Raw genomic sequence first — 133804 nt, forward strand, 5'->3', positions numbered from 1 at the left:
GCCCGAATTGAAGCCTTGAACCAGATTCAAGAAGGAAAGATTGCTGTTGCCCGAGCTTATAACAAAAGGGTGAAGTTAAAGTCTTTCAAGGAAGGAGATTTAGCGTGGAAAGCGGTCCTCCCGCTAGGCGCTCAGCTGCGTGGCTTCGGGAAATGGAGCCCGACATGGGAAGGTCCTTTTATTATTAGTCGGGTTTTGAACAAATGAGGATATTATCTAGCAGACCTCGAAGGCAATGAGCAGAAACACTCTATTAATGCAAAATTCTTGAAGAAATATTGTCCTACATTATGGGATGTTAGGGATTGCTATATCGAAGAGGGAGCAGAGTGAGACGGACCTTAGAAATTCACATACGGTATTTTGTTCATCCAAACATTTAAAGAAGGCAGAGATGCAGAAATAGATAAAAATACTTATTTCATGTCGACAAATTGATGAGATTACAAGATACCAAATCTTATGTATTACATTTGATCCTCTCTGAAAGTGTTGGTGTCTTCAACTGGTTTCCCGCTATCTTCTTGGTTGAAACCCAATCAGGTGATCGGGTTGTGCGGCCAACATGAGCTTGGTAGAGGACCCTCCCACAAGATCTTCACCATGTATGATGATGAAGCCCGACTTATCACCACAAGTTGTGGGAAGATCAGTCATCAAGAGGAGACCGCCTGACCAAGGGTGTTGGAGGTAGAGGGGTGATCGACCAAAGGTGTTGGAGGTAGCAATCATCAGGTGAAAACTTTCTTTTTTCTCACGAAAGGGGAGTTTCAGGAAACTCCACTCAAAACCTGAGGAACCCATTTCTCAGTGGGGAGACGGAAGGATTCAAGGTGGATGAAGGGTGAAGACCAAAATGAAGAAGAGGTGATGATTTGAAAAGGGTTTCCAAAGCCAGAATTTATAGAGAACCAGAAGGCAGTTTAAAGGTCGCAAGAAGCTCAAATGGCACGCATGTTGTTATTCATTTAATGTTGGCGCTTGGGATCCCAACCTTAACATCAATTGAAGGGGGCACTATTTGGGATAAAATCTGAACTTTGGGCCAGAGAGAAAGTCGGCCCAAACCCAAGGCCCAGAGGAAAACTTAGGAGGCAGGAAAGAGGCTTTCGGCTGGGCACAAGTTACAAAGGCCACCTACTTACCTGCTCAAAGACCACAGGGGGTAGGCTATTCAGTCACTACACAGCCCAATAAAGTACTTTATTGGTGGCATTCATGTAAAAAAGCTAGTGAGTCATCACCAAACCGCATTCGGGCACCGCTATTGCTACAGGAACCCAAGCTGAAGTCGTCTATAAAAGGAGGAAGAGAAGACAGAATTAAAGACACTCAAACAAACAAACAAAAGCCAAAACTCTGCTCAAGCCAGATTTGCCTTCAACGAAGCTGTAGTCAGCACAAGCCTTCATCCCATTCGGGATAAACCTTCCCAAACCCCTGTAATAGCTCTGCTACCTTGTTCATGGTGGTATCGATTCATTTTGTATCCTCTTCTCCCCCGTCAACCCCTCTAAAAGCTTTCAGACCTCTGACAGAGCCACAAAGATAGATTTTGTAAGAAGTTCAGCCTTGGCCGATAAGGTTCAAACTTACCCGACTATCTTTGCTCTGTCTTTGTCTTTTCTTTCTTTTAAAAGCACAATAACATGTTATATATTCCCAGTTATATACAAGTTATTTCTAGCAAAGTCATAATGAAAATGAGTCTTCAGCACTTGAATCCGATCTGAATCGCGTCAGAGTTCAAATCAGATCTAAGTCTTAAGCCCGCGGGCATGTAATTTAAAGATCAGTTTAAAAGTCCTTGGCCTCAAGGCATAAAAAAGAACTCTATGTGGACTCAACCCATCCACGACAATCCTTGATAAGCGAGAAGTCCGAAGTTACTTGGGGCGCAAGTAATCAATCTATTTCTCCGTTTTGTTGCTATTATATCTTGATTCGTAGAAAAGGCTTAAGCATGGAGTGAATTCTGATAGAAAGCCTCAAGGCCTACACCTAAGGCCCCACGAAGGCATCTATTTAGCTTCATTTCATGTTGCGGTCTAGTTGGTCCGAGTATAAGGATTAACTCTGATGGGAAGCCTCAAGGCCTATACCTAAGGCCCTACAAAGGCACTCATTTGGGTTCGTCCTACCTCTTGGATTCAGATAATTAAAGGTATAATAGTGATAAAACTCTGGCAACCATAAAAGACCAAATATGATACATCCAAGCGCTGGTTTAGTTTGACAGGAAGCCTCAAGGCCTATACCTAAGGCCCCACAAAGGCACCTGTTATATCTAACTTGGTTTCTCGGGCGTATACATATTCAATCAAAGCTTAACACCTATTCAACATCTGCCATACTGAAGATGGCAGTGGCACGCCTGAGCACGACAAAGTTAATCTTGATTGTGAGCCTTAAGGCCTACACCTAAGGCCCCACAAAGGCACCCTTTCAAATTAACTCTGTCCTTCTCTTTCAGAACTGCCCGACGAGCCTTGCCCGAAGTGTGTCTTGCCCGACCAAGATCTGCCCGACAAAGGCTTGCCCGAGCGAGCCCGAGAAGAAAGCAGAAGTACGACAGATACCCTCAACCGACGCCATTCTCCCAGGGGAGCTGTGTGCTCGTCCGCCAGGAGATTCCTGCGACGAACAAGCCTACTGCGAAGCATCTTCTGTTTAGTTTGGATAAACAGCACTGCGATGAGGCCGACTGGTTATCTATCCAAGTCTCGGTTGAGAAGGATTTTCAAATCCTTATTGGCAGAGGTCATCTCATCAGCCTTCTCGGCGAAGTGAGGTGTTACCAGATTACTATGCACCCTGAGAGCCGAATTTGATATTGAACTTCGCAGAACTAGCAGCCTTGTCTTCAGGCTCTAGAACCCGAAGGTCGAGACGTCTTCCTTCCTCGGCCGCAGTCGCGAGATTTAGAAGTTAGCAGTGCGCTCATTGCAACATCAACAAATTTTACTCACCGACTGAGCTCGGTGGTCGAGTTGGCACGCCCGCACATAACCGAATGACATAGTTAACTTATTAATTACTCAGCCAGCGCGCCAGGTAGGCTTGGTAGTTTTTAGGATCAATAATATGTCAACGAAGTGCAGGAAAGTTAAATAGCTCTTGGACGGTCGAGAACCTGTAGCCAAGGAGAAAATGATGAGCTGGTTAAGAAAGCCAGAAATCACTTCACCAATTAGGTTTCTGTGTCTGTTGAGTAGTCCGTTCGTTCTCCTAGCTCTCATCAAGCTTTTTCACAATATATGGTGGATTCCTTCTCGCATACAGAAGCTGATGGCTTTGCAGGGGATCAAAGGTCCTTCTTACAAACTTGTTCATGTAAACACCAAAGAAATCTCCAGCATGAAACAAGAATCTATGAGCAGGCCCAAGAGTTTCTCACATGACATGGTTTCTCAAGTTCACCCTCACATTCACTCCTGGACCAAGATATATGGTAACAAATTAATTACTCTAGATACTATTAATTAAAGGGCTAATTACACTTAGTTCCCCGTGGTTCAGTACCATAACAGGATCAAACGGTTAATTTTTGCATGCAACGTGCAGGGAACGTTTTTCTTCAATGGTATGGTTCAAGCTCAGTTGATTGTAAAGGAACCTGAGTTATGCAAAGAGATACTGAATAACAAACATGGAGCTTTTGTAAAACAAAAGGCTCAAGGGATGGTAAAGAGGCTATCGGGAGATGGCCTCCCAAGATCGAAGGGTGCAAAATGGTTAAAAATGCGCAAGCTGGCCAACCATGCCTTCCATGGAGAGAGCCTGAAAGTAATTTCTTATAGAAACTGTTGTGTCTGAATACTTTTGAAAGGGTAAAAAACAAATTAAACATGCTATAAATTGAAAACTTTCTTAATTTTCATGAGAGTATGACTCCAGCAATAATAGCAAGTGCTGAGACGATGCTAGAGAAATGGAAAAGTCACGAAGGCAAAGAGATTGAGGTGTTTGAAGAATTTACGTTGTTGACATCAGAAGTAATTGCTAGGACTGCATTTGGGAGCAACTACTTAGAAGGGAAGAATATTTTTGAGATGTTGAGGAAATTAGGCGACTTAATATCCATAAATCATCTCAAACTCCGGTTTCCTTGGATGAGGTTAATTTATACGTTTTTCCTTTTAACTGAATTACAAATTTCAGAAGCATTATTCTCTTATATATATATATACATATATGTATGTATGTATGTATGTATATTGATCATATACAGACAGTGTTAGAACTAGCTATAAATGTATAATTAGCTTTAACTTTTGAATCTCTTAGCAGAATATATCTATGATGGTTACTTAATTAGAATCAACATTGCAGTACGTTCTCCCCAACCCGCGATGATATCGAATCAGAGAAGCTTGAGAAAGGAATACGCCAGAGCATAATAGAGATCGCTATTAAGCGAGAAGAACAGGCACGACTGACCGGAGAATTTGGGACTGATTTTCTAGGGTTACTTGTAAAGGCTCACCATGACACCGATGATAAGCTGAGGATTTCGGAGGATGAAGTGTTGGACGAGTACAAAGCATTTTACCTTGCTGGAGAAGTAACAACAAAAAGTTTGCTCACTTGGACTATCTTTCTTCTCGGACTTCATACAGATAGGCAAGACATAGCAAGGAGGGAGGTCTTTGAATTGTTCGGAAAACAAATTCCGAATCATGATGCTCTTGGCAAACTGAAAACTGTAAGATTAATTAATATCATCTCATCGATGAATGAAATAATGTCTCGTGATGCATGCTTAGCTTGTTGATCTATTTAAGTTTTAATTTTGTGATATTCAATTATATGCAGATGAGCATGATCATCGATGAGTCTCTGAGGTTATATCCACCTATTGCTCGTATTGTAAGGAACGTGGATAGGGACGTTAAGCTGGGAAAGCTCAAAGTGCCTGCAAGTGTTGAAGTTATCGTTCCAAATCTAGCACTTCATCATGACCCTGAATTATGGGGAGAAGATGTACAGCTTTTCAAGCCAGACGGTTCTCAGAAGGAGTTGCTAAAGCTACTAAAAATAACATAGCTGCATTCTTACCCTTTGGACTGGGACCTCGAATTTGTGTAGGCATGGACCTTGCGACCACTCAAACAAAGATTGTTCTGTCGATGATTCTGAAGCGCTACCACTTCACTCTTTCCCCGGGTTATGTGCACTCGCGCTGTCATAAGCTTACAGTTTGTCCACAACATGGAGTTGAAGTAATCCTACAACCACTGTGAAGCGTGATCAAACTATTTAAGAGATGGATACTAAGTTGCCAATAAATCTTATTACCACGTGAAACACGACTTCATTATTGACGGAATGTGGCTTCTCAATAATTCGCTACGGGCCGATTTACAAAACTTTACGCTTATGATCAGAGATTCAGAATCATTCATATTATAAATGATTTTGTAAAGATCCTTTAGTGCCATTTCATGCCAGGCAGCCGGCAAGAAGCCATCGGACTCTTCAATCCGAGCCCCATAAAATTGAACGTATTACAAGACAGCATGACAAAATCTGGTCCATAAATACTTCAAATACACAAATTCGTTATTTTCTGTACGTCTACATATAGCAAAATATGCTCAAGATATACACTGAAAAAACAAAGTCTGAACGAGATGTGCCCTTCACCAAAGGCATCAAGTAAAACAACCAGTCACCCCGAAATATTCCAGAGATATAGACTATACAATCTCAAACACTACATCTTCATTCTACCGGGAATTCATCCAAACGACAAAATTCACAACACTTTGTAAACAATAAGATCACACAGCGCAAAGTACCCAGGTCTATGCTATTGTTGCTTATAGTAGCCACCCTGTTGAGGAGGGCGGTATTGACCTGGAATGGTGTAAGGAGGTCGAGGGTGCGATCCAGGTTGTTGTGCATGGGCATTGTAGTATGGGCCACGCCACCCTGGATAAGCAGGTTGACCATAGTCATGGTTTGCAGGTGGCTGTTGCTGGGTCTGTGGAGGTGGGTATGGACTACCAGCTTGAGGAGGTGGGTATGGACTACCAGCTTGAGGAGGTGGGTATGGACTACCAGCTTGAGGAGGTGCGTATGGACTAGTAGGTTGTGGTGGCACATGGTAAGGAGATGGCATCTGCTGCGTTGAGCTATAGGGGGGAGGGTGAGTGTATCCAGCAATTGCTGGCTGCTCAGGAGGATGGTAGTATGGTGGGGTTTGAGGACGAGGATCTGTTGGCTGTTGTGAACCAGGTTGTCCCACAGAACGATAGTTGTTGTCGTACGCACCTGTGGTTTTCGTATCCTGGAAACTGAGGCCTGCCATTTTTTTGTGAACATCTTCAATCATTTCCTTGCACTGAATGTTTCTAGTCATCACAAAGTCATTGCACTGCTGCTTTACATTCGTTATTGCATCCTGTCGAAGACGGACAAATCAATCAACCACCAGAACACGAAGTCATGGAAATTTCAAACACAACTAGGTGAAGATTGATAGCATGCTGTCAGAGCAGACACCAGAAGAGATCCAACTATAACAAAGAAAATAGTGATCTCAAATAGCTATAAACTAAAGTGCACATTATTCAAAATTACCTGAAGAGTAACATAGAACTTTAAGCCCTCATTTATGTTCTCCTTAATTTCGCGGAACTTTGCTATGGCAGCTTGAATCTGCTTGTAACATTTCTCACGAGATGCTGGAACAAAATGAGAAGGAAACAAACAGGAAAAAGATAAGAATACACTCCACCTTAATTATAATATGCAAACAGATAGCATGACAGAAGCAAGGAAATAGATTCCATGTCGTAAGATAATCAGAGGACTTCCCTACAAACATATTCAATATATAACAATGAAAACAGCCAACAGAGAAAAAGGCACTTGAAATAATAGATTGTGAGATATCATCATGGCCAGCAGAACGGGTAAGAGCAAATAAAAACTTGAGAAACAACATTTAATAAACATGTAAAACACCCATGTTACACATGGGTCAGAATAAGCAATATTCCAGATTGTTTGCAGGCATAAATCTGTCTTTTATCCAACGAAGTGAACAGGGGACAACGTTTCTAAATTGCCATATATTCATTTACTAGTTAATATGATAATCAGTTACGGGGTCAATAACATGATTGAGATCTCATTCTGGACATTTTAGATTACACCATCTCTCTTCCCATGGTAAAGGAAACAATTTTTTCCAGATTGAGATATAAGTGAACTCCAAAAGGTAGACGTGCACCCTCACCCAACCCACAGGCCCAAGCATTTAACAAGGTCATCAAGGGTAGAATAATACAACCAATGAACATCTACGACTAAATAATGCATCAATAGGTGTTACCTTAAAGCATACAAACCATTTAAAGCATAAAAGACCTACCTTTATAATCTTCTAGATTGAAGATTGCAGCAAACTCAGCATTTTGGGCCTGCAGATGACAAACACACATTTTGATCATGAGATATTTGAGAGCTTAAATTCATTTCCATTTATTTAGGAATATTATACAAGGAAAGGAATTTTCAAAACCCATAGCAAATACTACAGATGAATGTACAAAACATGAAATGACAGACAGCTCCTTGGTAAGCAAATGATAATATGGCAAGTGGCAACTGACTTGATTTGACAAAGGCATTTCATTTCTTTTCACAAAAAAGAATAATAGGGTAGTACCACTATAGCATATATTTTCTCATCAGACCTCTTCCAAGATGAAAAAGAGAATTAAGCCACAGAGTCTGCCACACCGCATATTATTTAACCTTATCCCTCTACCCACAATATATCCAATTTGGTCTTTTGAAAGTTACCAATAAGTAGAACAAAAATGTGCAAAACGAAAGGTGTTGATTCCATCAGAATGTTTTCTATTCAGTTATATCTTAAACCACAATATACTGAATTGGTCTTTGCTAAGTTAAAAATAAGTAGCACAAAAATGTACAAAACCAAAGGTTTTGATATGACAAGAATATCGTCCAGTCAATCTAGTTGCATATTAAAATGATAGGTACTGCTCAATGTACGACATTACCAATTGCACACTCAAAACAGATGTGGGAAAAAAATGAAGAAATATGCATAAAGAAAGTCCAACAACAATAAAAAGGAAACAGACCTGGATTTGCTGCAATAATTGTTCTTGTGCCTCAATATTATGGGCAATGTCTTCACTTATGAGATCATACTTAGATATCTCCTTCCTGAAAAGATCCTCATAGGAGCCAGTTGATGTCATCAACTTAGGGAGTATATCATCCTGAGGCCACATAAAAATAATAAGCACACAAAGCACTAAACTAAAGAACGAAGGCATCATTAACAATTGACAAAGCTCATCATGAAGTGTTGCTTGAACAAAAAAATATTCTCAAAAAGTTGCATCCAACAATTAAATAATCAACACACCTTTCTTTTCATCTCTTTAAGCATGTCTTCAAGACCAGCTCGTTGAGCACCAAGGGTTTCCAGTTGCCTCTGCATTGAGCATAGACAGTTAAAAATGTAAAAGTAACAAAACTAGCAATGACCAAACCACTCATGTTAGAAGTTTAGAAAAGAAGTTTAATCTTTTCTCCGGTAAAATGCAACAGGAAAACTATGTATGAGTTTATATAAATATGTGTTTGTGTGTGTTTTATTGTTTTTTTCTTTTTCTTTTTTTTTGTAGGGGGGGGGGGGTGTGGGGCTTCATATGAGTAATCAAATTCACACACACACGAAACATATAAAAAAATTGATACAGCGTTATGCCTACATTCAGATAAATATGAGATGAACCACTGCACAGTCATGGGATTATAATCGTTTTTATTCAAATCTTATACTGATCCAAAAGCAGTACATCACTTGCATCAACAAAGACAAATTTCACCACAATCAGACCTTAAGAAGAGAAAAGGCGTATCATAAGACATAAATCCATAAAAACAGACAGGAATAACATATGAGTTATTCATGTAACCCTTATACAGAGGATGTAAAAAGGGGTAAAACAGTTACCAAGCTCTGCTTCAGGGCCCCCAAAATAGCATCTTCATTGGCATCCAAAGACATTATTGGCCTAGCCAGAGTTGGGAGGGCAGATTCAATCTGCGAGAAGAAAGAACATAAAACCATTTAGAAAGGCGTGAAACCGACACACATGAGATAAATAATTCAAATATACTAAGCCTGATTAATTTATGAACTTTCAGAGAGAGGGAGAGGAGGAAGAGAATCAGGAGAAATAAGGAGTGTGTCAATATGAAAAACTAAACATATTATAATGAGAGAAGAGAAGAATAAATCGATGAAATCAATTGTTGGTAGATTGGGATGTATTATTAACATCGGTTAAGAAACAAGGACAAATGAAAAACAAAGACACTTCTGCCTATCGAATGGACAAAAGTTCCATGTGCAATATAAATTTTATTAAAATGAACAATAATACAAAAGTCAAAATGAAATAAATGAATTAAGACGTATAAGAAGGCACTTGAGAAACTTGAACAAGAATTCCAAGAGAATTACCGGACGACGATCAAGGATGGACATGAGAGCTGAATGTTCTCTGACCGAGCGCTCAATTCGAGCATCACTATCTGCAGCTTGCTTCATGTTCCCTGCAAACCTATTTAGCCTATCCTGTAAGTTCTTTGTCAAAGTACTTGACTGCGGCCTCGTCCACCGGGTTCCAAATTGGCTTCTAAATTGAGCATCTTCTCTGGCCTCTTTCTGCAAGAGTTCCTCAATCTGTACCAGAATTTCCTGGTTTACCCTTTTCAAATCCTTAAGCTGCTGTAACTCAGCTTCCAAACCAGCAGGGCCTCCACATATCTGCACTGCCTCCACATCTTCTTTAAGATCTGTAGGAAGAGTAAAATTCCCTTCCAATGCAAGAATAGACTCCGGAAGGTCCATTTCCTTGAGCCTTACTCTGGTCAGTTCACTGGCTTGTTGTAATTTTTCTGCTTGTGTTCTGATAATGTCATCAACCATTTCAGTGTACCTGGAAAGAGCTTTTGCACTACTGTCTGGAACAAGACTAGCAAACATCTTCTCCTTGCTCGCATCCAGGACCTCACTCATTGCCAAAGGCTTCACCATGGAAAATGCTGGAAGAGGTGGTAAGGAACCAGGGGAAGGAACCCTCATGAGATAAACTCTATCATTCTCCTTTACAGCCCTCTCCAGGTTACGGTTCAAATGGACATCTAACTTACTAATTGCGTCCAGAATCTGTGCAGCAGCCCCTTTTGTGTTTTTCTTAGCCTCAGACAAAGCACTAATCCCACTCTTTAACCGTGCAATTTCTTCTGCAATCTCTTCTTTCTCATGGAGCTCTAGACCATACCTATAGCAAGTTTCTGCATAAAAGAGAGCTGCCTTTAACTGCATGTGTGATATCCAGCCCCTGTCAAAATGCTGGTTCAAGGGCAGAGCATTACATGTCGCTAAAGCTTCCTCGTAATACAGCCCAACCTGTAACCACATCCGTCTCAAATCAATTCACAACAAAACCAAGTGAGTCACCAAAACTGGTATGGAATCATTATTTCTCTACCATTTAGGATTCAAGGGAAACCCAAAAAACACAGTAGACCAGAGGCAACTAAATGTGCAATTCCGTGAGTATTAATATAGTCTTTTGTGCAATATAGTTTATATGGTATTTGTTGAAAGTCGGGTAAAATCCCCGACTCGCGAACAGAATACCGAAAGCAATCACTTTACTCAAACACACCCACAGCTGCAATTCAATCAATCAAGCAATATGAAGTTCTAGCTACACTATTAACACCCAATATGTAATCAATCAAACAAGCAAAATACAACCCTCACCTGCCTCGAGATCTTGGCACAAACACCTGGCGTGCTCCCTTTGGCAATAGTATTCTCAAAGACGCACTCTTGGGCCTGCGCCAGCATCAGCCTCTCCAGCATCCCAGCGCACTCCACCGACAAATCCACCGTCGTCGAGCTCCCAATCGACGCCTTGGTCGCCGCATTGTCCCGCAGAAACGCGAACGCCCCAGCCGCCGCAATGAACGCGTGCGACGCCTGCCGGCGACCGTCGACGGTAGCGCGATCGTAGGAGAGCCCAATCTGACTGTACACGGCGCCCAAATTGAACAAAACGGCAGCCTTTTCCAGGTGGATGTTCTGCTGGGAAGCCTTCTGCTTGTTCTTGAAAGCGTCGTGCCAGACGAAGGTGACGGTGTTGATGTGATCCTTGTCCGGCGAGATGGGGAAGCGGGTCTCGACGAGGCAGAGGGCTTTGAAGTAATTTTGAAGGAGGTCGCGGCGGGTGGTGAGCGACGGGTCGGGTTGGCGCTCGACGTCGGAGCGGAGCTGTTTGACGGTTTGGAGGTCGTCTTCTAGGTTCTGGGCTTCGCGCTCGGAGTAGTTGAAGGCTATGTAGTTGCGGAGAGGGCGGTAGAGGTCGATTTGGGTCGTCTTCTTTTCGAAGATGGCGAGCATGACATTAGTAGCGGTGCCGGAGGCGGAAGACGCCATTTTTGGGGGGTTTTGGGTTTGATCGGAATCGAATCGATGAATTCAAAGATAAAATTGAAGAAGAAGAGAGAGTTGAGAGTTTTAACGAGTGAAATTGACCAATCAATCTGCCTTGTACGGAGTGGTTTTTCTTTTCCTTCCTCACAAAGCAAACGAGAAAAAAACAAATTTCCTTGAAATTTAAGATTATTAAGTAATTTTAAAATGACGGAAATTTAAATGATAAAATTTTATTTTATAGAATTTATGAATTTTCTTATTTGAGTAACCTAAAAGAATAATGGAATTGAATACGGAATTTGTTGTTTTTAAACTTTCAATCATAAAAATTGGAAAATGACACATATTTACATAGAATTTAAACTTGGGAACCGGAGGTGCCAAATTCCAAGTTTTTTTTTCCATGCGGAAATTTTAAATTTCTATATTTATGAATCCAAACAAGTGAATTGGTGTATGTCAATTTATAAATTATGTCTTTAATTCAAAGTCCAAGTTTATTTATCTCATCCAAATATAGTGTTATTTTCTCGTTGGAATATATTTAAAATAAAATTTCAGTGTTTTACTCATAATGATATTTCAAATTGGCATAACTCTTAACTTTGATCGAGTTTATTCACAATCAATCATTTTGATCATTTAACAAAATTTCTACATAAAAACAAAAATGATTAATGGTGACAAACTCAGAACCACTTTTATTTGATTTCAAATCTCAAGAACTAAAATAAAGAGTTATGCTAATATTAGAGAACATTTAAAAAAAAACTCTAAAAAATTTTACCAAAATAAATTACCTTCCTTTTATTTCAGCAATTTAGATATTAAAATTAAATTTCATTTTATTTGCTAAAAAATATAGGAACAGACTTTCTCTATAAAAAAAAATTGGGGAATTTTCCCCAGTAAGAAAGAGGGGGCATTATAGTCCTTTCACCCGAGTAATTAGAGTGGGTGTGCCCTGTGCCGTGTGCCGTGTTCCGTGTACGTCCCCCTCTATTTATGCACCCACCAACTAACAGCCCTCAACGCGTAGACGTTTCTGGAAGGCCAAAAGTCAAGCCCTAGCTCTCTCTATCCCCCCCCCCTTCTCTCTCTCTCTCCTGAGTCGACCAATTCGATCTTCCTCTCCCTCTCTCTCTCTCGCTTCTTACTGGTACGTAACTGCTGCTAATCCTGTTAACTCGTTCAATTATTGTCAATTTAGGGTTTTCCTTTGTTTCATTGACTGCTTTGAACTGTTATTTATCGTAAAATTTGGGGTTTTGATCCTAAAGTTTCTGTCTTTGAATGTTCAGCGGGTCTCTGGGTTTGATATTATGTGCTTAAACTGATATTCTAATTAATTAATGATGAGGGGATTTATTATATGTATGTTCATTCGGAGTTTTTGTTTGGTTACCGAGAAAATGAAGATAACTTTAGTTATAGAAAGTAAATTGCGTGCTCGTAAATATTTTAATTCATTGTGATGCAAAGAATTGAATTTTTTATTTGGGTTTTTTGATATCTGACAAAAAAGCATTACCTTGCACTTGCAGGCTTGTTTGGAAGGAGAGTTGTAGCTTTGAGCTGTTTGAGGCTGGACTTTTGGTCTGTAGAGCTGTGGTTTGCTCCAGATAAGGTAAGAAATCCGAATTGAATTGCCAGATTTTTGTTCCGTTTCTTTATTGATGTGAGAATTTTCATACTTCATGTTGCGGATATTCTTCTTGGCTGAATGGATTTGCATTCTTTTGTTTTGGTTGTAAACTTTTGTTGTTTTAGCTTCTTAGTCGGGGGAACGATTGTCAGATACTTGGTGGCTAATGAGTTACAGATTAGCCTAGTATAGGACTGATTTGGAATGTTTAGTTTACGGGGCTTAAAACAACAGATCGTAAGGCGTGTGGAAGGAAGAGGGCAGATATGACCGGCTTGTGATACCTGGAACTTTGTAGGGAAAGAGAATATTATGATTAGGGTTCTGTTTTGTAAACTCGTAAGGTGATCTTAAATATCTGATTGATGTGTATTTAGTATTTGTCTTCTGTATATGCGATGCTAAGATAAAAATGTTAAGGCACTAACATTTTTGTTTCTCTTCTTTGAGATGCACTTCCGGTCATCATCGTACCAACATGCAGATATTGTGCTGGTTTTTATATCTAAATGGACACCAGGAGGTTCATGCAGCTGGTTGAGGAGAAAAAGAAAAGAGCTTTGGAGAAGAAAGAAGCCCCGTTGAAATGGGAGCAGAAACTAGAAGCTGCTGCTAAGGCAAAAGCTGATGCCGAAGCCAAAGAGAAGAAGCTGAAATCTTCAAAGCATAAGAGAAGATCTGCGTCGGAGTCTGATAGCGATAGCGACACTGACAGAAGTAATGGGAGAAGAAAGTCAAATAAAAGAACTCACAAGAAGCACAAGAAGCGAACTCACTCCGATGCAAGTGACAGCGAAATGAGGAAGGAGAAGAAATCCAAGCGAAAGCCAAGGAAACATTCCTCAGGCTCGAGTGATGATAGCAGTGATGAGTATGAGAGTGATTACGAAGAAGAAAGGAAGAGGAAGAAGAGAAGCCACAAAAAGCACAGGCATCATGATTCTAGATCAGATTCGGGTCCCGATTCTTCCAGTGACGATGATAGTGATACGGTGAAGAGAAGTCATTCAAGGCACCACAAACACCACCCCAGGTCAGACTCAGAATCATCTGGTTCTTATAGTGATGAGGACGAGAGAAGAATCCGAAGGGGTCATGCTAAGCACCACAAACGCCAGAGACATTTGAGATCTGTTTCCCCTGAGTCAAGTTATGAGGATGGTGAGGTTAGAAGGAAAAGGCACGCAAGACACCATAAACGTCATAGGCAATCACGATCGCATAGTGTTGATTCAAGATCATCAGATTCTGATTCCCACAAGCGCGGCAAAAGGAGCAGATCTCTGGGAAAGTCATCAGATGACAACTGCGACGAGGCTGATAAACAGTTGAAGCACAAGAGGAGTGGTCACCATAGCCATCATCATCACAAGCATCGTCACCACCACTCAGAAGAGGAAAAAGATCACCATCCTCGGGGTTCAGGTGAGCCCAACGGAAAGCAGACAGAAGATGTTAGAGCAAATGCAACCGATAATAACAGTTAGTAGACGTCCCTTTAATTTGCGGTTATTGCTTTCACTGGATTGGACTTCATATACTTTCCGTCAATTTTTGACTGCAGAGAGGGAACCTCCCTTAACTACTGCATTCTCGGTTACCTGCATCTGTACTTGTACTTGCGACATAAATTCAGTTGCCTTTCCCTTGATTAACTTGTTCCGTTTACGAATTAGGTTTTGGTGCAAGATTTTCTGGACGCCAACGAGACTGATCTCAAACCAAATTTAACATACAAAATTGCATAAGATGCTTACAAGTCAGAATCTCCCAAAATTGTTTTTATTTTCCTTTTTCCAAGCTGGGAAAATTTATCCTCAGCCGTGGGGAACAAATCGGTAGTGTCACTCAATAACGATACAACAATTTTACTATGATAGGTTAGTTAGAAATTCTTCAGTATGTTTTCAGTTGATACACCGTCTGCTACAAGAATTGAGGTAACCTCCTGCAAAGAAAAACAATTCAAAATGTTACCTCCGCGTAGAAGTATGATCGTTAGCATTCAATATTTACCACACGGACAGACATCACAACTAAATGACGCAGCATTTATTTGAAACACGAGACCCCTCACTCGCTGGGGTTAGTCTTTTTATCCAACATTTCTCTTTGGACTAGGATTCTCTCCCCTCCTCTTTATGTGTAATTGACCAAGGTACAAAAATTCACTAGGTGATTGATGCAGTATGCCTAACTCAGATAAAGGCAGGCCGTTTTGGGTAGGTGGAAACAACCTAACCCTACTCGTTATAACGCAACTTACAAACACCAAGGACATCAACCATTAGAGCTATCCCAATCCAGGTAGGTGGAAAATTGAACACATAGCAACCAGGCCATTTAATATCATAAACAGGGACTATTACGGCCCGGAAGATGAACCTTTATTGGGTAAAGAAACAATAGACAAGAAAATTAGCAGATGCCAAGAGAACTTGATAAGTTTTAAATGATAGCAATAAGCGACATTCGATAAGCAAAATATCATGGAAATGTCAACAGAGGTATGTTAATAGAGTTAGTATTCCATCTTAAGCATTGGCTTCGTATGGATGTAGTGAAGGTTAACAATCCCACAGAAACTAAGGACAAGATTGGTTTCAAATCAACAGATTCTTCTAAGCAGATGATATATAGTAAGATTGAGGACAAACTCATATTTTTTTTTTCTTTGTTAAAACGCGTCACGCAAGTAAGAATACGTCACCCTTTTCACACAAAAAAAGGTGTCACATACGTTCATTAATAGATAGTGACCTCAACATCATCTACTGCAGAAACCTTCCCCTTAAGTAAAATGGCTTGGTCCAAGACCATTAAAGCGTGCCGCATTTTCAGATTTCTTTACCACTTGCACCTAGAAGTTAGAACCCTAGAGCAAAATTCTTATTGAAGAGGAACCCTAGAGGCCAAATAAAATTTGCCTCGGGGGGGGGGGAAGACTACATTTGGTGGTGTTGCAACAAATTATTTACACCTAAACTGTGGGTTCAACTAGTAAACAAGGCAATGGTAGCACCTTGTCTGGTGCAGATCAAGACTCAAGAACGGTTCTTGTCTGACTTCAAAGTTATATATTCACAGAACAATATCTATCTTCAAGCCCATGTTCGACTTTGAAATATAACGATAATAACGATAACAAATGTAACAAAAGCAAACTAAGAAATGTGAACGAGAACAGTAAGGATACCTCAGTCATTTGCTTCTGCCCGCATAACACAGCAGCTGTGGAGAGAGGATTATAAATTTGCTTGGCTCTGGAAAAAGCAGCCTGAAAATGTATAACCAGAGAAAGCATTAATTCCGTGCTTAGAAGCGGAACCACTATGAATGTGCATGGGGTGAAGGTCTACCTGCACATAACCACTTTGTCCCGTCCAACCGCCATGGGGTTGTGATAATACCGGCACAATCTCAACACCTGAAGATTCCCAGTCCTTAAATCTATCCTGTAAGACATTACAGGTAATCACAGTCGTAAATTGAATTGGGGAAATTAAAATAAATAAATAAATAAACAGAATTTCATGGTTTATAAGTACCTGATACGCCATTCTGTCAAGGTTTCTAGCGCCATAAAATAGCTTCACGGCGGATCTCTCATCGGCGCTAAACCCCGATTCGATCAGAGACCGGATTGGACTGCACATATTCAAGAGCTGTGTCATGCCAAATTGCTTTTAAAAACTCGAAGAATCCAAGTCCAATGCATCTGAAATCAAATAAATTCCATTTTTTTTTTTTTTTTTGCTAACCTGATTCCAGATCCTGTGGCGAATATGAGAACCGTAGGGTAATTCTCCGGCGGTTCGATCCGATCAATGTCGAAGCCTTTCCCCATAACCTGGCTGAGCTCCACCACGTCCCCTCTCTTGAGCCTGCACAGAAGCTCCGCGGTGGACCCTGCCACGCTCTTCACCAAAAACTCAAACACGCCTTTTGCGGACGCCAACGATGGCGGCGACGCGATGGCCAGAAACGAGGGCTTCGATTCGTCAGGGACGCGAAGCTGGAGGTACTGGCCGGCTCGCGTGTGGGACGAGGCGAGGTCGGGGGCGTCGGACAGGTCGACGCGGACGTGGAAGAGCGACTCTGCTGCCGGTTCTATCAAGGAGAGAGGGGCCGGGGTCCAGAGCGCGGTGTCTTGGCGTACGGCGGCCGCAACGCTGGCGAAGCGGTGGCGGCGAAGTTTTAGGTGGTGGGGGTTGAGGCGGCGTAGGATAGACATGGGAGGGAGGGAGGAGCTAAGGTGCGCATGGGAGCGGAGGGGCACCGATGCGGGTTGGAAGATTGCAAGTGACATGGCTGTGGGATTCGGGTGTGCGAGGATTTTATGGTGTGGCCGGGTCCGTACAATGCCGGCGCCAAAGCTGGTGAGGAATCAAGAGTCAACCGTCTGGAAGACTCGAGGAAGGGATCGAGGAGGTTAGACTGGTAATTGGGAGAGATTTTTCAGTGCGAGCCTAACACGAAGTAATACATCACGTGCTATTATATAAATGGTAAAAAAGTTAACCACTTAAAAAATAAAATAAAATTTTCCACCACTCATGGTATTTCCGTTACAATTAAAAATTTCTCGATAATTGGATAGTCCTAAGTCCACGTGGCATGATTTAATGAATTGCTAATTATTTATTTTGTTCTTTTCAATTCTAGGTCGAGAAGGGAAGTGATTTTCGCAGATCCTAAAATTCATCAAGTTTGTGTCTTTGAGCTGCGCTTAAACGCACGATAATCTTTCATTTGAAAGCATTTCACAAACGAACAAGAATGAACAAGTGCGAGCACAAAGACATACATTATGAAGACGTGCAAATTCGACTTTCAAGTAATCAACACGAAAGACGGGGTTTATAACTTAAACAATCATAGTTGCATCGAAATTCAAATGTTTTAAATTTGAAAAGGAACAAAAATAAAAAACAATATACACGCGTCGTCCTCTTGCTTTTCCTTCCCCTTATTGAACAAGAAGAAAAAAAAGGGGGTAGGCTCATTGGCGCCATTTCTCTCTCACACCCTGCTGCAAAATGCTTGAATCTGAAACGGGAAATGCTCATACAGTTTTGCCTCAAAAATGAAAATCCTGTTTGCTTGGCAATGCCAGCGGCATCTAAATTATTTCGGGTTTTCGCAGTTATCAAGATAAAACAACAGAAAAGATGATTAAGCAGCAGACTCCTTGGAAATCTTCTCTGCCTTGGCAACGACCTCCTCAATACCTCCAACCATGTAGAACGACTGTTCTGGAAGGTCATCGTACTTTCCGTCCAACACTCCCTGTCGAAACAAAATTACAAAAAACAAATATATGAATTTTGAGCCCACAAGAGTCCTTGTATCATTAGTCTAAAACCACTGTTTTTAAGCGTTGGTATTACTTGTGTGTTATGACTTATGAAAAGACATAGGAAGAACTAAATTGAAGATAGAAGCATTCGTGTAAGCAAATTCCCCACTTCGAATTGATCACGAATGGAACCAAAAGAACTAAGAATATATCACTTTTTCTAGACATGATTAAAAGGATTATCCAGATAACAAATTATTTTGATAAACAACCGTCTATTGTCATGGTGAATTTCATTAACCTTACCTACTCTTTCAGGTTAATTTTCACGTTAATAATACTCAAGCATTTAGCTCGTAAAATTCATGGTTTCAAAAAATTGGACAAAAACTAGCACACATTTTCGGAATCAGATATATATGCTTCAGGCTATGAGGTAATTGAGATGATAATATGGAGACATCTAGACTGGAGAGAGTGAAGGATAGAAAGAGGGATACCTGGAAGGAGGTAATGCTTTCTTTCAACTCCACGTATTTTCCAGGGGCACCAGTGAAAACTTCTGCAACATGGAACGGCTGGCTCAAGAACCGTGAGATCTTACGAGCACGGGCAACAGTCAACTTATCATCTTCACTAAGCTCATCCATCCCCAAAATAGCAATAATATCTTGCAAATTCTTGTAGTTCTGAAGAACCTTCTGGACACCACGAGCAGTGTTGTAGTGTTCCTCACCCAAAATATGAGGGGAGAGCATACGAGACGTTGAATCAAGAGGATCCACAGCAGGGTAGATACCAAGCTCAGAGATCTGTTAAATTCAAAACGTCACCAAAGTTAGTAAAAGATGGCATCACAAGATTGCTTTACTATTAGTCCATATAGACGCAACATACCTGTCGTGACAGCACAGTTGTGGCATCCAAGTGAGCAAAGGTAGTGGCAGGAGCAGGATCTGTCAAGTCATCAGCAGGCACATAAATTGCTTGGACAGAAGTGATGGAACCCTTCTTGGTAGTTGTGATACGCTCCTGAAGACCTCCAAGATCAGTAGCTAAAGTAGGTTGGTATCCAACAGCAGATGGGATACGACCAAGCAAAGCAGACACCTCTGAGTTTGCCTGCAGGATGGATCAGAGAAAAACATAGATCATTAATAATATGCAACTCTAATCTCTGATGACATATAATCTTCAATAGTTCCCAAACAAGAATTCTTACTTGGGTAAATCGGAAAATGTTGTCAATAAATAGAAGCACATCTTGCCCTTCAGCATCACGGAAGTGTTCAGCTACAGTGAGCCCAGTCAAACCAACACGAGCACGAGCACCAGGGGGCTCATTCATTTGGCCGTACACTAGAGCACATTTGCTGTCAGCCTGACAAAAACAAAAAAGGAGAATAGCAAATAAGGAACAACCTCCAGAAAACAGTAACAGTAACAAATGCATATAAATGGGGTGGTGTGCGAATGCAGTCTCTACCTGCTTTTCACCTAGCTTAATGACACCACTCTCAATCATTTCCCTGTACAAGTCATTACCCTCGCGGGTACGTTCTCCAACACCAGCAAACACAGAGAAACCACCTGACCCAAGAAACAAGTATATGTAAACCAACGGGAAAAACAACAAACGAGTTCATTAACATGCAGCTCTTTTAAAAAAAAAAAAAAAAACTGACCGTGAGCCTTAGCAACGTTGTTGATAAGTTCCATAATAAGCACAGTTTTTCCAACACCGGCACCACCGAACAACCCAATCTTTCCTCCTCTTTGGTAGGGAGCAAGAAGGTCGACAACCTGTATATGAAGCAGATAACATAAGTATACTAAACATACACAGCACCACATATAATCCAAAGGCAGTGGAGAAGCAAAGCAATAAGAGGATCGAATTCTATTACATTAGATATGACAGTAAAGGTTCATGCTAATACCTTGATTCCAGTACAAAGGATCTGCTGCTCAGTTGCTTGCTCAACAAAGGCAGGAGCTTCTCTGTGAATGGGCAGAAAGTGATCGGTGCCTGTTGGAGCGTTCATACAGAAATTGTCAGAAGGCTTGAGTGCAATGCATTAACATATTGCAACAGAATATGCACACAACACCATGAAGTGATTATTTATTTTAAGGTTTATAAATTTCTTACTGATATCGCCTCTATGGTCAATGGGCTCTCCAATGACGTTCATGATACGACCAAGGGTAGCCCTTCCAACAGGAACCTAAAAATAGCAAATAAAAACCAAAATCCAAGTCAGAATCCAAGGAAAATGTAAACACTATAATCAACACCAAAACAATAAGCACATTAACAACACCAAAACAGAATGCTAAATGATAAAAACTAAAATGGATAAATAGGAAAACTCCAACGAAAATATCACAATTTGTCCACATAAAATCTGAAGAAAATCTAGTAGTTGAGGACGCGTGTAATTCTAATGGCTAACACTGAATGCACTACTTGAAGTTTTGAACCCTGAAAGGTACCTGAGTAATGATCAAAGCTTTAAACAGCAGAATCCCTAAGTGTAAATCAATCAACGACAATTACACTACAAAAATGTGTACCATAAATCAACCAACAGTAGTAACACCCAGATCTGAAAACCCCAACGCCAATTCACAAATCAATCAAAACCCATCTCAGTTCTATCAATACAATCACCAAAGTCAACACTTTACCATCGAACACTAAAACCCTAACACTTCTCATCAAATCAGGAAGCCCAGACCGGATAACAAGAAAATATAGCTTACAGTGATCGGAGAACCCGTGTTGAGCACGCGCTGTCCTCTCACAAGCCCCTCAGTCCCATCCATAGCAATGGTCCTGACCATGCTCTCACCCAAGTGCTGAGCCACCTCGAGCACCAATCGGATCGAGTTGTCCAGCACCTCAAGCGCGGTCAAGATCGGGGGAAGCCCCTCCTCGAACCTCACATCGACGACGGCTCCGATCACCTGGCACACCTGCCCGATCGAGCCCTTCCCGGTGAATTCGTCGGTGATTTTTCCCTTCCCGGAATCCTTGCTCTTCGGAGACGCTGAAACCGTCTGGGGCTCGGCGGCGGCGGCGGTCGCGTACTGAGCGACGCGGTTGAGGAGATAGCCGCAGGGAGAAGCGGATCGGGAAGATGGAGATGGGGATGCGACCCTCGGGTTAGGCGTTGAGATCGAAGATTTGGACGGCGCCCGGCGGACGGAGGACCGGGCGAGAGAGGATAAAAGCCTTCGCGAGGCCATTTTGTTGGGGATTCAGATGGAGAAAGCAGAGAGAGAGTGTGGAAGAAAAGACTAGGGTTTGTTGAGTCGAGGTGCCAATGCTATATGTACAGACCGCTCAGCCCCAAAATTGGAATATCATTTTTTTTTTTTTTCAATTTTGTTTTTCGTTAACTTTTGACCTTTTCGGCAATTCTCCGCAAGGATGGGTGGTGGAGAGGCTAAAGGATCGTTGCCAAACACTCCCTAATGTTTCACTTTTTTTTTTTTTTTCTTCTTTTTTTTTGGTAAATTGTAGCAATACTCTCTTAACTTTAACTCAATTAGAACAATGGTATTTTAACTAAAAATTCATTACCATTAGTCTCTCAGCTCATCAAAATATGCAGCTATGATCCCTCAACTAAAAATTCATTATCATTGGTCCCTCAACTTTAATCCAACTAGAGAAATTGTCCCTCAACTTTAACCCAATTCGAGCAATGATCCATCAAATTTAACTCAATTATAGTAATGGTCATTCCAACATAATTCGTTTTGACAAAATTCTAACGAAGTTGACGAAAATGACAATAGCTACACATTTTGATGTGTTAGGAGACCCTAATTGTAGCAATGATCATTTCAACATAACTCATTTTGACAAAATTTTGACGAAGTTGATGAAAATGACTATGGCTACACATTTTGATAAGTTGAGGAACCAATGGTAATGAATTTTTAGTTAAGGAACCATTGCTCAAATTTGATTAAAGTTGAGGGACCATTGCTACAATTTACTCCTATTTTTAGTATTTAATTTATTAATTTTATTAATCTTATGAGCTTTGTGTGCCCTCTCATACGGTGATTCCACATTTCCAATAAACTAGGTAACAAACAAGAAGTCAAAACATGTTTTTAGATTTGCAACTTAGTATTATGGTCTAGTGGTATTCATATTCACCTATAAGTGAGAGGTATTAGGTTTTTCGCCAAAGGCGAATTTGAACCACATTATTACTAGCCCATTTAGAGGTTAAGCTCACATCCTCCCTTTAGGGTAAATAATATCGTTTGTTAAAAAAATAAAATGTTTTTAGATTTTCCTTGACACAATTGTTTTCTCTCATTTGAAAAATAATATTGAAGAAAAAGTGAATATTAAGTTGAAATATGAAAAGTCGAAATAACGTAATTTGAACTATAAAAGTTAACCGATTAGTTTTTAGTCTAGTGATATTTGTCTTCTTAATATTAAAACAAGTCACAAGTTCGAAATTTAATGTAATTACAATAGTAATGCAGTTTAATAGCAATTTCACCATTTTTAATTTAAGGTCATACATGAGTAAGAGTCGAGAGACTAAATTTTAGCAATGCTCCTTAAACTCTGGACATTGCGTCTACTTTGTCCAGTGAACATTCAATTTTATTTTAAGCCCTCAAAATTTTGTAAGTTGTGCTTATATCCGCGTGATCGATTTTGTCACAGCTTAATTTCCTAATGTGCAATGCACATAACCAACTATTAGAGTATTTTATGTCAATAAATATTATGAGCTCATTTGGAAATACTTTTAAAATAATTGAAAGCGTTTTTGGAACCAATCTTTAGTAAAAAATGCAAATAAATCATTGAAAAGCTAAAGTTTTCAGGAACCACTTTAAGTGCTTTTAGAACTCCAAAACATATTCTCTAAAAGTTATTTCAGTCATTTTAAAAGCACTTATATCCTCATGTTCAATTTTATCACAATTTAATTTCCTGACGTGCTATACACATAACTATTAAGTCATTTTATGTCAACAAATAATATATATTTGCAAAAATAATTGACCAATACTTGAAATTTTGTTAATTTGAGCTGTAAGAAAAAATTACGAGAAATTGAAACTTAACAAAGATATAATGAGCTTAAAAGATTATATTACACAAAATTAAACCTCAATTTGACAGAATAGTTGACAAATCTAAGGACGGAGAGACAATATTCAGAACAAGGTTAATTAATTTTAATTTAGAATAGATGAGCTATAATTCAATGTTAATGCTAAATTTTCCCCTCATATTTGAGCCGGTCCATGTATAGAGTATAGGTCCAAATAATTTTACCCGATAAATCCAAATTCAACTTGGACCGATACTCGATACGTGGTCCACACGACCCACTGGTGGATTTGGGCTCGTAGTCAGGTAAAAAGCTTAACGGGCCGGGTAAACTGAGGCCCGAACAATGACCCCACATCCCAAATTCCGAATCGGCAAAAATCCTGACAAAGTTGAAAACTCCCGCCAAAGTCCTGTGCCAATTTTCCCGCCAAAGTCCTGTACTAAAGTATGTTTACTGGAAAATGCGAAATGCCAATTCTCAATTCTTCACATCTCACAATCTCCGCCTCCTCCTTCTTTCCCTTCTCCTCCTTCCGCCGCCAGGCCCCCGGCTCATCGCCATCGCCCAAAATCCGTCATAGGGTCGTTTAATTTTGGATTTAGGATATCCAATCGACGGCTAGGATTGGTCCATTCAAGGAAGCAACGGAGTCTTAATTCGCTCCGAGAATATGAGTGCCGTCAACCTTACGAACGTCGCCGTTTTGGACAATCCGGCCGCTTTCCTCAGCCCTTTTCAGTTTGAAATCTCGTACGAGTGCTTGACTCCCCTCAAAGACGGTAATTTTATCGAACCCATGATTCTTCAGTTTAATTTTTTTAATGCATTAGCTGAATTTATAGGAAATTTTATTGGGTTTTGTTTTGCTTGAGATTTAGCTAGGGTTCTTAACATAATTTGCCCAAATTAAAGGACTGACCGAAAAGTAGACCTGAAGTTAGTAGATCTAACCCATAGATTAGTGATTATAATCATTAATTTACTGATTAATTACCCTAATTTTATTTGCAACGTCACTGATTTTGGCATGTGATACTATCCAATTTATTACAGACTTGGAATGGAAGCTGATATATGTGGGATCTGCTGAAGACGAAACTTATGACCAAATGTTGGAGAGTGTGCTTGTTGGTCCTGTCAATGTTGGCAACTACCGTTTCGTCTTTCAGGTAATTACCTCGATTCCTTGTTCCGAGTTCTTGAGTTTGTTTCGGGATCCAAAATCGATGTGAAACCAAATCCTTTCTGTTTATGTGTGTGCGTGTACATGTCTTGGTCTCATGGCAGGCAGACCCTCCAGATCCATCAAAAATACGCGAGGAAGATATCATCGGTGTCACGGTACTGCTATTGACATGTTCTTATCTGGGGCAGGAGTTTGTTAGAGTGGGGTACTATGTGAACAATGATTATGATGATGAGCAGCTGAGGGAGGAACCTCCCTCTAAGGTGTTGGTTGATAGGGTTCAGAGAAACATTTTAGCGGACAAGCCGAGGGTCACAAAGTTCCCTATTAATTTTCATCCCGAGAACGGTGAGAACGCGGAGCAGCAGCCCCCACATTCACCTGATCACGTAACTGAAACAAAGCAGCCCCTTCCTTCTCCCGATTGTGCAGCTGGAGAAAACATCAAGGGAGAAGAACCACCCGCCTCACCTGTACCATCTGTCTGTGTGCAGTAGTAAAGTTGAATTGGCTTCATGATCTCCACGTTGCTACGAGAAATTTGGGTCCGGCGAGCATTTCAGTTGACATAACTATGCTAAATTTTAAACAACCCCAATTTTTTGAAACAAATTGTACCATATACACCAGTGTTATTGCATGTTTTGTGTCACCATTTTATTTTTGGTGTGATAACATGTGGTGCATGGAGGCTAAACGATTTCTATGTGTCTCGTATGATTGTCTTGTAATCGAAACTCAAGAGTTTCGAAATTCAGATTTGTAGTGCAGTTCTACACATTGTGTTCTTTGGATGTTAAATAGGAAAATCAAATGCAATTATTTCAAGTCCAGGAATCCACGAAACAAGAAAAACTTGTGTAGGGCTTCGCTTGTCATTGGACTTTGCTGAGTGTCATTACAACTCCACAAATGAAGTTCTTTCCTTTCTAACTGGTTTTCTAATTGTTTTTTTTCTTTCATGACAATACATTTCCATCGAAAACAGAAGAAAATAGTTGTTTTGATCTGCCTCGTAAAATTACCTATGTCGCACTGTCGATGGCTGGCTTGGTATTCCGAACACAATTGGCAGCCTTCGCTGCCTGAAATGGGGATCTGTATTAAACACGGACAAAATGTATTAGCACGGTGAAACGAAGGGAGTGTCCTGAACTTACCCCTTTATTCCAATCAGTGCGCAAGTTTACCACCACAAGTGCTGTTAGTTGAACAACAAGTCCACAAATGATTCCCATCCAAGGCCCTATACACACAAATTTAAACTTAAATGGCTGATCAAATTCTAAAAGACGCTAGACACTAGTCGGACGGCGGGCTGGAACCTAGCACCTAGGTATATTTAAGTAAATATGTTATATTTTGATTAAATAAATGTCTGTTTATACTTCAAATATATATAATTACATCATAAATTATAAAATAGAATGATGTATATTATGAAGCATTGAAACATAATGAAAACATGAGGAACAAGCATATAATGTGTGTTCATTTAAGTATTCAACAAGTCTCTTACAATTTATTAAAAAAAAATAATGCAAAATGAAAGTTATCTATTTTATGTCTAAGTGAGTCTCAACCTAGACGGATGTCTAGGTGGGTCTGGACGAGCTAAGCATGTGTCAAGGCGGTCTAGGCGTCATTTCTAAATTTTCAAATGTCTAGGTATTAATCGGACCGATGACCACCTACTTAGGTGCTAGGCAAGAATTTTTAGAACAGTGCTGACTAGTGGCCCATGAGGCAAAATAAATTGATAGTCAACGTTTTTCTTTTTTTTTTCTTTAATGTCTAGGCCCACAGATTTTGGGCGTTTTAGCTATGTGCTTTATTAATTTTTTTAATTGCCTTTGGTTTTGCCCAAAGGTTTAAGGTTGTATTTGATTAGCACTTTGGCACACCAATCATGGGGCCGATCGCTGATTATATAAAGCAATGCTAGTTGAGAAATGCTAAAGACTCTTCATAGACCATCTGTCACTTTTTAGAGTTTAACGTCAATTCTGATCTTAACATTATAAAATATTATGTTAAAAACATGAGATGACAGAGTCTATAAAAAGCCCTACTTTTGAGAGTCGCTTAGTGTTCTCGTGGTAGTTTAATTGGAGTCTGCTGCTGATAGTGCATATTTGCCGATTTCATTGTATGACAACAATGTAGAGTCAGATTTTTTTTTTTTCATAATTATTTTGAGCTCGTTTGGAACTAGTTCTATTTAAAAGTGCATTCCGTAAAGCCAATTTTTTTTTTTTTTTAGGCCGCGAAGTCATAATTTCAAGACTGCCAAGGCCAACTGATATCATATAAACCATTCAACTGATAACACAGATGTTTCTAGCTTTGGGTTCGGCAGAAGACGGATAATAGAACAACCATTTCGAAGTACGAATATTCGAAGCTGCAATTCGAAAGAGTATAGTTAGTGCTGATTCAAATAAAAAACATGATCCAACAGTTCTGCTGCATATATATGTATCCTCAAAGAAGAGAACAAGTCACATGGAGAAGAAGAAACTTACCATATTCTTACAGCTGATGGAATGGCAAGTTTGACAGGGGGATGATAATTGCGCGTAACTTGCCAACAACAAGAAGTTAACTCAATTCGAAATGCTAATTGCCAACGCCGCACCATTGTTTCCTAGTCCAAATTTAAAACACAGGGTCCAACAAACACTAATGTGAAGAAAAGCTCTGACTCCAGAGCTGATCATCATTGGAAACACATTGTTTTGCGTCTGTAAAAAATCTGTTGAGGCATTGGAGGAGGCTGAAGGCGAACAGAATTATCCACCTGTTGAAGGTTCCTGCTTCGGCGGACATCTCGTGGTTTTGGCCAGGAGCCATGAGAATGGTGCTTGTGTAAAACCAGATGAGAGCTAAGGGAATGCTTACTGCTAATAATGTTTACATTGCTCTTTGCATGTGGACTCCAAGCATGTGGTACTGTTTGGCTCCATAGGCTTGCCCAATTAGGGTTTCTAATGCACTTCCCATTCCCAACTGTGAGACATGTGTGATATTTTTTATTGAAATTGAATGAAAATTATCAAATTTAAAAAATGCGAGAAAATTTATTTAGAATAAGAATTACTTTATCAGTTTCATTCCTACCACAACTGATAATGTTAGTGAACAATATTTAGAGTTTGTTTGGAAGTGTTTGGAATAATTAATGTCGGTTTCAGATAATTAAAAGCGTTTCTGATCATGTTTAACATAAAAATTTAAAGTGCTCGTATGTTTTAAATGTACCATGAATCACTTATATTTTCATCAAGTATTTTGTAGTGCTTTCTACATAAACACTTGAAAATTATCAGCAGAAGTGTTTTTTTTTTTTTAGAAATATTTTTAAACGGGCCCTTAAAAATAAAAGTATTGAAAGAAACTTGTTGTGTATTATCATCCTAAACATAATGGCTTACATAAATTTCCGTCAACCATCTAATTAGAGTTTCATAAGTTTCCGTCAACCAATTAGACAAAAAGCAGGACAAAGTATGAACAAGTGGTGCGGAAGAGAAACCCAACTGACCAAATACTATGAATCCAGTGACATTAGCAAAGGAAGTGGCCATGGATCCTGGAAAGAGCCAACTCTCCAAGATATTGGCCGACAAACATGACTGATGTGACTTGTAAGCTTTACTGCAACAGGCTTACTTCAATATTCACAGGCCCTGCCAGCCATGGCTGCAATTTTGCTTCTTCAATAACATCCCCACCTCTACAAATTGTTTTCTGAGATGATATTTGCTTCATCATCAAATTCTTGATGGTTTGGAATTAGAGGACTTCTTTCACAAAAATTATCAACTTTGCCACTTGAATCCTATTGTATTTGTTTATAGATAATCACAGGAGAATCCATCCAGAAATAATAAAAAATAGAGAAAATATCAAACAATACATAAAATATGAGGTACAATACGATAGAACAACTTCCAAAACTTTTATCGTCACTTGTTAATTTATCTGTCATAATATGTCATTTTTATTGGTGAATGACGATTGGCCCACAGAAGCAGCATTTTTAAAATTGCTGTTTTTTCAAGTTTGGTAAAAACATGATTTCTGGATATGCCAAACTTTTAAAAGCAAGATGAGTGATACAGAAATAATTTGTCAACATTGATGTAATTTATCGACATATGCTTGATATACGTTACATCAAATATTAGTAGGGACAAAAAATATCCGTATTAAACATTCAAATGGTCCTCAAAAGACATTTACATGTATATTTTCCGGACACAATGGCCGTCGGACCACTTCATCCCTACTTCCATCGCCCCCACTGCCCCCAACCCCCGACCCTCCACCCCCACCACTGCAAGTCTGCCATAAACACACCAAACATAAAAAGCAATTCAACGTTCATAACATCCCGAGAAAAATGAACCAATCCGACGTTATCAGTCTTTTATCAGAACAAAAAGTAACATTTTTTTTCAAAACTGGTTTCAACCACAATGAACATAGTAATGCAGACAGCCCCTGTCTCGAATTGAGAACGCGAAAGCAATGTTCCTACGATGGCAGCGTCCTATACGTGCGTCATTGATTTCCGGCGTCGTTTTCTAGTCGTCTGGTTCTCCAGTTACCGCCGCTGTCAAGAGCCATTCGTGACTGCTGCCTGCCTGCTCTTTTTCAATGCGGCGTAAATTTAAATCTGGGTCCAAAAAAATCAACATGATTAGGTCTAGTATTATCTTTTCTCCACTTTGATTTCTTTTGTGCTCATTTTATATTTTTTTAAATATTAGAGAGAAATTAAAATTTTCTAACTTCATGCATCTTTTAATTTTAAAAAATCAGCTTAATATCTTCTAATAAAAAATTAATATTCAAACATAAATCCATCTGCAAAACATACGACTTAAGTAACACATTTTTTTAAGGGAGATAACTGGTGGCAAGCCACAGTTATCCACCTCTTCAAGGGGCCAGGAAGACTTACAACCTTTCCGGGGGCCTCACAACCCTTCCAGGGGTCGAGAAGATTCATAGAGACATTTTAGCCTTCCTCTGGCCACAAGTCTAGCTTCCACACCAGCATCGACTTTCAGACCTGAGACCTCCAGTTTTTAGTTTTAAGGAAACCTCGTAATCCGTCATTTACCATTGGGCCACCAGGTCGTGGTTAAGTAACATATATTTGAATCTATATTATATTTGTAAGCAAGATATGAATGGGGTTTAGAGCAAGAAATAACAAAAAGAAAAATAAATAAGAAATAATAATTAAAGAGATAATTAGGAAGAAATTTAATTTTTTGTGTGCTTCTTAAAAAACACTGCTTATGCTGTTATGTGAGAATAAAGTCGTGTTTGGTAACTTTTTTATGTAAAAGTGTTTTAACCAAAAAAAACTGTGTCTGAGTGTTTGAGGGTGTACTTGTCATTTCAAAATTTTATTAAATGAGCACCGATTGCTTTGGAAAAAAAACATTTTTTTAGAAGCTAGACCATGCTTATGCTTTTTTAATGTCATTGACAACAATTTTTATAAAACACACTTTTTTTTTTTGTTTTACTAAACATATTTGATGTTCTAGATTTTTAATAAACTTTTTTTTTTTTAAACACCACCATCTCAAACCAGCTCTAAAACTTATTAGTATAGAGATAATTATTGATAATAAAATAATACTAAATTCAATGGATAGACTAAATTTAATAAACTGAACTATTCATAATATATTATGTAAAAAAGTAGACATATATCAAGTTCGTTTTTGTGTGTAATATCTTCTTCTTCTTCTTTTTTGTTGTATTTAAACCCTAATCTTTGCCTCTTTGGTGGCCAAGCAAATAAGATAAGGATTCACAAAACCACTCTGTTTTTCCTGCTGTCATATTGGCTGTATATACGCAGAGTCATATAAAAATGTGAACTTTTGGTCAATTTCCGTGAAATCTCATAACTTTCTCCCTCCGTCTTCTACGTTCCAATCCAAACCTCCAAAGTCAAAACGTCTCACCGGCTAGTGAGGCAGGCGGCCCCCGACGATCCAGCTCCACGCTTCCGCTGCAGACTCCGCCATGGAAGAGAGCTTGCTGTTACCGAAATACGGAGAAGAAAGAAGAAGTAACACTAGTATTCTGACGTGGAGTTCTTTCTTCGAAGAAGTGAAGAGGTTGGGATGCATAGCGGGTCCCATGGTTGCCGTGGTTTTATCTCAGTACTTGTTGCAGGTCATTTCGATGATGATGGTCGGCCACCTGGGCGAGCTCGCTCTCTCCAGCACCGCTATCGCCATCTCCCTCTCCGGCGTCACCGGCTTCAGTCTTTTCGTAAGTCTTTCTTTCTTCCTTTGTATCTTTTGGAATTAACGTCCAACTGTTTTTGTTGCTTATGAATCAAGATTGCATTGTTTTCCAAACTGCGTTATTCTAAAGGTCGTACCCAGTGCACAAGACTCCCGCTTTACGCAGGGTCTGGGAGAGGTGAATGTCGGCTAGCCTTATCCCCATTTATGGAGAGGCTGCTCCCAAGTCTCGAACCCGAGACCTACCGCTTATGGGCGAAGGCACTTGCCATCGCACCAAATGCGACCTCTCATTCCTCTTCGACGCCGGCGCCGCACGAGACCGACGACCTTGACGGTCGACGGCTCGCGACGGGCACGAGACTCGAACTCGGGTGCAGAAAGACTCGAACTCGGGTGCAGAAAGACCATAATCAACTGGCCTAACAGACGTCTGCCATATTCTACACCACCATTGTAGATTATCCTTCTTATTGCATGATTGTCCTTGAATTTTGGCTCTAATCTTTACCCAGTAGCATTTGCATCTGGCTAGTTTTTATCACTTGGTCTGATACTATCTGATGAATACTAATACGACACCCAAGACTGCATTTCGGATTCTATAACTACATAATCAAAGACGTGTTGAAATGAATAACGCACCGGGTATCAAAGAGACAAGAGACAGAGTCACAGAGCACGAAGAGACTTACCGGTTGGAGAAATTTTTTATTGTGACTGGAACACGAGTGGTACACCACGTGTTTTTATATAAGTGGTAGAAAATTTTAATATTTAAGTTATTAACTTTTTAACACAAATATATCACCATCTTGTGTTTCGATCATACTGAAAAATCTCTCCACCGGTTGACGTGTATGACGTTTTTGGCTGTAATATATTTGGTTTCTTTCGCTTTGGCCAAAGATTCCAGGTTTTATTGATTAATTAATCACAAGTGGTTCATTAGCACTTTGCCATCAATCATGGGGCCGGCTAATCATGGGTTATATAAATTAATGCGAGTGTTGCTGGGGCATCTTTTGCTAATATTCACCGGCACTGCAGGACAATAGTTGCACATTCATATTAATGTCTTCTCATAAATATTTTATCCACTAAAATGTTTCCTGTCTACTATGCTTGGACACGACGGCCTACCCTAGTATTCCCATGTCGTGTTGTATCTCCATAACTGTGTCCGTGTCCATGCATCGTAGTTTCTTGTATAAACATTGTCCACAAACCATGTAGAAGTTGAATCTGTGTGCACAGTCGGTTTGTAAAAACACTAAAGATGTGAGGATGCTATGATGTATATCATGAAACTACTTAAAGATAATCTTATAAGCACCAAATTGATGATGATTAAGTACGAATTTCGGCGTAGATGACAAGTTTCAGTGTATTAATGCAAGATTGAAACCATTAGCCGTGCATTGGTAAAGGGTTGATCATGTACTCGGTTTTATATAGATTTGTGTCTAATAACTAAGTGGATTTTGTAACTTGCTGTTTGAACAGTTGGGAATGGCCAGTGCGTTGGAGACTCTGTGTGGTCAAGCATATGGAGCAGAACAATATCAGAAACTTGGACTCCAAACTTACACTGCTATATTTTCTCTCAACTTGGTCTGCCTTCCTTTATCTTTGATATGGATTTATATGGAGAAGTTACTGATTTTCATGGGTCAAGACCCTGTAATTTCTCGTGAAGCCGGCAAGTTCACAATCTGGCTTCTTCCCGCACTTTTCGCTTATGCCACTCTTCAGCCACTCATTAGATACTTTCAGACACAAAGTTTAGTAATTCCTATGCTCATAAGCTCGTGTGCGACCCTTCTGTTCCATATTCCTCTGTGTTGGCTTCTAGTATTCAAGTCTGGACTGAACAACCTTGGAGGAGCATTAGCAATCAGTATTTCATATTGGGTGAATGTGATTCTACTTGCATTGTACATGAAGTTTTCTGATGCTTGTTCCAAAACCCGAGTTCCAATTTCTCTGGAGATCTTCCATGGAATCGGAGAGTTCTTCCGCTTTGCCATCCCTTCTGCAATAATGATATGGTAGTCAATTTCTTCCTTGCATTCTAGTCTCAAGAAGACGTTTTACTATGCTTGATTCTTACAATGTGTTCTTTCCAACGTCAATTCTTTTCTTTTTTATCCATTGATTTTCGTTGATGGTTGCAGCCTTGAGTGGTGGTCATTTGAGCTGCTTATTTTGCTGTCTGGACTTTTACCAAATCCGGCTCTTGAAACTTCAGTTCTCTCTGTATGGTATATATTCTGTATAATAAAAATCAGTTTGTCAATTTGATGACCATGTAGAAAATATGTGATTATTCTCAACTGATTGTTCTGGACAGTCTGCAGACGATTTCTACACTATATGCAATACCATATGGGTTTGGTGCTGCAGCAAGGTATGTTCATGCACATTTATACCGTCAGATTACATTTACACCATCAGCTTATCTTTTTCTTTCTTTGCTTATTGTGCAGTACTAGAGTTTCAAATGAACTAGGAGCTGGTAACCCACAAGGTGCTCGAATAGCTACTTTTGCTGCAATGTTTCTTGCAGTCGCAGAGACAAGTATAATAACCACGACCCTCTTTGCCTGCCGCAATGTATTTGGTTACACTTTTAGCAATGAGAAAGAAGTCATCGATTACGTCACAACCATGGCTCCTCTAGTTTGCCTGTCTGTTACCCTAGACAGTTTTCAAGGGGTCCTTTCGGGTTTATTTCTTTATCTTCTCCTGTTAGCAGTAAATATTTGAGTTCTTTCATGTTTCAGTCTAATGTTATGTGTTTTGTGAATGGTTAAATCAGGTATTGCTAGAGGAACTGGGTGGCAGCATATAGGGGCTTACATAAACCTCGGAGCGTTTTATCTTTGTGGGATTCCAGTTGCAGCCACATTGGCTTTCTGGGTACAACTGAGAGGAAGGGGCCTTTGGATTGGAATACAAGTCGGTGCTTTTGTGCAAACCATGATGCTCTCTTTAGTAACAAGTTGTACAAATTGGGAAAAGCAGGTCTGTTTCTCAACCTTAACTCTCTTTATAAAGTTAATCTTCTCCAGTTGCTTCGACTATTCCACTATTTTCTGTTTGGTTGCCAAGAATCTGGGAGGGAAGACGAAGAACATTTCGTATCTTATGACCACCATTCTAATCCATTCTCTTAAACTGTCTCAAGATGTGTTCTTTTTCTTCAAACTCCCCACTGCTTTGGTATTTCCTTGTTTCTTCTTGGCACTTAAACAGAGCACCTATCCAAAACTAATGGGAGTTGCCAGCCATCCGCAGACACAACGTTTGGTTAAACATGGCCTCCGAGAGGATTTTGATGTTGGTCTTTTGATGTTTCAGGCAAGTAAGGCAAGGGAGAGGATATTTGAGGGAAGGCCCCAACAAGTCAATGGCTTGTGTGAAAAGGCAGAGAGTAATGAGTTTTGACGAGCACAATTCTCTCTATCGCGGGATTAAGGAAGAAGTATTAGCTTGATCCATACTTTTGTCAACAATAGCGGTTAGACATTATTGGTATAGACAATAGACTTGTAATTATTCCTCTAGCTAGCCATCATTATTTTACTTTATAACTAGCCATCATTACTTTGCTTTATAGCTAGCCATCATTACTTTGATTTGCTTTCATTTTCTCCTTATTTTCCTCTTCGGTGTTTTCCTCATGTAATCATCATTTGGCTATGGTACTAGAAGGGGCAAACTATATTATTTGGACTTAACGGAATAATGCAGCAATAGATTGAGTCAAGTGCATCATGTAAGTAGAGACGAATCAACCCGAATGAAGAAAATTTGGTTATGGCACAAGCGATTAGGACATCCCTCATTTGGTTATCCTAAACTTTTATTCCCTGAACTTTCCCAATTCAAAGAATCTGATTTCCATTGTGAAATTTGTATTTTGGCCAAAAGTCATCGTGTTTCCTATCCATTAAGATTAAATAAAAGGTTTGTGCCATTCATGGTCGTTCATTCTGATGTTTGGGGTCCTACCAGAATTCTTACCACTTCTAGATTTAGATGGTTTGTGACATTTATAGATGACTGTACTAGAATGACCTGGGTGTTTCCAATGAAGCACAAGAGTGAAGTTCCTACCAAGTTCAATATTTTTCATCAATATGTTGCAACTCAGTTTGATAAGAAAATTCAGACACTCAGGTCTGATAATGGAGGAGAATATGTCAATCATGTTCTGCATAACTACTTGCAAGAGCATGGTATTGTTCATCAAACCACATGTGCCTATACATTTCAACAAAACAGTGTAGCAGAGAGGAAGAATCGACATCTCTTAGAAGTGGTTCGTGCATCTTTATATGGTGCCAATATGCATTATAAGTTTTGGGGGGAGGCACTGTGTTCTACAACATATCTCATAAATTGAACACCATCCAGTACTCTCCAATATCAAACACCATTCCAAACACTTAACCACCTTCTCACCATTCCATCTATCCCAAACTTAGAACCACGTGTCTTTGGTTGTGTGGCTTATGTACAGGTTTATCCACATCAACTGGGGAAGTTTGATCCATGTGCCATCTGGTGTGTATTCTTAGGTTATTCTGATACAAAAAAGGGATACAAATGTTTTCATCCTCCTACCCAAACTCTATACATCGCTGCAGATGTCCAGTTTCAAGAAGGAAAAACATATTTTTCAAAGGGAGACATTGAGTATCCCCTTCAGGAGGAGAATAGTATGTTTGAAGAGGATACCCAAGACATTAGCAACATTAAAATTGTTGCAGAAATTTCAGAAACTGAGATAAATGTTGATAAGTTGGCAGACGACTGTAATTAAACAATACATGCAGAAACAGAATCATCGACTCCAATATCAGACACAGAAGTACATCTAGCAACATTAAGTCCAGATGGCTTGAGATTGCCTTCTTCGATAGTACCACATGATCAATCAGCCCCTGAACACAATCAACAAGTAACTGATCAATCTAATTATATTGAGATCGTACCTGAGTCAAGTCAAATTGAGTCCACTAATTATCAACTTCCCTCTCGAAAATCTCGAGGGATTCCTAAACAGTTATATGATCCTGATCCTAGAGCCAAGGTTAAATACCCAATTGCTAACCATGTGTCCCTTTATAGGCTATCTACATCATGTGAGGCATTTGTAAATCAATTATTCACTGTATCTATTCCTTGTAGGGTAGAGGATGCTATGAAAGATCCTAGGTGGACTCGTGCAATGAATGAAGAAATGGAGGCACTCCAGAAAAATTTCACTGGGGAGTTAACTAACCTACCTAAGGGGAAGAAATCAGTTGGTTGCAGGTGGATATACACAGTAAAATTCAATGCAGATGTCACTATTGAGCGATACAAAGCAAGGTTAGTGGCAAAAGGCTACACGCAGACATATGTCATTGACTACGGAGAGACTTTTGCCCATGTAGCTAAGATAAGCACTATTCGTGTACTCTTATCCCTAGCAGCAAACCTTGATTGGCCTTTGCAACAATTCGATGTCAAAAATGCTTTCCTGCATGGATATTTAGAAGAAGAAGTTTATATGGAGCTTCCTCCAGGATGCAAGCTGGATCCCAATCAGACCAACAACGTTTGTAAACTAAAAAAGTCGTTGTATGATTTAAAGCAATCACCAAGAGCTTGGTTTGGGAGATTTACCAAATCGATGAAATTTTTTGGATACAAACAAAGTAACTCAGATCATACTCTTTTCTTAAAGCATAAGAAAGGTAAAATCACTGCTTTTATTGTATATGTAGATGACATGGTGGTTACAGGAAATGATCCAGAAGAGAAGGCAGCATTGCAAAAGTATCTAGCAAGTGAATTTGAGATGAAAGATCTCGGTGCTTTAAAGTATTTCTTAGGCATTGAGGTGGCTCGCTCACAATAAGGAATATTTCTATCACAACGGAAATATGTTCTTGATATTTTGACGGAAACTGGGATGCTAGCATGCAAACCAGCAAATACCCCAATTGAGCTGAATCACAAACTTGGTGAATATCCTGATCAGATACCTACCAACAAAGAGAGATATCAACGAATTGTGGGTAAGCTAATATATCTTGCACATACTAGACCAAATATAGCATATGCAGTCAGCATGGTAAGCCAGTTTATGCATGCACCAAGTGAAACACACATGGATGCTGTAAACCGTATCTTGAGGTATTTAAAGTCAGCTCCTGGGAAATGATTAATGTTTTCAAAACATGATCATTTAGACGTTAAAGGCTACACTGATGCTGATTGGGCTGGTGATGTAACTAATAGACGATCAACATCAGGATACTTTGTTATTGTTGGAGGAGGCGTAGTAAGAAACAAAAGGTTGTTGCTAGATCAAGTGCTGAAGCAGAATATCGGAGCATGGCACATGGAGTATGTGAACTGCTTTGGGTGAAGAATTTACTGATAGATTTGGGATTTAGGCCTAAGCATGCTATGCGTCTACATTGTGACAACAAGGCTGCAATTGACATTGCTCACAATCTGGTTCAACTTGATCAAACCAAACAAGTGGATGTGGATAGACATTTTATTAAAGAAAAAATTGAGGCAAGACTTATTGAAGTTCCATTCGTTAAATCTGAAGATCAATTAGCACACATGCTCACCGAAGCAGTCACAAGTTCAGTATTTCATAACTCACTAAGCAAGTTGGGCATCCATGACATCTATGCACCAACTTGAGGGGGAGTGTCAAAAATAGCTGCTAAACATTATTGGTATAGACAATAGATTTGTAATTATTCCTCTAACTAGTCATCTTTACTTTACTTTATAGCTAGTCATCATTACTTTACTTTATAGCTAGCTATCATTACTTTGCTTTGCTTTCCTTTTCTCCTTATTTTCCTCTTCGGTGTTTTCCTCATGTAATCATCATTTGGCTTGTCCACTTGTTAGTACTAGTTTTTGGCCCTCTATAAGAGAGGACTTCCCTCTTGTAAACAAAGAATAATGAAGTATATTTCAATTTTTGAGAACTTTTGACACCGAATTTTTTTGTAATAACACATTCGAATATGGTTGATACATATAGGCTTGTGGCATTCAATCTTGACTACGATAAAGTGAGATAGACGTTTTGAAATGTAACATGGTGTCCTGAATCTCTTGATAGCATTGCATTTGCTGCTCAAAATCTGTATCAGAATGTACACGGCAAGTCTATTGCAATATCTGGCAAGAAAGAGCAACTGAGTTGTGATGAATCAGCAATTTTATAAAATGCGTAAAGTTGACAAAAACTCTGTTGAGTTAGTTTTGTTTTGCAATTTATCCATAATAAATGATCCAATTCACATGCTTAATAGAAACATCACTTCTACTATATCAACCCATATTTCGAAAATTAACGTGTAGATTGAAATATCATAGGATCGAGTTGTAGAAATTGCCTCTTTGCAAAGTAAGAGTAAAGTTGCGTACGATAGACGTTCTCCTACCCTCGCAAAACAGAGAATTTTGTTGGCTCGGGTCGCCTTTTTTAACATAACAACTTTATTTTACTGTAAATAAGCCTTGTAATATTTACTCTGTTTTTCTTTATGTCACATTGGCTCTGCTTTTGTAGCCTAACAAATAAAGATTTTCCATAATTCCTCTGCTTTTATGCATACAATGCCTTTCTTTTATCTCACCAAAAAGGTAAACTTGCCATGTGCATTTACTCCTTAGAATCACCTCTATCAGTCCAAATTGGCCACTTCAGTATATTTTTTGTTGCTGATATAAGCGATATTCTACGCTAAATTCATCTAAATTGCAGGAGAAGAAATCAAACAACATGTGTTTTTTTAATTGTAAATATACCCTATAATCTTGCCTGTTTTGTAGCCCAGCAAATAAAGATTTATAATTGCTCTGTTTTTCTTGCTGTCGTATTTGCTATACACTTGGCAGTGATTCATAAGAAACAGGTAATAATGTCCCCATGAAAGGTCAAAACTTTCCAAATGCCCAACGTCCATAGGTTATTAGGCTTATTGGTTGATCATCAGGTCCTGAGGCGACCGCGGAGACTGAATTCCGCCTGAGTTCCGCCATGGAAGAGAGCTTGCTATTGCCAAAATACAGAGAAGAGCAACGAAGAAGCAGTAGAAATTCAAGTAGTAGTAGTAGTTGTCTAACATGGGTTTCTTTTTATGAAGAAGTAAAGAGGTTGGGATGCATAGCAGGACCAATGGTTGCTGTGGTTCTATCCCAGTACATGCTGCGGTTTATTTCAATGATAATGGTTGGTCACCTGGGTGAACTTGCTCTCTCCAGTTCCTCCATAGCCATCTCCCTCGCCGGCGCCACCGGCTTCAGTCTTTTTGTAAGTCTTTCTTCCTTCCATCTTCTTCTTGTTTTAATATCCACTGCTCTTTTTGATGTTTGGTTTTTGTTTGTGGAAATGCCCACAAACCTTCCACTCTTTTTGCAATGCAATATTCTAAGCTACTCTCGCCTATTTCTTATTGGTAAGGATTTTGAACTCAGGTCACTGTCACGACCATGGAAGAAAATATCGATAATATCGGAAATATCGGTAGTCCGAAAACACGGAAATATCGGTAAAATATCGATATCGATAAAAATTACATGGAAACCACGGAAATTGTAAGAAAAACTTGGAAATTTTAATTGAAACTTTGCAAGATGTTTATTTAGTCAATTATCTATTAGTTTATCACAAAAAATTGGAAGGAAATGCATTGCATGATGGATTTAACTGATTTAAATTGATTATATAGCGAGCTGGCAAACATTGTGAGTGTAAAAAATATGTAGTAATTAATGAAAAAAGTTTAAAGACACCACAATCATTATATATAATGAATTAGTACAATATTTTACACTTTATATATTGCATTTTTTTTTCTCTCAGATAACACACACAGACTGACACATAGCCTGGATATTTTGAAAGCAGGTTTGGATTTTTTTTTTCTTCTCTCGGATAACACACACACACACCCCACTTCTACACACACACACACACTTCAAAGTGCACCCCACTTCTACACACACACACGCACAGACACACTGTAACAACCCAACCCCAAATTTTTATATATTTTCGTGGTTCCCCAAATAATTATGAAATTATCGTTTTAGTCCCCTATCTTAACCAAATCTGGACCATTCATCTTGATTTCCAAATTCTCTCAAGCTACCACATGGCAGCACCCTAGCACCCTCACGTATCTCTCTCTCTCCCCACCCCGTGACCTCTTTCTCCTTCTTTCTTCTCTGCACTCACTCTCCCTCTCTCGAAGACCCTCTCTCTTTCACCCTTTGACCCACACCCGAGAGCACCCACGCACACCCTTCGTGGTACTCCGTCGACGGCATCGTCATCACCTTCTACACGCCGTCGTCTCTCTCTCTCTCTCTTTCTCTCTCTCCCGTTGCTGCGCAACTCGACGAAACCCCAAGAACCTCCGGCGAGTTCTTCATGGGTTATGGTTAGGTAAGCCTCGAACCTCTCTTTCCGTGTTGGTTTGTTGCTTGGATGTGATTATTGAGGTTATTCTGTCCTTTTTACCAAGGATTTAGCACGGAATCAGCCCGGGAATAGGCGCACCCATCTCCGGCGAGACCGTGGGTGTCGAGAGGTTTTCCGATCACCACGGGTCGTTTCACGGCAAATGGAAGGTATAAACGCACTCCTCTCGTCTCGTGCTTTTGTTTGATACCTAGATCGGGGTCTAGAACCCTTGTTTGTGGTCGGCCGGAGCTGTAGAAGCTCCGGCGTTCTTCTCCGAGTAGCACGGTTAAAAAAATATCGCGATATTTTTCCGAAAACCATTTGGATACCTATTTAAATATCCATTACCTGAAAAACCGATAATATCGGCGATATTTCGCCGATATTATCGATATTTTCTTCCATGGTCACGACTAACCGAACTAACCCATGTATGCAAGACGTCACCTTTGAAGCTCCCACCCACCATTGTAGATTATGGGCTTTGCCATCATAATTAACGCCTAATCACGAATTATATGAAGTAATGTGTGTTTAATTGGACTCTGCTACTGCAGATTAATTTGTCTTTCCATAACTCCTCTGTCCACTGAAATGTTTCATGTACAGAAAATTGTTCCCAAACCATGCTGGGATCAATGCTGTGAGTGTTGTATTTATATCATGGAACTTCTTAATGATAATCTTATAAACTACGAATGGAAGCGGACAATGATACGGGGATACGACCGACAAGGGGATAGGTCATATTAACGAGAAGAATTGTTGTATGACTACAAAGGAATACAACATGAGGATACGAGGGAATACCATCGTGTCCATGCATCTAGCTTACAACACAACTTACTGATAATAGAGTTCGAATTTTAGCACAGATGTAGTACTAATTGTTGGAAAATTTAATATTATTATTATTATATTAAATTTCTTAATTGAATGGAAATTATAAGTGATGCCTTTTGGTGGAAATATGTGTCTATCCTAATGAAAAGTTGCAACTTTTGACTCTTCATGAATAGTCACATGCTTTCCAAAGAGGTATCTCAAATTCTATAAATAGGGAAGTTCCCATAGTCACTTAACAACTTTTACACTTACATATTCAAACATATAGTGCACTATTGTTAAAGAGTTTTGTAATGTCCCATTGAGTTCATATGAGAGAGTTTTCAACACAATCGTGGTTCATTGGAGCCTTGTGATTTGGAGTGATACTATTACAAGGACGTGGTCATTGTATCCTGGGAGACAAGCATCGATCAACCATAAGCACCGTAGTGGGACGTAAACTTGTCTTAAGGACAGATTGTCCAAAACTTGCTTTGACTGTATTTTCAAGTTTTTGTAATCTATTATGTCAGGTTCATTTAACATTGGTTACGTACTCATGTGCATGCACTACATTATTTCTTGATTTTCTATGTGATAGCAATTGGACCATAATTTTTCCAGCACTAATATCGAAATAATGACGATTTTCGTAGCGTAGATGTTTATAATCTGTCTAATAATCTATATGAACAGTTGGGAATGGCAAGTGCACTGGAAACTTTATGTGGGCAAGCATATGGAGCAGAGCAATATCAGAAACTTGGACTTCAAACGTACACTGCTATATTTTCTCTCAACATGGTTTGTCTTCCTTTATCTTTGATATGGATATATATGGAGGAGATACTGATTCTCACCGGTCAAGACCCTGCGATTTCTCGCGAAGCCGGAAAATACATAATCTGGCTCATTCCTGGTCTATTTGCTTATGCAACTCTTCAACCGCTCATTCGATACTTTCAAACACAGAGTTTAGTAATGCCTCTGATCGTAACCTCTTTCGCCACCTTTTTATTCCATATTCCTCTCTGCTGGATTCTAATATTCAAGTCTGGATTAGAGCACCTTGGAGGAGCATTAGCAATCGGCATTTCCTATTGGTTGAATGTGATTTTTCTTTGGTTATACATGAAGTTTTCCCCTGCCTGTTCAAAAACTCGTGCTCCAATTTCGAAGGACATATTCCATGGAATCGGAGAATTCTTTCGCTTTGCCCTCCCTTCTGCAGTTATGCAATGGTAGCCAGTTTCTCCCTGTATTTTAGTTTCAAGAAAAGATTTCGATATGCTTAATTTCTTGGTCTTACAATTCTCCAAGTCCTTTGTCTTGGTTCTTGTTGATGGTTGTAGCCTTGAGGGGTGGTCATTCGAGCTGCTTATATTGCTGTCTGGACTTTTACCAAATCCGGCTCTTGAAACCTCAGTTCTGTCTGCATGGTAAGTTTTCTGTTTTTGTTGCATTTCAGATGCCAATCAGATATTCTAAGAACGATGCAGGAAAAAAAATCCAGTTTGATCTCCATTTAGAAAGCTTCTTGTTATTCTAATTGATTGGTTTGGACAGTCTTCTGGCGATTTCAACGATCTATGCAATACCCTATGCGTTTGGTGCTGCAGTAAGGTATGCTCAAACATTGAGCACTTAAGTCTCAACTCTTTAAGTTCCATCAAACTATACGTATTTGCGTGCTAAATCGCAATGCAGTTAAATTTGCATAAAAAGATCTCTAATAAGCAATAACTTATCTTTTTCTTTCCTTTGGTGTTGTACAGTACTAGAGTTTCAAATGAACTGGGAGCTGGTAACCCACAACGTGCTCGTATAGCTACTTTTGCTGCGATGCTTCTTGCAGTCGCAGAGACAAGTATAACAACCACGATCCTCTTTGCCTGCCGGAAAGTATTTGGTTACACTTTTAGCAACGAGAAAGAAGTCATCGATTACGTCACAATCATGGTTCCTCTAATTTGCCTTTCTGTCATACTAGACAGTATGCACGGGGTCCTTACAGGTCAGTTGCCTTATCTTCTGCCGATAGTATTACAGGATTAAGCATTGTTCTAAAGAATAACTTCATTCGTGTTTGGATCTAATGCTATATGTTTTTTGAACCGCTAAATCAGGTGTTGCTAGAGGAACTGGGTGGCAGCACATAGGGGCTTACATCAACCTTGGAGCATATTATCTTTGTGGAATCCCCGTTGCTATCGTGTTGGCTTTCTGGGCACAGCTAAGAGGAAGGGGCCTTTGGATTGGTATACAAGTTGGTGCTTTTGTGCAAGTCAGTCTGCTCGCTTTAGTAACATGTTGTACAAATTGGGAAAAGCAGGTTAAATCCTCGACCCTAACTCGATCTTCTCCGCATTCATTTCCAAAATTCTCTGTTTGGTTGCCAAGAAGTCGGGAGGAAAGATGAAGAACATTTTCTCTTACGAGTACAACGATATGTTCTTTTTGTTCAAACTCCCTACTTGAAAGCCAACCACAGACACAACATTTCATTAAGCACGACCTCCTTTTATGTGGTTTCGAGGATATTAAGGTTGGTCTTTTCAAGTTTCAGGCAAGTAAGGCAAGGGAGAGGATATTTGACAGGAGCCCCCCTGGAAGTTAATGCCTTGTGTGACAAGGCAGAGAGTAATAACACATTCGCATATCATTGATACATATAGGCTTGTGGCATTCAGTCTTGACTACGATCAAGTTGTATAGACGTTTTGAAATGCAACATGGTGTCCCGAGTCTCCTGATAGCATTGCATTTGCTACTCAAAATCTGTATGACAATGAACGCGGGCAACAAAGAGCAGCTGAGTTCTGATGACCCATTGTTTGTACCCAATTTTAATCTATCTGCCCACCCGTGCAATCGTGGCCGTTGAGTGAGACCCTCCGATAGCTTCGAGAGTAAATAAATGTTTTTGATAACTTCTTTAAGATTTTATCATTGGTTTTTATCATGATAATCATCTTGGAGTTTTTATTTAAAATGTTTTGACAGCAACAAAGTAAAGATGATAGAATCCTTCTCCCACGCAATCACGTTTTGATTTTATAAGCAGTGTGATTGCTTTCCAATTCCACAAATTCAAATGAGATGAAGGATTGTTAAGGTGAAGAAATTTTTCATTGTGATGGAAACACGGATGGTACATCACGTATTTTTATGTAAGTAATGATAAATTTTATTTTTTAAATTATTAACTTTTTAACCTACAAATTCCACCATTTGTATAGTGATACGTGGTGTATCACCTCGTGTGCCGATTACACTGAAAAATCTCTCGTTAAGGTGGGCACGTGTTTGGGATTTATGACTTTGCATGGCAGCATGGGGATTAGCTACCCTCCATGCAAATTATGCATGCACGGGGTGGTTGGTCAAAGCCTAAGATGCCAAAAAATAAAAAGAAGAGATAAAGAATGCAAATTATGCATGCACACCCCGGTTGGTCAAAGCCTAAGATGCCAAAAAATAAAAAGAAGAGATAAAGATGGAGTTTCATCCCCACCAAATGATGATGAGGGTGCCAAATCACAAGAGGGTTTTGAAATATCATGACTCTATCCTATTCTATTGCATGGTTTGAGTCGATCTGGTGCACGTGGCTTAAGTGGGTAATGCCAAGTGAGGATCATTTGTCACAATGAATATCTTGTATTCATTTTGTTCGCTGAGCAGACTCACCTCATAAATGTAAAGCTCCAGACAACATTCAAGGACCTTCGAGACAACACACAGATCTATCATGTGCAAACTCTTGAACACACAGATCTATCATGTGCAAACTTTTGCTTTATGTGAAACCCTCTCATCTTTGAGAAAAATACGGATCTTCCTAACTTCGTCAAGCAGACCCTGCAATTTGTAGAAATGGCTCTATACTTGACAATCGGCGACATCTTGTAATTTGTAGAAATAGCTCTGGAGCCGTAGAATCAAGTGATCAAGGAGTACCTTGCAATTTGTTGAAATAGCTCTACTCCAAGTTCGGTTAACTATTTATCCAAATCTCTATCAACAAAAGGTCCTTGCATCCTTGTTGGAAGAGGTCACTTCATTAGCTTTCTCAACTAAGTGAGGTGTTACCAGGTTATGTCATTCGGCACATTGAAAGCTGAATATTTATTGAACTTCATAGAAACTAGCAGTCTTGCCTTTAGGTTCTAGAACCCAAAGGTCGAGACAAGTTCCTTCCTCAGTCGCAGTTGTGAAAAACAGAAGTTAGCACCTCGTTCGACACCACCACCACTCATTTACTCATCGACTAAGCTCGAGCTCGGTCACCAAATTGACATGCTCCGCATTCAACCGAAAAACATAATTAGCTATTACCTATTCGGCCTGGAACGCTTGATAATTTTTAGGATAAACACTCATATATCGAAATTAACGCGCACATAAGCCCTATAGTATTTGCTCTGTTTTTCTTGCTGTCACATTGGCTCTGCTTTTGTAGCCTAACAAATAAAGATTTCCCATAACTTCTCTGCTTTTATGTATACAATGCCTTTCTCCTTATCTCTTCGTATCATGTGCACCAAAAATAGAGATTTTTGGCATGTCTACTTAGGTCATCTTCAACCGATCCGGCTAAAGGGTCATAAGGCTAAAAATAGCCCGTTTTGACCTAAAAATCATCTCCAACCGAGGGTTAGGCCAAAAGGCTTTTGGGCCCCATCCGGCCAAAAATAGGAGAACCGACCAATGGGCTGGCCAAGAGCAGCCAGCCTTATAACCCAACCCAAGCACATGCTACCTGACGTCAGGTTAAAGTTTTATTTTATTTTTTGATGAAATTTAAAAGAAAAAAAATCTAATTTTTTTTAATAAATACCTAAGTCATTTCTACCATATTTCTCACATCATTTTCACCATTCCATACTATATTACCTCATTTTATTTCAATTATTCACCAATTTTTCACATCCTTTTCATTTTATAAAGATAAGAAATCCGAAAGCTTATTAATTTAGCAACAAGTGGCACTCAAAATATGTCCGAAAATCTTATTTTAACATTGTAGTTCAATTCAATTAAAATAATAAATTATGTTTGGCCTTGGCCCTTTGGCCCCCTCGGTTGGAGATGATTTTTTGTCAAAGGGCTATGTTTGGCCTATGACCTTTTGGCTCTCTCGGTTGGAAATGGTATAAAATATGGCCAAACACTGTTCATTAAAATATATTTTGTTTTTCAGGGCTAAAGGGAGTCATTTGGCCTTCTTTCGGCCATCTCCAACCGAAAGAGGGCTAAATGGCCATGTTCAACCTATAGTCCTGCAATAAATTATATTTTAATGAACCGTGCTAGGCTGTATTTTATACCATCTCCAACCGAATGGGCCAAAAGGTCATAGGCCAAACATAGCAATTTGACAAAAAATCATCTCCAACCGAGGGGGCCAAAGGGTCATAGGCCAAACATAATTTATTTTTTTAATTAAATTAATATGGTTAATTAAATTAAACTACCATATTAAAATAAGGTTTTCGGACATATTTTGAGTGTCACTTGTTGCCAAATGAATAAGCCTCTGGATTTCTTATCGTTATATAATCTCAATAATTTTTTTGAATAGGATTTCGAGTGACACGTGTCGCTAACGTGAGTAACTCTTCAGATTTCTTATCTTTATGTAATCTCAATAATTTTTTTGATAGGATTTCGAGTGACACGTGTCGTTAGAGTGAGCAACTCTCCAGATTTCTTATCTTTATGTAATCTTAATAATTTTTCGGATAGGATTTCGAGTGTCACATGTCAAAATATAATTGGTTGTGCAAATTTTAGATAGGATACGTGAAACTTCTTATCTTCAACTTTTAATGTTGTAGGAATGATGTAGGTATTTATAGAAAAAAAAATAGATTTTTTTTTAAATTCGTCAAAAATAAAATTCCAACGATAAACTGACGGCATCAAGACGTTAGCTAACCATTGCTAATTGGAGTCATGCTGACGCTAGGTTGCTGTTAGCATTCAAATGGATTGAGCTGGAGGGCTTGACACTTTGGAGCTGGAAGGCTGGCAAAATGTCAAGCTTGACATTCTGGCACTAGAGGGCTGGCTGGAAATGGCCAGCCCACTGGCTTGGGGGTTTGGGTTTGGTGAGGCCCACGAGCCCTTTGGCTTAGCTTTCAATTAGAGATGGTTTTCGTGTCATTCCGAGCTATTTTTAGCCGTATGGCCTTTTGATCGGATCGGTTGGAGATAACCTTATTGATGGAAAGATATAGAGATGGGAAAAAGGATTTACACATGGTCTTTATAGATTTGGAAAAAGCGTATGATAGGGTCCCAAGAGACATTCTTTGGAGGATTTTAGAGAAGAAAGGAGTACGAGTAGCATATATCCAAGCTATAAAGGATATGTATGAAGGAGCAAAGACTGCCATAAGAACTCATGAAGGACAAACCGAAAGCTTTCCCATAACTGTAGGATTACATCAAGGCTCATCCTTAAGTCCTTACCTTTTTGCGTTGGTAATGGATGAGTTAACAAGACATATTCAAGATGATATTCCTTGGTGTATGCTTTTCGCAGACGATATAGTGTTGATAGATGAAACTCAGGAAGGGGTAAATGCAAAGCTTAACCTTTGGAGAGAAGTGTTGGAATCTAAAGGTCTTCGCCTAAGCCGATCAAAGACAGAATATATTGAGTGCAAGTTCAGTGCAAATGGAGGCCAAAACGAGTTAGGGGTGAGGATCGGAGATCAAGAAATACCAAAGAGCGACCGTTTTCGTTACCTAGGATCTATCTTGCAAAAGAACGGAGAATTAGATGGAGATCTCAACCATAGAATACAAGCTGGATGGATGAAGTGGAAGAGTGCATCCGGCGTGTTATGTGACCGCCGTATGCCACTGAAGCTCAAGGGAAAATTTTATAGGACGGCAATAAGGCCGGCGATGCTGTATGGCACAGAATGTTGGGCGGTGAAACATCAACACGTACACAAAATGGGTGTAGCGGAGATGAGGATGCTTCGTTGGATGTGTGGGCACACAAGAAAGGATAAGATTAGGAATGAGGATATCCGGGGTAAAGTAGGAGTAGCCGAAATTGAAGGAAAGATGAGAGAAAATCGGTTACGGTGGTTTGGACATGTGCAAAGAAGGCCTACTGACGCTCCGATTAGAAGATGCGACGATGGGACAGAGGTTCAGGGCCGAAGGGGTAGAGGAAGACCTAGGAAAACTTTGGAAGAGACTCTAAGAAAAGACTTAGAGTACTTGGATCTAACGAAGGACATGACACAGGATCGAGCACAATGGCGTTCTAAGATTCATATAGCCGATCCCACTCAGTGACTTGGATTTTCCAAGTCGCCAACCGAGAAGTTTTCCTCACTCGGAAAATTAAGGGAACACTACCCCAACCTACATGCTCCACTCAGAAAGCTTCAACATACAAGCTTCAACAAAAGAAAATTCAAAGAACTTAGCGAAGAAGGCTTTGGTGTATTTAACACAATACGTTGAAATGAAGGAAAGCTTATTTATTGATATCCCCGATAAGCTACAAATATGTACATATACATGAGTCAAAATAAACACACAAGAGGGAGCCTTCACAAAGGTTGCTTAGGAGAAGTCTCAGCAGTCGGTAGAGCCCCAGAAAGAGAAGGCACCGGAGGGGGATCATTTGGAGCCTCAGTACTGGACAGAACCCTAGAAGGAGGAGGCATCAGAGGTTGATCATTTGGAGCTTCATTACGCGGTACAGCCCCAGAAGACGAAGGCAATAAATGCCTTTGGAACAAACCTACAAATCTCTGATGATCAAGTAAAACCTGACCATCAGTTTCCTTCATCTGGTCAAGCTTCCTCTTCATGTTTGTAGCATAGTCATGTGCGAGCCGGTGCAACTGTTTATTCTCATGCTTGAGCCCTCTAATCTCCTGTTTGAGACTCATCACTTCAGCCGCCAATGATTCAACTTGGCGGGTTCGAGCAAATAGGCGTTGGGCCATATTAGACACAGAACCTGCACACTGAACACTGAGAGCCAGCGAATCCTTAACAGCTAACTCATCAGACCGTTTGGAAAGTAGTCTGTTATCTTTGGGAGTGAGAAGGTTCCTGGCCACCACCGCAGCGGTCATATCATTCTTCATCACGGAATCCCCAACGGTAAGAGGACCAGTAGGGGAGACGAATGATGGGCGCCATATGTTGTCTGGAGAAGGCGGGGCTGCCTCTTCAACAAGGTTCAAGTCAAAACGACGGTCGGAGGGGCCAGACATTTTCAAAGGTGTTGAAGAGAGAAGAGGTCGGACAAATCAAGATCTTAGAAGTGCAAGAATGAAGCTTCTACTGGTGAAGATTCAAGTGTGCTTTGGAACTTAATGCCAGCCCTTATAAAAATCTGCACTCGACGGAGCTTCAGAAATCGAAGAGGCGCCTGCTCAGAAATCGAAGAGGCGTTTGCTTTCTCAAAAGCTGGGCTGCTTAGAGATCACGAGGGTTGATCTCAGAAATCTAAGAGGCGTTTGCTTTCTCAAAAGTTGGGCTGCTCAAAGACCACGAAGGCTGGTCTCATAAATTGAAGAGGCGCTCGCTTTCTCAAAAGCTGGGCTCCCTAGAGACCACGAGGGCCGATCTCAGAAATCGAAGAGGTACCTACTTTTCCAGCCTTGTCAGCACCTGTCACACGCACACTCAGCTTTGCGGAAATTATGGGCATTCTGTCGAAGACTTCTGGGGAAGTAGAAAACACATGAATCTTACTGTTCAATCACCCACTTCCCACACGCAACAATAGCTCATGGGTACCACAGAAAACTTTGCCAAAGTTCTCTGCCAAAGTTGAGCACGTGAAGCTTGCAGCTCCCACTACATCGCTCTGACCAAGAAGGGTAAAAGAATAGCAAAGAAACATCACTAACAAAGTTTAGACCCATAAATTTTGAAGGTCTAGCTACCATATTATTACCCACAAGGGTAAAGGAACAGTACCACTGCTGGATAATTGGACAGTCCCTGTGTGTCAACCTCTGTGCTTCGTGGCAAGGTAGACTAGCAAACATGCCCAACCTTTACTCACATTCGAGAAAACTCTCCCAACAAGATTGCTTGCTCCAAAATCGAAGAGGCACCGTCCTCCGAATCTCGAGAGCCAAACTCCCAACATGACTACTTTCTTAAAAATCGAAGAGAGGGTAAAGGAACAGTACCATTGCTGGATAATTGAAAAGTCCCTGTGTGTCAACCTCTGTGCTTCGTGGCAAGGTAGACTAGCAAACATGCCCAACCTTTACTCACATTCGAGAAAACACTCCCAACAAGATTGCTTGCTCCAAAATCGAAGAGGCACCGCCCTCCGAATCTCGAGAGCCAGACTCCCAACATGATTAATTTCTCAAAAATCGAAGAGACACTGCTCCCCGAATCTTCGAGAGCCAGACCCCCAGCGTGACTGCTTTCTCAAAAATCGATGAGGCATCGTTCTTCGAATCAATCGAAGAGGCGCTCGCTTTCTCAAAAGCTGGGCTGCTCAGAGACCACGAGGGCCGATCTCAGAAATCGAAGAGGCACCTACTTTTCTAGCCTTGTCAGCACCTGTCACACGCACACTCAGCTTTGCAGAAATTATGGGCATTCTGTCGAAGACTTCTGGTGAAGTAGAAAGCACATGAATCTTACTGTTCAATCACCCACTTCCCACACGCAACAATAGCTCATGGGTACCACAGATAACTTTGCCAAAGTTCTCTGCCAAAGTTGAGCACGTGAAGCTTGCAGCTCCCACTACATCGCTCTGACCAAGAAAGGTAAAAGAATAGCAAAGAAACAACACTAACAAAGTTTAGACACATAAATTTTGAAGGTCTAGCTACCATATTATTACCCACAAGGGTAAAGGAACAGTACCACTGCTGGATAATTGGAAACTCCCTGTGTGTCAACCTCTGTGCTTCGTGGCAAGGTAGACTAGCAAACATGCCCAACCTTTACTCACATTCGAGAAAACACTCCCAACAAGATTGCTTGCTCCAAAATCGAAGAGGCACCGTCCTCCGAATCTCGAGAGCCAGACTCCCAACATGACTACTTTCTCAAAATCGAAGAGAGGGTAAAGGAACAGTACCATTGCTGGATAATTGGAAAGTCCCTGTGTATCAACATTTGTGCTTCGTGGCAAGGTAGACTAGCAAACATGCCCAACCTTTACTCACATTCGAGACAACACTCCCAACAAGATTGCTTGCTCCAAAATCGAAGAGGCACCGTCCTCCGAATCTCGAGAGCCAGACTCCCAACATGATTACTTCCTCAAAAATCGAAGAGACACTGCTCTCCGAATCTCGAGAGCCAGACCCCCAGCATGATTGCTTTCTCAAAAATCGAAGAGGCATTGTTCTCCGAATCTCGAGAGCCAGATACCACAGACCACTTTTTCAAAGTGCTCTGACAGAGTTAAAACATGTGAAACTGACAGCTCCCACTACCGTGCTATGACCAAGCAGGGTAAAGGAATAGCATTACTACTTGTTAGGGAGACTCCTATATATGTCAACCTCCATCCCCAACGGACAGGCAGACCTGCAAAAATGCTCAACCCTTCATCATATCTGAGAGGGCACTCCCAACGAAGCCTTTCGAAATATTCAGCTTTCTTTCCCCCCGATAATACCTCTGCAAACAAGCTATACTAGAGCAAGAATATCTCATATCATCAGGGTTAAAAGCAAGAGTATCCCATATCATGCTTTTTCCCTGTCTTTTCCTTTGGCCTTGTTTTTACCTGCAAGACAAGGAGAAAGAGAGCAATCAGTCAGCACTTGGAATCAAGCTTCCAGCCAAGAACTGACTGCCTGGAACCCCTTACCTGATTACCTGGAACCCCTTACCTGATTACTTACCTGGCATTGCTCTCGAGTACTCATCTTCAACATCTTATGTTTCCAGGGAAGATTCCGCATCTGCTTGAGGAACAGATAGGGCAAGTGCGAAGGATACAAGGAAGCATGTGGAGACAAGCGTAACAGCACACGTGCCGATACATCCATTACTCTGTCAAAAGCAAAAGTATCCCATATCAGCAGGGTGGAACGTACTCTAGATTTGATGGACTTGTTTTGACCCTCAAATTCTTCAGTCGGCCTTATACTCTGGAGGAAACCAGAAAACCCTCCAGCTCAGTTCAAGAATAAGCCTGTGGAAAGTTACTTCTTCAAAAGCAAAAATATCTCATATCATCTCTTCTCATTTTTCTTCTCTTTATCCTTCATGCTGCTGCAAGATGGGGAGAAGGTGAACAATCAGTCGGAGCTCTGATTGCTTACCTTGTCTGTCACCTCTTTCAGCAGACCCCCTAGCTCGGCGACTTGGGGGACTCCTACTACATGGTTTGTATCGCGCTTGACCAAGCCTGAAACTACAAGTAAGCTTCAAGTGAAATTGATACATTACCTTGTGCATCTCCACCAGTTAAAGATACCACCCCTGGATGGAGGAAGAGTACTTCCAGAGAAGATGCCACATCTACCTATGAGACAGATAAGGCAAGTCAAGACGACTCCACACTCCGATACTTAGAAGTTTCGTGATTACGAGATCATTCTCCCACAATATTTCTTAATGTCATTTGTACTAAATCATTCACTTGTACTCACTAAAGGAGAGCTTGAACCTATATACTTGTGTAAACCCTTCACAATTAATGAGAACTCTTCTATTCCGTGGACGTAGCCAATATGGGTGAACCACGTACATCTTGTGTTTGCTTTCCTATCTCTATCCATTTATATACTTATCCACACTAATGACCGGAGCAATCTAGCGAAGATCACAAAAAGCGACCGTTTTCGCTACCTAGGATCTATCTTGCAAGAGAACGGAGAATTAGATGGAGATCTCAACCATAGAATACGAGCTGGATGGATGAAGTGTAAGAATGCATCCGGCGTGTTGTGTGACCGTCGTAGGCCACTGAAGCTCAAGGGAAAATTTTATAGGACGGCAATAAGGCCAGCGATGTTGTATGGCACAGAATGTTGGGCGGTGAAGCATCAACACGTACACAAAATGGGTGTAGCGGAGATGAGGATGCTTCGTGGGATGTGTGGGCACACGAGAAAGGATAAGATTGGGAATGAGGATATCCGAGGTAAAGTAGGAGTAGCCGAAATTGTAGGAAAGATGAGAGAAAATCGGCTCCGGTGATTTGGACATGTGCAAAGAAGGCCGAATGACGCTCCGGTTCGAAGATGTGACTACGGGACAGAGGTTCAGGGCCGAAGGGGTAGAGGAAGACCTAGGAAAACTTTGGAAGAGACTCTAAGAAAAGACTTAGAGTACTTGGATCTAACGGAGGACATGACACAAAACCGAGCGCAATGGCGTTCTAGGATTCATATAGCCGACCCCACTTAGTGGGAAAAGGCTTTGTTGTTGTTGTTGTTGTTGGTTGGAGATAACCTTATTCCTTCAAATCACCTCATTAATCAAAATTGGTTGCTTCACTTTTTTTTTTTTCTTTTTAATACGACTTTCTACGCTAAATTTATCTAAATTTTGGAAAGAGGCTCGAAGTATGGCCTATAATCTTGCCTGTCTTGTGGCCTAGCAAATAAAGACTTATAATTGCCCTGTTTTTCTTGCTGTCATGTTTGCTGTACACCAGGCAGCCTTTATTCATAAGCAAAGGTAAACTTTTGGCCTGTGCATATACAATGTCCATGAAAGGTCAAAACTTTCCAAATCTCCAGCGTCCATAGGCTATTAGGCTTACTGGTTGATCATCAGCTCCTGAGGCAGCCTCCGCCTGAGTTCCGCCATGGAAGAGAGCTTGCTATTGCCAAAATACAGAGAAGAGCAACAAAGAAGCAGTAGAAATTCAAGCAGTAGTAGTAGTTGTCTAACATGGGTTTCTTTTTTTGAAGAAGTAAAGAGGTTGGGATGCATAGCAGGACCAATGGTTGCTGTGGTTCTATCCCAGTACATGCTGCGGTTTATTTCAATGATGATGGTTGGTCACCTGGGTGAACTTGCACTCTCCAGTTCCTCCATAGCCATCTCCCTCGCCGGCGTCACCGGCTTCAGTCTTTTCGTAAGTCTCTCTTCCTTCCATCTTCTTGTTTTAATATCCACTGCTGTTTTTTATGTTCGTTTTCGGTTTTTGTAAATGCCAATTAACCTCACCATATATAGAATGCACAAAACTTCCATTTTTTTTATGAACAAAACTTCCATATCTTTTTGCAATGCGATATTCTAAGCTGCTCTCGTCATTTGTAAGGATTTTGAACTCAAATCACTATCATCTCCAACTGGCCTAACCTATGTATGCAAGACTTCACCTTTGATCTGATCTATAGTTGCCGGATACGGTCCGAATTCCGTATCAATACCACCGAATTGATTTAGTGTCTTGTTCAACCATTTTTAATAATTATTAATTAATTTCTTGTCTACGTGGCTCAAACATTCATGTCAATAAAAAGGTAAGCTTCATACATGTAATGCCATCTTTTAACAGTTAAATTCACAAAACCTAATAAAGGTTCCATTTGGCAACGAATGTTGATGTACCAATACAACACAGGTTTTACCAATGTGAGAATATTTTATATTATAAGAATGAAACATAGGTTCTATTAATTTAAGAATATTTTAATATTTTAATAACATTTTGATTAAACAATTAAGAAAATTAATTATTTTGATGTGTTTTCATTTTTTATGATAATAACTATAAAATATAATCGTGAAATGTATAATTATAATATTTTACCATAAAATTAAAGGAAAACTAATGAAAATGGCTTGAAAACTTTGAGTTTTAATGATAAGGACAAAATAAAGGGTAAAGTGAATAGTACCAGGATTGAATTTTTAGTGTAAAAATGTGGTTTTTCGTTAAAGTGAACAGTACCGGGTGTTTTTCGTTAAAGTTCCCTAAAATTAATGTATTTTTTTTAACTAATTTAGAACGAATCAAATTAAAACTTGTATTGTCTATGTCTCTCAAGGACAAATGACACTATATATTATAGCGAATTCCGTAGCGGAACTGAATAGCAAACTTGAATCGTCCTTCGTATTTAGTTTTTCATTAATTAATTTTTTTTTCATTGGGTTGCAATTTGGATCTGGTCTTCTGTGATGTTATTGTACACTGTCCGAAAGACTGCCGTTTGGATTCCACTAGGCATTGACAAATGACCAAAGCATGAAAAACTGAATGTCTACGGATCCTTATGCGAGGATTCTCCATATCTTTAATAGTATTCGTTCATCGTTAATTATGTCCGTTCATCGTATATCGTGTGATCGGAAATCATTTTAAACTTTTTTATTTAAAATTGAATATAAATAGTAACTGATGAAGTCGCACGATGTAAAAAATACAATTAAATGATCATCGAGATTCTACAAAGAGAATCCTCATTCTGAAAAACTGACCTGCTAATGTTTAGGGTCCCACAGTTTTTGTTTTTGAGTTTGAAGACCTACGTCATTTTGTGTTCATTTGAAAATACTTTTAAAATGGCTAGTAGTGTTTCTGGTAAAAATATTTATGGAACTATTCCTTAGTAAAAATGCAAGAGAATCCTAAAAAAACACTTAAATGCTTTCAACAAAAAGCACCTAAAAACATTCGTGCTAAAAGCACTTTCTCATTCAAAAAGCTCTTCTAAACGAGCCCATAATTAACGCCTAATCACGGAATGCATGAAGTATTGTGAGTTTAATTGGACTCTGCCACTGCAGATTAATTTGTCTTTCTCATAACTTCTTTGCGACATATTATTTGCAAAGTAAGGGTAACACTGCGTAAGATAGACGTTCCCCTGAACCTCGCAAAGCGGAAAACCTTGTTGGCTTGGGTCGCCTATTATAACTCCTTTGTCCCCTGAAATGTTTCATGTACAGAAAATTGTTCCCAAACCTTGCTGGAATCAATGCTGTGCATGTTGTGTGTATATCGTGTATAACATGAACCTTCTTAAATTTTAATGATAATCTTATAACACAAACTTACGGATGATATGGTACGAATTTTAGCGTAGATGTAGTACTAATATCGAAATAATGACGATTTTCGTAGTGTAGATGTTTATAATCTGTCTCTAATAATCTGTATGAACAGTTGGGAATGGCAAGTGCACTGGAAACTTTATGTGGGCAAGCATATGGAGCTGAGCAATATCAGAAACTTGGACTTCTAACGTACACTGCTATATTTTCTCTCAACATGGTTTGTCTTCCTTTATCTTTGATATGGATATACACGGAGGAGATACTGATTTTCACCGGTCAAGACCCTGCGATTTCTCGCGAAGCCGGAAAATACACAATCTGGCTTATTCCTGGTTTATTTGCTTATGCAACTCTTCAACCGCTCATTCGATACTTTCAAACACAAAGTTTAGTAATGCCTATGCTCGTAACCTCTTTCGTCACCTTTTTATTCCATATTCCTCTCTGCTGGATTCTAATATTCAAGTCTGGATTGAAACACCTTGGAGGAGCATTAGCAATCGGCATTTCCTATTGGTTGAATGTGATTTTTCTTTGGTTATACATGAAGTTTTCCCCTGCCTGTTCAAAAACTCGTGCTCCAATTTCGAAGGATATATTCCACGGTATCGGAGAATTCTTTCGCTTTGCCCTCCCTTCTGCAGTAATGCAATGGTAGCCAGTTTCTCCCTGTATTTTAGTTTCAAGAAGAGATTTCGATATGCTTAATTTCTTAGTCTTACAATTTCTCTTTCCTTTGTCTTGGTTCTTGTTGATGGTTGTAGCCTTGAGTGGTGGTCGTTCGAGCTGCTTATATTTCTGTCTGGACTTTTACCAAATCCGGCTCTTGAAACTTCAGTTCTGTCTGCATGGTAAGTTTTCTGTTTGTGTTTCATTTCAGTTACTGAACGATGCAGGAAAAAAAATCCAGTTTGATCTCCATTTAGCAAGCTTCTTGTTATTCTAATTGATTGGTTTGGACAGTCTTCTGGCGATTTCAACGATCTATGCAATACCCTATGCGTTTGGTGCTGCAGTAAGGTATGCTCAAACATTGAGCACTTAAGTCTCAACTCTTTAAGTTCCATCAAACTATACGTATTTGCGTGCTAAATCGCAATGCAGTTAAATTTGCATAAAAAGATCTCTAATAAGCAATAACTTATCTTTTTCTTTCCTTTGGGTGTTGTACAGTACTAGAGTTTCAAATGAACTTGGAGCTGGTAACCCACAACGTGCTCGTATAGCTACTTTTGCTGCGATGTTTCTTGCAGTCGCAGAGACAAGTATAACAACCACGATCCTCTTTGCCTGCCGGAAAGTATTTGGTTACACTTTTAGCAACGAGAAAGAAGTCATCGATTACGTCACAATCATGGTTCCTCTAGTTTGCCTATCTGTCATACTAGACAGTATGCACGGGGTCCTTACAGGTCAGTTGCCTTATCTTCTGCCGATAGTACTACAGGATTAAGCATTGTTCTAAAGAATAACTTCCTTCGTGTTTGGATCTAATGTTTATGTTTTTTGAACCGCTAAATCAGGTATTGCTAGAGGAACTGGGTGGCAGCACATAGGGGCTTACATCAACCTTGGAGCATATTATCTTTGTGGAATCCCCGTTGCTATCGCGTTGGCTTTCTGGGTTCAGCTTAGAGGAAGGGGCCTTTGGATTGGCATACAAGTTGGTGCTCTTGTGCAAGTCAGTCTGCTCGCTTTAGTAACATGTTGTACAAATTGGGAAAAGCAGGTTAAATCCTCGACCCTAACTCGATCTTCTCCGCATTCATTTTCAAAATTCTCTATTTGGTTGCCAAGAAGTCGGGACGAAAGATGAAGAACATTTTCTCTTACGAGTACAACGATATGTTCTTTTTCTTCAAACTCCCTACTTGAAAACCAACCACAGACACAACATTTCATTAAGCACGACCTCCTTTCATGTGGTTTCGAGGATATTAATGTTGGTCTTTTTATGTTTCAGGCAAGTAAGGCAAGGGAGAGGATATTTGACAGAAGCCCCCTGGAAGTTAATGCCTTGTGTGACAAGGCAGAGAGTAATTAGTTTTGATTAGCACATTTCTCTCTATCGCGGGATTAAGGAGAAAGCATTAGCTTTATCCCTTCTTCTGGCACCGAAATTTTTTGTAATAAGACATTCGAATATGTTTGACACATATTGGCTTGTGACATTCTGTCTTGACTACGATCAAGTGAGATCTTTCTCGAGTGCAACACAGTGTCCTGAATCTCAGGATAGCGTCGCGGTTGCTGCTTAAAATCTGTATCAGAATGCACACGGCAAGTAAGAGCAGCTGAGTTCCGAATCAGCAATTTTATCATGATAAAATATGTGCGGTTGACAAAAACCCAGCTGAGTTATGCAATTTATCAACAATAACCGATACAAATTCACACATCCAGTAAAATATTACTTCTTTCTCAACCCCTATATCGAAAATTAATGCGTACAACATGATTTTTGTCTTTGTATTTTTTTTCATTGCAAATCAGCCTTACAATATTTGCTCTGTTTTTCTTGCTGTCATATTGGCTGTATACTACCACTCTTTGCATATAGAAATGTAAACTTTGGGCCTCCGAATGTCAGAACTTTCTCTTCATCTCTTCATGTATATATTACCCAAATCGTCCCCAGTATCCGTAGGGTGATCATCATCAGCACCTGAGGCGGCCGCTGCTATTGAGTTCCACAGCAGAAGACACCACCATGGAAGACAGCCTGCTATTGCCAAATACAGTAGAGAATGCAACAAAGAAGTAGTGGTTGTCTAACATGGGTTTTTTTTTTTTTTTTTTTTTTTTTTTTCAAAGTGAAGAGGTTGGGATGCATCGCAGGATCCATGGGTGCTCTGGTTCGATCACTAGACTAGCAATATTGATGCATTCTAAGAAGAGGGTTTGTTCGAAGCCGGATGCGACAGGACGAAGAAAATTATTAAATTTGCATCACCGAGACAATCCACCGCTTATAGAATTATTGTATCACCATTCACCAACCTTTTTGCAAGGCAATTTACTAAAATAGTAAGCGTAACCAGCTATATACCCGCATATGGATGAGGACGAGGATCCCTAGAATCCTCATATTCTATCTGTTTATCGTACATCGTAGAGTCAACTTTTGTTAAATATTATTTATGTTTAAACTTAAAAATAAATTTAAAAATAATTTTTAACTGAACATTATGCGATGAGCGAATATGATGTGAGACTCTTTAATATCCTTACAAAAAAATCCGGATGAAATTCAAATATCTGTACAGATTCATGAGTGCCTTGCACGTCATGTGTTGATTACACACCAATCGTTGCAGGAAAGAATCTCTTTCGTGCAGAGAGCTCACGGCTGAATTGAACGCGTGGATTCTCATCTCGTTGCCCAAAATACCATGTGACTCTTGAAACTTCCAAATCTTCACCTATATAGCAAAAGACAATTCGATACGAAAACGCCCAGTTGCCAACGCGGAGAGAGGATCCTGAGATTTTCTAATCACATATATTTATCGTATATCGTGCGATCAATTTTCATCTGATACTATTTATATTTAATTTTAAATAAAAAAATATACAATAACTTCTAACAGTACGATATACGATAAATGAATATGATTTAAGGATTTTCAAAATCCTCACAGAGAGAATCCGATGAAAAACCTCTTGGCCAAGGCAATCAATTGGACAGTAATTACATTGTTTTTTTCGTCAAGGTAATAATTAGTCCTTACCATCAAACAAATTTTTTCATCAAAGTAATAATTATGTCTAACCATCAAATAATAATAACAAATAATATAATTAGAGAAAGAGAATGCTACTTTCGGTCAACACCATTTAACGTCAATTTTTATATTAACTTTATAAAATAATGTGCTAAAATATGAGAAGATAGAGAGTCCACGGAAAATTCCGTTTTTGAGATAATTTCTCTATATATTATGATTGAGTGGAGAATGTATAGAGTTGTAACGTTGTAGTTAGCATGGAGAAGATTTTGTTGATAAAAGAGGAGGGAGGAGAAGGAGAAGGTCTTGTGAGGAGGAGACAATGCGGTGCGTTTGGAGGGGAAGTGAAGCGGTTGGGGTACATAGCAGCGCCGATGGTGGCGGTGAATTTGTCACAGTACTTTTTGCAAATAATTTCAATTATGATGGTCGGTCATCTGGGCCAGCTCTCTCTTTCGAGCACCGCCATTGCCATCTCCTTCTGCGCCGTCTCCGGCTTCAGTCTTCTCGTAAGTCCCCTTCCTCTTTTTTTTATTTTTTATTTTATTTTTATTTTTATTTTAGCCAACTGGATCATCTCATTTAGGATTGTTTGGGATTGCTTGTATATGAAGCACTTATGGTTAAAAGTGTTTCTGCTATAAGTGCTTTATTATGCAAGTGTCAAATTTTTTATAAGTTTCGAGTGGTTTTGTGGAAAATTTCTAATAGTTTTTTAATAAACATCCGAGTTATGCTTCTCAGGTTAGTACTTTTACAACCCATAAACATAGTTAGAAGTGCTTTTACTTGTCAAAAAACACTTCTAGTAGCAATCTCAAACATGCCCTTATACTCTCGTTTGATATAAAATTTGGCGAGTGTTTGTGTTTAGTGAAGTACGCACAAAATAAAACCGATTATAAACTTTAATCGAAAATTGAACTGAACGACACCAAATAAACAGTAGCGGGGTATTGAACCATTGTTTCTATATGACTTATTATATATAGTGGCCTACAAATTCCCGATTCTCTTTCAGAATGCCAACTTTTGCAAGTGTGTGTGTATTAGGAGAAACTTACTGACACATGGGAGCCATTGTGGTCATATCTCAAGCCAATAACGCACTATCATATGTGTTAACCTTTCTACATGGTAATTTGTGATTGTCTTAAAATGCCGTCACGAAGGCATTATCCCTGTTGCCTGTAAATTCTTCTAGTTGTGCATTACCTCAGGCTGAAAATGATCAAAGCTTTACCAGTCTTTAAGAACCCGATGAAGTTTTCTGATTTGAACGTGTCAAACAGTTTGGAATGGCAAGTGCACTGGAAACTCTCTCTGGTCAAGCATATGGAGCTCAACAATATAAACAACTAGGACTTCAAATAAACACTGCCATTTTCTCCCTATTCCTAGTTTGTCTCCCTCTGTCTCTTGTGTGGATCTACATGGGAAACATACTGGTTTTTTTGGGACAAGACCCTCAAATATCCCATGGAGCCGGTAAGTTTGCGAGGATGCTCTTACCCGCTCTCTTCGCTTACGCAGCTCTTCAGCCTCTTTGTAAATACCTTCAGACGCAAAGCTTGATCATTCCCTTGCTTGTGAGCTCTTTTGCCTGTCTGTGTTTCCACATTCCGTTTTGTTGGCTTATGGTGTTCAAGTCTGGACAAGGACACCTTGGGGCAGCATTGGCCATCGGTACGTCCTATTGGTTAAATGTGATTCTACTCTTACTGTACGTTAAGTACTCTGCTGCCTGTGCAAGTACTCGGGTTCCAATTTCTCTTGAGCTGTTTCGAGGCATTGGAGAATTCTTGCGCTTTGCAGTTCCGTCTGCTGTAATGATTTGGTAATAAAACCTCCTTCTTTCTAGTGTATAAAGATTTCCTAGTTTTATTTTCTAGCGTTAGTCCTAATAATGTGATTCGCGTACAATGATTACAGCCTCTAATGGTGGTCGTTTGAGCTCCTTACCTTGCTGGCTGGTTTTCTACCAAATCCGGAGCTTGAAACTTCGGTTTTATCTGTCTGGTATGTTGATATTTCATGCAAATTTCCTTGAACGAGTGCAGTTTATTCATCAAGTAAATAAAATGTGTTACATTTCTGAACAGTTTGGCAACCATCTCATCGCTGTATACAATACCAGAATCACTTGGTGCAGCAGTAAGGTTTGTGCTTTGTACCAAGGCACATATGAATACTGAATAGCGAACATATACCGATCTCTTTTGCGATTCTTAATTTGGTGTACTGATAATTTGTTTCTTATATGGGGGGTGTTATAGCACTAGGGTTTCAAATGAATTAGGAGCCGGGAACCCCCAAGCAGCGCGATTAGCTGTTGGTGCTGTTATGTTTCTTACAGTCTCCGAGGCAGTTCTTATAAGCACAACTGTCTTTGCCACCCGCTCTATTTTTTGCTACATTTTCAGCAATGACAAGGAAGTTGTGGACTATGTCACTTCCATGGCTCCTCTGATTTGCCTAGCAGTTATATCCAACAGCTTACATGGCGTTCTTTCTGGTTAGTTCTATTAATTTCTTCCACATTTCTGCTTATGCATCTTCAATGTTGTAATTTCTATGCAGCTCAAAGCATTTTTTTCGTAACGTATTTAAATTCAAATGATCAGGTATTGCTAGGGGATGTGGGTGGCAGGACTTGGCAATGTATGTCAACCTTGGCGCGTACTATCTGTTTGGGATTCCGGTTGCAGCCACATTGTGCTTCTGGTTAGATTTAAGAGGAAAGGGGCTCTGGATTGGAATACAAGTCGGTTCATTTCTGCAGGCAGCTCTTTACTCTGTCATAACAGGTTGTACAAACTGGGAAGAAAAGGTAAATTCAAAAGAGAAAAGGAAGACATTTTGTGATCTTAAAAAGGACTGTATCGACGTCGAATATTTAAATTTGGAATTCACTGTTTGTGATTTCTTCTTCACAAATTTATGTGATTCTTTTTCCTGATTTCTCCTTGGTTGTCTTTGATATTGCAGGCAAGTAAGGCAAGGGAGAGGATATTTTTGGAAAGTTCTTTAGTAGGATAGCGGCATTGTCAGGCATGATAACACAATCGTGACGGTTTGACCTAAATATGATTCATATGTAAAGACGCAATTTTGTGAAATTTGGGTAACATCGCAAATATGGGTGTAGCGACATTAGTCACAATTCATACTTTAAAGTAGAATATCCTTTACATAAAAGAAATCACAAATAACTATGGTTTAGTATGTTGACAAATGTAAAGTCTTACGTCAGAAACATATATAAAAGAGCAAACCAAATAGATCGACAAATGATCTTTCTAACTATGGGAGGAAAATTAAGTCTTAAAACACAAAACTGACCCAACTAAATAGCTCAAAACTTTGACAAATCGTCTCTCTCTGACTCTACTGATGCTCTATCTCAATCGTTACATGACTGATATTATACCCTCGCTTGACGTAGTCGATAACCTTTTTCAGTACCATTCAGCATTAGCATCCGGCTTAACGATAACATGGCAAGCCATTAGCACCTTTCCAACAGTTATCGCCCAGATGTGCAGTTCTTGGATGTCAACTACCTCATCCATCCCACAGAGATCTTTCTCAATCTTCGTGGCATCAATCTCTCTGGGAGTGCTCTCCATCAGAACCTCCAAAATGTTCCTCAACATCGGGATTGTTGTCGAGAAAATCATTACTGAAAATACAAGGGTGCATATCAGATCGACAATCTTCCACGGGCTTGTACCATATAATTGCTCCACCAATCATTGCTCCGATACTCTGAATGGAATCTCCGAGTACATGAAGATAAGCCCCCTGCACATTGATGTTTTGTTGCTTCGGTTTCTTTTCACCTTCAGAGCTATGCTTGAGTAGAGGTACCGTGACATCAACTATATGATGGTGTTTGTCACCGTGATTGCAGTGCGCCTCATGATGATGAGAGTGATGCGTAGTCACAGTAGTCCCATGGTTATGTGTCTCATTGTGATCCTCATGATCATCGTGATGATCACCATGTCCGTGTCCGTGTCCGTGTCCGTGTCCGTGTCCGTGTCCATGATCATGACACAATAAGTGCCATGCTAGTGTTAACCACCAAACCAAACGCAGAATCAAGAAACATTAGAGAGCCCTGAACTTCACCTGCACTAATGGATAAGCCTTGCAATGGCTTCATAAACAAAGAAATTGCAAATGCTGATGAGCTGCATCGGCGAGAATGGCAAGACTGTTGGCTTTGAAACCCCCAACAACTTCCACGCTCATGAAAACTAAACATAGTGCAACCACTATCATAAGCCTGCGCAGGGATGCCGAGCGTTCCTGTGCATCTTTGGAACTAGTTTTAGCATCTGAGAATCCGCACGGTCCATCCCGACAAATCAAGCTCCCACTCAAGCTCGTTTCTATAGCCTGAACATCCACACTTATACGCCCATGTTCGGAAATTTGTGGTTCCATCTCTTGAATGCACTGCCGTGCTGTGCGGGAAAGCTACAAGATAGTGGTGGTGGTGCTCTCAGATTTCTCTGAATATTATTGTGAGGAAAGCTTGTTGCTTGTAACGTGATATATATATATATATATTTATACACACACATTCAAAGTTCAAAGATATATTAGAGAAAATCTCTTTCTTCTTGGGATGGGTTTTATTTCCTATTTCCTTTAGGTTTAAGAGGAGAGGGGATGTTAGGCAGTGATGATTATACCAAAAAGGAAAAGAAAAAAAAAAGAGGAAAGGGGATGTTTTCTTACTTTCCTATATTTTGGAAAATAAAAATAGAAACAAAAATGTTGTAAAATTGTGAGAATGAATGCCCATATGCTTTAAGCGAGAAAGACTTGAGAATAGTAATGTAATTGTTGTTATGTGATGTTTTTAAAAGGGCAATAGTAGTGCAAACGGTATGATATTTTGCACCATCTTCTCTCCTGTTCCTAGCAAAAGTTATCGTTATCAATTTAATTTTTGCCTATTTATAACAAAAAAAAAACAAAAAAAAAAGCTCATTACCATAACTTTATACAAAGAGGAGACGTCGTCGTTTAGCTGAATTGGCTGTTAATCGCGTTTACCCAATTGGCACTTGGCGGCAGAAGATATTTCAGCTTCACAAAACCTCGAAAAACCTCTGAAAACTTTGAGAACCCGCTGCCGCAGCTGCAATTCCTTCCGTCGAACGCCGAGCGATGGGCCGAGCCGAAAGAGAGCAACTCACTCGAACTCTCAACCACCACCTCAACACCGTCCACGAGACCTTCCAGGTTCAATCCCACTCTCTCTAGAAATTCAATTTTTCCCTTTTTTTTTTTTTAATATTATTATTATTTTTAAAATTTTTTGGATTGGATGAAATCAGGTGTTGGATCAAACCGCACCTTCAACGCTTGAGAAGGTGAGCTGGGCGGAGGTGATAAAGATGGGCGATCAAGTCTACAAACAAGCTACCATTTGTAAGCCCCCTTGCTTTTATTTTATATTTTTATTAATAATTTTAGTCATCTGTGCCACCACTCATACCTTGCTATGTTAATTCGAAAACGTGTTCATTCGAATTGCAAATCTGGAAAATTTATTGAAGGAATTCTGATTTGAGCATTCTGGACTTTACAAATATGTTTCTTTTAACTTAACGAAATTTCCATTTTCCCCAATGTGCCTTGGGTGACTGTATTCGGAGAAAAATGGCGTGACGGAGATCTTACTTTTATGGTTTTTTGTCTATGTTTCGATTTGCAATTCCGTCGTATAGTTTGTTCTTCTCCTTCGCTGCGCGATGCCTGATGCTCAAGTGACTAAGTGTGGCTTGATAATGCAGTTGGAATGCTTTGGACCGGAGGAGAAACGCCGCAAGTTAGAGCACTTGAAGAAAACATGGTTTCCTACTTCAATACCCTGCAAGGTTTTCTTCTGCTTTCGCATGGGAGTACAGTCGGTGCAGGGCCTACGCTGGCTTCTTGTGTCCATACGTCTGTAAGGCAAGTTGTCGACACCAGTTTTAAGCTGTGGAAGGAATCTATCTCTTTGTATGGTAATCTCTCTCTCTCTCTCTCTCTCTCTCTCTACTCCAAACAAGGCAATATTTGTGTAGCATTATTTCTTGGTCACTCCATGCCTGTATTTTTGTTGAACACGTACACACATGGTCCTTGGTGTATGACTTCGAAATGACCGTGAACATCAGCTTCTAGAGTTAGCTTTTGTGTAGGACATTGACATAATATCCCGGAGGCTAATACTGTTTAATAACCATTAGAGCCTATGTGATTGCATATTATGAGTTGGAAGTGCAACTATCTTGGCTAAAGATTTGACACCTACCATGGCTAGTAGGAACCTTGTCTTCACTTGGAATGTACAATTGCAGGAGCACGGAATAATGACGGGAAACTCTCAATTCCACAATGGGTCGGTGCAGTATGGGAAGCCTGTTCTGCTCTTAAAATGACACCTGCCACAAATATTACGGCAATTGGGCGAGCAATGACAAAGGTTGCAGTTTCGGTGAAAGATGTTCTTCGTGAGATGAATGAGCTTAAGCCAGCTTCCTCAGACCCGACTGATGAATCCTCTATTGAGCCTTCTACTGAAGCAGAGATTGAACCCGATGATGATGAAATTTTAAGTGACGGTGATCTGGGCAATGACTTGTCCCCTGAAGAGATGAGAGTTTCCCAGTTGGCAATTGCCGTTGTGTCAGAGGCTCTTGTAGTGATAAAGGAACTAATTCGCACCATCAGTGGTTTGCTTAAACTGGAAAACCCCAATGGCAGCGGTAATCTTGTGGAATCCTTGGAGAAATTGTTGAAAATGTGTAAAGAAATCGGAATACAAATAGACGAGCTTGGAGCTTGTTTATACCCCCCGCAAGAGGTTCCCGCTATCAAGGCAGCATCAGAGAAAATCTCCAGTTTTGTTGATGATATACAATCTGAATTACAGAATCTTACAGGAAATCTGGAAGCTTTTTGTCAAGCATGCGATTGTTTGAAGAGTTCACTGAGACAGCTCGAATCTGCAGCAGCCTCACCTAGTATTGTTGATTTAGAAACCAGTGTGCAGAATATTGATATGAACTGTTAGTCGTGAGAGAGATGAAATTGATTTTGCAGAGCTTTGTAAGTCCTTTTGTTTTCGAGAAGAAAATGGTTCTTGTTTCAACATTTGTATGCAACACTGAACAAAATTTCAGATAAATGGATATGGGGGGTTATTCACCCTCGTTCCGTAGATAAGATTTATGTTACATCATTTTGCAAATGTACAACATTCTTACAAATCCTGAGTATGTACGATCCTGCGAACAAATTTCATGCGTTTAATCGGGTTCACCGGCCAGTAAGCTTAACCACCCAGGCACCCCCCAAGTAAAGACCGAGGAGGGGTGCTGCCAGAAGGACCTGAGTGAGTGGATCCGTTGACGGTGTAACCACAGCAGCTGCCACAACGGCACCAACCACAACATACCTCCAAATTGACAGCATTTGGTCTCCAGATACTAGACCGACTTGTCCCAGGAGAAATTGTATAACCGGAACCTAGAATAAGATGAAAGGTAATTTGTTAACAGAGCTTCTACTGAGATCCACTTCGATGTATGCATTTTACGCGCACAAACCCACAGTAACTTCCCTGTTATATTTGAGAGGATAGCGTTACCTGGAACGACAAGCCTGTGCTGAACATGAGAACAAGTACGAACTCAAAGTATTGATCAATGGACCATAAAGATTCCACAACACCTTCTGCATACGTGACAAAGAAGTTCAAGGCTGCGGGTGTCAACACCATGTAAGAGAAGGTGATACCAGCATAGAAAAGAACCGATGAGCCTAAAACAATTGGCCCCAGAAATTTTCTCTCGTCTCTCGTTAATCCTGGAAGAACAAAGGCTATAAGCTCATACAGAATGATGGGGCTCCCTAAGAGAAGGCCGCAATATCCTGATACCTGCAGTAAACAATCAAAAGAACTTTCTTGTTACAGTGATTTACTTCCGAAATAACCATTCCGACTGAGATTATTATGGGAAACACTAATCATAAAGTCCCTACAACGCTCCATTACACTTCCGCGCTAGCTAGCCAGGCTGATTTGCATACTTCCAGAAAACAAAATCTTAAAAACGGCAATCATTTCAAAGACCGGATAGATATTCACCGAGTCTAACCTTTATGGTAGTAAAGAAAAACTCGCCAGGAGCTAGCTGCAGAAACTTTACACCTTGTTCTTTAACCGGAGCTTCGAGAAATACTATAAGGTCTTTCGAATATGCAAAGCACCCCACCATAGAAACTCCAACCGCGACAACTGATATAAAAATTCGCTGACGCAGCTCTTCCAGATGATCAAATATGGTCATCTCCTTATCATCCGGGAGGAGCTCTTGACTTGGATACAGAAAATTGTAAATTGAACTTCCTCCATCGTCTTCCTTTGCGCCATCAACCAAATCTATATTGTACATCAAAACCGCAATGTCAAACTTCTAAACTGAAGACATTTAACACCTACTTCCTCAAGGCAAGATCAAAATTGTGATTAGAGAAAGTAAATTCACATGTAGCTAAAGAAACTCAGCTTCTTTTCTGTAGTAGGAAAAGCACTTTCTTCCACTCAATCAAAAGCACTTCTAACTACGTTAGGCAGAAAAACTCAGAAGTGAAGCGCTTTCTAGCGGTGCTTCTTCACGAAGCACTTCCAATTGCTTTTCCAAGAAGCACTTGGATTTTTAATAAAATTTCAATGTGTTTCTAATAAAAGTGCTTCTAGCAAAAGTGCATCCTGCCGGTAAAATGCTTACCGGGATTAATTACAAATTACTTCTTGAATCAGTAACAAACAATTATATACTTAACGGATATTACAGAGCTCCCGAATCAGGTATAGTTTGCTTCTAAACATACTAAAATTATTCAGATTAGCAAACAATCAAAAGCACTAGAATTACCAGTAGAAGGCCTCTCCTCGACGGCGGACCCAACCCCAACCCCAACCCCAGGCTCAGCGCCAGAATCCTGCTGCTTCTCTCTCAAATCGTCATTAACAGCGCAGCAAACGACGTCGCCGCGGAGGCTCCTCCGGCTCCGCAGACCACTGACCTCCGGTCCCGGCCTCCTGGAGTGATGGACTCGAACGGAACCCCGCTGATTTCTTATTGGTCCGCGCCGGTCGAAGCAACCGTGGGTGCGATTCCGGATGAAGTTCAAGTTGGAAATGGAAGCAAAGGTGGTGCTTCCCATCTCTCCTCCGACACTTCCAACCGCAAGTTCGCTTCTTCTTCTTCTTCTTCCTCTGGTTCTTCTTGTTTGTACTCGCCTTCCTTTTATATCAAAAACTAAACGACGTTTGAATATGAATGACTGGTTCTTCTTTCTTCAGCTCGGCAGAGCGATATATTGGAATCGCAGCCAATGGCGCATGGTAGCTGGTTCCCTATTTGTTTTCTACTATGCGCCGGTGAAGTAGAATGGGCCTTATAAACACTCTATCGGTTTCAATTTCAGCCCACCAAAAAGGTCCAGTTCGGCCCATGGTTAACTTCGGCCTTCGGTTTCCTTCCCGCCCTTTCCCTCTCGTATCACCTCTCTCTGCGACCTCGCTTCGCAAAATGGCGCGGGAAAATCCGGCGGAGAAAGCCCTAAGTCTGCTCCGAAGTCGGCTCTGCGGCCCTAATTTCGTCTTCAGAACTCTCTCTCTCTCGCTCCGATGACTTAAACTACAGGTCCCTAATTTTCTTCAAATCACACTCTTCGACCCTAATTCATTTTTTTAAAATCAAAATTGGGGGCTTTTTGTCCTTGATTTTCTCATATTTATTGTTTTTGCAGCAAGTTGAATTTTTTAGTTTCGAGTTCGATCACCGCGGCCTGCAACAGCTCCATTTTGCTTCTGGGTCCCCGTGGTTCTGGAAAAACTGCTGTATGCCCCCAAATTTTCTATTGTGATTTCTCTTCAGTCCTCTTATAATTGTAGTATACAGTTGATTTTCTTACTCTACTCGTGTTTTTAGATGTTGGAGCTTGTGCTCAGTGATTTATTACAAGAATTTCCTGATACGGTTTCAGTGGTATGCTTGCATTTTTCACTTCCCTTCGTAATAATTTCTTTGATTTTTTTCGATTTTTTTCTGGGTTTAATGTTTATATGCAGTTTTATTTGGAATGGACATTGTGCTGCAGATTAGGTTGAGTGGCCTTTTACATAGCAGTGACAACTGCGCGTTCAAGGTTGATTCGTGGCGGGGTTTAAATTGTGATGAATCATTCAGGAATCTTAGACAGTAACATTATTATGTTTTTCCTTTTATTTGATACGGTTGTTGGTTATTCATGAAATCGCTAGGCAGCTATGCATGGAGCATCAGTTGGTGTTCTCAAGAATGGTAACGTGCATAGTTTTAATAGGAAACCACTTTTGTAGCATTGTACTTCAGAAAACTTATGGTTTCTTGATGTGGTGATCATTTTTGTAGGCATCGTTTGATGATAACTCCCAGTTTATGATAGCCATGTTAAGGTGCGCATAAAGTTTTCTTGTTGCGATTCGTATGCTTTGGAAGTTCTGACAGACTTGTTTCTCTGCTAATTAGGGAGTGTGGATTAGCACATAAAACAATTATCTTTGTGCTCGATGAGTTTGACTTGTTTGCTCTTGTAAGACCTCATCATCCTTTGCCCATTTGTTTTTCATTTCTGCAGCCTTGCTCTTTGACATTCATGATTTATCGTTGGCTGCTTCTTTCTCTGAAACCCGTGAAGATTTGTGAAAAGCAATTAATTAGCAAGTAAAATTTTTTGGATCTTATCTGGGGCTGCAAAGTTACACTGGAAGCTGTAGGAAAGTTTATCCTTTCATAAGGAGCAATGTAAGCTTTTATTGAAGAAAAAGAATGACAATGCAAGATGAAGTAAATAACCTAGAGAAATATATCTTCTACTTTGTCTGTCTACTGGAGCTTTCATGAAAATGGTTTGCTTGGTCAGACAGCTCAAACGAGCATATTTGTTTTCTCAAAATTGACTGGTTGGGTGCTTTTGGTTGAAGTGTCAAGTTGTCAGCTATAAATATTAAGACAATACATCATTTGGTATGTGAATATTATGCAATATATAAGGTGTAAGAAGTGTACGACTTACAAGCTAAACATATACATACCTTAAAGAGGTTCTTGTTGGATTTATAGAATAAAAATAAACAACCAGTAACTCTAATATTTCTCTTCATTTATGGTTCCTTACAGGGAAAACAGAGATTGCTTTATGGTTTACTTGATGCAATGCAGTCAGTGGCATCTCAAGCTGTTGTCATTGGTGTGAGTTCGCGACTGGTATGTTGCTTTAAAGTTGCTCCTATTTTTCCCTTGTCAACTTTTGTTGCCATAACTGTGATGTGAATGCCTAGATATAATGTTAGCAGAAATGTGGATTAGTTGCATCAAAGTTGAGAAGACTTTCTTATGCAGGATGCTGATATGCTTTTGGACAAAAGAGTAAGATCTCGGTTTTCACATAGAAAGCTTTTGTTTCTTCCTCCTGCTTATGAAGACATACAACGGTAAAGTTACTAGCTTATGACTTGGGTGCTACTATTGCTTCTTCCCAAATATGGACATTTCCAGTATAATAATTGCTTTTCTGATTTTCTTAATTTCCAAACGAGGCAGATTGTTGGAGCACATTTTACTATTGCCAACAGACTCGAGCTTTCCTCCAGACTTGCTATTGTATTCAATGCAAAACTTCAAGTATCCTTTCCTCACTATGTCTTTTAATGAGATAACATTGAATATTCATGTTAACAAAAAACAAAACTTCATTTTACAGTATTCTACCAGATAAGATCGTTCAGCTTGTAAAGTCCTTGACATTTTACAGACTATATTGGCTGACAAGAGATTTAAAGAGATTGTTAATGCATACCTGAATCTTGATTCAACTGTCAAACATTTGTTGAGATATCCGTAAGTTTTTCTTTTGAATCTGAAAGAATTGAATGATCCTATTGCTTTTCGTATTCATCATTCATAATATACTGAAGTTACTGGTCATGGACCATGGTACTAGATTCCCCGCTGTTTCTGATATGGATTTAGAATCTGGAATGCTGTTGCTATAAAACTTCAAAACCACACTTTCTAATATCCAGAGGCATCCAAAGTTGAAATGCATAAAAGGTCTGAGAATTTTTATCATGCTTTGTTGGACTTCATCGTCTGTATTCTTTCTTCCTCCCATATCAATCATTTCTTCTTATGAAAATCAATGGTTTCATGCAGATTGCTAAGTATTGGAACTTTACATTCTGGTATGCATGAAGAGGTTGGAAGTTAAAGAGCAGAACTCATACAATTTCAGCGCTGTAATGAAAGGTGAATGTCTGAGTCTTGTCTTTCCAAGTCCTATTAAGTTTTCACTTACATGTTTGGCATATGTGGCAGTGGCAGAGTACAAAAGCATACATGATTCCGTCAAGACAGCTGACCATTTCGCAAGAAATGTTTGCTTACGGGGGTATGCGTAGCTCCTTGCTAAAATTGTGTCATAACAAATCTTAGTGCGATGTTCCATTTAGCAGAATATTTTCACTTTTCACAGAGGACAGAATCAATCTGTTGAATTCAGTCCTGTAAAACTTTTAATCTCATCCCCTGATGTAATGCACTACATCAGGGATGAAATCATACGGATCCAGTCCCCGTAAGTCACTGCAAGATTTTTTTTCCCTGCATATGCAGTGGATAAAATGCACCAAAAGATCAACTGAAACCGATCATACGAAGAATTTAATCATAATGTAGGAAAAAGTTTAGCATGTATCAGCACTTTATGTTAGGTTTTATGTCATCGTCATCGATCTTAATGTCGAAGATAACGTGTAGCAAACCACTTGGATTTCATGAGCTGTTGGTTTGTGTTGTTGACAGGCAATTCTTCAACAATTAATGGATCGTCAAAAGTAGAGTGCATGGCGCAAGGGAGCTGCTTCATGTCTATCATAATCGCAAGGCGTGTAATCTCTAACATTGTTTCACATCAAACACAAACAAGCAAGACTTGCTTTTTTTTCTTTCTTTTTTCTGTTTTTTTTTTTTTGTCAAACAATATATTTTGTTAAATTAGCCACAAAAGAATTCGAATTCAAAGACTCAACTTGTTTTGATGCCGACATGCAAGACTTGCTTTTTAATACCCATTTTTTGGAGGAGCTATCGATGCAGGGCATACAACCATACAATCTTATGGTGTATATTAAGGGTGCGTGTACCTCAGTGTATCACATCACATGCAAACAATCATCTTTTCAACTCGTTGAATTTGACGGTATCACTTTTACCTTTTAGAGTGTAGAATGTTTATCACCGTCAGATGTGTAACATATATGATCAAATAAAGGAAGACACTTGGGGTTAGTTTGTCGTAATTCATAAAATTCTGAATAGTACAATTACAGTATTTGTTTGGTGAGGTATAAATACAATCTAATGAGATGTTACTGATATTCTCAGTCACCTCGTTTTATTTTTTGAGCTTTCATTCTCATCATTAGGTTGCGTGGTAGTCTTATTTTCGATTACCGGTGTTAAAATATGAGTCTTTAACTAAAGTAGTTTCATAAAATAATTGGATAACATGGTTTGTCTAAACAATTATGAATTTAGTTGATTTTAAATCGAGTTAATTTTTAAAGTGTGAAATATAAAATAAACTGATTTGTTTTTGTTTTTTAAGTCAAGCGATATCGTTAGTAAGTTAAATGTTAGATTAGTCACCGACAAGATTTAAACCCACGTTATTATGCAAAGACCAATACTTTTCACCACTGTGGTAAAAGACCACTTACAAAATAAATAAATGGATTATTAAATAACGAAAGTAAATGAGAAGTTGCTAACATTCCTTTTGCCCGTGGATAACGGAAAGGGATCCTCTTCGGATCCCTTCCACTAAGGTCTTGGGATCCATCAATTCGAATCTTTAAAATTTGATCAAACAGCTACAAATAAGAACCTACGTTAAAAGTTATAAATTTTTTAACTGTTTAATCAAAGATCCTTAGAACTTAGCGGAAGGGATCGGATCCCCCGTGGATAACGGGAGAATCGGTGAAGTGTAAAACCCAACAGTAAACTTGAAATTCAGATTACCAAGTCGGCAAGTCCTCTGTTTTGGGTTTGGGCTCGGGTCCGCAATACACTAGCCACCATGGCTGCTTCCACCACTTTCCCCAAGCTCACTTCGATCTGAGCCGCCCAATAAACCTCCACCAACGTCGAGCTCACTCAAAACCCAAAACCCAAAACCCAAAACCCCCTCCCCCACCCCCTCTCTCCGATCCTCCGCCTCCGGATGAGTCGCCTCTCCACTCAATGACCCTCGGCGCCAGAGCTTCAAAAGCTTTAGCCGCCACTGCCTCAGCCGTACACCACCGTCCTCTCAAGGTACGCCGTTTCTCCCCCCTCTCTGGGTCTTTCCGCAACTGCTCCTCCACTACTTCCCTACCCACCGCAGCTTTCTCCGAGACTCAATACCGGGACCTTGTTTTCGACACCATTGACGAAAAGCCCTGGGCTTTTTGCAACTCCAAGTGGGTCTCCGATCGTTTCCAAGCTGTTATTGTCGACCCCGACTTGTTTATTCGAGTCCTCGTCGAGATTAGGACCCGACCCAGAATCGCTCTGAGGTTCTTCCGATGGGTCGAGGGCCAACCGGGTCTTAAAAGATCCGAGTTTGCCTTCTGTGTGATTCTTGAGATTCTGGCTCACAACAATTTGATGAGGCCGGCGTATTGGGTTATGGAGAGGGTGATTAGTGTAAATATGCATGGGATTGTGGATATTTTGATTAATGAGTATATGTTTTCGAAAGTTTCGTTGAAGCTTCTCGATCTCTTGTTCTGGGTTTATACGAAAAAATTGATGCTTGAGCAATGTCTGTCGATTTTCGATAAGATGATTCGAAACCGGTTGTTGCCGGACGTGAAGAACTGCAATAGGGTTCTTAGGATACTTAGAAATAAACACCTTGTGACTAGAGCTAAAGAGGTTTACAGAATGATGGGTGAGGCTGGGATTAAGCCGACGATTGTTACCTATAATACTATGTTGGATTCCTTCTGCAAGGAAGGGGAAGTGCAACAAGCACTTGAACTTTTGTCAGAAATGCAAAAGAGAGGATGTTTTCCGAACGATGTAACGTATAATGTGTTGATCAACGGGCTGTCAAAGAAAGGGGAGCTGGAGCAGGCCAAGGGACTGATCAAGGAAATGATGAAATCAGGGTTAAGGATTACAGCATTCACTTATAACCCTTTGATTTGCGGGTATTGCAACAAAGGTCTGCTTGAAGAGGCATTATCTCTTGAGAAAGAGATGGTAATTAAAGGAGCGAATCCCACCGTGGCTACTTATAATTCGTTAATGTATGGCCTCTGCAAGTGGGGAAGAATGACTGATGCCAGGGATCAGTTTTCCAATATGTTAAATAGAAATATAGTGCCGGATATAGTTTCATACAACACTCTAATCTACGGGTACTGTAGATTAGGGAACTTGGGGGATGCTTTCATATTGTTTGATGAGTTGAGGCATAGGACTTTCACTCCTAATATCGTCACCTATAACACACTTATGGATGGCCTTTGCAGATCCGGAGACTTGGCTGTTGCTGGGCAGCTTAAAAAAGAAATGACCAAGCAAGGAATTTGCCCTGATGTTTTTACATATACCATCTTGGTGAATGGATCTTGCAATGCGGGAAATTTATCGATGGCTAAAGAGTTATTTGATGAGATGTTGCATAAAGGAGTGGAGCCAGATCGATTTGCGTACAATACTCGAATAGTGGGGGAATTGAGGCTTGGTGACCCGTCCAAGGCATTTAGCATGCAAGAAGAAATACAAGCAAGGGGTTTCCCTCCTGATTTGTTCACATACAATATTTTTGTGAATGGAATATGTAAATTGGGCAATTTAGATGAAGCATATACGTTGTTGCAGAAAATGGTACGTGATGGTATTGTTCCAGATCATATAACATATACTAGCATGATTCATGCTCACCTGGAAAGTGGCCAGCTCATGAAGGCGAGAGAGGTGTTCTATGAGATGCTAAACAAAGGTTTGTCTCCTTCGGTGATAACTTACACGGTATTGATTCATGCACACGCGGCTAAGGGGAGACTAGAACTGGCATATATGTACTTCTCAGAGATGCAAGAGAAGCGTATTTGGCCAAATGTGGTCACCTATAATGCTCTGATAAATGGTCTTTGTAAAGTGATGAGAATGGATCAGGCTTACGAGTATTTTATTGAGATGGAGGAGAAAGGAATAGCTCCAAATAAGTATACATACACTATTTTAATAAATGAGAACTGCAACATGGGCAATTGGAAGGAGGCTTTGAGGTTGTATAAACAGATGCTTGACAGAGAGATCGAGCCTGATTCTTGTACACACAGTGCACTTTTTAAGCATCTAGACAAAGACTTTCAACTGCATGCAGTTCGATACCTTGACAGTTTAATTTCAAGCTAGTGAAGGAGCTGCTCGTTTTTAAGAATTGACGAGGCTATTGGTGGTGTTCAAGGTTTCTCAGCTGATTATTCAAAGAGTGGCATGAGATATTAAGAGGGATTTCTCAACTCTGAGAGAAAGCTATAGTGTTAAACCACTTGGCAAATTCTCTTGAGTTATAGTGCAAGTAAGATATCTTCTTTCAATGTTTGCTTCCGAATAGCACATTCTCAAACTTTTAATATTCTTCTTGGCTTGACAGCTTTCCTGGTTTAATGTTACAGGTGACTTGCTAAATAGGGTTGCTGATGGTGATTGGTGAGTTTGGCAAACCTGTAACTTGAAAGGTTGAGTCCATATTTACCTCATTTTTGTGCCGTTTCTAACTTTAGAAGAATATACTCGAAACCAGTTGAATTGGATTATTGATTTTTTAACTATCAGAAACCATTTTTTTCGGAAGAGTCAACATCAGAGTGTACAGATAAACTCTCAAGTGTATCATATTGTTCCAAATAAAATATCTGACAAGATTATTGGTTCATTCTTTTGCTCCTTATTTTGTTTCATGAGGTAATAGGGAAGATCGAAGTGCTGCCATGTTCTGTATTGTTGTAACGAATATGGGTTTTGTCCAGTTTAAAATCAGATGTATTACTTTTTGTTTTTAAAATAAGAGTTTCATTTGGTACTGAGCAGATAGTGAAAATTTAACTTCTTCTAGTTATGGAGAGGCTGCTCCCAAGTCTCGAACCCGAGACCTACTGCTCATGGGCGAAGGCACTTGCCATCGCACCAAGTGCGACCTCTAAAAACAAAATGAAACTCTCCCAGACCCTGCGTAAAGCGGGAGCCTTGTGCACTGGGTACGACCTTTTTTAGTTTGTCCAATTCAGCTTGAAATATCGGTTAGTGTTCCTGTAGTGTTATCTTGGACAGCCTTCCTGTAACCATTATTTGTTTCTCAGCCAGTCTCAAATGATCTTGTTCACGCTTCATCTTCTGTGAGCATCACAACCTCCGATGATCTTCTTTCAAAAAAACCCAATGGATGCTGTGATGTTGTTGGAGGTTTTACGCACATCATGTTTGCCCTGTCTTTTCGATTATTTCCGACATGCACAATATGTGGCAAGTAGAACTTCAACTTGAAACAAAACAGCCACCACTTTTGGTTACCTTTCCGGGCAGAAATGAATACAGGATTGTTGGTCTGCATCTCCTTGGTTGCTGCACTTGTATGCAGCGTGAACAAGATGTTGGCAAAGGTACATGATGCCGAAGAGTTTCACTTGGCACACACTCACTTTCTAATTTATAATCGCCTCTTTTGTTCTTTTTTATGAGTATTTTGGTTTAGCAATGTTGTATAGAGGAATGTTGTTTATATGCTAATTGGTTATTAATTATGTACTTAACGTTGAACAGCAAGGTGCGAAAAGTCCAAATTCGAATCGTTCAATCCGATGCTTATCGTAATCCGACCAGGGGTAAGCGATTGGAAATCGACATGGTAAACACCGGTCGTGCTTAGGTTTACTAATTGTTTCAACTGAAGAGTGTTTAGTTTAAGAGAAGTAGTTCTTGTCTCACTATGTTTGACGGACACATTTCATAACTCTCCCTCTGGATTTGCTTGTTTGTTGCCTTTTGTATGCGGAGCATCCATCACTAACCTCCAGTTCCTCTCTCCTGCTACTTCAGCCGTTTCTTGACTGCGCTGATGTAGAAATCCCGACTTTGGCCGACGCCGCCAGCGGGTTAGATTTGTCCGGCACTTGGATGCAGAAGAATACTGATGAGAGTTTGAGTTCACGCTGTAACTTGGCACTGGAGACTACTTGGACCCCAAGAATTTACTTCAGGATGCAGTGGAAAATTGACCACTGCTCGTCTTGTGGTAATTCACCTTCTGCGAGGCAATTCCATATTTGTAGATGACGGGATGTGTTGCCAATAAAAAATGAGTACATTAATACTTATTTAATAATCCAATAATCAATCACGTTATATAGTTTACAAAATATAAATGATCTCCCTAGTATTACCCTTTGTACTAAACATATGCAATTTTGTTTGATTTTCGTAATTAGACGCTTCTTGGACTTCAAAGTCCATATACAACACCCTGCACGTCTTATGATGTTGATCATATCAGATTGTGGAAAATGGCTACAATACTTATAAGTTTTACGTTTACGTACTTTCACCATCTGACGTCAAATATGATATTGGATTGGCATTTGACCGTACAAATGGTAAAAGAATGTGGTATTTGCAAGCAAATTGTGAAATAATTTCCCGCACGCCTATTTCCTTCTTTGCACACTTCCTTTTTAGGCGTCATCTAGGGAATCCTTTCGACCAAATCACTTAATATGGACCCTTGAAATTTAATCAAACGGTTAAAGTTATTATAACTTTTAAAGGGACCTCCTGTTTTTAACCGTTTGATCAAATTTCAAAAGTCCGGATTGATTGATTGGGTAGATTTGCTAGAAGGGATCTGTAGATGATCCATTTCCATCATCTAGAATTATTTCAAAGTAAAATCAATGGCCAAAAATAAAATGACTGTGTGCAAAGAATATCAGTGTGGGGTCAGATATAGAAGTGGACCTCTCAAAGTGTAGAAAAAAACAAAGAAAAACTAATGAAAATGGTTTGAAAACTTTGAGTTTTACAATAAGAACAAAATAAAGGGTAAAATGAATAGTATCAAGATTGACTTTTTTGTGTAAAAATGTGATTTTTCATTAAAGTGAACAATATCGGGAGTTTTTCATTAAAGTTCCCAAAAAAACCAAGGTAACTAAAAACAAGAATCAAACCTATTGGTTAATGTTGGTTTAGGTTACAGAAAGTTTAGAAAGAATTGTTTGTTTTTATTAATAATGAATTAAAATCAAAGCATGATTAACCGGAGACAACGAATATCAAATCCTACATTAATGTAAGCCACTCGCTCCTGTCATCCCTTAAAACCACCACATCCAGCTCACTTTGTATTTACACGGTTTTTTTGGGTTGAATTTGAAACATAGGGTATGTAAATTATAATGGGCAAAACTTGTTTGAGATGGTTTTTGAAATGATTAAAAGTGTTTTATGATGTTATAAGTACCTCTAACTTCGTATAGCAGAAAAAGTAAAAACTGCTTATTGGGTCATAAAAGTGTTTTATGAAGACCTACCGAGTGTCTTTAAAAATTAAAATTTAATGTGTTTCTAATTAAAACGCTTATAAAAAAAAGACACTTGTGTGTTTCTTATAAAAGCAATTCAAAATGAGCTAGCATCAAACTCAAAATAAAATATATCGTGTTCACGCATTCATGTGGGTGGAACCTCAATCCCATTTAACCAAAGTAGAAATAAAACACTTATGTTTGCATTTTCAATCTACCCAAGGGATTGTCAAGTGGAAAGAAAGCAAAGGTTTGGAAATCCTAACCCAAGCTTGAACTCTCATGGTTACATTTTTTGGACCACCAGCTTTACTTTGGCGTGTTGTTTGACCCGAAAGCTGAAAGTATGTTGCCGTTCCATGTAAGATCAGAGTTGCATGATTATGAAAATTAGTCGATCATCGATGTGTAGCAGGATACCTCCTACATTAAAAAACATAAAATAAGACAAAATAAAAACATGAGAAGAACAAAAGAAAAGTGTATGACAAAGCATTTATACCCTAACCCGTTTGTCTGCTTTGTGAAATCGATCAAACCTATGTGTTGTTTAGCACTCAAAATTTTGGGGAATCAAAAACTTAACCTTCAACAAATACAAGGCAGATCTTTGAGATGTACAATTACGACTCCTAATAACAAGGTTTCCTTCCTCTTTTTTTCCTCTCACTTTTCCTAACTTTTTCCGTCCACAAACAATTATTTAAACATCTCCTTCCCCATTTCCAAATTTCAACTTTTCTTCCAACCAAAACAAAAAAAATAAAAAATAAAGAATAAAAAATTTATGCCATGGCCACCTTCTCTCATCTTGCCTACTTCCCTGTAAGGCGTTCTTCCTGCAGAGATAGCTATGAACCCAATAAGCAAAACCTGAGCAATATCAAGATCGATGGAACTTCCAAGAAACCCGCAACCAAAGTTGAAATGGCCGGTGTGGCAACCACTTCCATTTCCATGACTTTAGTAGGAAATGACTACGTGACCGAGCAGCAAGCCCGACAGAACATTCCGACAACCAAGCAGTCCGTTGATCATTTCCGACAAGGGTTCAGCATCGAAGGTGGCGTGGGGTACAGGCAGAGGGTTGTCATCAGGTCCTATGAGGTCGGGCCGGATAAAACTGCGACACTTGAGAGCGTCCTCAATCTGCTGCAGGTGATATAATTAATCAATCCAAGTTATGTGAAGATTGTGTTGCATCGTTTGGAAAGTACGGATTTTTTTCTTTCTTCCGGTATGATGCAGGAAACTGCATTGAATCATGTGTGGATGTCTGGACTCCTGAGTGATGGATTTGGAGCAACACATGAAATGATGAGGAATGATCTTATTTGGGTTGTGTCCAGAATGCAAGTTCAAGTGGACCAGTATCCAATTTGGTATGTCCAATCATCGCCTTTTCTTTTGATTCGAGCAATATTCTAAACTAATCTAACGCAAACCCGGAGTTGTTCTCTTTTCGCTATAATCTTTAAAGCTAGGAAGTAGGACTCTTTGCAGCATGAAACAAATTTCAAGCAAAAAAATGTGACAATCACATCCTGCAGGGGAGAGGTACTGGAAATCGACACTTGGGTTCAAGCATCAGGGAAGAATGGTATGAAGCGAGACTGGTTGATCCGAAGCCAAGCCACGGGCCATGTTTTCGCTCGTGCGACCAGGTGTTGTAGAATTTCTTCAAACTTCCAATCACTTTCATGATCTCCTCACGAATGATTTATTTCAGTCTTGTCATTGATTAATCATGGTTGTACAAAACGTGGAACAGCACCTGGGTGATGATGAACCGGAAAACTAGGCGCCTTTCGAAAATGCCAGAGGGAGTGAGGGGTGAGATTGCACCTTGGTTCATAGAGAAGCAGGCAATCACAGACGATGTCCCTGAGAAAATCATCAAGTTGGACAACAACGCTAAGTATGTCAACAGCGATCTGAAGGTAATGTTTCGTGTCCAAATTACTCCAACGTCTCAAAGCTACATCCATATACAGTTAAGAGAATCGAGAATATGCTGAATATGGAATTTCTTATTACTTGGTAGCCCAAGAGAAGTGATTTGAACATGAACCACCATGTCAACAATGTCAAGTATGTAAAATGGATGCTTGAGGTAAATATTGTCTTTCTCCTCTCTCTAATTAAAGGCATGTTTGGCACTGCTTCTGAAAGGGTTAAAAGCGTTTTCTAACCATGTTTGACAGAAAAACTTTAAGTGCTTCCTACAGAAGTAGTTCTAAACGGTCACTTGTGTTTTCTTACCATAATTAAGTCTTAATTAACTGACTTAATCTTTGTTTTCGACAGACGATTCCTGACAATATTTTGGAGTCTCACCAACTGACTGGAATCACACTAGAATACAGAAAGGAATGTGGGAGTTCAGATATAGTTCAATCGCTTTGCAATCCAGAAGATGGAATGTTCATAGAGAGACCGAAACAAGAGAATCAAAGTTTGCTGGATGGATTTTCTCTGGCAGCTGGAATTCTTGACAACGGCGGCTTTTTGGGCTCCTTTGAGAAGCAACAATTGAGATATACACATCTCCTCCAAACAAATGGGAACCTTAAAGATGAAGAGATTGTTCGAGGACGGACTGTTTGGAAGAAAAAACCAGAGCCCTCCCCATTTGCTTCTATGTAGAAAAATTGAATTAGAAAAGGGGGTTTAGAAGCTTGTCCTCTAAGAAATGGGATGGCCTGAATACTAAAGGGCCTGTTGTGGATAAGGGTAACAGAAAACAAGCAACATCATGGATTCTAAGGAGAGTGAAGAAGAAAAAAAAAAGACAAAAACAGAGCCAAGGATCTTTCATTGTTTCCGATCTTGCTAGCTTCATCGAGGCTGAATGACAATCCTAATAAACGAGCCAGATGTGTAAATGACGAGTCATCGAAAAAAGGTAACAGAAAACCAGCAGCATCATGGATTCTACGGAGAGTGAAATAAATGTAATGTGTGGTCATAAAAGTAAGAAAGTTCACCTTAAGCCTAGCAGGGGTACATTGATTTTGATTAAAAGGAGTCGTTTCATTTCATTTGGGTCTGTAACTTGTATAGCCATTGTCGTAATACTATTTGGTAAAGAATAATTGTAATTTGTAAATTCCATCATTGAAATTGTTTACAGAACATACTTTTACGGTTACCATTTTCAATTTCCACTCGAGGGACGGGCTAGTTAAGAGAATTCTCAAGCCGGATATAACCAATATGGAGTCGGGTGGTAAAAAATATAAATCTTCCATAATATAGGCTTTTTATATTAGCACCCTACAAAATGTTGAATGCACCCCACATTAAAATTTAATATTAAATGACATATTTACCTCACTATGCAATAACAATTTTAACCTTATTAGGTTTAAAAAAAATTCTAAATACACCCTATTTATGCATAAAATCAGTGAGGACTTTGGTACAACAGAAAGTGTTAAGTTTGTGACATTCGCTAGATTGCTCCGGTCACTAGTGTGGATAAGTATGTAAATGGATAGAGACAGGGAAGCAAACACAAGATGTACGTGGTTCACCCAGATTGGCTACGTCCACGGAGTAGAGGAGTTCTCATTAATTGTGAAGGGTTTACAGAAGTACATAGGTTCAAGCTCTTCTTTAGTGAGTACTAGTGAATGATTTAGCATTCAAGACAAGATCCTTGATGTTTCTCTTCCCGGAAAACTTGGCGAAGAGGCCAGGCCAGTAAGATTCGACAGGGACATTGGCAGCTTTCACCAAGGTTGCAATCTTCTCGGCAGTGACGGGGATGCCTTCGTCATGGAGGATCAGAGTGGCGTAGGTGCAAGCAAGCTCTGAAGCCGACATCGTTTTTTATCGAAATGAGGGAGATAAGGTATATAAGATTGAGGGCTCTCTTTTGCTAAGGTTTTCTGGAAAAGCCCAAAGATGGAGGTTTTGGGTTCTTGCAGATTCACGGCGAGGGTGAAAAATTGAGAAAGAATTGACACAACTTTTCGTATCGATTCCCACAGACGGCGCCAAATGTTGATGCACAAAACCGGAGGTCTTAGAACAACGTAAATCCGATCGTGAATCTGCAAGAAAGTAAATAACACAAGATGTATCGTGGTTCACCCCAAGGTTTGGGCTACGTCCACACTGATTATTGTATTTCTGAGGGAGAAAGAGCTCTGAATATGAGAATGAGAGCTTTGAGAGAGCTTAGAGCTTAGGGGATGTGAGGAGGCTTTTAAGGCTTAGGGTTTGTGAGGGTGAGAGGGCCCTTTTATAGAATAAGGGCTCCTCCCCTTTTTACATATTTGTCTCTTTATTACATAATTATATTTGAATCCCCCGAGTATTTATACGAGGTCTAAATACGGATGCCCTAAGTATGGTATAAATAGTAGTCCCCCAAGTCTTCAATCAAGAGAGTCTTTTAGTTGGAGACTTGAAATTCAGTCCATGTGTGGGCCGAAATAACTAGATGTCGTTTAGAACTGATACTCGATATGAGGCAGTGCCCAATCTGAAATGATTCTCAACTAGAAGTAGCACATGTTGCGAGGCTGTTCTACTTGTGTTGCCTTGGTTGGCTCGGCTTGTGGCGTTGAAAGTGAGGGAGTCCCTTTTATAGAATAAGGGATCGCTCTTCAATACATAAATGATGGGCTAGAGTTAATGCTCGCGGCGAGGCGGTTGCTCAGTAGGCAGCGATGTTCTCTAATGATGGTGAGGAAGTCCCTTTTATAGAATAAGGGATCGTTCCTCAATACATAAATGATGGGTTATGAGTGATGTTCGCAGCGATGTGATTGCTCAGCAGACGGTAATGCTCTCTAATGATGGTGAGGGAGTCCCTTTTATAAAATAAGGGATCGCTCCTCAGTACATGAATAATGGACTAAGTCCTCCAAGTATTTTTCATGAGGCCTAGTTAAGGCCTAGTTAAGGCCCAATATATGGTACATAGTGTAGTCCCCCAAGTCTTCGGTCAATAGAGTCTGTTGGCTGGAGACTTCAAATTGAATCCATGTATGGGCCGAAGTGGCGGTTGTTCGGAGGCGGTATTTGTATACCTTGCATTGAAGCTTTATAGGTGAAGCTTTGCAAGTGAAGCTTTGAAGCTAGAGCTCTATAAATGAAGCTTTCAAAGCTGGAGCTTTGTAAATGAAGCTTTCAAAGCTGAAGCTTTGTAAATGAAGCTTTTGAAGCTGGAGCTCAGTAAATGAAGCTTTTAAGGCTAGAGCTTTTGTAAATGAAGCTTTTGAAGATAGAGCTCTGTAAATGAAGCTTTTGAAGCTAGAGCTTTTGTAAATGAAGCTTTTGAAGCTAGAGCTCTAGTTACTTCAACTCACACATGGACTGAATTTCAAGTCTCCAGCCAAAAGATTCCCTTGACTGAAGACTTGGGGGACTACTGTTTATACCATAATTAGGGCCTCCGTATTTAGACCTCGTATAAATACTCGGGGGACTCAAATGTAATTATGAAATAAAGGAATGGGCAAATATGTAAAAAGGGGATGAGCCCTTATTCTATAAAAAGACCTCTCACCCTCACAAACCCTAAGCCTCAGAAGCCTCCTCACATCCCCTAAGCTCTAAGCTCTCTCAAAGCTCTCACTCTCATATTCAGAGCTCTCTCTCCCTTAGAAATACAATAATCAGTGTGGACGTAGCCCAAACTTTGAGGTGAACCACGATACATCTTGTATTATTTACTTTCTTGCATATTCACGGTCGGATTTACGTTGTTCCAAGACCTCCAGTTTTGTGCATTAACACACCCCAAATCTCTTTTAACGTATTATTTATCTTCTCAAGTATCAAAACTCTCTCATTCTCCATTGTTGAACAAAACCCTAACCAATGAAACTACAAACATGTTGATTGAGAAAAATTGTTTTTGAAGAATGGAACATGAAATCGATGTTTCGGAAGCTTCATATGAGGTAAGACTTCATATTTTTCATTGTTTTAATCATTTTGATGACATCGATAATTATTTATCTTGCGTTTGTTACGTTATTTAAACTTCTATATTCATATTCATCTTTTAGGGTTCATATTAATCTTGCGTACCCAATAACATGAAGCATATTAGTGCTAGAGTCATATACTATTACAAAGTAGGTAACCCGCTCGGCCTCAAATAACGAGTTCAAAGCGCAATTGTTAGGTGATATGGAAGTGAAAAGAAACCTAAAAGCTTGGAGGAAGTGGGGTGTATCGAAAATTAAAAATGGGTGTTATAAGATTTGAGAAATGTGAGATGTATGTATAAAATTTAAGGTGTATATTGAGAATATAGGATGTGGGGGTATTATGAGAAAGTATGTGGGGTGTATTAAGATAATTTTTAAGTGAAAAGTAAATGTGGGGTGTTTTAAGTGTGTGGAATTTATTTAACAATTTGTGAGGTGTTAATATAATAAGCCATAATATATTCATAACCCATAAAAAAGTAAATTATATAACAATAAAAATTATGAAATTTTAACGAAAAACTCTCAGTACTGTTCATTTTAACAAAAAATCGCAGTTTTACACTAAAAAGTCAATCCTGGTATTACCCTTTATTTTGTCCTTATCGTTAAAACTTAAATTTTCAAGCCTCTTTCATTAATTTTCCTTAAAAATTAAAGAAATATAGCATTACAACATGAAGAAATCGGTCGAAAAAGGCTCATCCTTGAAAATTTTCTGCCAGGAATGGGGGCAAACCAGTAATTTTACGAGCAGCCTAGGAAATGAATACAATTCTCTACTCAAGGAACTGTGATCCGCTAATCTATAAGAATTAACAAAAAGCTGATAAATATTTACAATGCCGATCGATATCGAAACCCTTTTGAGACGAAGAAGCAAGTCAAAGAATGATGTACACAAATTGTAAATTCATTGCCTCTTTCGCCGTAAACTTTGATGCAGTTGCCATGACCAAATTATCAAAAATATTACGAGGGCCGCTCCGGTAGATGCCCATAACGTTACAAGCCAATATGGCATTGGCTTAGGATATAATCCTGATCAAAAGCAACAAAAACAAATCACGTAGATTATTAGCATCTGACAGTCAATGGACGAAGAAATTTCACAAAACAAAGGAACGCGAAGAAAAGGAGGACATACCATGTCCAAACTTGATGCAAATGAGAAGTTCAATGATGCAAATAGCTACGGAAAGCCAACAAAATGCCCCAACCTTCTTCGCTGGTTTTCTGCAACGGTAATTGAGCAAGCGTAAACTACATCACTACAAATAAGTATATGATGAAATGTGGGGGGTGGATGGGTGTGTGTGTGAGAGAGAGAGAGAGAGAGTACCGATCTTGAAGGTATGAATTGTACTCGCGAATTGTCGGAATTGCAATTAGCCACCACAGGATCAACCTATACACTATCAAGGGGTTCCGGGGAGGAATCCATAAACAGAACTTAAGAAAGAATGTATTAAGCTCTACTGTCATGAATACAATGCAAAGAGTGAGGACTTGAATGAAACGCCATGGACCAAGCAAGGGATGCCATTCGTCCTTGTCCCACTGAGCTGGTGTAAATTGCCCCAGTGTTCTTTTGACCTGAAACAATAAAGATTGCGTCTCCCAAATCACAAATTATATAATGATGCTGAACGACCCGAAAACCAATTTCAAATAATGTTGTCGAAATCACAGTAACTATTTATTATGATTGCAGTGGCTAGAGAAACATCCCATGTCATATGATTACTTTCAGTTTATTATAACCGCTTCAGTGAAAGGAAAAAAATAAAAATCATCAAGCCAATTGGCAAAATTAGCACATTCATGGTCAACCAAAATGTGTTATTGAAATTCCAAACATACTTTTCCAATAATATTCGGTTGACGGCTTAGACCAACCCACTTGTATGTTTTTCCATCAAAGTACCTAACCGTATGCATTCCTGCCCAGATACCTGCAAAGCACCCAATCAGAAAGCTTAGGAGGCTGCAACCATTATTTGTAGATATACTGATGGTAGATACGATCAAGAACGGTCTGAATTGTCAACAGAAAGTAGCATGCTATTTGCTACAACTTAACAAGAGAAGCACGTTATAATGTAAGAGAGTTCTCACCAAACCAGTTGCAGATCAAAATGTCAAGAATGATACTGTCCCACCAGCATTCATTGAAGTTCGGTAACATATGGCGGAAGGTAAGCTGAATGTGCCAAATAAGCTTTCAATTAAAATCAAGTAAACCACTCGAGCATACATCAAATTAGGTATAAGGTCAAGAAACTAACCTCCATCAGCTCAAATCCGATGGAAAGCACCCACAGAAGGGGCTGATTGCGGATCAATATAGCTTTTCCCCACCACCCAACTATATGAGCCACAACAAATTCATCAAAAAGTGTTTCCTGGGGAGAAAAGAGAAAGATATATTATAAGCTGGTATGTAGATTGAGAACATAACGATACATGAGAGGCAATTACAATGGATGGTGTGAAAGAAGAAATCATACATAAACATTCTTAAACCTGTTAGTAGGATTTTCAGGCAAATATATGCGACAATCAGCACCATAAGATTTTTCTGGAAGTTCTGCATGAAATCAAGAAATACAAACAAAGAATGAATACCTTGATCATGCAGCCTACCCAAGGCATCCAAAATAATACGAGTATAAAATGTTTCCCGAATCTCATCCGCATAACAAATTGAATAATAAAGCATATCCCTTGTCAGCTAAAATACCATATTAAAAGTTTAGAAAAAGGAATTGCATGACCCATAATGAGATCAGAAAGTTTAATCTTAGAAACTTATCAGCTAAAGTTCCATGTTAATGGTATTTGAAAGAAAAATTTAAACTGCATTACCAACACCAAGATCTGGATGGAGAAACTTCATAAACTGCCGAGCATGGTCACGTTTCTGTAAAGCGAGAAACCAAAAATAACTATCACAAAACTGAAGACATTAGAACTTCCAACAAACAAACTTCCAGGTTTTTATACATGCATATACTAACATACATACATGTATACACAAACACAGAAAAATCACATATATAATAATACAAAAATAACAATAATAAAGAGAAAATTTTACCTGGAAAAGCAAAAATGTGAGAGAAATAAGGTAAACAACAGCCATTCCATGAACCAAGCGCCAAATTGCAGGATGTGGTCTGATAAGAACCCTGTATGAAACATAATAGAGCATAAAGCTAACAATTCCTCACCAGTATACTACTGTGAATGCTAGTAGCAAAAGCAGTACTTGCATATAGGAAAAATAAACAAGTAAAACCGAACAAACATTTATCTCCATATAAACACTTTTATTCCCATTCATTATCAAAACAACCATCCAGTAGAATATTAGCAGAACCATTATACAACTAGCTCAATCCAAGAACTTACGTAGACGGGGCTTGCAGCAAGCAATAAGCAAGAAAAACTGCAATCATCGCCCATACACCCCTGCAGGAAAAGAGTGGGCATGGGATTTGTAAAAGGTAAATAAGAGAACACTGTCACCAAATGTAAAGATGAGCTAACCTTTTTACGGATGTAACAACATCTCCAGATGCACTGCTTTCTGGGTCTAGGGCTCCACTTACCCAACTGGTACATTTAAACAAACAACAAGATACAGAAACCAATTAACCAATTGTGTAAGACGAACATAGATCACAATTGCTTCAATAATGCATAATTGTATATGAGACCTAAGGTCAGGGATGTGGGGGGTAAATGCTCTACCACTGGAGGCTACAAGCAGTTCCCCCCCCCCCCCCCCCCAAAAACAAAAAAAAACACAATTAAGATAGGGGTAAGGCATGCTAATTTTTAACCGTTGCTATAATCGTATGTTGTGCGTGAACGAAAATTCATCAAATAACCAGAGAGGTGCAATGTTAAACCTAAAAAATAGACTACAGAAACATAAAATAACTCAATTACGATAGAAAAATAAATTCTGTAAGCCTAATAGAGGGACCTAACAGCACCATGGCATCACCTATGTCAGTGGATAGACAATTTGACATGCTAATGCAATCACATAAACTTGAAATCTAACAATTCAACTATTTCTTTTTGACAACTGCAAGAAGAAGAAAATAAAAGGCCATGAGAATACTACTCAACAGTGAGAAAAACCATCTGATGCCAATAGCTTTGGCAGGAATTGTAGTAAATAATGCAGAATGCCAGAAGCATTTAGTTTGCAATCCATAAAACCAAAGGTAAACCTACAATTGTTACAGAGAATCTACTTAGTGGAAGGAGCACTCACATAAGGAAACATGCGCCAATAAGCAGCATCGAAATGGTCCGAGGCTTGTATGCCCATGCAGTCCATGGATCCAGTTCATCGCCTGTATTTGACTGACCCATGTCACCATTTTCTAGAACATCCTTTCTCCTCACTCTCCTGTGACCATTAGGCTCCATCAGCCTCGAATACAAAGACGCCAACTTGTTCGCTACACATGTAACATTATTAAGGTTATTATATTTGCATGATAAGTAGACAAACACTAGTTTTTCAATATGCTAAGAAAATTACATTATTCATGACCCAATTATAATAAATATGCATGTGGTAGTTCTTAAACACATAAGCTATCACAGTATCACTAAGTTCCACAATATCTCAGCTGTAAAAAGATTTAAGTTTCTTTTTTCTTGAAAAGAACTCAGCTTTAAAAAGAACATGTCATATCGAATCCCCATCCTCCCGAGTAGGTTCCTAACTCTTAACACAAGATCACTGCCATTGATGTAACATAAATTTCCAAGAGAGAAAGATTAGTGGCGATTGATGAAAATCTAAAGCAAAGGCCAAAAGCGAAAGTTATTGTCCCGTTTCATAAAGGCTCCATTCAAAATAAGAATGTGATTCCGTAATGTTATGAATGTTACAAAGCAGATATTCGATTCCCACTGAGTCCTACATGTTTGGGACACAGATTTGAGAAAGAAATGGAAAATCTAGTCAGACACAATTTGATGCATCTTGCCCTACATAAAGGTACAGTCCCTACAGGTTGTCCTACAGTTTAAACATCCAGCACCCTTATACAGTAACTATCCTCTTCCACACAAAATTTCCCCCATAAAATTCCACCTATCCTTACTAGAAATTTACACATTCAGCAGCAGAAACTTTCAGAAACAAAATATACAACAATCGCTCAATTAATCAAGTATATAGACCACTTCCACCTACAAACACCATCTAAAGTTCAAACACACCCGATTTGCCCGCAGTTTCAGACTTCCGAGGGTATTTGATTTGGACAAGCGAATATCTGTTTATATCTAATATTTCAAACTAAAGCAGGATCATCAACAATTCTTCCCCACTCTTAACCCATGTGTGCATAGGGTACAAGATCCTCAGACCTAATCCCTACAAAAAGCATCTATACTCAAAATTCTTAACCTAGTTTTGTAACCCCAGTAAACAAAATAAGTTCTACACATCCTAGAATAAACGCATTAACAATTCTGCACACTGAAAGGAACTAACTAAGCTTAATAGTTAACCAAACCGTGCCACCAGAACCTAAAAAAATCTGATAAGGTATACAAGCAGACACACACATACATATACAAGATCAAATTTAGTTGCAGACAACAGTAACCAAAAATACCCATCAAGCAATTTTCGAAATTTACGGTTTCAAAAGCTATAAAACACAGCTTTGATCATGTGCTTAACAAGCAGCAAACACACTCACTAAACGAAATGCAGAAACACAGATACTCTGAGCGGATTTAAACAGAATAAGTAAATCGGATACCAGCTGTTAAAAAAAAAAATCCCCATATCAGCTAACAAGTCATATAATTCGTTATGTTCGAATGAACAAAAGCTATAAATCATTGCAATCGAAATTTACGGTTTCAAAAGCTATAAATCATTGCATGTTGGAAATAATCAAAGATTAAGTGTCAGATTCAACAAAGAAAACATGGGTTTTTTTAATAAATGAAAATTCGTTCAAGTTCGAATGAACCAAAGCATAAAAAACGTAAGATTATGCAGATACAAGATAAAAACAAATGAAAAGAACACAGTAAGTGTGTATATATAGTGATATAAAAATACCCAAGTACGTACATCAGCGTAGAAAAGTACGTACATCAGCGTAGAAAGAGTGAAGAGATAAAGGTCGGTGAAAAAGGCTACGTATTTGAAGAGGGAGAAGCACTTACGTAGAGAAATAAAGGGAAGGTGGCCGTACGAATGGAGGACGAGAAGATCCTGGCCGTCGGATCAGAGCTTTTTGGAACTTTGAATAGACCGAAAGCGTGACCGCACAGAGAGAGAGAGTGTTAAATTATGGAGAGGGAGATAAGTGATGTACTTAAACAGAAAAAGATTTGCATTTAATCAATCCAATCCACGATGTGCCAAGCTTTTGCAGTGCCAGAGAGAAACAAAAGTGAGAGAGAAGAAAAGGATCAGTCTTTCTCTCACTCTCTCTCTCTCTCTCTCCCCTCCTACTCTCTCTCTTCTTTTTCTCACAACACAGAGGAGGTTTTCTCTGCAACAGCGGCGAAAAGACGAAGGGAGAAAACCCAAAAAAATAAAAAATCTGGAAAACCGATATATAAATATTTATATATTTATTTTACAGAGGAGAGAGAGAGAGAGTACGACGGTCAAAGGAGATTCGAAGACGTGTCAGCAGAGAAAATAAAAGGGGAAGAGATTTTGAAAATGTTTTTTTGTTTTTCAGATGCGGTTGGATTGAGGATTGAGAAGGGATGTGATATCTACACATCTTATTTTACTTTTCATATTTTTTTTTAATGTTTAACCGTCAAATTAGATGAATTGAATAAGATCAATGGACATAAATTATCAAAGGGTGTATGAAAAGTAAAATAAGGTGTGTGGATAACACATCCCATTGAGAATTGAGAACTTGAGAGAAAAAGGATGCGTTATGCCGAAAGTACCCCTGGGGATCTTCTTTAATTGCGGTATATTACCATTGATGATCCATTGATTTTTTTTCCTTTATCGTATGCTAAGGGGATGTACCTCTATTCGAGATGATACAAATAAATAATAAATGCAGTATTACTCTTTTCATCAAGCTTTGCTTTAATTTTGACTCCCTTTAATATTTTTTTTGAGATGTTAACATATGATGGAAATCTTTTTTATATTGCTTTCGAGTTTTGAATCCTTTAATCCGATTACGTTTGAAAAAAATCAAATGTTCGAATTGTATTATTTATCTGTTACATTTTAATTTTAAGTTAACTCTAAACGGTGTTAGATTATAGGGAATTTTAACGAAAAGCACCCAAAAAGCACTCGGTACTGTTCACTTTAACGAAAAACCACATTTTTACACTAAAAAATCAATCCTGGTACTATTCACTTTACCCTTTATTTTGTCTTTATCATTAAAACTCAAAGTTTTCAAACATTTTTCATTAGTTTTCCTTAGATTATATTGGTGGATTTATGTTGCGTCAACAAAAACATGGCAATGTCGGATGTAGCCGTTATTTTTTTGTGGGAGCATGAATGGTCATAACCTATTTGCACGTGTAGTCAATTGATCCTAACAGTCGTTATACAAATATGTGTGACATTGATAGTTGGATTACATTGGGAATTAACTCCAAACATCGACAATGCTAATTTTGATTGTTTCTATTTTGTGGGTGTATGATCTGCTAGCACGTGTAGTCAATTGATTATGATAGTCGTTATGAAATATTTGTGACATTAATAGTTGATTACATTGGGATCCAACATTATACTGGTTTTGGTCGATCCTATTTTATGGATGCATGATTCGTCCGCAAGTGCTCAATTGACAAAATAGCATTCATTTTGAAAACATTGTGCTTCAACCTTGTAAATGAAAACATCAACAACGTTGATTTTGACGGTTCTTATTTGCTGAACGTGCAATTCACTTAAGTATAATGTTAGGGAGACTAAATTGTAAACAAAATTGTGTAAACTAAATGACATGTGAGTTAGTAATTGAATTATTACTTAAACGTTGGTAAATGTGCTCATTTATATTGGTGACACATTATTTAATTTGTAAATTTTGTCTGCAAATTTAATCTCCCTCGTATTACCCTTCACTTAAATATACAAGTGATTGATCATAACAGTCGTGATGGAAACATTTGACACATTGGTGGTTGTGTATAAATCAATTGCTTCAAATAAAACAATGAATAATTATAACTTTGGACTGAAATTTGACTAAAAGAAGATAAGACGAGTAGCACTCAATGTGCATTCATTGCCATTGAGTCAGCACACGGGTTGCTCTCAATTGCCCATGTGATGATGAGAAGGGACTCCGGGGCACGACACTGCAAAAGAGTCATCGACGAGAGAAAGCAGAAGCACTCGTGACTCGTGATTAATTGAATTCACTAGTCGAATAACCAACACCATGTAACCATCTCTCTGAAAACGAAGTCTAGCAGAAACAACAAACCTTAAACCCTTTCGCCACCAGCCCTCCAGCTCTTGCTTGGGGCCGGTGGCAGCCACCCTTTCAATTTTTGTTTTCATCTTCCTCCCTCTTTCTTTCTCGTACTGCGATGGTCTCGATTCCCGATGTGGATGGAGATTTATCCCCAGGCGTTTTGTCCCTCCCCACAACTGCGATCACCCCAATCCCCCTCATGGATCGGTGGAGCAACCTGCCACCTACATGTGGTATGGACGGAACTTTGTTTCCGGGTTTTGTGCCCATGTTTCAAGGTCCTAATCCTTTGATTTGGGGTTTTTGGGATTAGATTTGGGGTTCTTGGGCCTATGCGCTCAAACAGCTCCAATACTTTGAATCTGCTCTCCAATTCCTCATACCCGCCATTGCCTTCCACTCCAGTTTTGGGGGATTTCATCTCATCTCTTGTATGTTGCTCCTGGTCTCTACAAAGGTCTGGTATCTCTTTATAATGGTGTTTACACCACCTGACCTTTTTTGTTACAGCTTGGTTCTGGGCATTCGCTTGCGTTTGTGTTCGTCTGAGGACTGGATTTGTGGCGTTCAGGATGGGTTTGGTTCTTCCTGATCTGCAAGTTGGGCTTCTTTTCACCAACTTTGAAGCATTGATGGGTTCTTGTATTGCACTATGCGGTGGTATCTCTCAGTTTTTCTGTTCGCCGGTCGTCTCCATCTTTTCTGCGGCGGGTGATCTTCGTTTTAGGGTGGTCATATTTTTTAGAAGGGCCACTTTTGTGCCTCTTCGGGTGGACTCTAGCTTTTGGGCCGAGCCACATCTCTTGTAATTTTAGGTATATTTGAGAACCGTTACTCATGCGATGAATGCATAAGTGGCGTATTAGTTGTACCTACCTCAATTATGAGGATATTGTCTTTGTACTGTGTCCGTTTGGAACTTTGTTATAAAATTCCTCCGTGACCAAAAAAAAAAATCAAACTACCAAACCCCACTGAAAAGGGTAGCCTCACATTCTATCCATGTGTTATTATGTTTGTATATATTTGAATAAGTTGGTGAAGGGGATTTGGATTTAGTGACTATCTCTTGGTTCAGCATTTCTGATTGACAAAATTTGGTTATGGTGTGTTTTTGGTCGAGGGTTTGTAATTTTTATGTTGCAATGTCTTGGTCGAATCGATCAGTCGGTTGTTTTCTATACTGTTGTTGCCTTGGTGGCTGTTGGAAATACGTTTGTGGTGACGGCAGTGGGTGCTGCTTTCTGCACTTGGAAAATAGAGATTAGGGTTTTAGTTTTTGTTTGTTTGGTTATTGGAGTGGCTTTTGTGTATTTGAATTCTCTTACTGTGTGTTGAGTTATGTTGTCTTCTTTTGAGTTGGCCTGTAATATTTTTTCACCTTAATAAATATTACTTTTCAACAGGAAAAAAAAAACCTACTCAGAAAGAAAACGACCAAAAAAAATAGAAACCCATGTGACCTAAAAAAAGAATGCATTTTCCAAGATGTAAGTAGAGACCATTCGCCGCACGTAATTAACTTCGAAAATCCATCTCCCCACAGTGTTGCGTACAGTCAAAGCATATTATTAACTCTTTAGAACAAGTCAATGCTTGTTCAAAAGTTGGTCTAGGACTCTAGGTTAGTAGCCGAAGACTGAAGTGGACCACTTGTTTGAGAATTTGACAACTGAGGGGCCGTTCCAAACTTCTAAACCATCAAAAGCATTTTATAATACTGATTAAAAAACACTTATACTCGTAAACGTTGTATTAGAAGAAAAAGACTTGGATCTTCAAGGATTTAGGAGGAATTCTTCTTCAAGATATCTCTTTATGGAACTTCATGACTGTTAACGAATCCGTTCGTATTAAAAAATTAATATTTAAAGATAATTTCTACAAAAAAGAAAACAAAAAGATCTTGTAATCATTGAATAGTATAAAAGTAAATGTTTGATATTGATAAAAATATTATGAATCGTTTATTTATATATTATATTTGATTTATTAAACAATCTTAATTTCAACTGATTGTTTGCACATATGATCTTTATATATTAATTTTTAATATAAACAGTTATGATTATTAGCACGAAGTTCTGTGAATCGATCACAAAGTATCTTGAGGAGAAAATCTTTCTCAAATTAAGGAGTTAAGCTTTTTTATTATTAAACACTGTTTAAGTGTTTCTTTTTCAAAAACTGCTTTTATGATACTAAAAGTATGTGTTGGTTGCCATAAAACACTTTGAACCCTACTATAAGCATTCACATACAGACCATTAGCAAAAGTTCAAGCATTGCATAAAGAATCACTTGTCTCGTGTAGCAAGTAAATAACTTTAAGTTTTTTTTATTAACGTAATTAGAAACACTTTCAGTTATGTTTTTAATCATTATGGACGAAACATGAGATAATCCCACATGCTTTAGGTGATTTTGTGCGAAATGATTAATGAAATTAATCAAGATTATGCATCAATCAGTGACAAGATATTTCATCAATACTTAAGTACTTTCTTGGAATGTTGTGGGGCTACTTGATTAGTGTGAGTGGATGTGGTCCGTGTCCATTGATTTGATGATGATGAAGAATCGCGTGGGTTCGGGATTTCTCTACCGAATCGATAAGAGAACAGGATAATTGAGATTATAATAATAATCATAATATTATTATAATAATAATAATTAGTAGTTGATGTTCTATTTGTAACAAAAAGTACGATATTCAGTGATACGAAAAAGAATACGTACATATAGGAGGGTAGGGGGCATTTAATATGGACCTCAATAAAAATTGTTGAAATGTCTCACATCGATCGTATCAATGACAAAAATAAGAGTTTAAATACCATAATCCCACTCCAACTAATACCGACACATTTTGTATTAAAACCCCACACCTGACTGATTGAGCAGGTGGCCAAGTGGGGACAGTATCGGTATTGTTGGAGTGGGCACATGGCTCGTCTACTTGAAATTTAAGATGGTATCAGAGCCAGGGAGCGGGCCCGTACCGTATTGCCAAGTGATGGGTGGGTCCCCTTGGCCCCGCACGATGATGGTGGGTCCCTTGGCTCTACGTGGTTATCGATGTGTGGATCTCCCACGTGTGACCTGCTAATTGGGTCCCACGTGAGGGGGCGTGTTGAAATGTCTCATATCGACCGTATCAATGACAAAAAGAAGAGTTTAAATACCCTAATCCCACTCCAACTAATACCGATGCCTTTTGTGATAAAACCTCACACCTGACGGATTGTGCAGGTGGTAAAGTTGGGGATAATATTGGTGTTGTTAGAAGTGGACTGTATGACCTGTCTCTCTGATATTTCTACAAAAATTTTGTCAAGAATTTCAACGTGATCAAAGAGAAGAAGAACTTTTCATGCTACCAAATTACAAAATTGTACTATCCTTAAAAGTAAGATATGTGATTGCATCGGAGTTCCTCAAACCAAATCATTTGTTGCTCTAAACCAAATAATTTGATGATCTAAAATGACAGCCCCAATCGTGCCAGCCTATGAGCGACCTTGTTTGCCTCCCGTCGAGTACGAGAGAGCTTGGTTTGAAGGAAAATAGGAAGAATAATCCAGCTGGTGGTACTGCTACAAAATAATACTGCGTTTTTGGGAATATTTGCTTTTGAGTTCTTCCACATCAACTATGAAACTACAGCGTTTTGGGACATTTCATTATCAAGACATGGCTCCACCTGTGACTTCGTCCAACCCATCCCTTTGTTGTACACTACATACCCCTACATGGAACATGGTGCATGTATTTCTATTTTTTTGTTTATTGATACGAGATATTTTACTTCCGAATTCCCTTCAAAATAATCGAGATTGTTGACTTCAAAACTTCCTCCACCAGCCCCTTCCTTTGTTGTACGCACCTCCATCGTACATGCATTTCTTTGTTTCGATTCTTTTGTATCGATCAACGACGGAGTGTTTGTAAAATTTAACCTTAGAACCTCCTCTAACATAAGGGTAATTTCAGCAAGGTCACCTGATTAAGAAACTCTTACACCAGATGAGAATGTCAAGTGATACCAAAATACAAAAAAAGTCATATGCTTTTGCAATAGTTGTTTCACAAATGGCGTGATCGGATATTCCTCGACAGTTTTATACATCAAACAGTTTCAAGACCTTGTTTAATAGGCTCCTCCTTTTTCTTAGTATATATTTTTTTCTACCCCAAAAGTTTAGGCTTTGTTAAATTAACGTCACGGGATTCACAAACCTGTGATGTGCGATCGGACGATGTGGCCCAAGGTTGTGCTCCCCTTGCACATAATCCACCCACGCACTTGCATTCTTGATTTGTATTTTTATTCGAGTTCATGAACATATAAGGGCCAACGGGGTCCGCCAACCTTACTTGCTTCCTTCAACTTCGGTTTGCTACCGGCTCCAACAACCGAACAGCGTAACGACGACGAATGCGCTCCCTCCTCCCTCACATGTTTCTATCGTTACAAAATTATCACATCAATTTGTTATGAAATGAGTGCACGATGTGATTGATGTTATAAGAATAAAATAATATATATATAAATACATAATTTCACGTGTTACAACATAAATAAAATATTAAAATCAGTACAATCATTGGGGACATTATGATTTAAGACTTTGAGGAGATTTGAGAGCTTCATTTGGGCAAAGAAAGAACCAGTCGTTGTCACCTCTCTAAATATTTACCCAAAAAGCAACACGCTTCATTTTTTATGTGCCCTAACGTTCTATATATATATATAATTTTTTTTTTTTTTTCTCAGGAACATGATGGTCGTATGGACAATTGGACATGAAAAGGGCAGAGATTTCCCAGCCTGTCCCATGCTCGTACCATATGGTTCAGATTTCATATTCTTTCAACCTAATCAATAACAGCCTAGATCCCCGACAGCCATATCGATGTCGCATTTCGAGGAAGAAGTGGGATCGAAATTTGCCTTCTGTGGTTTTCATATTTTAAACAATTAATTTAATTTTATCATCACAAAATGCAAATGATGCTTCGATTGGCCTGTGGCTGGGAAGGACAAGGCTTCCGTTTGTTAGGTCAAGATTTGTTGTAAGATCACATACAGACCGACTACACTGTCACGGTTGTGTTATATTGCTCCTAATCCTGAACGTATTGTGACAGTGTATCTGGTCCATCTAAATTACTCACAAGATTTTTGCCGAGAAGTTATTTTAATTGGAAGGAATTGTGGTCCCTTTTCTTTCTTTTTTCTTCAAAAAAGAAATAGAATATGTTTTAATAACCGAAATCAAAGACCCATCAGCGGTTTTATCTCCTATGTTAATTTAATTTTCAGTCACATGCAGGAAGTCGTCATGGGCAATTGGGTATGGATAGGTTCCCACATGCAAACATGTAAATTTGTAACACTCTTTGCTTACTCAAGTTTGACAGCACTACGAGAAAAAACTCACTTATCACATGTTGCATGCCGCTTTCTGTTTCATGCAAGTTTCTCTCTGCCATTGGTGCGCTTGACCAATTAGGGAGTCCAAATATAACCGGGTTAAATCCAACCAGAGCAATTTCACCGCAGTTATACTATGAATATACTGGGAGCCATTAGGTTTTTTTTTTTTTTTTTTTTTTTACAAGGAGCTGGTTATTAACAAGAGGGATGAAAAGAAAGTTACGATTACAGTACAATAGCCTTGCAAGCTATCCAGAAGAATAATATGTTACAGCAAAGTGAAAATCCGATCCGGCGATGGCGTGCGAAATCACCTTTTTTTACTTGTGTGAAAGCGTTGTGTATATTTCTCCTTGACACTTTCTAAGTACTGTTCAACTACAATTGCACCCATCTGTGATAAGCTCTCCTGGTCACCATCAGTGTCTTGATCCAAATGCAACAACTGAAATGGCCAAAACATGTCGATTTCCGTCTCGTCAACTTTAGCTCGATGTAGCTTTGTGTCCCGAGGCAGATGATCCACCAAGCCAAAACCAACCACAAGTTTGGCACCTCGGATACTATTTGTTGGTGATGTCTGATCAAATGTGGGTGTAAAAGAATGTAGATACAAGGCCAGATCCGCTGGCTTTTATGTGGTGATAATGCTGCCCGACCTTTACTGTTTTCTGCGGCAGGTAGCAAGTCGGACATTGCGACCACATTAATTCTAAGTCTCTCCGAAGCAAGCACCACAAGTTGTGCTCACCGCTCTCTCATACAGTCCTTTTTCGAGAGGGAAAATCGGCAAATAGTTGATTTAATTGTGGTCCCTTTTGCTTCTCTTTAACATCATTGACATGTGATTGATGTCCTCATGGCCCATTTGTGTTCCACTCACCAGCCACTGAATGGCCTCCGCTGCCGCATCTTTTTCTGCACTCTTCTTGTTGTTACACGGGTGGCCCATAATTTGCATTCCGTTAAACTCCACTGTAGCTCGGAACTGGCTGTTCTTCAGTTGCATAGTTTTGTAGGTAGGAGCGTTGTATCCTGCTCGTGTGAGCAATGTCTGGAGCTGACTCTTAGAATTGTCACCCCCGGGTCCACTTTCAGTTCTTGAAACCAAGGCTGGCTGTGCTGCCACCACAGATGGCTTTGACTTTGAGAGTGCAAGGACCTGGCGGCCAAATACAAATCTACCTTCGCCTTGATCCTCCGAAAGCAGGAACCGCATTGCAGAAAGAAGTTCATGGTAACTGTGTGTGTCCATCCTGGGGTTCAGTAGCTGTTCAGGATTCACAATATTCGACATTAGCCAGAGGTAACATGCGGAGAAAATATATTCAAACCTCACATCAACTGCAACTGGGAAAGTAAATTAGAAAGAGACCCGAAATAATAAAATATATATTTATACATAATAAATAAGTAAACTATAAGAACAGAAACAAGGTCAAAACTTAGGAGAAACTAAGTTCGTAATAGCTTCACTTACTTTGATTTGAATTAACTGGTCAAGTTCCCCTTTTAAGCATTGATACATTTCTGCTACAGCAGGCTTCATGAAGAATTCCAAATATCCTCCCAGCATTTTCAAGTGTCCATCCTACAAGAACAGGAAATAAATCACACTATTTCACTAAATAAGGAGCAATAACGATAACAGAAAACAGACATAATCGAGCATGCATAAGTATGTCCCCACTCCCACAATCAGAAAATAAGTTACTTGACACATCCAGAAAACAACAGAAACGAAATACGTACGGTATCCCCTTTCGAAAAACTTCCACCAAATAGGAGGAGCACTGAGTCAGACACAGCTGTTGAATCCCGTAGGAAAACAGAGTTCACCTTTATCTTCTCATTGAAAACCAGCCACGGATATGGAATTTTGGAATCCCTAGCATTGACAGAGTTCTAAACAAATGAAAAAGAACATGAGATTAAATAGAAACAGAATTGGGGCCATATTTTTCTTAAATCTAATGCACAAGAATGCTTACCGAGTATAGCAGCACCTGCCCATCCTCCATTGTTTTCAGTGAAAATGACTTCTCATTGTGCTGCATATCAAATTATGCAAGTCCTCAAGAAAATTATACAAGAATTCAATCATGCTTATGTGTATCGGACAAATCATACACATGAACTCACCAACAAACACTGAAACTGATAAAGCAATTTCAGTTACATTCGTATGGCTAACTTAACTTTCTTCCCAATTTGATTAGTAAGACATGGGTTAATCATGAGATAACCATCATGAATCCAACAGAGGGAGGAGAGTGACAGCATAAATTTTTTAGAGAAGTGAACAGCTTATATCTTGCTTAATTATAATCGGAAGGAAAAGAAAATGGATCTGTGCTTACCACAACAGAGCAGATTCCAGGATACAGGCCACAGCAAATAACTGCACGGACGAGATGCTCATCATAACTCCATGCGTTATGAGTGGTGGTGTTGGCATCAACAAGATCAGTATCCCTAAGCAAAGAGAAGAACTCCTTCCTAAGGGAATCAATAGCTTTCATCGATTGTGCTGAAAGAAAATTCTTCCAGCAATAGTCATATCCAGCAAAGTCTCTTTCAGCAACCTTCCAGCCCTCATAGGCCCGCACAAGTGCAAGGTGATCACTATTATCTCGGGAAAACTGAGATTTTGCAGCCTCAGCAAGCTACAAAGACAAACAAATACAATAACCTTAAATTGTTTCCAATGATAATGACACAGTGGCAAATTATAAATCTGATGCAACTTTACGATCTTGCGCCTCCACCCAAAAAGACTAAAACAAACTTCAGCCAACAAAGCATTTATCTCAATTTGCCTCCACTCCAGTTCTGTCCAAGAAATAAAGAGCTTGATAGATATAATGAGAATGGAGAGTGGCTTACGTCTTTCTTGTCAAATGGTGTTAGGAAAGGATCTCTGACACTAAGCCCAGAAACAATAGTCAAAACTGGATCCAGGCAGTTGAAAATGGCGCCTAGCAAGAGCATCTTTCCAAGTTTTGGCTCCACAGGAAGCATAGTTAGATAGCGTCCTGTCAAGTGATTTCGACTTTATGACTTTCAAATTTAATCTCTCAACCATTACAAAGAGTTGCAAGCATCACAGTGCATAATTGAAATAATACATATCTTCCCACCTAAAACAGTCAGATTCTCTTTCTCATCCAAGGCCCCAGTGATCTTTAAATACTCTATGGCGTTTTGCACCTGTAAAAGATATCAAGAGACAAAATGTGAATTGCAGACAAGCAGCAAAATGTGAGTGAGAATAAGCACAACATAATTTCAGGAGGAACAATTTGGGGTAAGCCTTGAGCTGCACGTGTGCAGGGTGCAACTAAAACACCATATGCCACTAAGATATCATGACAGACATTAATAAGCATCTGCACTGAATGCTAAGGAATTAACAAGCTTAATTAGCGCAAGAAAGTAGAGCTACAATGAAAAGCAAATTACAGCTATTCTCAATAAGCTTTTCAGCAACAAAAAATTGTGCAACTGAAGATTTAAGTTAAAATAATATTAGGTAGATAAATATAAGATAGACTTTTACCGCAAGTAACTCTGGTGACTGCAGAGCCCTAGATAAGAACTCAGAAATGCTTCCAAGGTTTAAACTTTTTATTTGCAGACACAGAGACTGCAGAGGTGTCCTCAAAATCTCTGGTAACTGATACTCTGCAAATGCGTCATACACACATCTAGGATAGAGATGATAACATTCCCCGGGCTGGACACGTCCTGCTCTTCCTCTTCTCTATAATATATAAGCAGAGAGGAGCGTAATTAATCAAGGTAACAGACTGAAACTTGAAATGTACTGAACATTAAGGAAAATCAAAGTGGCCCACATGAAATCACATAAGCATGCACACACATATAGAAAGAACAACATGTAAATAAGCGTTTATAGCCTGTCGCCCCTGTTGGGTGTTTAGTGTTTAGACAGAAACTCTAATGATCTCAAGAGAATTATAAAGTAAAAATGTTAATTTAATGGAAATTGTAATTACAAAAATAATTTCTGCTACTCATTCTACCACACATGCATGCACACAATGATGTAGGTCAACAACCGAGGAATAGATTTCATCTAAGAGACAAAAATCTTCAGCCAGAACACGTCCTTACTTGTTGGGCAGAAACCTTGGAAATCCAGGAAGGAAGTAAACAAGGAGTATTATTCAGTGCGTCATATGAAGTCTCTTTTGCCTTTCCACAATCAAGTACAAAAACAACATCATTAATCGTGATGCTTGTCTCAGCAATATTAGTAGCCAGCACTATTTTCCTCACTCCATCCTCAGGCTCATCAAATATTAACCTCTGCATGCAGTCAACATGGAAATGATAAAAAAAAAAAAGAGAAACCACCATATTAAACTGGCCTAAAAAGTAGATTTGGTAGTAATTCTTTCATTCAATAAAGGTGAAGACAAATTATGGCAGTAGTAATTAATTAATTACCATTAACTAAAATACATGCCTGAACAGCATACTACAAGCATACACAAATAAATTATGCTAGAGATAGTACAATTATCAGGGCATTAAAAAATTACCTGCTCAGTACTTGCCATAGAACCATGGCATGCTAGTAACAAGACTCGGCTTGGATCACCTAATAGAGGATTGGCATGTAACTTTTCCTTCAGAGAATTGATGTCATCCCACCCAGTCATAAAAACTAGAATGGCACCTGGCTTTTCACTCTCACAGATATTGCACAAGAGATACTCGATGAGATAAAAACCAATACCATCAGGATTCCAACATGCTAGAGACTCCTGAGTCTGTAGACTATACCCCTTAAAATCGGCTGCTTTAAGTGCATCCTGAATACATTACATGAGGGCAAAAATGAGAAGACAGAAAATGAAAAAGAACAAAACCATTTATGCAGTAACTTGTATACCTCAACAACAAAAGCAATTTGGCTTTTCCTCTTTCTTGGTGCCTGTTTGCTCATTTTCCACATCTTATCTTGACCATAATCATCAATCTGATTGTATGGAGTTAATTTGCAGCCCGTAATTTCCAGAACATCCTCCAGAAAATGAGTTTGAACTGGATATGTAAAACCCTAGTTTAGAGGGAAAGCAACAAAGATAGACAAACCATATCAAACATTAATATCTATCTCCACAATCGTCATTAAGACTTCCCTCGTGAAACAAACAGAAATATGCATTAATGCATAACACCCCTCAAATATAGAAGGTAATACACATTGTTAACGGAAATGCACTGGAATTTTAAACTTACTGGAACATGAATTATCTGAGCTCTGCCAAAGTAGGATGAGAAAAGCTCAGAATCTAGGGTTGCACTCATCAAAATCAGCCTCAGTTCTGGTCGCCGAGGAAGGAGATCCTTGAGAACAATAAGCAGAAAATCTGGCATCAAATTACTACAGTGAGAAATCACCCTTCATATTGAAAACTTGAAGCCTTGATCTAGCTCTAATTTACCTTCATTCATTCCACGTTCATGAATTTCATCAACAATCACATGAGTTACACCTTTCAAATTTCTATCAACTAGTAATCTTCTCAACAAAATGCCAGTGGTGCAAAAGAGAAGGCGAGTGTCCCTCCCCTTCATACCTTCTAAGCGAACCTTATACCCAATCTAAGACCAAAGGAATGCAAGGAAAAGGTTAAAAGAAAAAGAAAACATCAGAAGTTCTTTTTATCTGAAGGGTAATAATTTGATCAAGTATCTGAGGAAACTCACCGAGTCACCCAATTTCTCCCCTCTCTCTGAAGCAACTCTTTCAGAAACAGACATAGCAGATATTCGTCTAGGCTGTGTACATATAATACTACAAACAGCTCCACGAACAGCTTCTATCTCAGATTCTAAAATGAATTGTGGAATTTGAGTAGTCTTGCCACAGCCAGTTTCACCTGATATGATAACAACCTACAAGTACAAAAGTGCCAAAAAATTATTATATTGCCATGTTACAGACCACCTTTGCATAATTGAACTAAAATAATTGCATGATTCAGCATGTATCCATATCTACTACCTTACCTTTGAAAACAACCCATAAAACAAAGAAAAGAAAGACAACGACTTAAGAGAGAGAAAAGCTGACCATCAACACAGGCCAACTACCGAATTGTAAAACTACGACCAAAGTCAGAACAAACGTCTCACATGAATTTTCCTGAAAATTTAATTACTAACCTGATCTCGTGAAATTGCTGCCAATAATGCATCCTTCTCTTTATAAGCAGGAAGACTTCTGCGAAGTTCAAGCATTTTTCTACCTTGAGGAGATTCCTGAAAGAAAAAAAAATATTACAAATACATAGAACAAAACACATGAGTCATCGTATGAGTTATAACTGAATGCAGTCAATCATGCAGAGCAATATGCCAAGGTAAGACAAACCTGCCAAGCTTGTTGCTTATCACGCAGCTGCGTACTTGTCCGCCAAAGAAGCTTTTCCATAACACCCTTACTTGACGCGAATGATTCTGGTTGCTCAAAAAGCCCTTCATCAGTAGCAATGCTGCCACTACTGTTTGATATCGAAAAGGAAAGATCTTCCTTTGTCCTAGACTTCTGGGAAAGGAACTCTCCAAGATATCCCTCAACTCTCCTCAGCAACCCATGAGGCAAGGTCACCTTTCAAATTTAAAAACCTTCACTTAAGAACCGTGTAGAAAGAAGTACAAAGAACTCACACATTAAAAACATCATGAGGTGGAGGGAAGCTGTCCTAAACTCCTAGCTAATCCATCGTTACATTTTCATATAAGTAAACTAATCCGTTGGGACAAATTAAAATAAGAAACATGAAGTCAAGAAATAAGGGTTATCAACAAAGGGAATCACCATTAGCACTGGAACTCAGTAAATTAAAGGCAGTATAGATGGCTGTCAACTTCAAGAGTACAATAAACAGAAACTTCAACTTTAAGGAAAACAAAACGATCAGCATTACCTCTCTCTGAGGGCGCCTATCATCCAGATCAAATCTGTAGTTTGGCAGTGGGACCTTACTAAAAACAGCAACTTTCGAATATAGATGGCTGTCAAAAATGCTTACGGTCAGACTTCTATAAAGTTATCGAAACACTTACATGCTGACAAAAACCAAATATACCTATAAAGCCCCATTCTGCTTGCCAAAGCAGCTATTTTCTCAAAGTCGCATCTATCTTTTTTCTCCCTCGTAACCAATTCTTGCTTCTCCTTGTCACGTAACAGCGTGGTAAATTTCCGTTCCCACTCATTATCAGATGAGTAAGGAATCTGTGTCTGCAATATTCAGATAAACAAATACCATAAGCATTTATATATGTTACACCTTTCAACTGGATAGAAATCTCCGTAAACATCATGCCTTGATGCCTTAATAAACAGTCATAATGGTACGCCTTGGATTAACTTAAGAGGTAAGGGCTTGAAAAGGCTAAATTAGACACAGTATGCATTTCGAGCCATTAGCAGTTGATAAGAACTTCATACAGGGCAAAGGAAAACACTCCATCATATACTGTTTCCAAAATGAGAGGAAAATGAGGTTGCAAAACTCCCCATTCCAACCGGCTAAAATGACTTGCTTATCGGTAAATGCGGACTTGAAATGCCTTTGAGTATGCAACGGGAAGCAGTAAAAATGAAATTGATAGATTGAAGCAGCTTCGCATTGAGCTGCTAACCTGAACTCCACAAAATCTCTCCACTACTTTTCAATCACCATCCGCAACCTAATCGCATTAAGCTTCTCATAAACTGCCAGCAATGCATATCGAAAATCGACATAGCATTTCACATCACACTAAGTAAACGACTCAATCAACAACCAAATTAAAAGCTAAAATTGAAACACTCAACTACTACCACTTCAGAACTTCAGAACTTCAGAGTCTGAGGCCTAATTGAAACCCAATTACCAATTCACACTCAGTAAACACGCGGATTCCCCATTTAACAACTCTACACGCGCACACAATTCACCTATAAAAACTCACCGGATGCGACGGCAACTCAACTTCGCGATCGGAGACTTCCTCAGAAACGCCGTCGTCGTAAGCAGAAGAGTGCTGAAGCTTGGGCTTCTGAAAATGCTGCTGCTGCTGCTGCTGAGTCTGGTAGTACGCCAGAGCACCAATGGTGCTGCTCCTCTGGTTGAGAGCAGCAGCAGTCTGGTTGTCGCGGAGCTTGGCGCCGACTGAAGTAGGGGAGGTGTAATTGGGGGTGGTGATGGCGGAGCGGGGGCGGTGGTGGGGAGGGACGTAGACGGAGCCGTACGAGGAAGGAGGCCGGTCCTTCATCGCCAGGAGTGAGGTTTTGGAGGAGGAGGCAATCGGTTTGGGATGTGAAGGCGACGGCGACGACGCGTATGGGAATTGCAGAGAAGGAGGAGATGGGTGGAGGAGGAGGAGGAAAGCAGAGGGCATGCAAGGTGAGGCAGCAAAGTGGCGTCGTGTTCGAGATCAGAGGAATGTCCGAATGAGTCTCCCCTCCGGAAGCGAAGAGTTAAGTGTACTTCGAGTTCGCACGTCAGCGCTGCACTTTCGGCTTTAAACTGCATCTTTTCCAGATAAACGCTTTCCTTATTCTGGTATTTACAGTTTTCTTATTTTTATTTAAAAACAAAAAACAAAAAACAAAATTAAATTCCCTCTCTGCCCGAATTTTACAAGAAAATGTACATGCGTTTTCAGTTTTTCAAATAAAAATAATTTTAGACGACAAATTATGTGCAAGGTAAAGATGGGTATGCTGTCTTTAGGTACTCGCGTAGTTTTTATTTGTGCGTAAGAAAATTGATAAATTCAGAGTAATTATGATATTCGCGTCGGTTTTAAGAAAATAAGTTGCTAATGTCGTCGAAAAATGTAATCGTGGGAGAAAAGTGCATGACGACTTTTTAAGTGTCGATAATAATTCTCTTGAGAGAAATGTCATAAAAATAAGTTACGTTCGGCAAAACATATCCTTTTATCACCGGTCTTATTCAAGCCCTCGAGTCTTCTAACGGGAAAAAAAAGAAATCAAAAACTTTTACTCAGCATACATGAGCTAATACCGAAAAAGAAACTGCTGTAAATTACACCCGTCTCGAGTTTCAAACTCCAAGGAGAGGAATGAGTTGCCTTAGACTCCGGCTTCTGGAGGCTTAGTACGTATAGCCCTTGACGAACATTCCTTTCTTGGCTTCCTCGTCCTCGCCTGCAGCAGAGTACTTTCCTAGCTGAGCCAAGGAGTTTGCCTTTGCTCGCACCAGAAGTGCCTTTTGTGCAGCGTCCACGTTCTCAGGATGTCCTTGCCATGCCTTAAGGACAGAGTTCTGCAGGGCACGTGCGTACGAGAAGGATACGTGCCATGGGTTGGGGTTTTGGTTCATTGCATTCAGGTTGAGGGTTGCTTCTGCTTCGGATTGTCCTCCTGACAAAAACTGTTAAGTGAAAGGAGCAAATATGAATCAGCCTTCATAGGTCAATGGTAACAAATATCATGAGTATTACGTTCTTGAACTAATATTTAAGGGCGTGTGAAGCTGATGGGCACAGGAGGAATAGCGCATCAGTTTACAGCTATTGCAAAAGTGATCGAACAATGTTACCATGATTCCGGGTACTGCTGGAGGAACTCTTCTTTTAAGAACTGTGAGGGTAGCCTTTGCAATGGCTTCTGGAGTAGCCTTTTCCTTGTGTTCAGCCCCTGGGGTAACCATGCTGGGCTTAAGCAGGATTCCTTCGAACACCACATTGTTTTCGGCCAAGTAATAGAAGACTTCGGACCAGACCTTTTCTGCCACTTCAAGTGTCCTTTCGATTGGGTGGTCCCCGTCGAGAAGAATCTCAGGCTCTACAATGGGCACAAGACCATTGTCCTGCAAATAATTTCAAAGCAATGAATCATAGAGAATAAAAAATACCTACCAATTCATTGTTAACAACTTTTTAAACAAAAAGAAAAAAATCTAATTTTTATGTTTCAGATATCAATAGAAATTTCACTCTTACAACAGAAAATGTTTTGCAAAATCCAACTAGCTATCTAAAAGTGAACATACCTGAGAAATGGCAGCATAACGAGCAAGTCCCCATGCAGCTTCCTTAACAGCTAGAGCAGAAGGACCACAAGGAATGCTAACAACTGTACGCCTGCACATTTCAACCCGAGGACACTTGGATAAATTTATCTGTCAAATAGAATTATACCAACTGGACAGAACAATAATAGGACCTCTATGGAGCAGATGTCCACAAGAGATTAAATGACTTACCATTTAGCAAAACGAGCACCTTGCTTGTAGTACTCAGCAGATCGTGAAGCCAATCCATCTAAGCCTTGGCACCAAGATTCATTGTTTGATCCCGGCAGGGGAACCAAACCCTGAACCACGGAAAAAGTATGCAAATAACAATTAGGGATCTAATTCCAAGTATTTCAAGAAATTAATCAAGCTATAGAACACATATGTCCTAGTGGCCACATACCTTGTCAACTTTGATTCCAGGTACAATTTTCTGGTCACACAACACATCCACAAATTTCTTCCCATCGGTTGTAGACTGGTAAAGTGTTTCCTCGAAAAGAATGGCACCAGAAATGTATTCGCCGAGGCCAGGGGTGGTCAACAAAAGCTGCCTGTAAGCCTGTCGGTTAACCTCGGTATTGTCCAACCCAATAGAGTCTAACCTCTTTCCACAAGTTGCATTTGATTCATCAATGGCAAGTATACCACGACCAGGGGATGCAATGGTTTTCTGTACCATCCAAAAAGAAGCAAAAACAAGTTAAAGGATATAATAATAAAGCTGCGACGGAGAAATCAATTAAACCCAAATACAAGAAGTCTTATATCAAACTACATAGGGAAGCAGAAACACAAATTTCCAATTTGTGGTAACCAAAATCTTCCAAATACAAGCAGTGTTATATCAAACTACACAGGGAAGCAGAAACACAAATTTCCAATTCGTAGTAACCAAAATCTTTCTATGGTTACCAAATACTTTTCTTCTATTTAGAAAATCCATAAGAAACAAGAACAAATATATTAATCAATCAAAGAGGAATAGCACTGGACCACACGACGGGCCATAATAATTAGGTATGAAAGTCACCATCTGAGCGAGTCGAACATGAGACACTTCCAAGTGAAGCGGAATACGACTAGACCTTACTAGTTACTACTTAGTGATAGTGACCTATTAATAAATTGAATTAAGCAAATCAATCATAGTGGAGAAACAGTTCATTTCAATCTTGAGTTCGAATTCACAAAAGTCTAATTCAACAAAGCAGTGAAAATTAAAATCAATACTGAAACAAACAAATCAAATCAAATCACAGAAAAATAAATAAATAGTAATTCAAAAAAAAAATTCAGTCTAATATAGATTCAAGCACTCAGCCACCGATGAAATCAACAAACAAAAATTTCATTTTGTGCATAAATATCAGCAAATTGAAACTAAGTTAAAGAGATGCGCACAGCGGTTAGGACGAGTTCGTCGATGTAGGCCTTGGCTCGGATCGGGACGGCGACTCGACGAGTAGCGAGGCTAGTCGATGATCCTGGGCGCTGAGTGAAGGACTGCTGTCCGATCCACTGAGATGACGACGCGTTAAGCTTCGCGAAGCTGGAACAGGCCATGGCTTCGGGCAAAGACGATCGAAATTACTTTGGAGATGTCGACTGGTTGTTTGTTTCCCGAGAAAATGAAGGTTTTCTTGCTGCTTTAAGTCTGACGGGGGTAGGTGGCTGCGAAGAGAAAGAGAGAGTGATATAAAAACAAGACGTCGTTAATCTTTGGAGAGTCCGCGGTTGGCGTTACGGGTTGTAATGGGACAACAAGCAACGTGCGAGGCTTAGTGCCAGTGAGTGATTTACCAGATTACCCTCTCTTATATGACTACATTGTCCCTGCACGCTGCCGAGGAAAAGAAACTGGGGGCATCAAGATCATCTTCAACCGAGCCGATTAAAGGGTTATAAGGTTAAAAATAACTCGGAATAACATGAAAATCGTCTTCAACTGAGAGTTAGGTCAAATGACTAATGGGCCCCACCTAGCCAAAACCCCTAATCAGGCCAGCGGGCTAGCTATTTCTAGCTAACGCCAGCTCTCCAGCTCAGCCCATTTGAATGTCAACGGTTACCTGGTGTTAGCATGATGCCAGCTAGCTGATGGCATGCTACCGTCAGGTTACCGTTGGAATTTGATTTTTTTTTTTTTTTTTTGACGAATTTAAAAAAAAAATCTAATTTTTTTTCCTATAAATACCTTAGTCATTCATACATCATTTGTCACATAATTTTCATCATTTCATACTATCTTACCTCATTTTATTTCAATTCTTCACATTATATTCTCTTACCTCTTCTAATAATCTTTCCTTTAATTTTTTCAATAATTTTCAAGTAGCCACATCTGCAATGAAAGAAAGGGCTTGGACCCGAAAAGAAAATGAAACTTTTTGCAAGGCTTATAGATGGGTCTCAAAAGATAGTGTCAATGGTAGTTCTCAAACAAGTGAAGGTGTTTGGACTTGAACGTCCAAAAAGTACTTTGAGTTCTACGAATGCACCACTCCACCAAATCCCCATAACCACGAGAGTTGTTCTTCAAGATGGAAAACAACACAATCTCCATCCTAATACTACTTAGGGGAGTTATGCAAACTTAAACAACATTAAACAAAACATTTAACAAACATAAAACTTAAACGCCTACTCCATTGTTCTTTTGGCCCAAATATGTGGAATAAGATCCTGTTCTAGGTACTTGTTTGTGACACGCGAACGTATCATCCTATGACGTCTCATGTGCTTATTTAAAGAGGTATTACAAATTATTATATCCAAAGGCAAATTAGGCCCATCATATATTTTCGCATCAGCTGGGGAGACATAGGTCATCATTCGAAGTGCAATAGTAACATTTTGATGAGGTGAGAAACCAGAGCGGCACGCTCTATCTATCTTCTGTCGAAAGTATGGATTGACATGTTAGACATCATGAAGTAAACGCTCAAAGACACGATGCCTCATCTGTAAGCGACGTCTGAAATCCTCTTATGTGTACACCGAGTCACCGAGTGGGAGTTAAACTAGTTGTTCATCAGAGTATGCGATCTCTCTATTTCGTGGTTTGTAAGAGTGACCACCAACAGAGCCACCCCATTGAGGTTGTCCTTCAGTTTCCTCACACGCCATGACCCCAACCATTGCTGCCACATATATTGTGTGGCGCCATGCTTCATCTTATTCATCGGACTCCTCATCTTCTCGTCTCATATGCGCCCATTTATCTTTCTATCTGAAAATTTATTAAGATTACATAAAGATAAGAAATTTGGAGAGTTACTCACTTAAGCGACACATGTTATTCGAAATTCTATCCAAAAAATTATTGAGATTACATAAATATAAGAAATCTGGAGAGTTACTCACATTAGTGACACGTGTGACTTTAAATCCCATCCAACAAATTATTGAGATTATATAAAGATAAGAAATCTAGAAGCTTATTCATTTGAAGACAAATGACATTCAAAATATGTCCAAAAACCTTATTTTAATATGGTGGTTTAATTTAAGGGGTAAATGAATTTTAATCCTTGTTTTGGATTAATTTTTTATTAAAACCTGGTGTAGGATTAGATATCTGATTTTAGTCCTCCATGTCATCATGATTATTATAACTCATATTTTGTTATTTTTAAACTCTTTAATGGCTCTTTTTGTTCCTATTGTGCCCCTGTAATTAATTATTCGACCTTCTTGGTATGTTCTAAATTATTAGGAACTAATTTTGACTTTGATTAATTTATGCTTGATTTCTTCCATGATTATGGTGCCTAAAAAGATTTTTCATACCATCATGCCTAAATTACAAGATGAAAAAAGTTAAGGTATCACATGCATACTACATGAAAAAAGTGTATGTATCTAAATATTAGTACCTAACTAAACACACCTAAATTATAGTACCTAGTTGAAAACACCTAATCATAGTACCTAATTGAACCCACCTAAATCATAGTACCTAATTGAACGCTAAATCATAGTACCTAATCGAATGCATCTACATTATAGTACCTAATCAAATGTGTCTAACTTATCGTACCTAATTGAGTATAGATGCAATAGATCAAACCCAACTCCAAACTCAACAATTCATACACTCACAAAATGATCAAAACCCGATAATAAAATCAACCAACATACAATAACAACAAAAACTAATAAAATAAGAAATATCACAAGCACAATGCCACAAAAAAGTTACTGAACCCATTCTCTTCGTTGCAAATCATTGGAATCCACATAGATACACAAGCCATATACCATTCAAAACCAACAGAAAGAAAATAGAGAGAGACCTACTACAAATGATGAGAAAAAGGGGAAAATCGTAATTAGAAGATGTGTGTGAAGAAATCAGCCAATACATGAATGGTTTGCCTAATCCCGTTTTCAATTGCAAAAGCCTAATCTTTTTTTTCAAAGAAGCCTAATCTCTAATTCCTTTGATGTTGCATCTTTAAATGCCGGATGCTCATTTTGAATTAAAAAAATATCATTCAATTGTGAACCATTTAATAGCAATATTTAGGGGTAATATAGGAAGACAAAACATAGTAAAATTACATAAAAGAAATTAATTATGACGTGGAATATAAATGATGATTTGGACACGAGTCAAATGACTAAAATTAGTTTTTAATCTTACTTATGGTATTTATCTAAAAGTAATCATTTTTAAGGACTAAAATCTAGTTTTCTATTAATTGGGTTAATTCAATTAAAATAATAAATTAGTCGAAGATGATTTGTTGTCAAAAGGTTATGTTTGCCCTTTGGCCCCTCTATTGAAGATGATATAAAATATGACATGATAATGTTTATTAAAATATAATTTCTTTTAGGGTTATAGGGTTAAAAAAAATCATTTGACCCCATTCGATTAGAGATGATCTAAATGGGTCGGGTCATGTTTACCCTTACCTAACAATTGACAACTTGCAAATGTGGCTTGCTTTAGGTTGGCGGAGAAAAAAAAAACAAAAGAGAAATGTTGCGCAATCTCTTTACATTTTGATTTTTTTATTTCAAAAATAAGAAATTTGCTTTTGTCTAAGAATTAAAGATAAGTAATTCAGTATTGGGGTCTGGTGGAATTCTTCTTCACTTATAAATGAGAGATCTTAAGTTTAAATCTCGTGGATGATGAATTTGATACTAAATTAGGCTGCCCATTATGTGGCTTAGCTGAAATCCTCTTCCTCTTAGTATAAAAAAATAATATCAATGTACTAAAAAAAAGAATTAAAGATAAAAAAAAAATTATACGTAAAAGTTCTTGTTTATGTGTTATTTTTATTTTGCACGTTGCTTTAGCGCGCAATGGCACTATGGCAGAAAGCAATTATCTACCCTTTTGCGAGTTTCATTTATTTTGACTCTCCTCTCTTTAATAATTATTGTTTAAACTATTACCGCTATCACGCTAATAAAAATTGTTGATGCACAAAACTGGAGGTCTTGGTACAACATAAACCCGACCGTGAATCTGCATGAAATGTAAATAACACAAGATGTATCGTGGTTCACCCCAAGGTTTGGGCTACGTCCACACTGATTGTATTATATTTCTCTGAGAAGTGAGGGAGAGAGAGAGCTCTGAGAGTGAGAGCGTTGAAAGGGTGAGAGAGGCTTCAGAAATGGCCTCAGAAATGATCCCCCTAATTGTGAGGGTGAGGGGTCCTTTTATAGAATAAGGACTCCTCACTTATTACATATTTGCCCCTTCCTTTATCACATAATTACATTTATGTCCCTCGAGTATTTGTACGAGATCTAAATACGAGGCCCTAAATATGGTATAAACAGTAGTCCCCCAAGTCTTCAGTTAAGAGAGTCTTTTGGCTGGAGACTTGAAATTCAGTCCATGTGTGGGCCGAAGTAACTAGACGTTGTCTTGAACTGATGCCCGATATGAGGCGGTGCTCAAAGTGAAATGATGCTCATCCAGAAGTAGCACACGCTGCTCGACTGCTCGGCTCGTGGCTTATGTTGCCTTGGTTGGCTCAGCTTGCTGCGTTTGAAGGTGAGGGAGTCCCTTTTATAAAATAAGGGCTTGCTCCTCAATAAATGAATGATGGGCTAGAGTTGATGCTCTCTAATGATGGTGAGGGAGTCCCTTTTATAGAATAAGGGCTCGTTCCTCAATACATAAATGATGGGCTAGAGTTGATGCTCGCGGCGAGTCGGTTGCTCAGTAAGCGGCGATGCCCTCTAATGGTGGTGAGGGAGTCCCTTTTATAAAATAAAGGCTCGCTCCTCAATACATAAGTAATGGGCTAAGTCCCCCAAGTATTTTTCATGAGACCCAGTTGAGGCCCAATTGAGGCCCAATATATGGTACATAATGTAGTCCCTCAAGTCTTCGGTCAATAGAGTCTGTTGGCTGGAGACTTCAAATTGAATCCATGTATGGGCCGAAGTGGCGGTTGTTCGGAGGCGGTATTTGTATACCCTGCACTGAAGCTTTGTAGGTGAAGCTTTGCAAGTGAAGCTTTGCAAGTGAAGCATTGAAGTTAGAGCTCCGTAAATGAATCTTTTGAAGCTGTTTGACATGAGTGATGCTCATGAATGTTTATGTTGATTGACATGGGTGATGCTCATGTATGTTATCATGAGTGATGCTCATGAATGTTAATGTATGATTGTCATGAGTGATGCTCATGAATGTTTATGTATGAATGACATGAGTAATGCTCATGTATGATTTGAAGTACTGGGCGTACTTTTGATCACCTGGTTGGTGGCATGAAGGAGAGTACGGGTTGTACATTTCATCACCTGGTTGGTGGTATGAATAGCTAGTTGCCAAATGATATTAGAGTACGGGTTGTACATTTCATCACCTGGTTGGTGGCATGAATGGCTAGTTGCCAAATGATATTAGAGTACGGGTTGTACTTTTCATCACCTGGTTGGTGGTAATAGCGACAGGTTGCCGAATATTTTTGGAGTACTAGGCGTACTTTTTGGTCATCTGGTTGGTGATAATAGCGGCGGGTTGCCGAATAATTTTGGAAGTACTGGGCGTACTTTTGATCACCTGGTTGGTGATAATAGCGGTAGGTTGCCGAATAATTGTGGAGTACGGGGCATACTTTTGATCGCTTGATTGGAGCTTTTTTGGGCTTATGGGCCTCCGCCCTCCACAACATGCCAGCCCATTAATTATGGGCTTTTCCTTTTTTTTTTTTTTTTTTTTTTTTTACCCTCTCTCTGTATCTTCACCTGGCAGACAGAAGGAATAATAATAGGAAAATCTTTTGCTTTTCTCTTTTGCTTTCTCTTTTACTTTCCGCTTTACTTTTGCTTTGGTTTCTGTTTCCCACTGCGCCTCTCTCTGTCTCTCCACCTCACTGCAGACTTGATTTTCCTTTTCCTTTCCACTGCGTTTTATTTTTGCTTTTGCTTTCTCCAGACATCCGTTGTTTTTTCTTTTCATTTTAGCTGTTGATGGTGAAGGCAAACAATGTATGGCAGCACCACCCATGGCTATTCGTTACTTAGGCTGCCTGTGAAGAATTGAGAAATAGTAGGATGTTCTTGAAGCTTCTGGAAGCTGTTTTGAAGAGTGGAAACCGAATGAATGTTAGGACAAATCGTGGTCATGCCCAAGCCTTCAAACTGGACACACTCCTCAAGCTGGTTGACGTCAAGGGGGCAGATGGGAAAACCACACTATTGCATTTTTTCGTACAAGAAATCATAAGGACAGAAGGTGCTCGTCTCAACGGTGGCAATCAAACTTCAAACCCAACTTTGAGTGATGATGTCAAGTGCAGGAGGCTTGGCCTGCAAGTTGTTTCAGCTCTCAGTTCAGACCTCGGTAATGTGAAGAAAGCTGCTGTCATGGATTCTGAAGTGCTTAGCAGTGATGTTTTCAAGCTTTCTAAAGGAATTAGCAACATCATAGAGGTTGTGCAATTAAATGAGACGACGATGTCAGATGGCAGCAGCCGGAAATTCTCAGAGTCGATGAACATGTTCATGAAATTGGCTGAAGAAAAGATTATAAGACTTCAAGCTTAAGAAAGTGTTGCATTGCTTTTTCTCTGCACTTTTGTTGCTTTTGTTTGTTTCCCATGTGCTCTCTTCTCTAATATTTTTGTCGGCAGGTCCCCTTCACCACCTTGGGTCCCGTCTCCACCTGCTCCAAACTCCAAGAGTGATAAAATGTCGAGAAGTTGGTGTACTCCAGCTTGGGTCATTCATTTTTTTTTTCTTTTTGCTTTTTCTTTCCACTACGTCTAGACACTAGCTGGTGTACTCCAGCTGTAAAATCTGTGAGATCTGGAGAGAGCTGTCTGGAGAAATGCAATAGCTGAAAGATCTCCATCTGAATGTGGGGCCTCTATAGACAGAAGGGCCAAGGCCAGCTGGTGGTTGAAGAATATGGGCCTGCAGCAGGATCGCATGGGTGTGCAGCCAAGCGACCTGTCTCTCTCAAAACCCATCAGCAAAACGATATGTCTCTCTCAAAACCCATCAACATTAGTATTCTTCCGCAAATGAGTGTAGAGAGAAATCGCAGAGGAAGGTGCGGCATTGGCGGTGGAGCCTCGGATGACGATGTTGAAGAGGAAAAGGTCGGGTATCGGGATAGAGAGGAAGAGGTCACGTGCGTTGCGCATGGCCTTCAGGTCAGAGAACTTGTGGGTGAACTAGTGCAGCCCAAGCCGCTGTCGTCGTTCAGACCCGAAATGACTGGAGGTCGTCGATCCGACCCGAGAGGATCTTGGTTGACTCGGTGACTACTCCGTGTATTTCACCTGCACCTCCTGCAGCGTCCCCACATCACCGCTGCCCTCGATGACGTGGCAGCTCTTGACAAAATGTTTGTACGCCTGCGGGTTGTCGAAGCGCTGCACCATCGACCATATGGTCCACCGACCACACGGTGGGCACAGGCGCCGCTCCATCATTCACAAGAGAAAGCAGATCCTCATCCTTTTTGGTTTTGGTACCGTGACGACGCCGTGTTTGATGTCGCCGAGGTGGTGATGTGGACACGATGGTTCAATACTGAGGATTTAGGCAGGTTGGGTGGCATCTGAGTAATTTCACTCTGGAGCAGATTTAAAGTGGTATAGTTTTTTTTTGGGTTTTGGTTATAAATGGTAAATTTGGAGATCTGCTTCTATTGTAGAGGGAGGCTCTTTGGGGAGATTTTGTTTACGTTTGAATACAGCTATACACCAAATGTTGAAATGAGATTTGAGTGTTTTGATTTGTTTGGTAAATGGGAATGGAGATCCGTAGGTGTTTTGGATTTCGGGGAGACTTTGTTGTGGTTTTTTTCTTTCTGGGTTTTGTCAAATTTTGCAGATCCACGGCCGTGGTGAAAAAATGAAAGAGAACCGACACAGCTTTTCGTGTCGTTTCCCACAGACGGCGCCAAATGTTGATGCACAAAACTGGAGGTCTTGGTACAATATAAATCCGACCGTGAATCTGCATGAAATGTAAATGACACAAGATGTATCGTGGTTCACCCCAAGGTTTGGGCTACGTCCACACTGATTGTATTATATTTCTCTGAGAAGTGAGGGAGAGAGAGAGCTCTGAGAGTGAGAGCGTTGAGAGGGTGAGAGAGGCTTCAGAAATGGCCTCAGAAATGATCCCCCTAATTGTGAGGGTGAGGTGTCCTTTTATAGAATAAGGACTCCTCACTTATTACATATTTGCCCATTCCTTTATCACATAATTACATTTATGTCCCTCGAGTATTTGTACGAGATCTAAATACGAGGCCCTAAATATGGTATAAACAAAAATAAACTCTATTTTTATTTATTTATTTGTTATAGAAATGTATGTATGATATTTTTACTTTTAGAATGACAATTACATCTCTAAATTTGGTTAAAAAAATGTTGCAAGTATTGTTAATTATGTGTTTGTCCACTTGAGGCGAACATATAATATCTCAATACTTTTGCACCTTTTTATGTAAATCATAAGTCTATAAATATGTACTCTAATGAAAATGAAAGATGACCTTGATTTCTCCTTCGCTTTCTCTCTTGTATGTCCTATTTTCTCTGACTCTACACTTTATTTTTAATACATTATCACCACAATTGCTTATCGATTTTTCTTTCTGTATTAAAATAGAATTAAACACCACAATAACAATTCAATGAAGAGGAAAAGAAAGCAATCTCCCATCTCCTTCCTGATTAGGGGTGCAACTTGAGCGAGTTGGGTAGGTTGGAAGGTCAACTCAATCCTAACTCAACTTTTAGAATTCGAGCTTGGGTTCGGGTTGGGTTTCATTCAGGTTCATTTGTACTCGAGTTTAATTGGGTTGCCCAACTTTTTCAAGTTTAATCTTGTAACAACTTGGTTTACAAGAATTCCTAACAAAATTAAGCCAAGTAACATCAAAGCTAGCTAACTCTAATTTCATAAATCAATCTACTATAAAGCTTTAGGATTTATAGATTACAAATATAGGCTGACTAATCAAAGTCTCTTATTCCCTAAAAGCTTAAGTAATTATAAGGGGTAATTTATTAAAAAAATATTAGAAAGGGCGTTGGTTTTTGGACTTGGCACACTTGGGTGTAGTGTGATCATTAATTGATATGAGTTACAATATGGTTATATTGGATTTGTTTAGTCGGGGTTAGGTTGGGTTGGGGATAGACGGGTTGATCAACCTAACTCAACCCAATCAATGAACGGGTTGAAATTGGGTTGGGTTCGGGCGGGTTATAACTAAAAAAAAAACTCGTTTGTTCGGGTTTAAAGTCAGGTTGGACATGGACGGGTTCAGATTGACCCAACTCAAATTGCACCCCTATTTGTGATTCACGATTCTGATGCTTGCACGACAAATTTGACATAGGCCAAATGAGGCTTTATTTTATTTTTTTGGTAAAGGCTAACGAAAATCTTGTTATGAAAATAGTGAATTAAGTAAAACATGATAATTTCCGTAAAAAAAAGGTAGCATTTACTTTTTATATGATGTTTTCATTTGATCAGCTATATTAGTTCAGTTGAAGTTACTTCATATTGATACATGTGATCTCATCTTTATTAGAGAAGTTATACAAATATATAACAATTTTTGTTAATTAACCGGGTTCGGATCATAAAATTGCAAGTACAATTTTCAAAAGAAGACAAAATGTGGGACGAATTATTGTGGAAAAAAAAAAAGTGTGGGAAAAAGAAGTAATGCACTATTTGAAAATTTGTGGATAAGTTTCCAACACTCCACGTCAGAGCGTCCCCACAACTAAAAAAAAACCACACCACGTCATCACAGTGGACCCTACTTTTAGAACAAGCTGGCGCTTTCACTGTTAAGCGGTTAACCAACAAACCACACCACAGGGGAACCCCAAACCCTAACCTGCAGCTCAAACTTCATGTTGTTCATTTTTTCAATTATTCAAAACCATAACAAAATTCCGCCAATTCAGTCATCTATCTCTCTGAAAATCCCCAAATCTCTCTCACGAAGAGTCGAAGGCCATGGCTACGGACGGCGCGGCGGACCGACGGAGGCCACCGCCGCAAATGCTGAGCGCAGGCAACAACGGGAACTGCGTGATGAGCTTGTCGAACAGGCTGAGGCTGATGCCGAACAAGGAGCACAAGGCGGAGAGCTACGAGGACCTGCAGCAATTGGAGTTCAGTCCCTTGCTTTTCAGCTCGCTGGAGCGCTACTTGCCTCCCACCATGCTCAATGCCTCACGTGACCTCAAGCTCCAGTACATGAGGGACATCCTCCTCCGGTACTCGCCCGAGAGCGAACGCACTCGTGTAAGTCATGAGACTCTATCTCTTTAGGAGTGGAATTTGGTAAATGCGGAAACTGAAAATGAGTTTGAAGTTTGGAAGTTTTGGATTTCTTGTTATGTGAATTTTAATTTTTGGATAAATGTGTGAAATGTGTTTGCTTCAGTTGCGATTGCGGAAGAATGTGTAATTTCTTTGAATTCTCCAGAAATGATTGATGTGGATTTTCAATTCCTGTGTTAAATTTTGAGGCATAGACGAGGGAGATAAGGTTGAGTAGGAATAACATATAGTCAGAACAGGCAGGGGCAATGTGCTCTGGTTAATTAGTCAATGCGGCGTTATTGTGCTCCTGAAAAGCTCATATGTTTCTCTGTTTGAATAAACAGGTTCAACGACATCGAGAATACAGGCAGAAGATCATTGCACAGTGTGCACACTATCAGGTGCGTTTAATGGGTAATATGCTGTTGACGTTTAGAAACTTGCTGTAATATGTAAACAACAGCTTTATGAATTGCCGTCGAGTGTTGCAGTCATTAAAGCTAAGTCCCTTCTTTTGGTACTCCTGGAGTTGAGGGCTTGAGTTTTGTGCATAAGACATTTAGTCACAATTGCATGTCAACAAACTTAAATAATTTCCTTCTTAATCGGTCCTTCCTCTTTGCAGCCTCTACAAAGGGAGTTATACACGCTGCAAGCTGCAAAGTTCTTTGTCCCCTCATTTCTCAGAGCAATCAGTGAGAACACAGAGGCTAGCTTTAGAAATATACTGTCTGAAGCCTCTCCTGGAGTTTATACCTTTGAAATGCTTCAGCCGGATTTCTGTGAATTGTTATTAACTGAGGTATCATTTTGGATATAAGTTAATTTTCGCTTAAGCTACTTTTTTCTATTTTCTTATCAAATTCTGATTTCTTAGGTGGAAAATTTTGAAGGGTGGGTCCATGAGACAAATTTCAGAATCATGCGACCAAATACAATGAATAGATACGGTTGTGTTCTTGATGACTTTGGCCTTGAAACCATGCTTGACAAGTTGATGGAGGACTTTATACGTCCTTTGTCTAAACGTATTTCATCTCTAATATTGTGAAATTGTAATTAGAAAAAGTTCTTATGTGTGAAAGATTAGAACTAATGTTATACTCGTTTTTTTGTTTGTCTGGGTTTATGTAGTTTTCTTCCCAGAAGTTGGCGGATCCACACTGGATACTCATCACGGTTTTGTTGTTGAATATGGAAGCGATAGGGATGTAGAGCTTGGTAGGTGCTCATCCATCTGGAAGTTTTGGATTTAGTTTTTCGAAAAAAAAGTATTTGTACTGAAACTAAAAAAAAGCATTTGTACTGAAGCCTCTCTCTCGGACAAGGATTGTCTGCCCTCCCGTGCCCTCTTGTTTTGTGTGGTCACGGTTAAACCACGTCAACATTTTATATTGTTTTTTTTATAGAGAAATAAGACAAAAATGAATAGTAATATAAAATGTTGACGTGGCTTAACCGTGACCACACAAACAAGAGGGCATAGGAGGGCACCGGAAGTGGGAGGGCAGACAATCCTTGTCCCTCTCTCTCTGCGCCATTTCCACTCTATATTTCTGCCGGTTATAATTATTTTCTCAGAATTGTTTTTGATTGTTGGTCTAGCTGATATGATATGATTTCTCCTTATTTATGTTTTCATAATCGTGTCCAATTTATTTATGTTTTCATAATTGTGTCCAATTTGTTCAATATGTATGTCTGTCTTTGTCTTAAACATCTGTGCGCTAGATTTATAGCTTGTTAAGCTTTTATGAATCCACAACAGCTTTATATTGCAGGTTTTCATGTGGATGATTCAGAAGTCACCTTGAATGTTTGCTTGGGAAAGCAATTTTCTGGTGGAGATTTGTTCTTTCGAGGTGTTCGATGTGATAAACATGTTAATTCAGAGACACAATCTGAGGTATGCTGTTCTTTATGATCAATTTTAGGTACAATTTTTTATTTAGGGTCACACTTTTCATCTTTTAGTAATAAAAATGCTTTGGAGTATCATATTTGATATCATATTTTTTATTTAGGGTCACACTTTTCATCTTTTAGTAAGTTGCATGTTTATTTTTTTTAGTTATATTTTCTTCATTATAATATATCTTTTTATTTTTGTACAGTTTACCATGTATGTATTGAACATTTTCCTTGGAATTTTTATAATTCTACTTATAGGAAATCTTTGATTATACTCATGTTCCGGGACGTGCCATTCTTCATCATGGTCGCCATCGGCATGGTGCTAGAGCCACAACATCGGGGCATCGAGTCAACTTACTATTATGGTGCAGAAGGTACCTTTCTCCACCTTTAGTCCCCCACACAAGAAATTCAAGAAACCTAACCTAATGATTTTATGGATATCACAATCTCCCTAACTTTTTAGTACCTGCTCTGTGTGGAATAAGTATCCAATGAATGCAACTTACCAATTCATTCATGGTTTGATATCAATTAATGTTGGTTGCGTACACAATAAAGCATGTGCAAAATCAACATTAAGAGTACTGGTCTTTAAGTAGAGTTAAGTGAAATGTTGGAATATGCGGGTTTCACACGGTTGATTTCTCCTAAACATTAGTTCTCGATTGTTTTCTCAATTGATTGTGCACATTGTAATCACACTGAATGGCCTTGTAAACATACATTACGGAAAATATCATCTAAGAAATTAATGGAATTATTTAAGGCTAACCTTTGGATCTTGGTCTCATTAGGTTCTAGGAGTTTTTTTGCCTGTATGCTGGTTGATGTAATGACAATTAGTTTTGCAGAAGCTTTTCTAGGTAAGCTTACAGTAAAACTGTCAAAACATAGTGTTTTACTGCAAGGATTATCTCAATTATGCATTCTTGTTTACCAATTTACTTGCTTTGTATCCCCAATCTTCTTGTAGTTCGGTGTTTAGAGAGCTGAAGAAATATCAGAAGGATTTTTCCAAATGGTGTGGAGAGTGCAAACGTGAAAAAAAAAAGAGGCAGCGTCAATCAATTGCTGCAACCAAACTGGTACGGTACATTTGATATGAGACAGAGAAAAATCAGCGTATTCGTATATTTGGCATTAGTTAATCTTTTCACATATGATTGTATTTTTCAGGAAATACTCAAGAGAGATGGACAAACCGCCTCTTGAGCTGCTTGTTTTGTATGTTTTTACTACCGATACTTCTTGATCTGTTCATCATGCAACTTTTGCTTGTGAAGTTGTAAATTTACTCATCCTTGTCAGCACATAGAAGTTTTTCGTGTCTGTTTTCAAATTCGTACTCCATCCATTTATAGAGACTACGGTCGGGCTATTTGTTAGTAATATGAAAGGGGCCGGTGGTGTTGTGTTTTTACGGTGTGCTTCAATGCTTTTGCGTACACAGCTCGACAAGTAACTGTGATGTGTTGTATTGATTATATTTCAAGTCATGCACGCATTGATATATAGGAAAGTTAAGGTATTTGACATTGCATGATTGAGTTGGATACCCCCGACAACGGCATTTCTGTTGTAAGTTTCTCTCCCACCGTCCACATACAAATCTCGAGAATTTCAAAATTCAAAAGACCTGCTCTGATACCAAGAAAGACCATCTAACCGTCTATTGGATCTTATTCAACGGCATCTTTAGTTTGACCAAAGTAGTAAAGTCAAACATGCTTTCTCTGTTTCTCTAGGTCTTTTTCTCTTAAGGAATTGGTTTAAGAAAGCAAGCGAGTTAAAGAGTTTTGAAACCAAATGTGGATTGTTGCTGAAATCCACATCCCAAAGGTCGTTATGCGTGCATGAACCTTTCAACATTCTTCACACATTACCGCACAATTGGAACAACGTCATCCATCCGATCACAATCTCCCACCTGAATATGAGAGGCGGTGATACTTTTGACTCTTTGAGAAACATAGTGACTTAGGTAAAGTAGTGTTCAATTCCTGAAATGAGTAAAATGACACTTTTTAAGTCACACATGATAATCGGATAAATTTTTTCAAGTAGCCGGTATTTAAGCAGATATTTTACGTGATATAAAATAGGTGAAAGGACATGAAAAAACATATCATTTATCTCACATATATTATGATACGTAAAATACTACTTAAACACCAACACCTAGAAAAATCTCTCACATGATAGGTTAAGGTCAAAATAAAAGTAGTTTTAGTGCTATTAATAGGGTGAAGTTATAAGGATGGATTAATTAATTAAACACAATTGTTAGACACCTACAATTAGAGAAACGGAAAGGGATTCTCTCCGGATCCCTTCCACCTAATCCTCTTCATCAAATAATTCAGGCTCTTGAAATTTGATCTAACGGTTAAAATTATTATAATTTTTAAAGTAGACCCATGTTTTTAGTTGTTAGATCAAATTTTAAGATCCCAAATTATTTAATAAGGAGAATTAGATGAAGAGGATACAGAGAGGATTCCTTTCCTAGAGAAACATAAACATATTTTAGTCATATGTATTAATAAATTTTCTACTTCAGGTGGCCGCTGTCAAGTCATACCTAAGTAGGGAATGATCTTCCAAGTCATCTTCTTTTACCTAATAAATTTCGTTGGGATTCTTGTCGACTCTCGAAGGATCTACAAAGAATGCATCCGAAAGGGATTCCTGCTAATAAATATATCATTTTCCTTCTCGACTGTTCCTCCGGGGATGTGATCGTACAATTATAATACGATTTCAAAGCCCCTTCTTGAAGTAATTGTGATTAATTTACTTTAATTCATTGCTACGGTGTCCAATATACCGTCCTACTTGTCGTCGTTCTCATTGTCGCTGTCGATATCATTATTTCTCGTCAATCATATATTGTCTCGATCCTTCTACTAGGAACATCTTTTGACTAAATTATAATATGTGTGTGATTGGCACTTTTTGGTCAATTAGACGATAGATCGGGCACCCCTATGCACCTTTTGTTTACGATAAGGTTTTGATTTGATACAATAGGAGTGTCGATTATTTTCGCTTAAAACAAGTACAACTTGTTGGATTAATATTAGAAAATAGAGAGTTTTAACGAAAAGCTCGTAATACTGTTCATTTTAATGAAAAACTATATTTTTACATTAAAAAGTTAAATCTGGTACTATTTATTTTACCCTTTATTTTGTCCTTATCATTAAAACTCAAAGTTTTCAAGCCTTTTTCATTAGTTTTCCTTAGAAAATATGAAATATAACAATATAATTCTAAAAGTAAATTGTACAAATGGTCCCTCAACTTTAATCAAATTGGAGCAATGGTCCCTCAACTAAAAATCCATTACCATTGGTCCCTCAACTTATCAAAATGTGTAGCTATAGTCCTTTTCATCAATTTTGTCAAAATTTTGTCAAAATAAGCTATGTTGGAATGACCATTTATATAATTAGGGTCCCTCAACTCATCAAAGTGTATAATTATGGTTCTTTTCGTCAACTATGTCAAAAAATTTGTCAAAACGAGTTATATTGTAAGGACCATTGCTACAATTGGATTAAAGTTAAAGGACCATTTCTCCACTTGAATTAAAGTTCAGGGACCAATGGTAATGGATTTTTAGTTGAGGGACCATAGCTGCACGTTTTGATAAGTTGAGGGACCAAAGGTAATGGATTTTTAGTTGAGGGACCATTGCTCCAATTGAGTTAAAGTTAAGGGACCATAGCTACAATTTACTCTAATTCTAATGATAATAATCACAAAGAAATTCACAACATCAATTATATATGAGATTAATATAAACAACTAGAGAGAAATTTAGAAAAATTGAAAACTTGGAGATTGAGGCTTGCATAAATACAATGTCCTAAAAACAGAATTTCGCCTCTACTTTTGTGCTTGTAGTTCAGTAGGCGTATGTCTCTCAATATTCAATAATCTATAATCCAAAGTTTAAACACTTCAATATTCGAACTCATGCAAACTTTATATATTTCGTACTCTCAAGATACGACTCGGAATTTGACAAACAAAGAATGAGATAAATAAAATGGGGAAACCTTATTTCTCAAGTGTAAAAATTAACTCTAATTTTGTGTATTTAATGATAATGGATTTATGGGTTTATATAGAACCCATTGTGTTGTTTGGTGTAAAGATGCAACTTTGCATCTATGTAACCTACACCACTCATCAAACTACACGTCCCAAATTACAAATAATATGATGCAATTCTTTGCATTAGACGCAACACTTAAGAATAAACAAGATTAATTTTTTCATTCAATATTTTGAAATTAAATACTATAATATCTAATAAATATTATAATATAAATTTCCAACACAACTTAGAGAGCAAGTTGGTTTAGCTCTTCCTTTGCACACTTGATGTGAATAGTAGAGTTCCCTCACTTCAAGATGAACTTGCCTTTTACACGTGTTTTCTCGTGTGTGAAATGTTTTTTTTTTTATTAAAAAAAATATAATTGAGCAGCACGCGACTTACATATTTTTTAGCAATTCTATATCAAGTTTGCACCAATTGTTTATCTCTCTTGTGAAAAACTTATATGCAACCGGAAAGTCGAAGTGATAGTATTCTACGCCTATTATATATTATATATTTTAATTACTAACATGATATCGCGTAATTAATTTGTAATACAGTTACCTTCACATGTAAATTCTCTTTCTAAATGCTTAAAAAGAAAGTGATAAAAAGTGATGGTAGTTCAACATTGCACCCAAATACTGAAAAGGCTCTTACTTTTGAATTAAATTGCCCACATTTCTTTTTTAGGTAAATTACATAGTAACCCCTTATGTTTGAAGTATATTACAACTCCATACGATATCTTTAAAACATTTCACTTTCATATCTCACGTACTATTTTATTTCAAAATAATACCTCCGTTAGATTTTCCATCCATTGATGCATTAAATGCTGACGTGACTACCATATTTGTGCCACGTGGCCAAAAAATAATTTTTTATTCTTTTAAAATATTATAATAATTTACCCACTTAAAAAAAAAAAAAAAAAAAAAAAACTCACTCATCTTCCCCCGTTGCTCTTTCCAACTCTCATATGTGCTATCTCTCTCTCTCTCTTTCTTTCTTCTTCCTTTCCAATCCTTCTCCTTCTTCCTCTCATCTTTCTTGCTCATCTTTCATTTTCCAAAACGCGCATCTCTCTCCCCAAAATTCCCTCAAAGTCTGCCTAGCAGACTTCCCCATATCCCTCAACTATGGTCTCCTCGAAAAGTATTAGGCTTTCGACCCCGATTCCTGCCTCCAAACGGACACCGACCACCAAATCCCTGATGCGGCTGCTGCTGAAGTTGGACTCGATGCCCGAGGTAGACCCCGCTGTGAGGCAAACAAGGAGAAAGGTGAGTCGTCGGATCGTGGGGCTGCAGGAGATCGTGGACCTTCCCTTTGAGTCGATCTCATCGAATCGTGTCGTTGTTGAGGATGAGTATGATGGGCGGTGATGAAGAGGTGGGGGATGGTCTCGACGGATCCGAAACGAGGAAAGTCAAATCTTAATTGGAGAAATGTGGGGGAGCATGAGATTTGGGCGTTTGTTTGGATGGGATGAGAGGTGAAAAGAGTGAAGGAGAGGGAGGTGGGCTGGGGTTGGGGGGCTGGCGGGGGAGGTGGGGTTAGGGTGGAAATGGGTGTTTGGTTACAGGGAAGGGGGAGGGGGAGGGGAAGAAGATGGGTGGGGATGGGTTGTGGGGAAGGTGGGGTGTGGGTTATGCGTTTTTCATATTTTTTTAAAAATTAAAAATAAATAAAAAAATTGCCATGTGGCACACATTTGGCAGCTATGTGGCACAAATGTGGCAACCACGTCAGTATTTAACGAATTAATGGATAGAAAATCTAACGGAGGTATTATTTTGAAATAAAATAGTACGTGAGGTATGAAAGTGAAATGTTTTTAAAATGTTGTATGAGGTTGTAATAAACCTCAAACCTGAGGGGTTACTATGTAATTTACCATTCTTTTTTAAAGAGATTATTAGTATTATTCCGTATTATTTTGGACCATCGTTTGGAGTCTGCCATCAACGTTGAAGGGACAATGCTTATTATGTTGAAAAAAAAAGAAATGGTGATCGGACTTGGATTGTCTGCCCTCCCCATTCTATACCCTCTCCATGCCCTCCTATTTTTGTGGTCATGGTTAAATCACGTTAATATTTTATATTCTCATTACTTTTTGTCTTATTATTTCTATAAAAAAAATCAATATAAAATGTTGATATGGCTTAACCGTGATCATAAAATATAGGAGAGCATGTGAAATACATGGAATGAGGAGGGTAGACAATCCAAGTCCATGGTGATCGACCTCGTGGACCTATGAATACGTCCAAAGCTAAAAGAAAGTTGACCAAGTAAGCAACAAAATAAGGTGGACGTACGGGTACGGGGGCAAAAACAATAATGAGAATTGAGACTACATACATAGGAGATCAACGGCTTGCCTACTGTGCCGACGTTTTGAACCGATAACGCAATATTATGTCGACAACAAAAAATTTTACATGACATTATGTATTTAGAGTGAAACGTCACGGTAACAGTAAATTCATTTTATAAAAATCCTTCCTCCATTCTTAGGGTTAAAACTTATAAGAGGGAAGTTGACAAGCCAACATAAACCCAAAATTTACACTTGATCATTTTTAATTGCATAATAATTATCAAGGTTCTAAAAGACGTTAGGAGCTAGTCAGGTGGTGGATTGGGCCTAGCGCCTAGACGGGTGCCTAGGCAGACTAGATGGATTTAATTAAATCTATTATATTTCGTGTAAATAAGTGTTTATTTATACTTAAAATATATATAATTTCATCATAAACTATAAAATAGAATGACATATATATTATGAGCTATTGAAACATAGTGAAAATATGGGAAACAAGCATATAATGCGTGTTCATTTAAATATTCAACAAGTCTCTTACAATTTATTGAAAAAATAAATAAACTGCAAAATGAAAATTATCTATTTTCTGTCTAAATGAGTCGCAATCTAGGCATGTGCTTATGTGGGCCTTGGTGGGCTAGGCCAGTGCCTAAGTGGGTCTTGGCGGGTTAGGCGGGCACTCGCAACCTAGGCAGGTGCCTAGGCGGGCAAGATGGTTGCCTAGGCTGGTCTTGGTAGGTGCCTAGGTGGTCTAGGTGCTATTTTTTAATTTTCAAACGCTTAGGCAATAATCGGGACGTGACTAACTGCCTAACGCCTAGACGGAACCTAGACGACGCTAGGCAGAAATTTTTAGAACAGTGATAATTATTCTCAACAGCAAAACAGCTTATGCCTTTGGGGTATCTTGGAATATTAAAAATGGCAAATTGGCAACAAGGAGCCAACGGTGTGGTCGGCGGATACGTGGATCTTCGTGGACCCTAATTATATTATTTCTCTCTTTCTGATCAATTAATAAACACACACAGGGGTTACTAATTATAATTATAATTTATATGTAGGTTTAGTCCTCAATTTTTAATACATATACTTGATTAATTAGTCGGCGGAGATCAGGAAAAATCTTACTCCATGTCTTTGATTATTTGTCTAATCCCACCGCCCAACGCTTGTCATTAGTTGATCACTAATTATCGTCGGAATCACACACGTCTGTTTATATACAAGTTGGATATCTTACCGACAATTATTTTTCATTTTCAACTGATTTTCCTACCACCCAATGCAGCTGCTGTGCTGGATATGTTATTGTTTCTACTTTTTTTTTATATTATTTTTATAATTTTATTATTATAAAAGGGATAGAATAGTTTGAAATTATTACAATAATTTAGGAGAAGATGGAGTTTCGAACCTAAAACGCATAAGTGAAAAACAACACCTTGTTTACTAGGATGTTTGATCACATGTTCTTGTTTCTACCAAATCTATCAGAAAGAAACAAATATTCTTGTGGTTAAGGGTGAGAAAATTTTAGTTCATACACATAATGTCGTGGATATGGATAGTTATTAATGCTTTTAAATTTTTATAAAAGCGTATTTTATATTAATTTATTTAAATTAAAGGGAGAAGATGTTCAAAAGTTAAGTGTGACAAGTGGAGCATTCTGTCGCACCTCTAATCAACTTAATTAAGTTCATATCAGTTGGTCACTATTTCTTAATGTGGTTAATTCCAACTAAAATTAGAAGAAGATTTGACTTTTGTTATCATGCTTATTTTTAATTGTTATTTTTTCCTTATCAACTTGCTATCATCTCTTTTAAAGGTATGTAAATGTGAGCTTTACCTGTTGAATAATTTTATATTGATTACCACCTATAACGCAGCATGGCTTTACCAACAGTACATATAATTATTTTGAGATAAATGCTAGGAAGACACTTTTAAAGTGAATTTTTTTGTAGATTTTCTGTCACCTTATAGTTTAGTGTCAATTCTGATGACAACATCATGAAATATTGTGCCAAAAACATGAGGTGAAGAAAGTTCATAGAAAGTTTCACTTTTGAGAGAGTCCTCTTAACATTTCTCTTATTTTAAACTTAATTTAACTAATAAATTACTCAAACCATAGTGTTTTGCCAAGAAATCAATTTATTTTTTTAATGCGAATAAAAGAAATTAAATGGAAATTAACTAAAACAATCCACCACTTACCAAGAAATCAATTTATTCTACACTAATCTATATAGAAAAGAAAGAGTTTAAACCCCGAAATTTAGTGAGTTAAAAAAAAGATATTATAATTATCAGGATATTTCACCACTTACATATAGATATATATATATATATATATATAGGAGCTTAAGTTAAATAAACGATGAAGAGATATATATATATATATTCCTTTAATAATATCTTATAAATATCAAATGTACAATCACACATTAATGTTAGGAAAAATAGGTTTTCTTAACTCAAAAGAATAAAATGGTGACTATGCGAAACTAGCTAGTGGCGATATGGGCCATGCATGGCCATATTCAGACTAAGACAGGCTGAGCTACCGTGTGATGCGTGCATCGAAATTTCAAAAAGATCAAAGAAACTTTCATGTTCATTAGGATTATGATTGGGATTTGGTTAGATTTTAGATAGAGTATATTGGATGGACGGCAACTCGTAATTTCGTACACAAGCTACATTCATTGGTTAATCGTTTCTTTTTGGAGAGCAACTTACATGATATTAAGTTGCTCTCTGCAGAAGAAATCATTAGAGGGTTAGCCTTCGTGCAAAAGAAAGGGTGCTCTTTTGTGATTGAAGGATCACAGGTTCAAATCGTGGAAACAAGTTGTTTGCAGTAAACTAAAGATAAGATTGTGCACGATAAAGTTCCTCCCCCGAACTTCACAGAAAAAAGAAATGTTGTTGGCTTGAGGTCGCTCTTTAATAATAGATTAGCGCATGGTGTCACAATACTCATTATAAAAATCCTTCTCCTATTGTCAGGAATCATTCAAGAAGACCCGGAGTAGATATGATGAGAAACCACATGGATGGACATGCATGATTAGGCTTGGCAGTTGGCAATTTGGCATGCACACCTGCAGTTTCCCTTTATTTTTCATGTGGAGCGCGGATGAAATTAACATCAATCTAATTAGCTAGGGTTTCGTGTGGTGGTTTTCATGTACCCTAGATATTTTATTCACAAACTTGGATTATACATAAGTACCAACTAGCTGCCAATCACTAGGACGGTAGGGCAGATGGTCATACCTAATTACATGATAAAACGGCATTATTTCTGCATGCAAACGTCATAACTCAGACCATTTATTAATGTGGACATTTGATATATGTCTTTGTTTGATTTTGAACACTGAGCAAGAAAGAAATACTAAGAAGATACCAAACGCTTGCAAGAACTTACCATTAAATAGTCTCTCGTATACGAATATTAGTTGGTCGATCGATCAGTTTTATGTGGAGTTAAACTTTAAGTAAATTAGGGTTCCAAACTCTTGTTTCTTTCTTTTAAATCCATTGTATCTCGTACACATCTGACAATGAAAGCAGGACGCGCGTAATCGGAAGTTTCTTTCTTCTTTAATTTGATTAATTTTCTCGTAAAGTGGTGCAATGGAGGTCCAGAAAAGGATTGATCTATCAGAACTGAAGTAGCCTGTCAAAGTACATAAGTTTTAGTTCTTACTCATACGCACTTCAGCTCGCTTGGTAGCCGATTGAGATATCGATGTCCAAATATCTGGAGGAAATGTTGAGAACATGATCATATAGTACTTATGTAGGGCTGAGGAATGCCTTGTTTGTAGCACACGATTATATATAGATTCCTCCACCAAAATTGCTCCAAAAGATATTTTCTATACTTGGTGTACCTTTTCATATG

At 38.9% G+C, this 133804-nt stretch overlaps 15 protein-coding genes, 1 long non-coding RNA gene and 5 pseudogenes across 27 annotated transcripts; 12 read left to right on the plus strand and 9 right to left on the minus strand.

Annotated features, from left to right (window-relative positions):
* Positions 1 to 2647: 2647 nt before the first annotated feature.
* On the plus strand, positions 2648 to 5307 carry LOC126596148 (cytochrome P450 CYP749A22-like; annotated as a pseudogene).
* Positions 5308 to 5520: 213 nt separating this feature from the next.
* Positions 5521 to 11640, minus strand: LOC126596147 (vacuolar-sorting protein BRO1-like). Its single transcript, XM_050262636.1, has 8 exons — positions 10832 to 11640; positions 9521 to 10471; positions 9008 to 9097; positions 8414 to 8482; positions 8124 to 8264; positions 7382 to 7430; positions 6586 to 6689; positions 5521 to 6406 (listed from the first exon to the last, which is right to left on the minus strand). The coding sequence occupies exons 1-8, from the start codon at positions 11504 to 11506 to the stop codon at positions 5813 to 5815; spliced, it is 2673 nt and encodes an 890-aa protein (XP_050118593.1). The 5' UTR covers positions 11507 to 11640; the 3' UTR covers positions 5521 to 5812.
* Positions 11641 to 12534: 894 nt separating this feature from the next.
* LOC126595889 (uncharacterized) lies at positions 12535 to 14802 on the plus strand. 5 transcript variants are annotated; one of them, XM_050262284.1, is made up of 4 exons: positions 12535 to 12665; positions 13051 to 13133; positions 13277 to 13495; positions 13602 to 14802. In XM_050262284.1, exon 4 carries the CDS (start codon positions 13661 to 13663, stop codon positions 14636 to 14638), a length of 978 nt encoding a protein of 325 aa, XP_050118241.1. In that variant the 5' UTR covers positions 12535 to 12665; positions 13051 to 13133; positions 13277 to 13495; positions 13602 to 13660; the 3' UTR covers positions 14639 to 14802. The 5 variants fall into 5 exon arrangements, with proteins under 5 accessions (XP_050118241.1, XP_050118243.1, XP_050118240.1 ...); XM_050262286.1 differs by having other exon boundaries at positions 13636 to 14802; XM_050262283.1 differs by having other exon boundaries at positions 13277 to 14802.
* A 60-nt stretch (positions 14803 to 14862) lies between these two features.
* LOC126595891 (fruit protein pKIWI502-like) lies at positions 14863 to 17612 on the minus strand. Its single transcript, XM_050262287.1, has 5 exons — positions 16913 to 17612; positions 16700 to 16799; positions 16511 to 16606; positions 16348 to 16428; positions 14863 to 15099 (listed from the first exon to the last, which is right to left on the minus strand). The coding sequence occupies exons 1-5, from the start codon at positions 17458 to 17460 to the stop codon at positions 15037 to 15039; spliced, it is 888 nt and encodes a 295-aa protein (XP_050118244.1). The 5' UTR covers positions 17461 to 17612; the 3' UTR covers positions 14863 to 15036.
* A 398-nt stretch (positions 17613 to 18010) lies between these two features.
* LOC126595888 (ATP synthase subunit beta, mitochondrial-like) lies at positions 18011 to 21798 on the minus strand. The gene is made up of 9 exons (XM_050262281.1): positions 21217 to 21798; positions 20603 to 20678; positions 20391 to 20479; positions 20136 to 20253; positions 19937 to 20040; positions 19673 to 19831; positions 19348 to 19572; positions 18951 to 19262; positions 18011 to 18440 (listed from the first exon to the last, which is right to left on the minus strand). The coding sequence occupies exons 1-9, from the start codon at positions 21700 to 21702 to the stop codon at positions 18327 to 18329; spliced, it is 1683 nt and encodes a 560-aa protein (XP_050118238.1). The 5' UTR covers positions 21703 to 21798; the 3' UTR covers positions 18011 to 18326.
* Positions 21799 to 24031: 2233 nt separating this feature from the next.
* LOC126595748 (probable histone chaperone ASF1A) lies at positions 24032 to 25569 on the plus strand. The gene is made up of 3 exons (XM_050262051.1): positions 24032 to 24334; positions 24609 to 24724; positions 24843 to 25569. Exons 1-3 carry the CDS (start codon positions 24226 to 24228, stop codon positions 25236 to 25238), a joined length of 621 nt encoding a protein of 206 aa, XP_050118008.1. The 5' UTR covers positions 24032 to 24225; the 3' UTR covers positions 25239 to 25569.
* A 197-nt stretch (positions 25570 to 25766) lies between these two features.
* Positions 25767 to 29868, minus strand: LOC126596737 (protein DETOXIFICATION 17-like; annotated as a pseudogene).
* A 644-nt stretch (positions 29869 to 30512) lies between these two features.
* Positions 30513 to 58697, plus strand: LOC126596502 (protein DETOXIFICATION 12-like). Of its 6 annotated transcripts, none has more exons than XM_050263106.1 (7): positions 30513 to 31047; positions 56459 to 57003; positions 57114 to 57200; positions 57313 to 57369; positions 57523 to 57761; positions 57873 to 58078; positions 58313 to 58697. In XM_050263106.1, exons 1-7 carry the CDS (start codon positions 30796 to 30798, stop codon positions 58391 to 58393), a joined length of 1467 nt encoding a protein of 488 aa, XP_050119063.1. In that variant the 5' UTR covers positions 30513 to 30795; the 3' UTR covers positions 58394 to 58697. The 6 variants fall into 6 exon arrangements, with proteins under 6 accessions (XP_050119063.1, XP_050119065.1, XP_050119068.1 ...); XM_050263108.1 differs by lacking the exons at positions 56459 to 57003; positions 57114 to 57200; positions 57313 to 57369; ... (1 more) ...; positions 57873 to 58078; positions 58313 to 58697 and adding exons at positions 32529 to 33073; positions 33200 to 33286; positions 33376 to 33432; ... (1 more) ...; positions 33844 to 34049; positions 43919 to 43984 and having other exon boundaries at positions 30539 to 31047; XM_050263111.1 differs by lacking the exons at positions 56459 to 57003; positions 57114 to 57200; positions 57313 to 57369; ... (1 more) ...; positions 57873 to 58078; positions 58313 to 58697 and adding exons at positions 32529 to 33073; positions 33200 to 33286; positions 33376 to 33432; ... (1 more) ...; positions 33844 to 34049; positions 34386 to 34673 and having other exon boundaries at positions 30539 to 31047.
* Positions 58698 to 60221: 1524 nt separating this feature from the next.
* Positions 60222 to 63240, plus strand: LOC126596504 (protein DETOXIFICATION 14-like; annotated as a pseudogene).
* On the minus strand, positions 63241 to 64529 carry LOC126596738 (metal tolerance protein 1-like; annotated as a pseudogene).
* A 614-nt stretch (positions 64530 to 65143) lies between these two features.
* Positions 65144 to 67307, plus strand: LOC126596510 (uncharacterized). Its single transcript, XM_050263117.1, has 4 exons — positions 65144 to 65336; positions 65432 to 65525; positions 65891 to 66103; positions 66440 to 67307. Exons 1-4 carry the CDS (start codon positions 65262 to 65264, stop codon positions 67153 to 67155), a joined length of 1098 nt encoding a protein of 365 aa, XP_050119074.1. The 5' UTR covers positions 65144 to 65261; the 3' UTR covers positions 67156 to 67307.
* Positions 67236 to 69458, minus strand: LOC126596511 (sec-independent protein translocase protein TATC, chloroplastic-like). The gene is made up of 4 exons (XM_050263118.1): positions 69023 to 69458; positions 68243 to 68526; positions 67732 to 68022; positions 67236 to 67610 (listed from the first exon to the last, which is right to left on the minus strand). The coding sequence occupies exons 1-4, from the start codon at positions 69312 to 69314 to the stop codon at positions 67401 to 67403; spliced, it is 1077 nt and encodes a 358-aa protein (XP_050119075.1). The 5' UTR covers positions 69315 to 69458; the 3' UTR covers positions 67236 to 67400.
* Positions 69459 to 69541: 83 nt separating this feature from the next.
* LOC126596516 (origin of replication complex subunit 4-like) lies at positions 69542 to 73594 on the plus strand (annotated as a pseudogene).
* A 604-nt stretch (positions 73595 to 74198) lies between these two features.
* Positions 74199 to 77132, plus strand: LOC126596500 (pentatricopeptide repeat-containing protein At1g22960, mitochondrial-like). The gene is made up of 2 exons (XM_050263103.1): positions 74199 to 76775; positions 76873 to 77132. Exon 1 carries the CDS (start codon positions 74441 to 74443, stop codon positions 76607 to 76609), a length of 2169 nt encoding a protein of 722 aa, XP_050119060.1. The 5' UTR covers positions 74199 to 74440; the 3' UTR covers positions 76610 to 76775; positions 76873 to 77132.
* Positions 77133 to 77367: 235 nt separating this feature from the next.
* LOC126596515 (uncharacterized) lies at positions 77368 to 78618 on the plus strand. The gene is made up of 3 exons (XM_050263123.1): positions 77368 to 77856; positions 78017 to 78078; positions 78293 to 78618. The coding sequence occupies exons 1-3, from the start codon at positions 77706 to 77708 to the stop codon at positions 78527 to 78529; spliced, it is 450 nt and encodes a 149-aa protein (XP_050119080.1). The 5' UTR covers positions 77368 to 77705; the 3' UTR covers positions 78530 to 78618.
* A 1696-nt stretch (positions 78619 to 80314) lies between these two features.
* On the plus strand, positions 80315 to 82890 carry LOC126596506 (palmitoyl-acyl carrier protein thioesterase, chloroplastic-like). Its single transcript, XM_050263113.1, has 6 exons — positions 80315 to 80934; positions 81025 to 81158; positions 81327 to 81440; positions 81548 to 81716; positions 81821 to 81889; positions 82084 to 82890. The coding sequence occupies exons 1-6, from the start codon at positions 80569 to 80571 to the stop codon at positions 82420 to 82422; spliced, it is 1191 nt and encodes a 396-aa protein (XP_050119070.1). The 5' UTR covers positions 80315 to 80568; the 3' UTR covers positions 82423 to 82890.
* Positions 82891 to 86413: 3523 nt separating this feature from the next.
* LOC126596505 (CDP-diacylglycerol--serine O-phosphatidyltransferase 1-like) lies at positions 86414 to 92306 on the minus strand. Its single transcript, XM_050263112.1, has 13 exons — positions 91947 to 92306; positions 90019 to 90208; positions 89280 to 89345; positions 89142 to 89201; positions 88828 to 88918; positions 88596 to 88650; positions 88238 to 88317; positions 88016 to 88132; positions 87846 to 87930; positions 87591 to 87682; positions 87070 to 87323; positions 86875 to 86963; positions 86414 to 86768 (listed from the first exon to the last, which is right to left on the minus strand). The coding sequence occupies exons 2-13, from the start codon at positions 90174 to 90176 to the stop codon at positions 86641 to 86643; spliced, it is 1275 nt and encodes a 424-aa protein (XP_050119069.1). The 5' UTR covers positions 90177 to 90208; positions 91947 to 92306; the 3' UTR covers positions 86414 to 86640.
* Positions 92307 to 93867: 1561 nt separating this feature from the next.
* Positions 93868 to 95272, plus strand: LOC126596517 (uncharacterized). The gene is made up of 2 exons (XR_007613980.1): positions 93868 to 93994; positions 94027 to 95272. It is a non-coding gene; the product is annotated as an uncharacterized LOC126596517 (long non-coding RNA).
* A 4583-nt stretch (positions 95273 to 99855) lies between these two features.
* Positions 99856 to 108223, minus strand: LOC126596499 (DExH-box ATP-dependent RNA helicase DExH5, mitochondrial-like). Its single transcript, XM_050263102.1, is given in 20 exon segments — positions 99856 to 100917; positions 101128 to 101238; positions 101400 to 101552; positions 101639 to 101698; positions 102008 to 102313; positions 102534 to 102682; positions 102788 to 102857; positions 103207 to 103410; positions 103785 to 103979; positions 104216 to 104488; positions 104569 to 104736; positions 104919 to 105049; positions 105125 to 105284; positions 105390 to 105578; positions 105849 to 105944; positions 106057 to 106293; positions 106613 to 106700; positions 106775 to 106929; positions 107646 to 108101; positions 108104 to 108223. Coding segments are annotated over 20 exon segments (3774 nt in total). The 5' UTR covers positions 108209 to 108223; the 3' UTR covers positions 99856 to 100449.
* A 321-nt stretch (positions 108224 to 108544) lies between these two features.
* LOC126596507 (fructose-bisphosphate aldolase 3, chloroplastic-like) lies at positions 108545 to 111460 on the minus strand. The gene is made up of 6 exons (XM_050263114.1): positions 111125 to 111460; positions 110124 to 110393; positions 109910 to 110019; positions 109697 to 109787; positions 109244 to 109513; positions 108545 to 109075 (listed from the first exon to the last, which is right to left on the minus strand). The coding sequence occupies exons 1-6, from the start codon at positions 111284 to 111286 to the stop codon at positions 108797 to 108799; spliced, it is 1182 nt and encodes a 393-aa protein (XP_050119071.1). The 5' UTR covers positions 111287 to 111460; the 3' UTR covers positions 108545 to 108796.
* A 9595-nt stretch (positions 111461 to 121055) lies between these two features.
* Positions 121056 to 124853, plus strand: LOC126596508 (2-oxoglutarate and iron-dependent oxygenase domain-containing protein CP2-like). 3 transcript variants are annotated; one of them, XR_007613979.1, is made up of 9 exons: positions 121056 to 121495; positions 121861 to 121917; positions 122142 to 122318; positions 122394 to 122544; positions 122651 to 122737; positions 123298 to 123422; positions 123686 to 123804; positions 124228 to 124296; positions 124407 to 124519. XR_007613979.1 is itself a non-coding variant. In XM_050263115.1 (9 exons), exons 1-9 carry the CDS (start codon positions 121205 to 121207, stop codon positions 124643 to 124645), a joined length of 1155 nt encoding a protein of 384 aa, XP_050119072.1. In that variant the 5' UTR covers positions 121057 to 121204; the 3' UTR covers positions 124646 to 124853. The 3 variants fall into 3 exon arrangements, 2 of the variants coding, with proteins under 2 accessions (XP_050119072.1, XP_050119073.1); XM_050263115.1 differs by lacking the exon at positions 124228 to 124296 and adding an exon at positions 124610 to 124853 and having other exon boundaries at positions 121057 to 121495; positions 124407 to 124518; XM_050263116.1 differs by lacking the exon at positions 124228 to 124296 and adding an exon at positions 124610 to 124853 and having other exon boundaries at positions 121057 to 121495; positions 122394 to 122466; positions 124407 to 124518.
* Positions 124854 to 133804: the final 8951 nt, after the last annotated feature.

The sequence above is a fragment of the Malus sylvestris genome, chromosome 13 (genome assembly GCF_916048215.2).
Source record: "Malus sylvestris chromosome 13, drMalSylv7.2, whole genome shotgun sequence".
NCBI classification, from domain to species: Eukaryota; Viridiplantae; Streptophyta; class Magnoliopsida; order Rosales; family Rosaceae; genus Malus; species Malus sylvestris.

What these genes read in the sequence shown, in the direction of transcription:
- LOC126596147 (XM_050262636.1), bottom strand. Translation starts at nt 11,506, where the DNA reads ATGGCGTCTTCCGCCTCCGGCACCGCTACTAATGTCATGCTCGCCATC. An exon ending in GTGCCAAGATCTCGAGGCAG is followed by an intron (nt 10,472 to 10,831) that starts GTGAGGGTTGTA and finishes ATGTGGTTACAG; the next exon opens with GTTGGGCTGTATTACGAGGA. An exon ending in CCATCCTTGATCGTCGTCCG is followed by an intron (nt 9,098 to 9,520) that starts GTAATTCTCTTG and finishes TTCTTCTCGCAG; the next exon opens with ATTGAATCTGCCCTCCCAAC.
- LOC126595889 (XM_050262283.1), top strand. Translation starts at nt 13,661, where the DNA reads ATGGACACCAGGAGGTTCATGCAGCTGGTTGAGGAGAAAAAGAAAAGA.
- LOC126595891 (XM_050262287.1), bottom strand. Translation starts at nt 17,460, where the DNA reads ATGTCACTTGCAATCTTCCAACCCGCATCGGTGCCCCTCCGCTCCCAT. An exon ending in GACAAAGTGGTTATGTGCAG is followed by an intron (nt 16,429 to 16,510) that starts GTAGACCTTCAC and finishes ATACATTTTCAG; the next exon opens with GCTGCTTTTTCCAGAGCCAA. An exon ending in GGCAGAAGCAAATGACTGAG is followed by an intron (nt 15,100 to 16,347) that starts GTATCCTTACTG and finishes TTTTCTTTGCAG; the next exon opens with GAGGTTACCTCAATTCTTGT.
- LOC126595888 (XM_050262281.1), bottom strand. Translation starts at nt 21,702, where the DNA reads ATGGCCTCGCGAAGGCTTTTATCCTCTCTCGCCCGGTCCTCCGTCCGC. An exon ending in TCCTTTGTACTGGAATCAAG is followed by an intron (nt 20,254 to 20,390) that starts GTATTAGCATGA and finishes CTTCATATACAG; the next exon opens with GTTGTCGACCTTCTTGCTCC. An exon ending in TTAAGCTAGGTGAAAAGCAG is followed by an intron (nt 19,832 to 19,936) that starts GTAGAGACTGCA and finishes TGTTTTTGTCAG; the next exon opens with GCTGACAGCAAATGTGCTCT.
- LOC126595748 (XM_050262051.1), top strand. Translation starts at nt 24,226, where the DNA reads ATGAGTGCCGTCAACCTTACGAACGTCGCCGTTTTGGACAATCCGGCC. An exon ending in CTTGACTCCCCTCAAAGACG is followed by an intron (nt 24,335 to 24,608) that starts GTAATTTTATCG and finishes AATTTATTACAG; the next exon opens with ACTTGGAATGGAAGCTGATA. An exon ending in ACTACCGTTTCGTCTTTCAG is followed by an intron (nt 24,725 to 24,842) that starts GTAATTACCTCG and finishes GTCTCATGGCAG; the next exon opens with GCAGACCCTCCAGATCCATC.
- LOC126596502 (XM_050263104.1), top strand. Translation starts at nt 54,143, where the DNA reads ATGGAAGAGAGCTTGCTATTGCCAAAATACAGAGAAGAGCAACAAAGA. An exon ending in CCTTCTGCAGTAATGCAATG is followed by an intron (nt 57,004 to 57,113) that starts GTAGCCAGTTTC and finishes TGATGGTTGTAG; the next exon opens with CCTTGAGTGGTGGTCGTTCG. An exon ending in TATGCACGGGGTCCTTACAG is followed by an intron (nt 57,762 to 57,872) that starts GTCAGTTGCCTT and finishes CCGCTAAATCAG; the next exon opens with GTATTGCTAGAGGAACTGGG.
- LOC126596510 (XM_050263117.1), top strand. Translation starts at nt 65,262, where the DNA reads ATGGGCCGAGCCGAAAGAGAGCAACTCACTCGAACTCTCAACCACCAC. An exon ending in CCGTCCACGAGACCTTCCAG is followed by an intron (nt 65,337 to 65,431) that starts GTTCAATCCCAC and finishes GGATGAAATCAG; the next exon opens with GTGTTGGATCAAACCGCACC. An exon ending in GGAATCTATCTCTTTGTATG is followed by an intron (nt 66,104 to 66,439) that starts GTAATCTCTCTC and finishes GTACAATTGCAG; the next exon opens with GAGCACGGAATAATGACGGG.
- LOC126596511 (XM_050263118.1), bottom strand. Translation starts at nt 69,314, where the DNA reads ATGGGAAGCACCACCTTTGCTTCCATTTCCAACTTGAACTTCATCCGG. An exon ending in CGAGGAGAGGCCTTCTACTG is followed by an intron (nt 68,527 to 69,022) that starts GTAATTCTAGTG and finishes TGTACAATATAG; the next exon opens with ATTTGGTTGATGGCGCAAAG. An exon ending in TTTTCTTTACTACCATAAAG is followed by an intron (nt 68,023 to 68,242) that starts GTTAGACTCGGT and finishes TGTTTACTGCAG; the next exon opens with GTATCAGGATATTGCGGCCT.
- LOC126596500 (XM_050263103.1), top strand. Translation starts at nt 74,441, where the DNA reads ATGACCCTCGGCGCCAGAGCTTCAAAAGCTTTAGCCGCCACTGCCTCA.
- LOC126596515 (XM_050263123.1), top strand. Translation starts at nt 77,706, where the DNA reads ATGCACAATATGTGGCAAGTAGAACTTCAACTTGAAACAAAACAGCCA. An exon ending in TGAACAAGATGTTGGCAAAG is followed by an intron (nt 77,857 to 78,016) that starts GTACATGATGCC and finishes AACGTTGAACAG; the next exon opens with CAAGGTGCGAAAAGTCCAAA. An exon ending in TTATCGTAATCCGACCAGGG is followed by an intron (nt 78,079 to 78,292) that starts GTAAGCGATTGG and finishes CTGCTACTTCAG; the next exon opens with CCGTTTCTTGACTGCGCTGA.
- LOC126596506 (XM_050263113.1), top strand. Translation starts at nt 80,569, where the DNA reads ATGGCCACCTTCTCTCATCTTGCCTACTTCCCTGTAAGGCGTTCTTCC. An exon ending in GTGGACCAGTATCCAATTTG is followed by an intron (nt 81,159 to 81,326) that starts GTATGTCCAATC and finishes CACATCCTGCAG; the next exon opens with GGGAGAGGTACTGGAAATCG. An exon ending in GTTTTCGCTCGTGCGACCAG is followed by an intron (nt 81,441 to 81,547) that starts GTGTTGTAGAAT and finishes AACGTGGAACAG; the next exon opens with CACCTGGGTGATGATGAACC.
- LOC126596505 (XM_050263112.1), bottom strand. Translation starts at nt 90,176, where the DNA reads ATGGAGCCTAATGGTCACAGGAGAGTGAGGAGAAAGGATGTTCTAGAA. An exon ending in ATTGGCGCATGTTTCCTTAT is followed by an intron (nt 89,346 to 90,018) that starts GTGAGTGCTCCT and finishes TAAATGTACCAG; the next exon opens with TTGGGTAAGTGGAGCCCTAG. An exon ending in TTGCTGCAAGCCCCGTCTAC is followed by an intron (nt 88,919 to 89,141) that starts GTAAGTTCTTGG and finishes TGTTTCATACAG; the next exon opens with GGTTCTTATCAGACCACATC.
- LOC126596507 (XM_050263114.1), bottom strand. Translation starts at nt 111,286, where the DNA reads ATGGCCTGTTCCAGCTTCGCGAAGCTTAACGCGTCGTCATCTCAGTGG. An exon ending in GGTGCTCGTTTTGCTAAATG is followed by an intron (nt 109,788 to 109,909) that starts GTAAGTCATTTA and finishes TGAAATGTGCAG; the next exon opens with GCGTACAGTTGTTAGCATTC. An exon ending in CAGCAGTACCCGGAATCATG is followed by an intron (nt 109,076 to 109,243) that starts GTAACATTGTTC and finishes TTCACTTAACAG; the next exon opens with TTTTTGTCAGGAGGACAATC.
- LOC126596508 (XM_050263115.1), top strand. Translation starts at nt 121,205, where the DNA reads ATGGCTACGGACGGCGCGGCGGACCGACGGAGGCCACCGCCGCAAATG. An exon ending in GTGAATTGTTATTAACTGAG is followed by an intron (nt 122,319 to 122,393) that starts GTATCATTTTGG and finishes CTGATTTCTTAG; the next exon opens with GTGGAAAATTTTGAAGGGTG. An exon ending in ATTCAGAGACACAATCTGAG is followed by an intron (nt 123,423 to 123,685) that starts GTATGCTGTTCT and finishes TTCTACTTATAG; the next exon opens with GAAATCTTTGATTATACTCA.